The 144,179-nt window shown below is 42.1% G+C and overlaps 2 protein-coding genes across 6 annotated transcripts; both read left to right on the top strand.

The window, feature by feature from the left end:
• Positions 1–26,794: 26,794 nt before the first annotated feature.
• On the top strand, positions 26,795–142,313 carry VSTM2A (V-set and transmembrane domain containing 2A). 5 transcript variants are annotated; one of them, XR_003854617.1, is made up of 6 exons: positions 26,795–27,275; positions 29,256–29,422; positions 30,677–30,727; positions 89,483–89,819; positions 120,103–120,169; positions 140,860–142,313. XR_003854617.1 is itself a non-coding variant. In XM_029589767.1 (5 exons), the coding sequence occupies exons 1-5, from the start codon at positions 27,197–27,199 to the stop codon at positions 140,764–140,766; spliced, it is 681 nt and encodes a 226-aa protein (XP_029445627.1). In that variant the 5' UTR covers positions 26,795–27,196; the 3' UTR covers positions 140,767–142,311. The 5 variants fall into 5 exon arrangements, 4 of the variants coding, with proteins under 4 accessions (XP_029445627.1, XP_029445626.1, XP_029445623.1 ...); XM_029589767.1 differs by lacking the exon at positions 120,103–120,169 and having other exon boundaries at positions 140,720–142,311; XM_029589766.1 differs by lacking the exon at positions 120,103–120,169 and having other exon boundaries at positions 140,860–142,308.
• On the top strand, positions 71,845–73,309 carry LOC115084637. The gene is made up of 2 exons (XM_029589762.1): positions 71,845–72,579; positions 72,681–73,309. Exons 1-2 carry the CDS (start codon positions 71,871–71,873, stop codon positions 72,803–72,805), a joined length of 834 nt encoding a protein of 277 aa, XP_029445622.1. The 5' UTR covers positions 71,845–71,870; the 3' UTR covers positions 72,806–73,309.
• Positions 142,314–144,179: the final 1,866 nt, after the last annotated feature.

The raw sequence follows: 144,179 nt of genomic DNA, 5'->3' as shown, positions 1-144,179 counted from the left end.
GTCCACTGAAAGACCTGTTCAATAAATCCATGGAAATGGGAGCAGTGCCATGTGACTGGAAAAGAGCTGTGGTTGTCCCACTTCACAAGAGTGGTAGCAGAGAGGAGGCTGGAAACTACAGGTCACCTCAAGGGTGGGAAAATTAATGGAGACGCTGCTAAATGACAAGATTGTGAACTATCTAACAAATGATGGGTTGCTAGACCCAAGGAGGCATGGATTCACCAGGGAAAAGTCCTGTCAACAAATCTGATTGATTTCTTTGATTGAGTAACTAGAGAGTTGGATCAATGAAGAGATCTTGATTTTATTTATTGGATTTTAGCAAAACTTTTGATAGGGTCAGGTATAGGAGGCTCATAAATAAAATGAGAAGCTTGGGACTTGGTGCCAAGGTAGTGGAGTGGACCACAAAGTGGTCAACTGACAGGAGATAACATATAATGGTAAATGGAACCTACTCTGACAAGAGAACAGTGTTAAGTGGAGAGTCACAGGGATCAGTTTTGGGACCTGTTCTGTGCAATATCTTTGTGCGCGACATTACAGACGGGATAGAAGGTAAAGCTTGTCTATTTGTAGATGAAACTAAGATCTGCAACAGAATGGAGACACCTGAAGGAGTAGAGAGAATGAAAAGAGATTTAAGAAAACTTGAAGAGTGGTTGATGGCTTGACAGCTGGGATTCAATGCCAAGAAGTGCAGAGTCATGCATCTGCGATGTGGTAATCCAAAAGACCTGTATGTGATGGGGGGTGAAAGACCAATGTGTACGGACCAAGAGAGGGATCTTGGGTGTAATAGTGTATGGCAATCTAAAGGCGATGAAACAATGTGACAAGATGATAGCTAAAGCCAGAAGAATATTGGGCTGCATAGAGAGAGGAATAAACTAAGAAAAAGGAGGCAATAATGCCCTTGGTGAGGCTTTACCTGAAGAACTGTGTTCATTTCTGGAGACCACATCTCAAAAATGGTGTGGGATCTGTATTGGAAGACTTATAAGGAGAGGCTGAAGGATTTGAATATATATAACCTAGAAGAGAGGAGATTCAGGGGAGATATGATGCAGACCTTCAGATACCTGAAAGGTTTTAATGATGTATGTTCCTCAAACCTTTTCTGTAGGAAAGCAAACAGTAGAATTAGGTTCATGATATGACATTTCAGGGGGGATGACTCAGAACCAATGTCAGGAAATATTTCTTCAAGGAGAGGGTAATGAATGCCTGGAATGTTCTTCTGGAAGAGGTGGTGAAGATGAAAACAATAAACCCAAAAAAGCATGGGATAAATACTGTGGATCCCTATAGGCAAGAGTTGGAAATTAAGAAAAGGGTGAATGGGGGTTAACCGGTATGGTGCAGAAGCTACTACCCCTAATAGAAGGCATGAAGATTACTATCCTTAACCAATTAGTTTACATGATTTTGACACAATGGCAGCATTGCTCTCCACTTTGATGACAGGGGGGAGAAGAGAAGAATTGGATTCAGATGACAGCCAAAACTGGGCCCTGACTTTTATGGTCCAGGATACTGATACGCAGACATTAAGGGAGAAAGCACAGGACTACTTCTAGGCCAAGTCCTAAAGCAAAGGATGTTCAAGCAACAGCATTGAATGAATTATCAGGAAGGCTGTTCACCCTGTAAAAATGTTGCTAGCAGTAATTTTGTTATGGGTATGACAACTGCTTGGTTTTTATTGTTAATATTCCTACCCTTAACATAAGGCTTGGGAGTAAACTGAAGTGAGCAGCAGTTACTACTCTTAACAGAAACATGAGGTATCCTGCATGAAGCATCAATTACTATCACAGGAAGCTTGCTGGGCAGACTGGATGCATCATTTGGTCTTTTTCTGCTGCCATTACTATGTTACTATATGTGTGTTCAGAAATAGGACTTTGGGTTATTTTGTGAGCTTGTAGAAGTTAGTAGTTGTTTGCCAGTGTTAAGAATTGTGAGAATTTAGATATAAGAGGCTTTGAGCTGTTAATTTTGTAAACTTGTATAACTTAGCATTTACTTGCAAGTCTTAAAATTGTGAGTTCGCAAAAGTCACTTACTTGATCTGAAAAGCTTTAGGATAATAGAAGGACTAGGGGGCATTCCATGAAGTTAGCAAGTAGCACATTTAAGGCTAATTGGAGAAAATTCTTTTTTACTCAATGCACAATTAAGCTCTGGAATTTGTTGCCAGAGGATGTGGTTAAAAATGGGTTGGATAAGTTCTTGGAGGAGAAATCCATTAACTGCTATTTATCAAGTTTACTTAGGGAATAGCCACTGCTATTAATTGCATCAGTAGCATGGGATCTTCTTGGTGTTTGGGTAATTGCCAGGTTCTTGTGGCCTGGTTTGGCCTCTGTTGTAAACAGGATGCTGGGCTTGATGGACCCTTGGTCTGACCCAGCATGGCAATTTCTTATATTCTTACTGGTTACTGGGCACCTAGTCAGTAGTTTAATTCTCACATACCCCAAGCTCTTTTTCTGTTAAATGGGTAAACCCTCTCTAGTTAGGAGGAAAAGCTTGAAAATTCAAATCAATTAGCGATTTTGCAAAACATACAATTAACCCTTATTTTAGTGACTGACTAATTTTAGTTTTGTTGCTAGTCATTTAAAAACTAACAAAGTCACCTACTTATCAATGTAAAAACCTTACAGGTTGATTTTAAAACGAGAGTGTTTGCACCCATACATGTGCGTATCAGCATGTGAGTGACAATACACTAGAAATTTTAATCGTACATGCATTTAAGAACATAAGAACATGCCATACTGGGTCAGACCAAGGGTCCTTCAAGCCCAGCATCCAGTTTCCAACAGTGGCCAATCCAGGCCATAAGAACCTGGCAAGTACCCAAAAACTAAGTCTATTCCTTGTTACTGTTGCTGGTAATAGCAGGTGCCTTTCAGGGAACAGGTATTCGCTCCTCGAAGGCCTGCTCTCCCTGCCTCGGTGCCTGTACCTTCATCTACTTATCTGGTGGAATCGCATACCAACAGCTATTCTCAGTGCGTACTCTAACCTCTCAGGTTTCAATAGTGAGATGAGGAATGCATTGTGGCTCTTTAAAGTAGATGGTAGCTTCAGACTGTAGGTGAGATTGCCCAGTCATTGAAGAATGGGGAATGGTCCAACGAAGGGAGGAGCGAATCGAGCTGAAGGAAGTTTTAATCTTAAATGCTTTGTGGAAAGCCAGACTTTGTAGCCAGGCTTGAAGTCTGGAGCCTTGCAGTGATGAGCGTCGTATCCTTTCTTTGCTCACAGTCCTGCTTTAATAAGCATCTCTTTTGTCTGAGTCCAAAGTTGTTGGATATCTTTGGCAGTAGATTGAGCTGCCGGGGACGACACTGATAATGGAAGTGGCAGTGGTGGCAGTGGTAGTCGTCTGTAGACCACTTCGAATGGTGTTGATCCAGTGGATGTTGCTGGATGAGAATTTATGGCAAATTCTGCCCAGGCCAACAGTTTGCTCCAATCATTCTGGTGAGTGTTCATGTAGGCACGAATGAATTGCTTGAGTGTCCTGTTCATCCTCTCTGTTTGCCCATTGGATTGGGGATGATATGCCGATGTAAAGTCGAGGGCAATATCAAACTTCTTACATAGTGCCTTCCAGAAGTTTGCTGTGAATTGATCTCCACGATCAGACTATGTGCTTAGGCAAGCCATGCAGGTGAAAGTTGTGCGAGATGAATAGCTTGTCGAGCTCCATGGTGGTGGGTAAGCCTGGGAGAGCCACAAAATGTGCCATCTTTGAAAACTGATCAACGGTCACCCAAATGGTGTTATATCCTCCAGAAACTGGCAAATCAACCATGAAGTAAGTGGCAATAAGTGTCCATAGTTCTTCTGGCACTGGCAAGGGTTGAAGTAGACCCCATGGTCGACCCGGTGGTGTCTTCTGTTTAGCGCAGTTAGCACAGGAAGCAATGTAGGAGAATGTGTCTTCCTTCATGGTGGGCCACCAGTAAAAGGTTTGAAGCTTAGACAGGGTTCTATGCTGACCAGGATGTCCTGAAAGTTTGGAGTCATGGGCCCAAGCCAATAACTTTTTCCTGAGGTGCTTGGGTATGATAGTCTTTCCTGCAGGTACTGAGTGAGTAGTTGCCAATATGACCTTCTCGGGGTCAACGATGTGTTGCGGTTCTTCTGGAACATCCTCGGAGAGGAAAGAGCGAAATAGAGCATCAGCTCTGATATTCTTAGTTCCAGGGAGATAATTGAGCACAAAGTTGAATCTGTTGGAAAACAAAGACCATCTCTCTTGTCTATGATTCAGGCACTGTGCATGGTGGAGGTATTCCAGATTCTTATGGTCTGTGAAGACCGTAATTTGATGTTGCGCTCCTTCGAGCCAAGGGCACCATTCTTCGAATGCCAGTTTTATAGCCAGGAGCTCTTTATCTCCTATTCTGTAATTTTTCTCTGCAGGGAAAGAAACGACGGGAGAAGAATGAGCATGGTTATGGAACCTTTGAATCACCATCTTGGCTTAATACGGCCCCTACGCCAATGTTTGAGGCGTCGACCTCCACGATGAAAGGCTTGGAGGGGTCTGGGTGTTGAAGACATGGCCTGTGTAGAAAGGCATCCTTAAACTTCTGAAATGCTGTTATAGCCTCTGGAGACCAATTAGCAGTATTGGCACCTTTCTTTGTCATAGCGGTAAGCAGCACTGTAAGTGAAAAGTAGTTCTTGATAAAGGTCCTGTAATAGTTGGTAAAACCAAAGAAGCATTTGAGAGCTTTTAACCCAGTGGGTTGTGCCCAATTCTTGATGCTCTCCAGCATTTGTGGGTCCATTTGAAAACCTTGATTAGATACGATGTAGCCTAAGAAAGGCACTGACTCTTTGTGAAATTCACATTTGGATAGCTTGGCGTAGAGATGGTTCTCACGGAGCCTCTGAAGAACTCTCTTTACATCCTCTTGGTGAGGGGTCATGTCTTGAGAGAATATCAAAATGTCATCCAAGTAAATGACAACACATTTATAGATGAGGTCCCGGAAAATGTTGTTCATTACATTTTGAAAGACGGCCGGGGCATTGCACAGGCCTAAGGGCATCACTAGATATTCAAAGTGGCCGTCTGGAGTGTTGAAGGCCATCTTCCACTCATCGCCAGCTCAAATGTGAAGTAGGTTATAGGCTCCTTTCCAATCCAGTTTGGAAAAGAATTGTCATAATGCCTTCGCTCCATGGTGAGACCGCACCTTGAATGCTGTGTACAATTCTGGTCGCCGCATCTCATAAAAGATATAATTGCGATGGAGAAGGTACAGAGAAGGGCTACCAAAATGATAAGGGGAATGGAACAGTTCCCCTATGAGGAAAGACTAAAGAGGTTAGGACTTTTCAGCATGGAGAAGAGACGGCTGAGGGGCGATATGATAGAGGTGTTTAAAATCATGAGAGGTCTAGAACGGGTAGATGTGAATCAGTTTTTTACTCTTTCGGATAATAGAAAGACTAGGGGGCACTCCATGAAGTTAGCATATGACACATTTAAAAATAATCGGAGAAAGTTATTTTCACTCAATGCACAATTAAACTCGAATTTGTTGCCAGAAGATGTGGTTAGTGCAGTTCGTATAGCTGTGTTTAAAAAAGGATTGGATAAGTTCTTGGAGGAGAAGTCCATTACCTGCAATTAATTAAGTTGACTTAGATAATAACCACTGCTATTACTAGCAACGGTAACATGGAATAGACTTAGTTTTTGGATACTTGCCAGGTTCTTATGGCCTGGATTGGCCACTGTTGGAAACAGGATGCTGGGCTTGATGGACCCTTGGTCTGACCCAGTATGGCATGTTCTTATGTTCTTAGCCTGTCGAATAACTCTGAGATCAGAGGTAAAGCATAGTGATCCTTTATTGTTATCTCATTAAGGCCCCTGAAATCTATACATGGGCATAATGTTCTGTCCTTTTTGCCCACAAAGAAAAAGCCTGCGCCAGCAGGGGACTTGGATGGTCATATGAAGCCCTTTTGGAGGCTCTCCTGAATGTATTCAGACATGGCTTTGTTTTCTGCCACAGACAGGGGTAACACTCTAGCCTTGGGTAGCTCTGTATTAGGCTTCAGGTTGATGGCACAGTCATATGGTCGGTGAGGTGGAAGAACATCTGCAGCTTCCTTCGAAAAAACATCTTGTTTTTCGAAGGAAGATAACTTAAAAATAGCTTGTTGCTATTTTTAAGTTATCTGTGAACCGAGATGATGTTCCCAACGTATCCCGGTATACAAAAACACCCAAATAAATAAATAAATAAATCTTGAAAAGATGTGTACTGAGGCGGCAACCCCGGCATTACTGGAGTGGTAGGCATACAGGGTAATGGTTCTACCTCCATCAGGTACTTCTTATGGCAGTCTGGACCCCATCTTGACAGTTCCAGTGGGGCCCAATTGAATTGAGGCATGTGCTGCTATAGCCAAGGTAATCCCAGTACTATAGGGTGCATGGCCTTCTCTAATACGAAGAAGGAGATTGTCTCCAAATGGAGAGCACCAGTACGCAGGCACACTGGTTCCCCACTTCCATTATGTCTCCAAATGGAGGGCACCAGTACGCAGGCACACTGATCCCCACTTCCATTATGAAGCCTCCACTACTTCTTTCATCCATCCATGGAGAGCCCTTACCGGGTGAAGTAACACCCTTACCGGGTAGATGCTCCACTACTCGTTGAAGAATGAAATTGCCTCCTGCCCCGGAGTCCACTAGGGCAATAGTCTGATACTCTAAGGGTCCGCAGATCAAGGATATAGGAAGAGAGAGCGGAGGAGAAGGGGTGTTAAGACCTAAGAAGAGTCCTCCCGCAGGACTTAGGTCTTCCAGTTGCCCGGACATTTAGGGCAATTTTGGACAGCATGGCCAGCTTGTCCACAGTACATACACAGCCCTAGTTTCTTCTGCGTTCTTCTCTCTTTCGATGTCAGATGGCTGTGGCCTAATTGCATAGGTTCCTCTTTGCCGGCTGCTGGGATCGAAGGTACAGACTTGGGTACAGGCTTGGCTCGAACTTCGCCCGGATAGGGTCTCCTAGGCATCTTAGTATCTCTTGGACTTTGTCGCAAAGTCTGCGATCGATCCTAGTTGCCAATTTTACTAGTTCAGCCAAAGTCTCAGGCATCTGTCGAGCAGAGAGTTCATCTTTCAGACGAGAGTTCAGTCCTTCAAAAAAGAGTATCTTCAGACACCTCAGGTCCCAGGATAATTCAGATGCCAGTGTCTTGAACTCAATAGGATAGTTAGCAAGTGGTTTGTTCCCTTGCTTCAAGTGAACCAAAGAAGATCCTGCAATGGTATACCGGGCAGGATCATCAAAAACTGATTTAAACAGTTCGAGGAAACCTTCAAGGTCATAAAGAATTGGATCCTCGCACTCCCACAGCAAAGAGGCCAAAGACAAGGCTCGTCCATCTAGGTATGACAGGATATACGTAGTCTTAGCGTAGGCTGTGGGGAAGTGACCAGGTTGTAATGCAAAATGCATGAACCACTGGTTAATGAAGTCTCTGCATCTGCAAAGTTCTCCCGAGAAGCGGGTAGGAGTTGCTAGCGGCACAGTGGTTTTGACCGTCACCTCAGAGGGTTTAGCTTCTTTACCTGAAGTGGAAGGCGAGTTCATCTGTTTGTGTAGTAGATTAAATACAGTGGTCAGTCCTTCCAGCGCAGTCTGCTGTTGGAGATCTGCTGAGCCAGGCCCGGAATGGCCTGCAGCACAGTGAGCTGAGCAGGATCCATGGAGTTAGCAATCTGTTGTGGTTATGTGTGTTTTGGTGGATCCTTGGGTGCTGTGGAGGTGACAACGCCCACTGGGAGGAGCCCCATGAGGAGCCATAGCACTGTGCTAGACTCGTGCTACACAAAACACAGGAAAATGTCTATTATTAAACAGCTAGATGGTAGCCACCAGGTGGCAGTAGTGAGGTAGTCTGTAGTTGTAGTCCCAAGGACCTCGGCAGAGGGTGCCCTTCTCTCCAGATGACGTCAGGAGTTTCTGCAGCAGGTCTCCCAGCGAGGAGATACTGTGGGTGAGACAGACTGAGAGGTTAGAGTACTCACTGAGAATAGCTGTTGGTATGCGATTCCTCCAGATAAGTAGATGAAGGTACAGGCACCGAGGCAGGGAGAGCAGGCCCTCGAGGAGCGAGTACCTGTTCCCTGAAAGGCACCTGAAATAAAGCAGATGCCAAAGGGGCGCATCCCTTATGCCCATTTTTCCCCTTGTTGAAGAATGGGGAAGAAAAAGAAGGGCAAACATTTTCCATCACAGAGGTCAACTCCACAGTTGGATCCTATGGATCAGCATGTTTTAAGAGCCAGTTCATTACTGCAGAGCCGTCTGCACACAAAATTGGATATCTGTCCTTTAGTCAAGAAGTAAGAACTCATCCACCTAACCCCATGGGCTTTGTGACTGAGGGAAGACTTTATAATGGATCCTTGTTGGGAAAAAACTTGGATGGAAATTTAGTAAGAGGGAGGTCTCCAACCCATTGCCTGCTACTGAGAGAGTCTCTCCTTTGGTTACCATAACATCTACACCCATAGTAGAGAGTGAGTCCTTCTGTGTAATCCCTGAACTAGTACAATTCTCTTTTACAGGTGAAGAAGATGTGTTGGCAACATCTTCAGAGCACTTTGGGATCGCTCTAAAGGATGTCTGGAAATTGTCTCACATTAAAGTTTCAGTCTCCAAATCTATCTCACAGTTATGCCAATTTTCTGTTGGTGTGTCATCTAAACTGATTGAGGCAGATAATAGACTGGGGACTACTGAAAATACTTTGAGTTCTCAGACATGGTTTATTTCTGATATGCAATCCTCTGCAATTTCAGGGCTAAAAAATAATTTGAGCCTTCATTATAAATGTGAAGTCCTAGAAAATGGAATAAGATCCATGAATGTATGCTTAGTGAATTTCCCTAAAACTCTTTGGTTATCTAGTAGTAGACTATTTAAAAAACATGTAACAAGCCGTCGGAGTGAGGAAACTCACTCCAAGAAGAGATTTGGGCAACATTCTCTCCACCTAGCTTGTTGTTGCCCAGGTAGAGTGTCCATCAAGCTAGGTGGAGAGAACATTGCCCAAATCTCTTCTCGGAGTGAGTTTCCTCACTCCGACGGCCAGCAAATCTTCACTAGAGACCACTGTTCTTTCCGTACATCTCATGTTGAATGTGAAAGTGGCCCCCAACCCCCTACGCTCACACCTAAACCCCACCTCGAGTTACTAGGTGGCCCTCCCATAGGGATACAAATACCTGTCTAGGGCATAGGCTCTCTCTCTCTCTCTCTCTCTCCTCCCCCCCCCCGCACCTAAGAGTGGAAATAGGCTGTTTGGACACTTTCGTGTACTGCGATGATTCATTGGTTGTTTTATCGCGGTGCACGATGTTTTCGCGATTTGCGAATCCATTTCCGCAAATGGCGAAAACATTGCATCACGCGATGTTTCCCCGCTGCACGAAAAATGCCTTATTTGCATGGGACACGCCCCCTCATGCGTTACCACTGCGATATTGGAAAATGAGGCCCTATGTTTCAGAAACAGGAGAACAGATGGAGCTTCTGATGTTTTAGCTTCATCTGATAGCTTTGAAGTATCTCTTTTCTTCAGACTTCCAATAACAGCATCTCTACTAGGTCTATTTTTGTGGTGTTATTTCTCTCAGCTAGTGACAAAGAACTTTTCTTTCAGCAATATTTCAAATATAAATGATCTTTATTTTGTGGTCATACTGATCAAGTGCTCCCAGATGTCTCTAGGGAAACACAAAAAGGAAAGCTTTTCTTAAAGGGAAACCATAGGTGCTAGCAATTGTACATAGCATAAGAACATAAGATATGCCATACTGGGTCAGACAAAGGGTCCATCAAGCCCAGCATCCTGTTTCCAACAGTGGCCAAGCCATGCCAGTGGCCAAGCCATGCCAAGCCATGCCACAAATAACTGGCAAGTACCCAAACATGAAATAAACATGAAATAAATCTCAAGCTACCATTGCTTATTAATTAAAATAATTTTATAGATTATTCCTCTAGGAACTTATCCAAATCTTTTTTAAACCCAGTTAAGGTAACTTCTCTAACCACATCCTCTGGCAATGAATTCCAGAACTTAACTATGCACTGAGTGAAAAATAATTTTCTTTGATTTGTTTTAAATGAGCTACTTACTAACTTTATGGAGTGCCCCCTAGTCTTTACATTAACTTGTTCAAGTCCTTTCAATATTTTGTAGACTTCTATCATATCTCCTCTCAGTTGTCTCTTCTCCAAACTGAACTTCCTTAGCCTTTCCTCATATGGCAACCGTTCCATGCTCCCTATCATTTTGTCACAGTTCTCTGTACTTTCTCTAGTGCAACTATATCTTTTTTGAGATGTGACAACCAGAATTGCACATAGTATTCAAGATGTGGTCTTACCATGAAGCGATATAGAGGCATTATGACATCCACCATTTTATTTGCCATTCCCTTCCTAATCATTCCTAAGATTCTGTTTGCTTTTTTTAATCACCACAGTACATTCAATATATTATCCACTCTGATGACTAGATCTCTTTCCTGGGTGATAACTTCTAAGATAGAACCTAACATTGTGTAACAACAGCAAGGGTTATTTTTCCCTATATGCATCACTTTGCACTTGTCCATGTTAAATTTTATATGCCATTTGGAAGCCCAATCTTCCAGTCTCACAAAATCCTCCTGCAATTTATCACAGTCCGCTTGAGATTGCATAACTTTGTGTCATCCACAAATTCAATCACCTCTCTCATCGTACCCCTTACCAGATTATCTATAAATATATTAAAAAGCACCTGTCCAAATACAGATCCCTGGCCTGAGGCACTCCACTGTTTACCTTTTTTTCACTGTGAAAACTGACCATTTAATCCTGCTCTCTGTTTCCTGTCTTTTAACCAGCTTGTAATCCACAGGAGGACATCACCTACTATCCCATGATGGTTTTGTTTTTTTAGAAGCATCTCATGCAGGACTTTGTTGAACACCTTCTGAAAATCTAAATACACCAAATCTACCAGTTCACCTGTGTTCACATGTTTATTCACCTCTTCAAAAATGTAGGAGATTTACGAGGCAAGGCTTCCCTTGGGTAAATCCATGCTGGCTTTTTCCCATTTAACCATGTCTATATAAATGTTTTGTGATTTTATTCTTTATAACAATTTCCACTATTTTTCCTGGCACTGAAGTCAGGCTCGCTGGTCTATAGCTTCCCGGATCAACCCTGGAGCCCTTAATAAATATCAGGTACAATGGAGAATTTTAGTGATAGGTTACAAGTTAATTGAAATAGTTCTGAAAGTTCATTTTTTTAGTTCTTTCAGAACCCTGGGTGTATACCATCCAGTCAATGTGACTTACTAATTTTCAGTTTGTCAGTCTGGCCTATTACATCTTCCAGATTCACTGTGATTTGGTTTAGTCCATCTGAAACATCACCTTTGAAAACTGTCTCCAGAATGGATATCTCCCCAACATCCTCTTCAGTAAACACTGAAGCAAAGAAAACATTTAATCTTTCCACGATGGTCTTATCTTCCCTAAGTGCTCCTTTAACCCCTCAATCATCTAATGGTCCAACTGACTCCCTCACAGGCTTTCTCCTTCGGATACATTTAAAAAAATTTTATTGTGAGTTTTTGCCTCTATGGCCAACTTCTTTTCAAATTATCTCTTAGCCTGTCTTATCAATGTCTTACATTTAACTTACCAATGCTTCTGCTTTATCCTATTTTCTTCTGATGGATCCTTCTTCCAATTTTTGAATGAAGATCTTTTGGCTAAAATAGCTTCTTTTGGCTAAAATAGCTTCTTTCACCTCACCTTTTACTGTCCCCCTTCCAGTCATTAATTTAAATTTGATCATATTATGATCACTATTGCCAAGTGGCCCCACCACTGTTACCTCTCTTACCAAATCCTGCGCTGCTCTGAGAATTAGTTTTAAAATTGTTCTCTCTCTCATAGGTTCCTGAGCCAATTGCTCCATAAAACTGTCATTTATTCCATCCAGGAACTTTATCTCTCTAGCATGTCCTGATGTTACATTTACCCAGTCAATATTGGGGTAATTGAAATCTCCCATTATTACCGCACTACCAATTTGGTTATCTTCCCTAATTTCTCTTAGGGGCATCCTTTCTCTTGAAATTCCCCATTGAAGTGCTTAATTGAATTTCAGGAGAATAAATGTATTTTTCTTGATCCTCTCCATTTAGAAATGTTTATTTCTGACAAGTCTTCCTAAAGAAATTGTATAGTTTAGAGTAATTAGTTTGAGGATTTGTGTTCCCATGATATGTGAACTTGTTCTTGTTGATGGATATGTTGTAACAGTATTACTTTTGTTTCCTTATTGGTTTTTCTGATTTTCCTTGTTTTGTATCTGATATTGATTAAAACTAAATAAAAATTAAATTTAAAAAAAAGTTTTCTAGATGAAATACAAGACTGCTTCATGAAACAGCTGATATAAGAACTGACAAGGGGAGAACTATTTTAGACTTTGCTGGAATACTTGATTTGGTGGAAGAGGTAATAATTTTAGAGCCACTTGTCAATAGCGATGATAACGTGATGAAATTTGACTTGATAACTGGAGGGAAGACAGTAAGGAAATCTAATGTGATAGCATTTAGCTTTCCTTAGGGAGATTATAATCAAATGAGAAGACTGGATAGGAAAAAAAATGAAAGGAAACATAGAAACATAGAAACATAGAAATGACGGCAGAAGAAGACCAAACGGCCCATCCAGTCTGCCCAGCAAGCTTCACATTTTTTTCTCATACTTATCTGTTTCTCTTAGCTCTTTGGTTCTATTTCCCTTCCACCCCCACCATTAATGTAGAGAGCAGTGATGGAGCTGCAACCAAGTGAAATATCAAGCTTGATTAGTTATGGGTAGTAGGGGAAGTAACCGCCGCAATAAGCAAGCTACACCCATGCTTATTTGTTTTACCCAGACTGTGTTATTCAGCCCTTATTGGTTGTTTTTCTTCTCCCCTGCTGTTAAAGCAGGGAGCTATGCTGGATATGCTTGTAGTATCAGTTTTTCTTCTCCCCTGCCGTTGAAGCAGAGAGCTATGATGGATATGCGTGAAGTATCAGTTTTTCTTCTCCCCTGCCGTTGAAGCACGATATGCATTGAAAGTGAAGTATCAGGCTTATTTGGTTTGGGGTAGTAACAGCCGTAACAAGCCAGCTACTCCCCGCTTTGTGAGTGCGAATCCTTTTTTCTTCTCCCCTGCTGTTGAAGCAGAGAGCTATGCTGGATATGCGTGAAGTATCAGTTTTTCTTCTCCCCTGCCGTTGAAGCAGAGAGCTATGCTGGATATGCGTGAAGTATCAGTTTTTCTTCTCCCCTGCCGTTGAAGCAGAGAGCTATGCTGGATATGCGTGAAGTATCAGTTTTTCTTCTCCCCTGCTGTTGAAGCAGGGAGCTATGCTGGATATGCGTGAAGTATCAGGTTTTCTTCTCCCCTGCCGTTGAAGCAGAGAGCTATGCTGGATATGCATTGAAAGTGAAGTATCAGGCTTATTTGGTTTGGGGTAGTAACCGCCGTAACAAGCCAGCTACTCCCCACTTTGTGAGTGCAAATCCTTTTTTCCACATTTCCTCTTGCTGTTGTAGCTTAGAGTGATGTTGGAGTCACAGTAACCATGTGTATGTTTATTGAATAAGGGTATTGTCTCCAGGCAGTAGCCGTCATTCTGGCTAGCCACCCACTCTTTATTGACGGCCTCTTGATTTTATGCTGTAAATTTCAGAATTTACATCTGGCCTGGGAGTTGTTTAAAAATATCATCTTGGAAGATCAGACCAGATTTATTCCACACATTTAAAAGGGTGGCAGGAAGGCCAAATGAATGCTGGCATGGTTAAAAGGTGAGGTAAGGAGGCTATTCTAACTAAAAGAACATCCTTTAATAAAATGGAAAAGATATCTGAATGATGAAAACAAAAAACAGCATTGGCATTGGAAAATTAGATGCAAAGCATAGGATAAGGAAGGCAAAGAGAGAATCTGAAAAGAAACGACGTGGAAGCAAAAATTCATAATAAAAGCTTTTTCAAGTAAACTTGAAGTAAAAAGCATGTGAGAGAATCTGTTGAATCATTAAATGGTAAGGAGGACAGGACCATAGTTGAATCATTAAATGGTAAGGGAGGTCAAGATCATAGCAGAGAAATTAAATTAATTATTTTCTTTGTTTTTTATTGAGGAAGGTGTAAGGCAGATACCCATGCCAAAAGTGAGATTTAAACATGTTGATTCAGAGGAGAAAATTATTTTTCACTCAATGCACAATTAAGCTCTGGAATTTGTTGCCAGAGGATGTGGTTAGTGCAGTTAGTGTAGCTGGGTTTAAAAAGGTTTGCATAGGTTCTTGGAGGAGAAGACCATTAACTGCTATTAATCAAGTTGTCTTAGAGAATAGCCACTGTTATTACTGGCATCAGTAGCATGGGATGTACTTAGTTTTTGGGTACTTGCCAGGTACTTGTAGCCTGGATGAGCCACTGCTGGAAACAGGATGCTGGGCTTGATGGCCCCTTGATCTGACCCAGTATGGCAATTCTTTATGTTCTTATGTTCTTAGGAACTGAAACATCTCTCAGTGAACCTGGATGATGGGCAAATTGACAAACTAAAGAATAGCAAATCAACTGGACCAGATGGTATACATCCCAGAATAGTGAAAGAACTTAAAAATGAAATTGCAGATTTACTGTTAGTAATATGTAAAATATCATTAAAATCAGCTATGGATCCTGAAGATTGGAGGTTGTCCAATCTAATGCCAGTTTTTAAAAAGGTTTCTGATGTGCTCTGGGAAACTACAGACCAGTCAGTCTGATGTCAGTGCCAGGAAAAATGGTTGAAACTATTCTAAAGAGCAAAATTACTGAACATATAGATAGACATATTTTAATGGGACAAAATCAACATGGATTTAGCCAAGGGAATGTTTGCCTCACCATCTACTATATTTTTTTGAAGGCATGAATAAACATTTGGATATCAGTAAGCCATTTGATATAGTGCATCTGGATTTTCAGAAAGCATTTCACAAAATACCTCATGAGAGACTCTTTAAGAAATAAAAAATTGTGGGATAGGAGACAATGTTCTATTGCGAATTGAGAACTAGTTAAAGATAGAAAACAGAGAGTAGGACTAAATGGTCAGTTTTCTCAATGGAGTGACCCAGGAATCTGTACTAGGACTATTGCTTTTTTAACATATTCATAAATGACCTAGATATGGGAAAAATCTGAGATGATCAGATTTTCTGATGATACAAAATTATTCAAAATTAATAAATCACAAGAGGATTGTGAGAAATTGTATGAAACCCTTGAAAACTGGGAGAATAGACATCCAAATGGCAGATGACGTTTAATGTGGACAAGTACAAAGTGATGCACATAGGGAAGAACAACCCAAGTGATAGCTACATGATTCAAAGTTCCACATTGAGAGTCACCACACAGGAATAGGATCTTGGCATCATGGTGGATAATATGTTGAGATCCTCTGCTCCGAGTATGCAATGGAAAAGAAAGGAAATAGAATACTGAGGAAAATTAGGAAAGGACTGGAGAATAAAACTGAGAATATTGTAATGTCTCTTTAACTCTTCATGATGCAACCACACCTTGAGTATTGAGTATAGTTCTGGACATTGCATCTCAAAAAAGATATAGTGAAATTAGAAAAGTTTCAGAGAAGGGCAACCAAAATGATAAAGGGGATGGAATGATTCCTCTATGAGGAAAGGCTAAAGATGTTAGGGCTCTTCAGCTCGGAGAAGAGATGGCTTAGGGGAATTATGACTGAGGCCTATAAAATAATGAGTGGAGTGGAATGGGTAAACATGAATTGGTTGTTTACTCTTTCAAAAAGTACAAAGACTAGGGGACATTCAGTAAAGTTACTAGGTTATACATTTAAGAGAAACAGAAAACATTTTTTTTTATTCAATGCATAATTAAAGTCTGGAATTCATTGCTGGAAGATGTGGTGAAAGCTGTTAGTGTGCCTGGGTTTATAAAAAGGTTTAGATAAGTTTCTGGAAGAGAAGTCCATAAACCTGGGAAAAGCAGAATAGAATCTATTGACTTTTTGGGATTGTACCAAGTGATCTGGATTGGCCACAGTTGGAAAGAGGATACTGGTCTTGATTGACCTTTGGTCTGATCCAGTATGAAAAATCTTATGTTCTTATTTTTTTACATATTAAGAAACATAGAAACATGATGGCATAAAAACATTGTATGGCCCATCCAACTTGCCCAGCCATCCAATTAATTTAGCTTTATAATTCTCATACCTTCCTTACAAATCCCCTATATTTATCCCATGCTTTCTTGAATTCAGAAACTGTTTTTGTCTTCACTATTTCCACTAGGAGGCTGTTTCACATATCCACCACCCACTCTGTAAAAAAATATTTCCTAAGATTACTCCTGAGTCTATCCCCTTTCAAGTCAACCTCATTTCATGACCCCTCATTCTAGAGCCTCCTTGCCATTGAAAAAAGACTCACCTCCTGTGCATGGAAACCTTTGAGAAATTTGAATGTCTCTATTGTATCTTCCTTATTTTGCCTTTCCTCTAGGGCAGGTGTTCCCAAACCTGTCCTGGGCCTTTCTGCCAGTTGGACTTTTAGGATATTCATAATGCATACAAATTTATCTCATCCATATTCATTATGAATGTCCTAAAGTCCTGACTGGCTGTGGGTCCCCCATGATAGGTTTTGGAACCATTATTCTAGGATAAACATGTTTAGATCTTTCTGTCTATCCCTATATGATTTAGAACGAAGACCACAGACCATTTTAGTAGCCACTCTCTGGACTGATTCCATCCTGTTTATATCATTTTGAAGGAGCAGTCTCCAGAACTGTACACAGTATTGCAAATGAGGTCTCACCAGGGACCTATACAGAGGCAATAGTACCTCCCTTTTTCTGCTGACCATTCCTCTCACTATGCAGGCAAGCATCTTTTTGGCTTTTATCATCACTTTATCCACTTGTTTGGACACCTTAAGATCATCAGATTCAATTACTCCCAGATCCCGCTCTTCCTTTGTGCTTAGAAGAATTTCACCTCCAATACTGTAACTTTCCCTTGCAGTTTTACATCCTAAATGTATGACTCTGCATATTTTAGCAATAAATCTTGGCTGCCAGACCTTAAACAATTCCTTGAGATTCACTAGATCCTTTTTCATCCTGTTACAGATTTTGCTATCATCAACAAAAAGTAAAACCTTTCCTGACAACCGTTCCTTTATGAAAAAGAACTAGTCCAAGGACCAATCCCTGAGGCACACTGCTAGTAACAATCGATTCCTGGAGGAGAAGCCTAGTGGTTAAAGCAATGGATTTATAAAAATGCACTAAATATTGCATAGTGATAGGAAATGGGGTGTGTTTTATGGTAATAGGCAATTTCATTGCAATTTGTGCTAATACCTATGTGAAGCAGTAACATAGCAATAACTGCCAGAATTGTTGTTCAGGGCCCTTCTACAAAAAGAAAGAGAGATGGAGAGAGAGAGTAAGAAAGAGAGAGCACCTAGCCATATTGCCCTCATCCTAGTTAGATATTTATATCTCTATAGGAGGTCCACCTAGTAACGAGGTGAGGTTTAGGTAGTAGTGTAGGGGTTAGGGGCCACTTTGACATTCAAAATGAGACGTATGAACAGAACAGTGCTCCCTTGTGAAGATTTCATGACCTTCGGAGTGAGGCAACTCACTCAAAAATGAGATTTATGCAATGTTCTCTCAACCTAGCTTGATGTTACCCAGGTAGAGAGTCCATCAAGCTAGGTTAAGAGAACATTGCACAAATCTCATCTTTGGGTGAGTTTCCTCACTCCGAAGGTCATCAAATCTTCACAAGGGAGCACTGTTCTGTTCGTACTTCTCATTTTGAATGTTAAAGTGGCCCCTAACCCCTACACTAATACCTAAACCTCACCTCGACTTACTAGGTGGGCCTCCTATAGAGATATTTATTTATTTATTTATTTAAATTTCTTATATACCGGCATTCGCGATGGGAGTCGCATCATGCCGGTTTACAAATAACAAGGTGTGACAACAGAATACTTACCTAGGATGAGAGGATCAAAGCTAGGCTCTTTTTCCCTCCCTCCCTCCCAGGGTTGTAGAAAGGCCCTGACAGCTAGATTGACTCTCCAGGAACTTAAAACAGCATTTGCAAAAACATCACACCGTGCAATAAAAAGGTGTTGTTAAAAGCCACATTAAAGCCATGTAATGTGGCTTTGCAAAACTATGAGCCCAGCCCACTTGGCTACAAATCCCACCCAAATGCCTCCTATTTTTCTCATTTGCATCGCACCATGCATTATGGTGCTTTTGCATGCGTTAAAGGCGTTTTTGCATGCATTAAAGGTGCTTAATGAATGTGAAAATGCCATATAGCACTTTGATAAATGACCCCCTTTGAAGATAGGGAAATATTCTGCTCTGAAGGGTCAAAAATCAAAATAAAAAAAAAAATTCCTCAGAGAAAACACAATTTATCACTACACTGTCATCTTCCACTCAGCCAGTTTCTAACCCATTCAGTCACTCTAGGATCCATTCCAAGGGCACACAATTTATTTATAAGTCTTCTGTGAGGAAATTTGTCAAAGGCCTTGCTGAAATCCAAGGACACTACATTTAGCACTGTCCTTTGATCCAGCTTTGTGGTTACCCAATCAAAGATATTGTTTGGATTTGTCTTACAAGATTTACCTCTGATAAAATCATGCAGCCTTGGATCTTGCAGCCCATTGGATTCCAAAAGTTGCTCTATTCTCTGTTTTAGCAGCCATTACATTAGTTTGCTCACCATAGAGGTCAGACTAACTGGCCTGTAGTTCCCAGCCTCTTCCTTACTTCCACTTTTATGAATAGGAGCCACATCCATCCTTTTCATGTCCTCCAGAACTACTCCAGACTCTAAGGAAGCATTGAAAAAGTCATCCAGCAGAGCTGCCAGGACATTTCTAAATTCCCTTAGTACTCTTGGATGTACCCCATCCAGACCCATCACCTTATGTACTTTAAGTTTTGTTAGCTCTTTACGAATACACTGTTCTGAAAATCAATTGAGGTTTTCCTCACATCCAGTCTTATTTGTGTTTGTTTTATGTGGTCCTCCTGACCCTTCCACAGTGAACACTGAATGGAAATATTTGTTAAGCAAATTTACATTTTTCTCATCAACCTCTACATATTCTTCCTCTTCAGCTTTGAGTCTTACAAAGCACTTTTCACTGCTTTCTATCCCTAATATATCTAAAATAAAGTCTTGTCACCGTGTTTTACCATATTTGCTATTTTTTCTTCTATTTGAATTTTCACATTCCTGACTACTTTCCCAGCTTCTCTTAAATTTTCCAGATATTGTCAGCTGTCGTCCTCTTCTGCAATCTCTTGAAGTTATGAAAACTAACCTTTTCTCCTTTACCTTTTCAGCTACTTCTTTAGAAAACCATAATGGTGTGTTTTTCATCTTCACTTTATTTACATTCCTAACAAAAAGATTTGTCCCTTTGATATTTCCTTTTAGTTTTGATCACTGCCCTTCTACTTCCCCTAGATTTCTCCATCCAGCTATAGACTTCTTGAGGTACTCCCCCATGTTGAGAAAGTTAATTTTCCTGAAGTCTAGAACCCTCACTTAGTCCTTCAATCTCATCCCATATGGCTTTCCATAGAGACTCCACACTATTTTGGTTTCATTTCTCTAGACTGCTTCCATTCTGTCCCTACTCTTTTTGAGATGATATCTCCAGACCTGAACTCAGTATTCCAGGTGAGGCTTCACCCCAAATCTGTGGCATTTTTATCTCCTTTTTCCTACTGATATGCCTCTTTTGATGTATAGCCCCCATCTTGTCACATTGCTTTGCCACTTTCAGATCATCAGACATTATCACCTCGAGGTCTGTCTCCCAGTTCACGCACATCATTCTTTCTCCTGACAACACATATGACTCATTTGGATTGCTGTACCCAAATGCATGATTTTGCACTTCTTGATATTGAATCCCAACTGCCAAACCTTAAGAACTTCTTGAACATTTTTAGGTCACTTCTCATTCTCTCTACTCCTTCAGGCATGTCCACTTCATTGCAGACTTTGAGTCATTCACAAAAAGACAAATGTTACCTTTTAATAGAGATGTACTTTGTTTAAAGATATGGGGTCGGGCTTTGGATCGGCCGCTCCATGAAAAATTTTGTTTCTGCACGATTTTTTTTTCAGCAATTTCCACCGTAGTTCGTTAGTGTGCATTAACAACCAGTTAGGGCGCACTATCTCAGCATTAGTGTGCAGTACACTGATTGAGGCTCATTATTCACAATAACAGGTTAGTTAGTGTACCAAAATAGAACTTACAGCGCACTAAGTATGTGTTAGTGCGCACTAAAAAAATGCAACTTAAAAAGTAAAAATTATCAATTCAGTGGATTTCATTAGCTAGAAAAACAGTGCACACTAATTGGTACCTAATTAGTGTGCAGTAACTCCATTAGTGCGCACTATCATGAAATAAGAATTTTGCTGAAATGTCGGCAAAGCTTTCGGCATATCCGATCCATGATGATTTAGACAATATTGATGACATTGTCTAATTCATAAAAACCGAATGCACATCCCTACCTTTTAATCCTTCTGCAGTATTGCTCACAAACAGGCTGATTCAGAAAAATGCGCGGGAGAGTTGGCGAGCGCCTGCTCTCCCATCGCGCACACAGGCCACTCTCCTGGGCGCGCGATTCAGGAGGGTGGCCTATGCAAATTAGGGCCCACGGTAAAAGGAGCGGTGGCTGTCAGCGGATTTGACAGCTGAAGCTCAATTTTGCCGGCTTCGGTTATTTTATTTATTTATTTATTTATTTATTTATTTATTTAAGGGTTTTTATATACCGCGGCTCGTTAGCAAACATCACTTCAGTTTACAATGAACATTAAATTAGCAACTAGCTTTACAATCCAACATAATTAAATAATGATACATCACAGATAACATTGAAATTATAATATAATTAAAAACTAAACTAGATTTGGCAGGGGCACATAATGCAGGAGGGTCAAATTAATGGTACATTATTAACAGTACAGATATTTACAAGGTCAGAATTAGTTGACAGATATATAACAATATTAATAATATTGCAAGTAAATAGGTCGCCAAGGTGTGTTTAGCGTTATTAAAAGTAACTGATTGGAATGGGAGGATAGTATTTTAGAAATTTCATATTATATATTTTAATCTGAAGGGAAAGTTTCACAAATTGTAGGCTTGTTTAAACAGCCATGTTTTAAAGTTCTGTTTAAATTTCTTGTGGCAGGGTTCCAGGGGCAGATCAGTGGGTAATTTGTTCCACAGGTTGATTCCAGCTATTGTAAATGTTTGTTCTCTCGTTGAGATATATTTTATTTGTTTAAGCGTTGGAGTAGTTAGCTTAGCCTGGTGCGTTTTTCTAATTGGTCTGTCTGAAGTATGGAATGTAAAGAACTCAGAAAACCAATGCATGTCTTGGTTATATATTGTCTTGTGTATAAGGGTGAGTACTTTGAATGCTATTCTAGATATGATCGGAAGCCAGTGTAGGAGTTGTAGAGCTAGAGTAATGTGTTTGTGGCGGTGCGTGTTAGTCAGCAAGCGTTCAACTGCATTTTGTAGCATCTGTAATGGTTGTATTGAGTTATTTGGTAGACCTAGTAATAAGGAGTTACAGTAGTCCAATTTAGATAATATAGTAGCCTGTAGTACAGTCAGGAAATCATTAGGGTGTAGTAGTAGTTTTATCCTTTTCAAAGTATGAAGTTTGTGGAAACCATTTTTAATGGTGGAGGAGATTACTTTTTTTAATGTAAAATGATTGTCAATTATGACGCCAAGACTGCGGACTTGTTGTATAGTGTGATGGTCAGATAAGGATTGTAGAGTCGGGCTAGCATAGTTGTTGTTTTGTGAAGAAATAATGAGAAGCTCTGTTTTGTTGGTATTTATTGCCAATGAGTTTTCAGTTAGTAGGCTCTCAATTTCTGCTAGTGCAGTATTCCAGGTTTTGAGCGCATTGGGTAGGGAGTCATTGATAGGGATTAGGATCTGCACATCATCTGCATATATAAAGGGGTAGATTTTCAGACGAGCGCGAACAGCCTACTTTTGTTTGCGCTCCAGGCGCAAACAAAAGTACGCTGGATTTTAGTAGATACGCGCGTAGTCGCGCGTATCTACTAAAATCCTGGATTGGCGCGCGCAAGGCTATCGATTTCGTATAGCCTGCGCGCGCCGAGCCGCGCAGCCTACCCCCGTTCCCTCCTAGGCCGCTCCGAAATCGGAGCGGCCTAGAAGGGAACTTTCCTTTGCCCTCCCCTCACCTTCCCCTCCCTTCCCCTACCTAACCCACCCGCCCGGCCCTGTCTAAACCCCCATCCTACCTTTGTCGGGGGATTTACGCCTCCCGGAGGGAGGCGTAAATCCCCGCGCGCGAGCGGGACTCCTGCGCGCCGGGCCGCGGCCTGGGGGCGGGTACGGAGGGCGCGGCCACGCCCCCGGGCCGTAGCCACGCCCCCGTACCCGCCCCCAAAACGCTGCCGACACGCCCCCGAAACGCCGCGACGACCGGGCCCGCCCCCCGACACGCCCCCGACACGCCCCCCCTCCAAGAACCCCGGGACTTACGCGAGTCCCGGGGCTCTGCGCGCGCCGGGAGGCCTATGTAAAATAGGCTTCCCGGCGCGCAGGGCCCTGCTCGCGTAAATCCGCCCGGTTTTGGGCGGATTTACGCGAGCAGGGCTCTGAAAATCCGCCCCAAATTGCGGGAGACCCAGTTTCATTAACAGTCGACAGAGTGGAGTGAGGTATATATTGAAAAGTTGGAGGATAGGGAGGAGCCTTGGGGTACTCCTTGTAGCAGATTTTGAGGTTTGGATTCATGCTGGCCAATTTTTACACTGTATTTCCTGCCATTGAGAAAAGATTCGAGCCAACCTAGCGCAGTGCCAGTAATGCCAATTTGAGAGAGGCAAGTTAAAAGGATGTTGTGGTTGACTGTGTCAAATGCCGAGGAAATGTCCAGCAGGGCAAGTATATAGGATTGACCAGCATCTAAAGCTCTTAGGATTGTATCAGAGAGTGTTAGGAGAAGAGTTTCAGTACTAAGGTACTTGCGGAATCCATATTGGGATGGGGAGAGTAATTGGTTTTCGTCCAGGAATTCAGTGAGTTGCTTGTTGATGATTTTCTCTAATATTTTGGAGAGGAAAGGTAGGTTAGAAACTGGGCGAAAGTTTGCTGGCTCTGTTGGGTTTAAATCTTGTTTCTTCATAGTTGGTTTTATTATGGTGTGTTTGAGTTGGGTAGGAACAATTCCTGATGTGATGGATTTGTTAAGAATCTTTGTTATAGGTATTGCAATTCTTGATGGGATGGCGAGGAGTGTTTTTGTAGGCATGATGTCAAATGGGTTTGTTGCTGGTTTAGCTTTTTTGAGTATATTTTCAATTTCCAGTGTTGTTGTGGTTTCAAATTGTGTGAGTGAAGCTGAGCAAGGACTATGTGGATTTGTATTGTGAGTGGGTGGTCTATGTGTAGAGGAAATAGTGGGAGAGGTAGAGTTTGTAAGGAGGTTAGAAGGGGGGAAGAAGCGATGTGGTTCATAATAGCGTTGATTTTGTCATGAAAGTAGGATGCAAGTGTTTCACATCTATTTTTATCATCATTATCTGAGTTGAATATAGTTGGGGGAGTGATGATGGAAGAGATATATTGGAAGAGAGCTCATGGGTTGAATTGGTATTGGTGGATCTTCAGGGCGTAGTAATTTTTCTTGGTTTTGTCTGTCATTTTCCTGTATTCATGAAGGAGTGACTTAAATTTCTGAAGTAACATAGGTGTTTGGTTTTTACGCCATTTCTTTTCCAATTTACGGAGCTCAAGTTTCAATTTTCTAAGATCCGGGGTGTACCATGGCTTTTTTTCTTTCTTCTCTGTGTTGATTTCTTTAGTATGTAGAGGGCAAAGCTCATTTGCTACATTACTAGTGATGTGATACCAAGAGGAGCAGGCCGAGTTGGCATCAGAGAGGTCTAATTTAAGGAATTCTTCTGAAAGCGCTTCAGCGATGTCTTCGGTTTTGCATTGCTTTCTGAAGGTAATGGATCTTTTTTTAGTGTGAGGAGAGTGGTAGTTGCATGTAATGGAGCAGCATATATCAATCTGGTAGTGGTCTGACCAGGGTATGGGTGTGCATTTAGGTGGGTTAGAGTCAACAAGAGAGTGAATATAGCATCTAGACTAGAGTGTGACCTCTAGATGCTATATTCTGTCAGCGGGTTCTCAAACCCGCTGACAGCCACAGGTTCAGAAAACGGACACCAGCATAATTGAGTATCTGTCTTCCGATCCGTGGGCCACTGGCCGATTTTTATTTTTATTTTTTTAATTTTATTTTTTTTTTTACTTTTGGGGACTCCGACTTAATATTGCCATGATATTAAGTCGAAGGGTGCACAGAAAAGCAGTTTTTACTGCTTTTCTGTGCACTTCCTTGGTGCCAGCAGAAATTAGCGCCTACCTTTGGGTAGGCGCTAATTTCTGAAAGTAAAATGTGCAGCTTGGCTGCACATTTTACTTTCTGTATCGCGCGGGAATAACTAATAGGGCCATCAACATGCACACTGTACTGTATCGGCTTGAAAGATAGTGAACAGAACCATTCCCAGAACTAATCCTTGAGGAACCCCACTTATCACTCTTCATTCTTCAGAATAGGTTCCATTTACCTCTACTTGCTGGCATGTCAGTTAGCCAGTTTATAATCCATTCCACCACCTTGGGACCCTACCACAGGCTTCTAATTTTATTTATGAGCCTCCTATGAAGGACTGTATCAAAAGCCGTGCTGAAATCCAAGTAAATCACATTTAACTCTCTACTTTGATCCAATTCTCTAGTCACCCAATCAAAAATATCAATCAGATTTGTTTGACAGGATTTTTCTGATTGTTTTTTGTTTGTTTTTTTTGATTGGGTGACTAGAGAATTGGATCAAAAAAGAGCACTTGATGGGAAACATAAATAAAATAAGAGGCAAGTAAGCATCAGGGATGCAGTGGAAAGTTGGGATCCACTAAAGTCATTCTATGCTCCTTGCCCTCCTCATGCTAGTGACTTTGACACCTTGGAACCCTCCCCCATTGACTCAATGTCCTTTTGCCTCTTAATTGCAGCCCAAATCAGGTCTGGATGAGAGTGAGGCAGACAGAGCCAGCTAGAGAACCATAAAGCCTCCAGTCCTGCCACAGGAGAAGAGAACCATGGTTGTTGTTCCCAAGTCCCACCTGTGCATGCCTGCCACCCCTTAGCTGAAACTACCAAGCTCTTCCTGATTCTTGGGGTTAGCGGCCATATCTGTTGCAGGGGACCCAAGAGGTTGCACTCTTGTAAGAGCAGAGTAAATCATCCCAGGTGGAGTTGGGGCAGTAGCGTGAGTGTGGGGGTTGGGAGGCATTGCAGCTCTGGAGCTTGGCAAGGCTTGCTGCACTGCTTGACCTACCACATCCAGGCAGAAGAAAGAAAAACCGGGCCAGCCACTGCTCACCCTCTTATACTACACCCTGACTCACAGCCCCACTGAACCCTGAACCAATAGGATCATATCCTTGACAGGAAGGGGGCTGGCACAGAGATTGCATCACAGTGATTTTCCCACTGACCCTGGGCCTGACATCACCAGTTTGCCACCTATTCCCCACCCAGCCCCAGATAGCTGCATGGAGCTGGTGCATCATGAGCACCACAGTTACATGTGGCATCCATGCAGGTTTCTCGGTGTTTTTGGACATTTGGTAGACATGCATGAACTGACTGGGTGAAGGAAGAGATTCTTATCTGCTGACATCTATCTTTCAGGGACACTGCAAATAAATTTCCACTCAGTCTGTAACAGACTGAAATTAAATTTAGCAGTTCATAAAATCAAGACGATCTTATTTTCTTTAATGGTAGGTCTGGATCTTCATCTTCTATTTAAAAAAAAAAAAAAGTGAACATTTATAGTTGGAGGTAATAATTGTCTTTGCTTCATGCATTCATTAGAAGCAATTAAACTAAGTGTGAGATAAAACTGTTACAGATAATATGAATCTGCTTTTGTTAAATGGGCGTCAGTTTATTTAACATAACAAAATGTAAAAGTTTTGATCTTCTTGCTTTTATCATTCACGTGGTGAAATGCCGATTTAGGGAAGGCAAGGCACTTGTTATAACAATCCCCCCCCCCTCCCCCCCGAAACCTCATCAAGCATGTAATCTTTTTACCTTCTCTAGTAGCAATAAACATAACACCAGCCCAAAAGCGACTGATATTGTAATGGAAAGTGAAGTATGCGGTAGCCCGAAGAAAGGCTTGCAAGTTGCAGCACTAAAATAAGCTGTTTTCCCCCCCTAAAGAATTATCAAGCATGGTTTATGCACGTATTCCTTTTTTTTTCTTTCTGTTTTTAATGTGAACGTTGCCAGGCAAAAGCAGAAGCAGTGCTGGAAGAGTTAAAGGCATCATCTCAGCCATTAGAAGGACAAGTTGATGCAATTCGAGCGTGGCAGAGCCGAAGCCCTCCCCCCTCTCTCTCTCTCTCTCCGCTTGCCGTGCTGGTTCAATGTGTAGGGAGCGCAGTAAACACGCAATCCCGAGCAGCAGGCTGACGTTGGGCGAGCTGGCTGCCAGGTAGCTGCGAAGAAGCAGAGAGAGAGAGAGAGAGAAAAGGCTGCCGAGAATCACTTTTTTTTTTTTTAACGGGTTATTATTATTACTCTTAAAGTCTGGATCTGGACATCAAGCGTCAAACCGCCCGAGCCAGCTCAGCCGAGCCCTGGTGTGGTGTATATATTACTCCTCTTCCAAAAAAAGACATTCCGCAGACTATCAGAATGATTGCAGTGGCACATCCCAGGCTACACCACAGAGCGATTTTTATAAATTAAACGTGTTTCCTCGAGGACAATTCTATTCGTTGTTCTCGTTGTTTTGCTACACTGATGTGACTTTTTTTCTCCCCCTCTCCTTGGAATGATGGGGACCTGTTTCGCTTATCTTGGAGTCATTTTCTTTACAATTTTTTACATTCAGCAAGGACTTTCTTCTCAAGGTAAGGCTGTTGACTGGGAAATAGGATTATGCGTATTGAAAGTAAGGATAGACGAGGCAACACTTGTGGCGAAATGTGCTCGGAGGCTTAAAACATTCACCGAATAGCTTTAGAAAGCAACACAGGCAAAAAGTGGGAAGTTTCCCAATTGCAAAAATAAACAAGCAAACACAAACATTACAATAATATGTTCTTCAAACATATTAAAAATAAAAGAAAATATGTTATTGGCGGCGTACGCACCCATTCATAGCAATGGTCTATTAATGCATTATCTTTATTTTATTTTATTTTTACATTCACATGGTTTACACAAGCAGCCAGAGAAACGAGAAAGGAAAGATCTTACATGCCGGAGCAAACATAAACTACCGCATGTTGCAGTCACTGTTTCTTGCATTGCTTTAGTTGTCTGCTTCATAGGCAGCCTGGCGTTTTCTGTATGATTATGTATTTTGTTAAAGAGCTTGACTTCTTTGAAGACCCAATTAAAGGCGAGACTTGCATTACAAGTAGCAGCAGCAGCCGCCGCGGCGATGCAGAATCCAGTTGTTTAGGACTACCAGGTCTGCAGTGAGCTTTCGAGCACAATGGACAGATCCCACCAGACAAGCCTAGCTGAAAGCTGCATTCAGAACTAGAATTAGCAGTCCCCTCTAGACTGTACAAAAACACCCCCGTAGACACACTAAAAAGATTAGCCTACACCAGTCCAGTTACTGGGAAAAGAAATGTTCGCCCAAAAGACAGGCTTGCATGTTTCCTCATGACTGAAATAATTTGCCAGGAAAGATAGAGGAAAACTTCTGTCTCGAATTGCAAAATTACAGCCTCCGAGTTCCCCGTTAAGAAAAGATGAAAGAGCGGTAAGTTCCACGAAGCGCGCTGCACTGAAAAGACAGATCGAAAGGCGTGCGATCGGAGACAAATGCAGCCTTGGCTCGTGTGGTTTAATACACATTTCCCTTCACCTTTGGCAGCGTCGTGAACGGTTTAATAAACTATTGGTTTCAGTCATTTGCCCACGAACATATACTTGGATGTTGTACAGGCACCTTGGCACAGAAACAGAGGCATGCCCAACTGTTTTTTTTTTTAATACATAATGTTTGTCTCGTAGCTTGCTTTGAAATTGGTCTGAAATGTCGTTGGAGTGGCCAGACGCAAGGTACTGAAGGTGGCTGTTCAACTCCTCTTAACCTGCCCCTTTGCTTGGCTCGCCACAAAGCCGGGAGGCAGCCAGTTAGTTGGAAGGGTAGGCAGGCAGAAGTAAGGTGAGCTCTGACGCAGTATAGGATAAGCTGCGGTGTAAATAGGGCACTTGCGTTACGGCTACAACTTTTCTCTTTTAAAGCTTATTATAATAATTCACAGAGCACTCACTGTCAGTGCGCAAACCTGAGTTAGCTCGCAGAATAAACACCACCTATAGGTAATCCGAATACTGCATTTTCATGATTGTTTTTTCATAATCCAGAATATTGGATATAGTAAAAAAAATACCTGTTCTGTCAAAGTTATATTTTAAAATGAGAAAATGATCGGTTAATCAAGGGACTACAATTAATTCGTGGGGTTGATTTGAAATCGCTTTGCCCTAAATCTGCCACATCTGTGAAATAGAGCATTCCGCTGCACAATATTTGGACCCAATTAGAAGTAGCTTGAATAAACCAAGGCAGTACTTCATGGAGGTCTATCCTATTCCATTGTCCGGGTGTAAGGACGCAACTGCAAGATACTTCTTGACTTATAGCCAGACAATGGAATAGGATAAGCAAGAGACAGGGAAAGGGTGAGAATCAGAAAGGAGATAGAAAAATACAAAATAATATAGAACGTAATGGGGGGAGATGAATGAGGCAGACAAAAAGAGAATAAACACCTAAAGGAAAAAAAAAACCGATTGAGAGGGAAATGAAGAGAGGGAGAGAGAGAGAGAGGGAGAGAATGGCAATGAGCTGTGCTTTTGTTTTCCAGCAAAATTTACCGAGCTACCCCGAAACGTCACAGCTACCGAAGGGCAAAATGTGGAGATGTCCTGCGCTTTCCAGAGTGGCTCCTCCTCAGTGTACCTGGAGATTCAGTGGTGGTTCCTGCGGGCAGCCGAGGACCAGGAAAGTGCAACGGAGATCACTGGCACTCAGGTACGATGGGGTGCCCTCCAGCCTTCTCTCGCACCCCCCCCCCCCAAAAAAAAAAAAAAAACCCAAACAAAAACAAACAAAACAAAAAAAAAACCTTCAGAGAAATAATTGCTACAAACCAGGTCGGGGGCAGCATTTGGATAATTGTCTGGAGTAAGATTTCACACTCCTGTTAGCACTGGTCCCTGTCCCTTGTTAAAACTTAACCGTGGAAATGAACAAGCTTGCCAAAGAATGACTGGTGTTTGAGTGGTGGGTATGTGATCCTTGTCCTATGATCAGATGAAAAACAGCCTCTGATTCTCTCCCACTTTTCTTATTGAAAATAGCAGAGCTGTAAATAAAATAGCATCGTATGATCTCGTTAACAACAACGCAGAGGTCAAGTTCTGTCAGACCTAAGCAGTTAATGCAGCAACTCCAGGAAGGAAGTGCAATAGCATCCATGGCAATCTTCGTTATTTGAAAGATACTGTTTAAACTCAAACTCACCTCAAGAAGTTCACATAATCAGGATTCACGGTCCTGTAGACTGAGATTTTCTTTAAAAAAAATAAAAATAAATAAATATATAAATATATATATATATATATATATATATATATATATATATATATATATATATACTGCACACAGTAGCAAAACAATGCAGATTACAGTATGCAGTAAAAAGACTGAGTGACATAATGAATGCAATATTATATATTCAGCATAGGTCCAGAAAGCACTGTATGTAATTTAATATTTAACAATTTATGTATTTATTACATTTAACTTTCCTTACTAAGAGCTGGGTCCAGAGCAGAATGGGATAACCAGTATCTTTCAATGGAGAAAATATTATGCTCCTTTTTTTATTCAACGTTTTAATTGCTATTGAAAAAAGCAGGCTTGGACTAGCATGCTGTGTAATTCTGATTGTATTGGAATTTAATTTATTAAGCTTTTTATTTGTTTTTTTTTTTGCATATTGGTGCAGTGTTTTGATGGTTAGTATTGTGAAGATTTGCTGTGATTTTTTTTTTATTATTATTATTGCCTGTAGGTGGCACAATTTGCTTGCTTGTCTTTCAGTGAAAATGCCAGTCAGAAAATGTAACATTCTTTTGCATGCTGATAATTTTATGGGTCTGTATTCAAAAGGATGTTACTCCCATTTTGTGCCTGTGGATAAAATCCTTTTGAAGGTTGATAAAAGCTAGGTAATTCAATGCAGGATGAAGCTTCTAGTGAATACTTTAATTGTTTCAACAGGTGGAATTATTACCAGAGAGAGATGTGGACAATGATGGAACAAAGATAAGTGTAAGTAAAAAAAAAAAATACAAATATATGCAAATATCAATTAATCCTTGCCCTTAAAGCAGCAGTTCTAGATATATTCTTCAAAGTGTGGAATTGCCTATTTTTTGGTTGTCCTGGTGTTTGTGTGGGGGTGGGGTGGGGTGGGGGGGAATGGTCCTAAATCTCCTAATCCAAGTGTTCCTTTCCCTTTTTTTCCTAATATTTTGCTGCTTATTTTTTTGAATATTTGTGAATTAAGGTATGGACTTCTTATAATATCTACTTTCCATGTTTCATAAAACTACATCAATGGATATACTGTTTGTGTTGTATATGTATCTGTGAGATACTTCAAGGGCTGTCTAGTACAGTAGAATCTTGAATTACTTATGTAGATGTTGGTATATTGGATACTGTTTTTTGCCATGGGAGCAAAACTCATAATAAAAACTTTTTCAGGTATGTTTGAAGTAAAAAGTCTGCGAGGGAGTCAGTTGGACCATTAGGCAATCAAGGGGTAAAAGAGGTATTTAGGGTTGACAAGGCCATAGCAGAGAGACTAAATTAATACTTTGCTTCAGTCTTCACTGAGGAAGATTTAAGAGATATACCTGTGTCAGAATTGATATTCAAAGGTGATGATTCAGAAGAACTGAAACAAATGTGTACCTGAAAGATGTAATAGAGAAAATTGACAATATAATAGTAGAAAATCACCTGAGTCAGATGGTATGCATTCCAGAGAGCTGAAAGAATGAAATTGCAGACCTAATACTGGTAATTTGTAAACTGTCATTAAAATAATCTATGGTAGCTAAAGACTGGAAAGTTGTCAATGTAACGCCAGTTTATGCGTGCAGGGGGGGAATTTTCCAATTACATGCAACGATGCGATCGGCCTTTTTCCCAGTTCCCTTCCCCCAACTAACCTTCCTCCCTCTTCCCCTCTCCTCCCCACCCCCTAAACCTAACCTAACTATCCCTCAATTTTTTATTTCAATACTTACTGCTAATCTGGAGCAGAAATGATCTCCCCACACTGGCAGCTGGCCAGCGTGCATTTCCTTGGGGCAGCATTGAATGGCGCTGTCCCAACCCACCCCAACCCGCCCCACCCCTCCCTGCCCAGACCCAGTCCCACGGCTTGTTTCTTTGCAGAGGCCTGGTACTTCAGCGTGTACTGGGGTTTACGCATATGGCCAGGCCCATTTTAAAATGCGCACACTGCACGCAAGGCCCGGCCAAGTGTATAAACCCTGAAATTTACGCATGTAGCACATTTAATATGTACTTGTTAGGGAACAGTAACTCAAATTATAGTTACACAATGCAAGGCTCTAGATTAGGAGTCGTCATTTAGGAAAAACAGCTAGGCATCATTATTGATAATACATTGAAATCTTCTGCTGAGTGTGCAGCAGCAGCCAAGAAAGCAAATAGAATGCTAGGGATTATCAGGAAAGGACTAGAAAATAAAACAGAGAATATCATAATGCCTCTGTATCACTCCATGGTATGACTTCATTTTGAGTATTATGTGCTCTTCTGGTCACCACATGTCAAGAAAAATATAGCAGAATTAGAAAAGGTATAGAGAAGGACAACCAAAATGATAAAGGGGATGGAAGGATTTTCCCTTTGAGGAAAGGCTAAAGAGGTTAGGGCTGTTCAACTTGGAGAAGAGATAGCTGAGGGGAAATACGGTAGAGGTTTATAAAATAATGAGTGGAGTGGAACGAGTAAACATGTATTGGTTGTTTACCCCAGGTACAAAGACTAGGGCACACACAATGAAGTTACTAAGTTGTACATTTAAAACTAATGAGATAAACTATTTTTTACTCAATATATAATTATGCTCTGGTATGTGATGTCAGAGAATATGCTGAAAGCTATTAGTGTAGCTGCATTTAAAAAAGAATTGGACAAGTCCCTGGCGGAAAATTCCATAAACCATTATTAAGGTAGAGTTGCAGAAATCCACTTCTTATCCCTGGAATAAGCAGCACAGAAACTATCTATCCCGTGGGATCCTGCCAGGTATTTGTGATTTGGATTGGCCACTGTTGGAAACAGGATATTGGGCTTGTTAGACCTTTTGTCTGACATAATATGGCAAATCTTATGTTCATGTGTTCTTAGGAGAGGGTAAACTGGAGGAGATTTCTAAATATACAATCACAGTTATTTTCTTGGCTTACAAATATAAACCTGAATAAAACAAGAAAATCGTAATTTATTTATTTTTATTTATTTAGAAACTTTTATATACCGGTATTTGTGGGGACATCATACCGGTTCACATAGTAACTGAAAGATTGGAAAATACATTGCAACAGGGGAATGTAACTGGGCGGGGGGGTAGAACAGAGAGGCAGTAGGAAGGATAGGAGAACAAGAAGGTAATAACCAAAACAATTTACAATGATGTTTGATGTTTTACAATCATGTTGATTGTAGAAACCATCAACAGCTTATGATTATTATTATGTTGTTTTTGCTAGTAAAGTTTTATGACCAAAAACCTGTAAATGTATGATTAATATTACAGGTAAACTTAAGTATAGCTTTTTTTTTCATCATCAGCAGCAAAAGCTCCAGGTCACTGTCCAGCTACAGATCTTGCATGCAACCAGAGGGCAAGGTAAAGAGCCAGACCAGCCCCAGGGATGGGGTACCACTTGCGGGCCATCATAGAAGGGGTGAATCAAAGGTGGCTGACCCTTTGGAATTTCCTTTAAGAGAGACTGAGAAAATATGAGGAAAATGGAATTACTGACTGCACAGCCCCTTGGTGTGAAGAGGGTCTAGTCAGGAAAATGAGAAGCTGAGTTGCTGGGATGTTTTGTGATTAAGAATTGTTTATTGAATTTTGCTATATTGAATTCTTGCAGTATTTAATGTGGTTTTTTTTATTATATTTATTGTAGTTTGATGTTAGCCACTTTTAGTTATTGTGAGAAAGGTGGGTTACAAATCAAAGAATAGAATAGTAGAAGAAGAGGAAATTAATTGTATGCTACTTTCCATCACAAACAGATGAAGAATTGTTGTGACCTACATATGACTGTCACCTTCCATGATCCCCTGTGTATTTCCACATATGACCATCTTCAGCTACCTACTTTTTCCCTTGTAAGGAAGACCCAATTATGTCTGCTGTTTTTGCAGAAGTAAATTTCTGTAAGTTAGATACACAGTATCTGAAAACTCAAATACCATCCTTAGGAGGAGGTAAATCAGAATGCTATAAACTGTACTTTCTACAATGTAAGCCTGCTCTCTTTCAAAATTGAATTACCAGTTTACAGTGTTTGAGATAATTTGAGTATTTAGATTATATTTCAATGTATCTTAATGTATTCACAGTGCAAATCTGAATCATTACAACAAATGACTTTCACTCTTCCTAAATTTAATCTTTTCACATTAATGAAAAAGTCCTAGGTAGAATAGTAAAACATTAGTAACATTTATCCAATAAAGGTCAATAGTCATCTCCCTCTCTTGCTAGGGATTGTGGGAGTGTGGCTGCAAGTATTTGGTCTGAAGAGTTGTACGTTTAGTTTGCATAGAAACTGGAGGTTTCTGCTTTTCTTTCTGGAGGTTTCTGCTTTCCTCTATTTGTAGTTTATTTGTTGTGGGGGTTTGTGTTGGTAGCTGGAAGTAGTTAGTTAGTTAAGCTGAGTTTGGGCAGCAAACCTGGCCAGGATAGCCAGGTCAAGAGGGAAACCTTGAAAATGATGAAGTTTGGAAGATTCCTACCTCCGGAAAGTGTTTCTGTGGGGGGACTGTGTGCTGGCCGTAGAACATAAGGAATGCTTCTTAAATGAACAAAGCTGTCATTGTTTTTATACATAGGCATGCATTAGCAAACCAGGCCATTTCAGAGCATACTATTTTAGACGACATTTTCATTTCTGTTACGTCTCTGTCTACTCCTTCATTTAGAGTTGCTGTTTCAAAGGTACCAGAATTATTGAGCAATCTGCAATTAGCCAGAGACTTGGTTGAGATACATAGAAGCTAACAGACCCTATTAAAAAGATTCCTTCAGGCTTTAAACAGAGAAATTAAAAAAATGTTGCCTTTTAGAAGGCAAGGGTTTTTTTTTATTTTGCATAGTGCTAACAAGATTTTGAACGTTTCCTTGAAATATTGAATTGAGGACTCGGATTGCATTGTGTTTGCTACAACAGAAAATATGACATGACATGTTTTCACTGAGAAAGTGAGAGTCATTTAGTGAAAGTGTCCAGACAAGAGAAAGCAGCAAGCAGCTAGAACAGAGGTGTTGAGAATGAAGGTGGTTCAGATGGTGAATCAGAGGTTGAGGCAGAAGGCAGGGAGCTTGGGTCATGGAACGAGTCTGGGGCTGCTTCTGAAGCAGGAAGTGTAATGGAGGCTGGGAATACTGAGGGTGCTGCTGGGTCTCAGCCAGAAGCTGTGGGGGAGGGGCTGATTGCACAGGCTCTCATTAAAAAGAGACCTCGGAAGCCAGAAGTGTCTCAAGCTACTGAGGTAACTGCTAAAAGACCCAACCAAATTCCTGATGATAAGGAAAATCGAGTAGCCCAACCTCCCAGTATTGATACACAGAAAATTATTATGCAATTAGAGCAAGCAGGAAATCCCTTGGAGGAGGCAAACACCTGAGCTACCGCTTCCTATTACCCCCGATCTTTCTTCAGCTCCACCTCTCAGCTCTGTCACAGATACAGAATGAAGTGGATTCTGAGAGTGATGAGGATGTCATTGATTTCCAAAGCTGTGATCTACCTGCTGATCAGCACATTTAAGGGGCTTATTCATTAGAAAGCATTAAAATGTTTCATGATGAGATCAAAGGGAAAAGATTTGTGAATATTTATTTATTTATTTATTTATTTATTTATTTATTCATTTTTATATACTGTCATTCGGTTCCGCCATCATAACGGTTTACAAAGTCAAACAAAAACAGATAAATTATACATAGTTACAAAAAAGTAACAATGGGGGGGGGGATGGAAGGAAGGGGGAGATGGTGGGGTGAAAAAGGGAGGAAAAGGGAAGTAACAGTAATAGCATTAATTTATCATAAAGGAGGGATTCTATCATTAATTCTTATAAGTTCCGAATTGTAATGAATATGGTTGATTCTAGTTGTAGATACTTTTTCTTTCGTGCCTGGGTTTGGTTGGTTGAGTTGATTGTAGATGGATTGTTGATATAGATGATCATTAATGTAGACTGTATGAAAAAGGAAAGTTTTTAGATCTTTCTTGAACTTCTTGATATTGGTTTGAGTTCTCAAATAAAGTGGTAGAGAGTTCCATTTTTTTGGACAAACAATGGAGAAAGCTCTATTTCTAGTGGATGATAGTCTAGCATCTTTGATGGGAGGAATATTTAGACAAGAAGTGTTATTAGATCGAAGATTTTTTTTGGTAATTTGTGGAGTGACTTTTAAACCAGTATGTTTATGGTGATCAGTATTCATTAATTTGTGAATGATGGTCAGGATCTTATAATCAATTTGAGATTTAATAGGAAGCCAGTGAAGCGACACTAGTATTGGGGTGATGTGATCATATTTTTTTGTTCCAGCTAAAATTCTAGCTGCTGCATTCTGAAGAATCTGCAGAGGTTTGATGCTAATGAATGGAAGACCAATCAGAAGGGAATTACAATAGTCTATTGTTGAGCAAATTAAGAGTTGTAAGACAGTTCTGAAATCCAATGAATTTAGGAAAGGTTTTAAACGTCTGAGAACTAGGAGCTTGTGATATCCTTCTTTGATTTTAGTAGTTATATGCATATTGTAGGAAAGGTTTTTATCCATGATAACTCCAAGGTTTCTGTTATGATTGACAGGGGATATAAAACTGATTTGATTGTTAGCAATGAATTGAGGTGGTGGAATTAAGTTGAATTTTTGTTCATGATAATTAATATACGTTTTATGTTCCCAAATCCAAATTTATTTCTGATTTCTGCTCTGAAGTTTCTAAGCAAAACATCAGCATCAAAAATTTGTAAGTAAAAGTGATAGATTTTTAAAAAAATGATAAGAACAGGCTGTAAATCTTTAAATAGTAACATTGATGGGGAGCAGTAAGCTAATAATTTTACTATTTTCTATCTTATGTAATTTTTTTTGGGATGCTTTGAGCAGTGCTTTACTACATTCATATACAATGAACAGTAAATTAATCTGTGCAATCCAGAATGTTAATGGATGTAGGAACAATATCAAACGAGCTATTGCAAGCAACATATTCTGATGAAGAGAATCAAGCAGATTGGTAAAAGGATTGGAAATAAGAAATAATTCCAGTCATGGCTCATACATAAGTGCAGGGATGGTTGTTTTGTTCTCTGAGAACTTGAAACCTGACTCAGTTTAGTAGATGAAGTTATTGAAGAAAAATTAATAAAGGTCCAAGCAAAATTTAGTCATAAGCAGATATGTATAATAAATGATTTTGCACATGTTGCTGGGAAAAAAAGGGTCCTGTTTTTTCAAAGGTTGAACAGTTTTATACAAATAAACCCCTGCATGTCTGAAAATATTCTTATTCATGAGGAAGATTCTAACTGCACTATTGATAAAAATAATGATATAAACCATTTGGAGCCTCAGCCACTGTCTACTAAAGAGCTACTGTCTTTTATAAATGTTAATGATCTTATAGATGTATGGATGAATTGTAATCCAAACAATAAACAATTCTCATGGTTGAGCAGCAGGACCAGCCTCCTATCCTTAGCAAGGTTGGATAAACTTTATATTTTAAGAAAATCAATCAAGTTTATTGTCTGGCTGTAAAATTGTTTCCACTGGGTTTTCTGACCATACTATGGTTGTGTTTCATGTTAATTTACCTTCCATACACAATCAAAGCTGCTATGGCATACTAATATGAGCCTGTTAAAGATTCACAGTTTATATAATGATTTATATTCTTTTGGAATGAGTGGTCAAAGACAAAAGAAACGTTCTTATCTTTGAGGCAATTGTGGGATGTTGGGGAAAGTTCAAATTAGATTGCTTTGTCAACAGTATACAGAGTAGGTGACCATGAGCTTAAATCAAAGACGAAGGAGATGGAGTTAAAAATAGATGGAATTAAAAAATCCCTTGCTAATAAGTGAAATGTTAAGCTGAAAGACAATTTGCATTTAATAACTTATATAAGCTCAACCCTATATGATAGATCTGAGCTTATCAGAAAACTACAATTCCATTTGTCTTAAATAATGGGTATTTTATTAGGGATTTCTTTAGGGCTAGCAAAATTAATTTATTGTAATAAATGTACTGATTGTCAGATGTTACAAAGATCATGGCTTTAGAGATTATTATAAATGAGAAAATATTATGTTCTTCTAAAATCAATGAGACACTAACATATGAAATCAACTGGAATTTGTATTTTAGAAATTATCAATGTCATATTCTGACTATTCATAAAAGGAACATAAATGCCCAAACCTTATAACCCTATCTGTGTTTGGCTCATCTCCTGGTTGCTGAGGGATAGCTTTTCAGTTATCTGGATCAGCAGGACTCTGCATTCGTTGATGGCAGCTTAGCTATCTGGGGGACAAAGTATAGCTCTGTGAGAGGGCTGCAGAGCTCTAGTCCTACGCTGGGAATAGCAAGGCAAGGCCTCAGTTCATTAAAGTTGATTATATATGGCTAAAAGTGAAACTAGTCCTTTGTTCCTCTCCTTATATAGGGATTCATCTGCATTTCTTAATTATTTAAGCAGAGTAATTAGCTTCTAGGTTGACATTCCGATTGGTCCAGCACTGCCACTGTTTTGTTTTTTTTTAAACAAGCAAGATATTTCTTGGCCAGAGTGACACTGACCAGGGCTTTGAGGCAAGCATCTTCCTGATAAATCCACAGGCACTGATTGGAAAGTTAGTGCAGTTAGGTTGAGAAAAATAGTCTCAGCAGTGCCCAGCTTGCTCTGTTTGTGCAGGTAAACAAGCCTTCATTGTTTTTATCCTTCTGAGTATAAATGGTCTTTCTTGTGAAGGGAAAGAAGCCAAGTTTCCCATGCAGCCTTGCAATAGAGACTCCATCTTGTCAGTATACACACACATTCAGAAGGTTTTACTGGGCCTTGCTCTTACAAGGCTCTATGAAAACTTGAAGTGTAAGAAGAAACTATTCATGAATCTGTTAGATCCCATCCAGGATCCACTAGTGAAAGCTCATTTTCAAGGACTGAATTCCTCCTACTGATTTCTTCTTTGGGCTGGAAAAGAAGGTTGCAGAAAGAAAGATAATCACTAATTTGAAGACACCAACAGGACAAGAACTGTTTGAAACTTGTGGAGAGCTGAAAATCCACTGCAGGTCTACTCAAAGCATGTGGTAGAGGCTGTAAACTCCTCTGAGACCTGGAAGTTCCTTCAGGATCTCCCAAAGATTTCATCAAAAGTGGCAAAGAGACTTGAGGATTTTCAAGAACTGATGGACTGCCAGTAGAGTTTTATAAGCACTTTTGGTCAGCACTGGGACAGAATCTTTTTGCATGTTTGAAGAAAGATATCCTGCCTCTAAGGTGCAGAATAGCTGTTATCACATTATTGCTTAAGAAAGGAAATCTTAGTCATAATAATAACTAGAGGCTGATTTCTTTCCTCTGCTCTGATTATAAAATCATTTCCAAAGCCCTGGCAAACAGACTAAAAAAAATATTGATTCAGTTGTGCACCCTAGTCAAACCTAATGCATACTAACAGATCCATTTTTGATAACTTATTTCTAATGTGAGATATAATAGCTGTATCCAAACTTTTAAATGTATTTATTTAATTTAAAACATTTCCAGACTGCCAATCACCGTTTCTTGGCAGTTTACAATACTGGTCATATTTCCTTAAGTGAAGTAAAGGCTTTTGATCATGGGGGATCATACTTATCTTCCAAAATCTTTGAATGCTTTTGGTTTTGGGCCCTCTTTTGTCTTCTGTATCGGACTTCTGTATACAAACATATAGAGTTTAGTTAAAGTAAACGGAGGTTTAACCTCCCCTTTCCCAGTACAGAGGGGATTCAGCAAAAGCCGCTTTCTATCAGGGATGTTATATTTTCTATCCATTGAACATTTACTTTGTAATTTTAAGAAAATATCTTTCTGCAATCTCTTAGACTTTTCCAGAGTGTGAGCCTTTGAAGATATCAGCATATGCTGATGGTGTTAAAGTGTTTGTTAAAAATGAGAGTGAAGAAAAGATTCTAACCCAATGTCAAAATGGCTTTGAAAAAGTGTCCTGAGCTCATAACAACTGGAGGAAAAGCGGAACACTTTTGCGGGGAAATTGAAAAAAAATATACATCCTCCAGGGCTAGCAGTAGGTTTTAAAATATTTGGAGTCTATCTCAAGAGTGACGCCATTATTAAACGGAACTGGGAGGAAATCCTTGATAAAGTTAAAGGAAAGTTACAGAGATAGCAGTGGCTTTTATCTAATCTCTCATTTAGGAGGAGAATACCGATATCAAATAGTTTAGTCTCATCAAAGTTGTGGCATAGAATTACTGTTTTAGTTCCACCTTCTTTACTTCAAGAGAGCATTCAGAGTTTTACTGGATATTTTTCTTGAATAGTAACTGCTGGTTAAAACAAAGTATCCTGTATTGCCTGTAGAGGAAGTTTGTCAGGGGTTGATTGAGCTTGTGAGCAGAACAGAAGCTTTTAGGCTTCAGTCCTCTGAGAGGCCTCTCTCTCTCAGAGACAGGCAGCATTAACCTTCCAGCAGAGAGTAGGGTGATTAGCAGATGATAAAGAGCTGTTGTTCATTGATACCAAAAAGCTTTATGAGGTTCCATTGCCTGTGTTTTACTAATCTATGATAAATGTATGGAACTCATGAAAGTTAAGGAAATGTCACAAATCTGCCTGCTACGCAGCCCTCCGCCAGCAGAAGCCATCAGCAAACCTCCCTCACAGCTACTGTAGTCGCCTTCTTGCTGATCCTGTGACCTTGGTGTTTCCAGCCCTACTTAACCCAACCTGTCTCCTTAACCTGGCCATCCTTGTTTCCTTGTTTTACCTTGCCTTGTGGCCTACCTTGGCCTCCTGCCTTTCCTCATAGCCATTCAGCCCTCCCTGATGTGAACTGTGGCCTTCCAGGCCTCTCTGCCTTGCCCTGTGGACTCCTGGGCCTCCCTATCCTGTGTGGCCTTTGGGCCTTCTAGGTTTACCTAGCCAGCCTTGTGGCCTGTTCAGGCCTTTTTGTTTATTGTTTGCTTGTTCTATTCTTGTCCTTGTCCTGTTCTGTCTAGTCCTTGTCCTGTCCATTCCCTGTTTCCAGTTCAGGCCTTGCCTTCACTTCAATCTCTTGTTTTCCTATCTTCAGTCCCAGCATTGTCTCCTGTTCCAGGCCTTGCCTCCAGCCCCAGCCTTTCCCTTGGTTCCAGTCTGTGTCTTCAGCCCTGCCTGTATCCAGTTCCTGCCTGTCCTCAGTACCATCCTTTCCTCCAGGCTTGCCTGTATCCAGCTGCTGCCTATCCTCTATACCAGCTATGTTCGTGCTTCCAGCCTGTGCCATGTTCCAGTTCCGAGCCTCTGCCATGTTCCAAATAAGTCCAGCTGGCCACCAGAACCCAAGGGCTCAAACTACTGGGGAAGTGGCTGGTACAGGCAGAAGACCCAGTCCAGCCTTGCCCCAATGTCTGGCCCTGCTCCTGTAGGGGTAATCTCTGATCCCAGTCTGCTTGACCATAACCACTCTAGAGTGAGACCAGGCCTCGCTGCCTGTTTGGTAAGCCTGGTAAGCCAGGGAAAAAGTTTTCTAATTCTGCTGTAACTCCTGCTCCCAAGCTACAAACCAATGTATGCCAGCATGCAATCTGCTGCTCAGGAAGAGCCCAGCCCAGCTCCCTGAAAACCACAGCACATCAAACCAATTTTAAACCAGCCCCTGAAAAGGTAAATTCTGTTCTTTCTCTGTTCTTCTACCCCTGTGCCAGATTGCAGGAGTTTTAAAACTAGTTCCTGTGACTCAGACACTAGCACAGCAAACCCTTATGGTATTAAAGATCAGTCAAAATAATCTTAAACAAATACCTGAACAAAGAAATCCTCTGTGTCAGACTGCAAGAGTTTTGAAGCAGATAGATGCCATTAGTTCAGTCTCTGGAATGGAGTTCAATCAATTGTATGCAGCAAAACCTTAGCAAGGTCTGTCTAACTCTAAGAAAGGTAGTGTGTGTATTCACCACAGATGCTCTCTCAGGATCGTTCTTGATTAAACCAGGCTCTGAAGATGATTCCAGTCCAGCTCTTGAGAATCTGGTTCAGGTTGCTTCAACAGTTGTTTCCAAGACCCTGTCTTCAGCCTTGCATGCAGCTTCTATAGTGACCCCAGCTACCTTCTTTCAGCTACTGGCAAGATGTGCAATTTCCCTGACTACGGCTCTTCCTGCTCTGTCTCTACAGCCAGATGAGTCAGTCCCTGAAAAAGGTCCACTCCAGAGGGACTCTATCCTAGTGGCTCTGCTCCAGATTAGATCCACTTCAGCAGATCTGATTCTGAGGGACTTCAATACACTAAGTTCTTTCCAGAGTGAATCTGATCCATTGGCTCCACTCCAGGAGGAGCCATGTCCATCCAATTTGCTCCACAAGGAGTCCATCCTACCTGCTGTGCTCCAGGAGGAGCCAGGTCCACCTGATCAGCTCTAGGAGAAGCTCACTCCCACAGCTCCACTGCAGGAGTAGCCTGCTCCTACAAGTCTGTACCAGCGTGGCCTTGATCCAGCACTTTAGCACCAGCAAAATGTTGATTTGGCACCTCAGGCCTAGAGAGACTCTGGTCCAGCACCCAGTTCCAAACAGCCTTTCAGGACCTAGACTATACCACTTGTGACTCCAAGAAACCCAGTACATACTGGCCATAGACCCTCATGGAAAATGGAACCCAGAAGGAGGGGGTCTTAAAAGGGGAGGACCAGCAAGTTTCTGCCTTCTATGTAGCCCTCCCTTCCAGCAGAAGTTTTCAGTGAGCCTCCCTCGCAACCAAGAAGGTGGCATCTCTAGGCCTACTTAACCCAGCCTGTCCATGCTCTCATTGCCTCTTCATTGAGTCACCTCTGCTCTTTGCCTCCTGGCTTGCCTTGTGGCCTGCATTGACCTGCTGCCTTGTCCTATGGCCTTCTAGGCCTTTCTATCGTGCCTTGTGGCTTTCTAGGCCTCTCTAGCCAGCCTTGTGGCCTGTTCAAGCCTTCTTGTTTTTTTGTATGCCTCTTTTAGTGCTGCCTTGTCTAATCCTTGTCTTGTCCTGTCCAGTCCAGTCCCTTTTTCCAGTCCAGGCCTTGCCCTCACTGCAAGTCTTTGTTTGCTTGTCTCCAGCCCTAGTCTTGCCCTGTTTTCCAGTCTGTGTCTTCAGTCCTGCTTGTTTCCAGCTCCAGTTTACCCTCAGTACCATCTATGTTTCAGCTCCAAGCCTGTGCCATGTTCCTGCTAAATCCTGCCAGCCACCAGAACCCAAGTGCTCAAACTGCTGGGGTTGTAGCTGGTACAGGCAGAAGACCCAATCCAGCATTGCGCAAAGTCTAGCCGTTCTCCTGTAGGGGTAATCCCTGATCCCAGCCTGCCTGACTGTGGCAGGAAAGAGGATAGGAATTTAAGTTTACCAGAACTTTAGATGAACCTCTTTTCCATAACCCTGTTCTGAGTATAGAATTAGAAGCTTGGTATCATTATTGTTACGATTCTGCTTGCGGTTAGGCCCGCAAGCAGCCTCTCACCTTCACCGCCAGCCTGCCTGTTCTCCTGACGCCGTCTCCTGCGCTCTCCATTGGTCAGAGCTGCTGTCATTCTGCCTGAATGGCCTGGAGGCCACCAACATTGCTGTTCCTCTGCGGCGGGCAGGGCCACCACTGCCGTGCTTCCATGCGGCCCAGAGGCCACTGACGTTCTCCTCTCTCCTCGCTGGCAGGGCCACTGCCTCTAGCTCCTCCTGCACGGCTTGGAGCCACCCCCATCTTCCTTTCCTGCAGCAGGAAGCCGCCTCCAATGCTGGGCCCTGCTTCACGGCCTAGTGCTGCTCCAGCGTGCTCTTCGTGGCATGGATGCTGCTCTCCAGAGTCCTGCCTCTAGGTGCGAGGCCTCACCTTTCTCTTGTTCTTAAAGGGCCCATGGTGGGCGTAGCCTCGTGGCCCCATCTGATGACCTCATCCAGGTGTTTCCTCTTCAGCCCTATAAAAGGGCTCTTCCTTTAGTCTGTCTTTGCCTTCGCAGGGAGCTGCCTGCTCCTGGAGTCTCTGCTGTTCCAGCTCTTCATCCTGGAGGCTCCGACATCCATCCTCGCTTCTTCAAGGCACTCTGTTTCTTCGTGGGAATTGCCTTGTCTTCGTCTGTGGTTCCTGGTCTCTCGTTGGATCCCATGTCTTCGTCTCCAGATGTCTTTGTTTCCAGATGTCTTTGTCTCCAGATTCCGCTGACATTCTCGTCTTCAAATGCTTCACCTCCAGGTGTTTATTCCTTCCGGCTCCTCTCCTGGGAAGCCTTGTCCTCCGATGTCCTGGTTCCGGATTTGACTCCTAGTGGGCTGCCGTCCTCTGTCCAGCTTCTAGATGACCTTCTGGTGCATTTTCCATGCCGGGTCTGAAGTTTCATCTTCTTTTGGTTGACCTGTCAGGTGTGTTGATCATGCAGGGGTCACTGAAGTTCTATCCAGGTCGGTTGCTGCTTCAAGTGTTGCCTGGATTCCTCTGCATGCTGAATTTTAACTCTGCTGTTGTCTTTCCACTCATCAAGTGTCCTCATCGATGTTCCTGATGTTCTTCTCTTCAGCCTTGCCTTAGCCTTGCCTAGTGTTCTCTTCCGACCATGTCTCCAAGTACCTTCGTCCGATCATGTCTCCAAGTACCTTTGTCTGACCATGTCTCCAAGTACCTTCGTCTGACTATGTCTTCAAATGTCTTCGTCTTGTTCCAGTACCATTGCCTGTCCTCAACCTCTGTCTGTCCTGTCGCATCTGCCATTTTCAGGCAGCAGGTCCGAAAGGGCTATCGAGTGGCTGGAGGGCTACCCCAGAGACCAGCATTGCGTTATTGGATCTCTCTCAATGCACTCAGGTTTGGCAGAGGTCAGAGCCCCTGGTATTCAGCCTGTCCGCCCATGTTTGGATGAGCCTTGCCTGCCTCAGCGCTTCCTCGGAAGTCGCACCGTGGTCCAAGGGCACACTAACCTCCATGGAACTGGGACTGCTCCCTTGCGCTCCCGCAGCAATTATTTATTGTTGCAGGCATAACAAAAATTCATCATCTGGTAGATTATGATAATTTTAGGTGGATGCCAGAGGATTTATTACTTAATGTGTTATACATTAAATCTTTTTGTTATGTTAATAAAACATGGATTGGAAATAGTCTGTTCTTCCTAATGATTTTTTAGTGGAGCTAAAAATATGTTTTTCAGAGAAGTATCTTCCTTACAGATTCACTGTTGTATCCTCTCTTTTAGTATCACCTAGGATAGAGTAAGCAGCTGATAGACATGCACATTTTAGTTCTTAAAGATATTTATGAGCTTCTTTTTAATATACTAAGAAAAAAGAAACTCTACATTTTTGTTGTAAAAGTTAGAAATTATCAGGAGCTCAAGAATATCCCAGATATCACTTGATGAGATTAACTAATGGCAGATATGTCTATAAAACCTTTCTAGGGAACACTATATAACTGCACAACCAGAAGGCTGGCCATGGTCCATGCAGCTGGCAGGCAAATGCATCTGGACATGGGCTAACTTGAATAGGAATACTCTTGTCTTGGAACATGGTTTGAAATTGGAACATGGCTTGAACTTGGAACATGGTTTGCACTTGGAATGTGGCTTGAAGGAATGCACAAGAAGTGAGACCCAGCAATGTAATGCTGGTCTTTGGGGTAGCCTTCTGGCCACTCTGAAAGCCATTTAGGACTTGCTGCTTGGGAATGGCTTGTGTGTCAGGACAAATGAAGGCGAGGACTGATGATGACTCGGAAACATGGAACAAGATGAAGTCATTGAAGACTTGGAACTAGACAAAGACACTGAATACTTGGAACTAGACAAAGGCATAGAAGACTTGAATGAGATGAAAGCACTTAAGACTTGGACAAGATGAAGCTCTGGGAGAGCCTTGCACTGAAGCGCATCCTACATAGACAATGGGCTGTCTGTGGATCATGCCAAAGGTGGCACAAACTCTGGACTTTTAACTTGACAAGGACTTGGCATCATAACTTGGAAGAAGATGGAGACTCTGGGAGTGCCCTGCACTATCATGCGCCCTTCACAATCAATGCTCTGGTCATGGACCACGACAATAACAGTGCAAGCTCAGAAATCAGGAACAAGGTAGATGGTGGAAGAAGAACTCAAAAGACTGGTATAGGACTCAGGAACTCAGAGTTCAGATTCAGGAACTCAGACTCACTCAGGAACTCAGGACAAGGGATAGTACCCCGGAATTCAGGAGCTCAGAAAAGGAATTTAAGGGAAAGGGTCTTCCAGAGACTTGGACCAGTAGATGAAGATTCTGGACAGGATGAAGACTCGGAACCAGGAACAAGACATGGCATGCAGGAATGAAGACTTGGTCTCAGGAACGAAGATGCCAAAGACAGGAACCAGGAACCAATGAGAGACCATGAACATGGAACAAGAAACGAGGATCAATGAAGACCTTGAAGGTACTAGCAAGCTATTGCATAGCCAATGAGGAACTGACTGAAGGGCCCTTTTATAGGACTGCAGAAAGGACATCATCAGAAAGGGCATGGGGCTTTTCCCGCCACTGTCCCTTTAAAGCAGGAGCTGAGGCGCATATGCATGCCTAAGAAGATGCTGGGGTGCACTGAGGTTGGTGGTGATCCAGGCTACAAAGAACAGTGATGGTCACATCACTCCTGCTTCAGAGAGGCAGCACAAGCCTGTGGTGATGGCATGATAGCAGCAGCTCAAGGCCACACAGGAACAAAGCAGTGCCTGCCAGCATCGGGGTTGGTGGCGTTTGTGAAGTCAGGAGGTGAGTGAACCACTCACAGGCCTATCCTACAAGCCAAATCACAACACATAGTCTTGCTGTTTACCCTTGCATAATTGTTTCAAGAATTAAATTATAATACAGATATTCTGAAATGGTACACAACACTCAAACATTTAAAGCCAAATGCCCTGTTAATAATGTTGTTTGTAAAATTGTTGATAGCGATTTGATTTTGAATCTGTACATTTTTTTTCTTTTGGAATTCTGTATCTAATATTTAATTTTTATATTTTATAATTTTTGCTTTTGTACACATTTTAAAAGTAAAAAAAATGTTCTCTCTCTTTATCTGTCAACATGTTAAGCACTGCTAGCACCAAGCTGCACTGTGCCAGGTTGACACTTTGCTTTTTAAAATGGTGACCATGGCAAATGATCTAGTTATGTTTTACACAATGGGGTAGATTTTAAGAAAATGCGCGTTCGCATACTTTTGTTGGCGCACCAGTCGCAAACAAAAGTACGCTGGATTTTAGTAGATACGCGTGTATTTTAAAGACTTGGAAAGTTCTTGCATCAGTTTAACAGCTTGTGGATGGAAGATTGCGGATAGGAAATCTATTTGAAAAGTTATGGTTCTTGTGAATAGAAGATCATGTGATTTTTGAATATTAAAGCACAGTGATTTTTTCATTTCTTTGTAATTGGATATTAAATCTAAATTTTGTAAAAAAAATAATTTTTATGTGTATTTTAAGGAGTGATAAATGGTTTTGGATTGTTTAAATATTTTGTTAAATATAAAAATAAAAGATATAAAAAAATTTTGAGGGTTCCTGCAATAATGACATTATATTTGTATTGGGTGGGGACTGGTTGAAAAAAATTATTTTCTATCTATTTTGGATTTGTACTATACATATACACAATACACTTTGAATTCTGCTACAGATACAGCTCTAGCAAAAAGACATATAAAGGCTTCCAATGTGCTAACAAGACATTGAAAATCCACAGAGGATTTTGCTGCATTTAGCAAGCTGTTAATTAACAACAGTTGAAGTCTTGAGACTCTGAATTAGCAAAATCTACAAATAAAATAGAATCAACAACAAGAGATCAATTTCTCTTCACTAAATACAGTCCATGGTATCATCGCAAACATAGTTATGAACCATATTTTCCCCTGAAGAAGCAATTTCCATGGCAAAACAGAGGCCTTTGTTGGGACAGAAAGAACACAGGATACAGCAGAAGTATAACAGAGACTGCATACAATACAGAATCATCATTGGGACAACACTCCTGTGAAACAATTACAAAGTATCCTTTCTTGTGAACTGTGGTTCACCTATATCCCCTTTTTAAGGAAGGTGTCATCCATGTGACTCATTTACAATTCACTAAGTCCAGCTCTATTGCAAGGCATTTATAGTTTCATTGCTAGCACTCTGTACATATTTTGACAGTGTTTTATGTAGATATCTATATACACTATATATGCATAACACTATAGAGAGTTTAGAAGTGGTGTGAATGAGGAATGATTGACTAGGACAGGTGATAAATATATGTATATTTGTTATTGTGCCAATTTTATCTTTTGAATAATTTTAATATTCTTCGCCATTTATAATAAAGCTTGATACCTGCTGAGGTAGATCTTTAAAAAGTACGCCGGATTTTATAAGATACGCGTGTAGCCGCGCGTATCTTATAAAATCCGGGGTCGGCGTGTGCAAGGCTGCGCAAAATCAGCAGCCTGCACGCGCCGAGCCGCACAGCCTGCCTCCGTTCCCTCCGAGGCCGCTCCGAAATCGGAGCGGCCTTGGAGGGAACTTTCCTTCCGCGTCCCCCACCTTTCTCTCCCTTCCCCTATCTAACCCACCCCCCGGCCCTATATAAATCCCCCCCCTTACCTTTGTTGAGCAAGTTACGCTTGCTTGAAGCAGGCGTAACTTGCGCGCGCCGCCTCGCATCCCCCGGCACAGGCCGCAGTGCCGGGGGACTCGGGACCGCCCTCCCGGCCCGCCCCCGAACCTTCACCATGCCCCCGGACATGCCCCCTCCTGCTCCTTTTAAGAAGTCCTGGGACTTACGTGCGTCCCGGGACTTTGCGCGCCAGCAGCCTATGCAAAATAGGTGAGTGCCCTGCGCGCGTAAATCCGGGAGGATTTACGTGTGCAGGGCTTTTAAAATCTAGCCCTAAGTATCTTTCAAATCTTTTAAAATAATAGTGGTGTTACTTACTCTTTTTTAGGGTTCTCTCATGGATATACCATTTAGGTACCCACATATCATTTTTATTTAAAGCCTAGATCCAATATACTATACACATACATATATATCATATACATCATAGCTGCTGGAACTGTATCTGGAGCAGACTTCAATGAGGCACTGCCTACGCGCACATGTTATAAAATTGCATGTCCATGTGCACGCGCCGGGTAGCTCGCACACCTTTTAAAATCTACCCCTGTGTATACAACTCTACTAAAAAGTGCTTTCTCCAGATTTCCAGTGTGGTAAATGTCCAGTGAAATTCGGAAAACAGTCTATTTTCTTACATATGAACTGTTAGTTAATCAATCTGCCTACAGTTGTTTGTTTTGTTTCTAATATGTTAAATACTTACTTACCATCTTTTACATAATATAATAAAGAGTCATTCTGGCACTACTTTCATGAATCTCTAGTCTATTGCACCAGTTATAAATGTTGATTATGGAGGTGTGGCCTACTGGTTAGAGTGGTGATTTATGAACCAGAGAGACCAGTATTTAAATCCCACCCTTACTCCTTATGCCCTTGGGTAAATCACTTTACTCTCCATTACCTCAGGAACAAACTTTGATTTTAATCCCTTTGGACACAGAGAAATAACTACAGTTCGTGAATGTCATCCACTGTGAAGTGCCAAAAAAGCAGAATATAAATATTTCAAGTTATTGATTTTGGGCTCTTTGTAAATGGATCTGAAACATGGATTAGAGCAGGGTCTCTGAACTCAGCCCTCAGGACACACCTATCCAGTAATCTTTACAGGATATTCACAATGAATATGCATGAGAGAAATTTACATGCACTGCATCCATTGTATTCAACTCTATCTCATGCAAATTGATCGTGAATATCCTGTAAACTTGACTGGCTAGGTGTATCCCAATGACTGTATTGAGAAATTCTGGATTAGAGCATTGCTGAAATAGTGCATCTGTGCCTGGAAAGTAATACAACTAATGATAGATCCTATTCATTCCCTCCCTAGGCCAAAAAAAAGACAAGTAATCTTTGTGAAATAAAAGTGGCCATAGTTTTGTGTTATGCAATCAGTAATAGAATAACAAAACATATATTTACAATTTTAAGAACTAAACTATATCTTGCAGATCAGAAGACAGTGGCATGGACTGTATTAAGCCAGATATTGTCTCTTCTCTTAGAGCTATAATTACATAAGGACACCAGTATTGCTCACCATTGGGTTAACCTACTTCAGTTCTGGGGTCATACCAATATGATTGCTGCCATTCAAATATTGTTCTAAGTTATATGAAAAAAAAAGCATTCCAAAGTCAATCATTTGTTGCAATCTATTCTGTAATCATCAGTCTTGCATTGGGATCTATAAAATAAGCATTAACTGATCATATTAATATGAGAGACCAGTCAACAGCATTGATCGCTGTAGGGAAACCAAGTCATCAGTCTCTCTTGTTATTTTTTATATTTTTGTACTAATTAGTTAATTTCCATTGTTTGTAATGGAGGACTATACCTAATATATGGAAAAAAATGTCACAGCATATACATACACCCTTGCAAAAGATGGGAAAAGCAAACATTCTGGAAAACTTGAACTAATTGGCTCATATAAATAGGGCATGAGAAACACAACAGGGGCCAGAACAGCATACCAGACATAGACACACACCATATGGAAAGACACTTTTAAACATCCACATATGACTCTGTGGTGGACAATGACAAACATGTACAGGAGAATACAGAGTGCATTTCCTCTGCCAGATAGCATTAGTCATACTGGCCCTCATAAAGGGTTCTCAATCAACCAACAGGACACGTTAGCCCTTTCAATTTCTGCTTCCTGGTATGCAGGAAATAGAGTGACATTCTAATCCTTGGACCAGAAGCAGACTGTTGTGATTCCTGGTCGCAGCCGCCCGCGACCAGAACCCCTACCTTGCCTCTCGACGTCGAGGCTACCACCGCTGCCGCAGCTGCGGTCGGGGGATGCGCTGGGGTCAGTCTACGGCATGCCCTTTCCTTCTAAACCCCAGGCACGAGGTTCCACGGGGCTCCCGGTGGGGGAAATGCTCCCCGGGCCTCCTCCCGTGGCATCTGGCCGCTCTACAAGGCCCTTCCGGGTGCAGCTTGCTGGCTCTCCCCTTTGGTGTGAGGCCACGCCTCCCAGCGAGATTTAAAGGGGCCTTGTCCCCTAAATTGCTCACCTGCTCCTAATGGGCTAGGCACTGAATCCTAGGGATGTGAATCATTTTTTGACGATTTAAAAAATTGTCCGATATTTTTTAAATCGTGAAAAATTGGTGGCGGCCATCTTTAAAGATGGCACCGGCCAGCCAGTGCACCGGCCAGCCAGTGCTCCTACCATGTGACAGGGGCCGGCCAATGGCACGGATACCCTGTCACATGGTAAGGGCAAAGGGCCATCGGCGCCATCTTTATGAGTGGCAGCCGACGGCCCGAGAATGGGAGATCGCTCCTGGGACCACCACTGGACCACCAGATAATTTTAAAATGTTTTGGGGGGATCAGGAGGGTGGGGGAAGCTAAGGGGTCATTTTTAAAGGGTCTGGTGTTTTGTTTTTTATCGGACCATCGGCGCCATTTTTGAGTGGAAGCCAAAATGGCGCCGATGGCCCGAGAGCAGGAGATCGGTCCCCGCACCCCCACTGGACCACCAGGTACTCATAAAAAGGTTTTTTTTGGGGGGGAGGGGTTCGGGAGGGTGGGGGAAGGTAAGGGGTCAATTTTAAAGGGTCGGGCCTCACTAAAAAAAAATTAACGATGTGAATCGGAACCGATTCCAATTCACATCTCCACCGATCAGATTTTTTTCTCCCTCCAGCCGAGCCCGATCGTTAAGACGATCGGGCACACGATTCACATCCCTACTGAATCCTACTTGAGACTGCCCACAGTCATTCCTCGACTTGGCAATGAGTCTGCTTGCTCCGGTGAGTCTCCTGGTGCCTGTGGTTCCTGATTCCTGCTTCTTCTTGGACTTATCTTCGGTGTGTGACTTCGGACTGGCAAGTGGTGTTCCTTCGGTGTGTGACTTCGGACTGGCAAGCGGTGATCCTTCGGTGTGTGACTTCGGACTGGCAAGCGGTGCTCCTCTGGTACTCAACCCCAGACTTTCTTAATGGACCATCCATCTCCAAGGGCCCACCTAAGTGCCAGTGGCCCGGGTCCCTAGGGGCTCCTCCCGGGGGGGCCGCGGGCTTCCAGTGGCGGAGATCCAGTGGCCCTCACACCTACTGCACGCCTCTTCGACCTCTCAAAGGTCCATCCAAGTCTCCTGTGGTGAAGATCCAGCCAGTCCCAACTCCTGTTCCGCCTCGCCACCCGACAGTGGAACTTGAGGAACCATCTCCTGAGGTCATACCAACCTCCCCGTCGGACCAAGGGTTCACGTCCCTCCTGGTCATAACACAGACATTTCAGAGGGTCTGAATTAGTTTGAAAAATATCCAGAAAGTAAGCCATGTTTTAGTTCATAGAGTCGAAAGCAAAACAAATTAAAGTACAAGTCCAAACAAAAGAATCACTCTCACAGTAGGAGCACATAATGCACCCATTAGCAAAGTGTGTAGAACCTTCACTTCTTACACAGTGAAAGGAGAAAAGACATGTCAGACTGGTTTGAAGTCTGAAGAAGGAGTCAACAGGATTAGTGTTTTTTATCCTAATATCAATCCCAGATAACCAGCTCCAGGAATCCAAATGCGTGATGGCCAAGGGTCACAGGAAAAGTGCTGCCCTTGGCTACCATCCTTTGTCTCATTCAGTCTATAAGCATGAACAGGTGATGCCTGTATTTTTTATTCTGTGTCCAGCATCACTGTTAGACCAGCACATTACAGATATTTGTGCTGCCAGTGCTCATACAACTGAGAAGCAGTATGTGCTCAACTGTGATTTGAAATAGCAGGATTTAGAGAAGAGTCAAAAAGAGGAGGTAGTAATAGTCACTCTTTTGCCTCCAGATGTGTCCATATGTGTATGACATGATTTCATCCTTGAGTACTGACATGCAAGGTTGCATGTCAGTACTCAAGGATGAAATTGCTCTGAGCAAGGTTGCTCAGAGCAATGAAAGCAGGAGATATGAAGGGCATCTTAACTTAGAAGACACATACCTGTCAATATATGCTGCAATTTTGACAGAGGTGTAATATATATGATAGTCCAATTGGTCATCTGTGCAGTGTTCAACACCCTAAGGGGGTCATTTTCCAAAGTGATCACACTAAATGGGGGTGGTGTCAGGGCGGCATCAAGACCAGAATAGGAGGAGTCGTGGCGGCACCGGGGTGGTCGTTGCGAAGACATCGCGGAAAGTGAAAAGGTAAGAACTCTTTTTGCTGCCAATTTCGCGCCCAATAGCACCACCTTTTATGATGGTGCTATTGGTTGTGAAAGCCGCAGGCCCGACCCCTGCTTTGCCTCCCTGTACCATGCGATTCTAAGAGCCTGGCGGTATTAGAGAATTCAGGCCTAAATCATGCTATACTATTGAATTGTTTAGCAAAAATGGGGATTTTAGGATCTCTGCTTAAATGGTTAAAAGCCTATCTAATGATCATGATCCAGTTGTCAATAGATACTGATTCTTCCAAATCTTAACAGGAGCCCTGTCTGCCTTGCTTTTTAACATTTTAATGATTCCATTATGCAAATTGCTGGCCAATTTGAGGATGCATTACATATAATTAGGTGACATACAGTTCTTTATCCTGAAATTATCATCATGGTCTGCAACTAATACAATAACTGTCTTTCTATTTCTTGTTGATTAGGGCATGGCTGACACATAATTGTTTATCTTTGAATCTTGATAAAATCAAGATCCTTATTTTGAGTAGGCTTTCAGCACATGACACTCTGATCTTTTTTAAATGTGATGATTAAACCATCAAAGTGTCAGCAACAGTGCACAATCTAGGAGTAATGCTGGATTTCGCACTATCAATGAAGAGTTAGATCAAAGCGTTTGTAAAGTCTTCTTCTGCAGATGCTCCAGAGATTAAAGTCTTTCCTTAATCTGCAGGGTTTCAGAATATTTTTACAGGCTATTGCCCTTTCTGGACTAGACTACTGCAGTTCCTTTTTGTTGGGGAATCCAGCAAATGTTTCAAGATCTATGCAGATGGTTCAAAATAGTGCAGCCAGAGTGCTGGTTGGTATTGCACAGCATGAAATACTGCACCAGTGTTGAAGTCACTCTATTGGTTATGGTTACCTGGCACTGATTCATAGGCTGCTTAACAATACTACTGTGGATATACGCCATTGCAAATTTTATATGATACATCTGGATGAAGAAAGAGAACAGACTTTGTTGGTCATGGGCCCAGCTTTATTGAAAATGATTCCAGAAAATGTTAGACTCTTTTAAGATTCTGTTCAAATTGATGGTCACATTCTTGACTTGGTTACAGGATCAGAAAAAGTTAAAGCAGATAGCTATGTTCAGTAGCTGTCTGTGGATCCCATTCCTTGGTCAGATCATATATTAGTAACGTTTGTGTTTAAAGAAAAGAATAATAAATCTGATTGTATACCTGAAGGTTTGGGACATTGGACCATGAGTAATTTAGTGCCTGTTTAGCTGATGCTATTTCTTTTAATGAAGATGATGGCATAGACAGCCTGGCTGAGGACAGAAATTCCAGTAGTGGGTTAGTTTTCAAGGAGTAGCCTAATGGTTAGAATAGTGGGCTATAAGTCTGGGAAGCCATGGTTCAAATCCCACTGTTGTGCCCTTGGGCAAGTCAATTCTCCTTCCATTGGCTCAGATACAAATTTACTGGGTGATGCATCAAGCCACGGTAGTGTTCTAAAACATGTAATATCGCAGAACATACATGATATTTTGCATCCCCCCGCCCATATTACCTCCTCTTTTACAATGTCTTCTTTGCATGCAATTTGCATGAATAAATAATGCTAGATGCTTGCAAAGAAGATCATTATTAATCAATTTGATGTAAATATTTTATCATGTCCGACCGAGAAGGTGGCCAACTGAGATAAAATAACTACACCTATTTGAAATGCCTTAAATGTGCGGCAGGAGGCCCGGGACCCTAATGGAGGTCCTGAGGCTCCTGTCACACATTTAAGGTTGCAGGAAACAAATTTGTGGTAAATGGTGAGGCTGAGCTGGGGTCAGTGCTGATCCCCTTCTCAATCCTGGGCCACCAGTTGAGGTGGCCTTGCTTTGTCCAAAATGTTTAAAATAAAAAAGGACCCACATGGCAATGGCCCCAGCCACTCCTTCCCACTACCCAAAGTTCAAAGGTCAAATGTGGCCATGGCCCCTGATCCTGATCCCCCCCATACCCCCAAGTGACAGTCATGCTTCCCTCCCCCTCCCCAAGAGATGCAATGGCACCTGATTGATGGGAAATTTCAATTACCCAATATTAGCTGGGCAAATGTCGCATCAGGACATGCTAGTGAGGTAAAGTTTCTAGATGAAATAAATGACTGTTCCATGGAGCAATGGTCTGGGAATCAAGAAGAGGGGCAGTCACTTTAGACCTAATTGTTAATAGAATGTAGAATTTGGTGCAAGAGGTAATGATAGTAGGGTTGCTCGACAACAGTGATCATAATGGGGCAGATTTTCAAAGGGTTACGCATGTAACATACACACGTAACCCCCGAAAAGCTGCCCCAAGCTGCCCCTACACGCGCCGAGCATATCTTGCATAGGCTCGGTGGTGCGCGCAAGCCCCGGGACGCGCGTTTGTCCTGGGGCTTCGAAAAAGTGGCTGTCCGGGGGTGGGTCCATGGGCGGTGCCATGGTCCGGGGGCGTGGACGGGGGCATGGTGGCGGTCCGGGGGCGGTCCGTGGACGGGGTAGAGTGCGTCGACACAGCGGCCTGTGCCGGGGCATGGTGTGCTGGCAGCCGGCCGGCGCGCAAGTTAAGCCTGCCATGGGCAGGCGTAACTTTTGGAACAAAGGTAAGGGGGGTTTAGGTAGGGCTGGGGGGCGGGTTAAGTAGGGGAAGGGAGAGGAAGGTGGGGGAGGTGGAAGAAAAGTTCCCTTTGAGGCTGCTCTGATTTCGGAATGGCCTCAGAAGGAACGGTGGAAGGCTGCGTGGCTCGGCGCGTGCAAGTTGCATAATTGTGCACCCCCTTGTGCGCGCTGACCCTGGATTTTATAACATGTGTGCGGCTGCGTGCGCATGTTATAAAATCGGGCATAGATTTGTTCGTGCCGGGTTGCGTGAACAAATCTATGCCCGCACGCAGGTTTTAAGATCTGCCCTAATGTGATCAACTTTGACTTAATGAGAGTGTGGAGATTTTTATCTATGCCCTGGTATTCTTTCCACAATTTTAAATAGACAAGGATGAATCTGTCGCAATACAATGCTTCCAAGTTTATTTTAAATGTAGTATTACAATATTATAATGGAGAAGACCATGCTTCAAATAGGTTCTCAGTGGGCATTCTCAAAATCCATTGCATAGTCAGGCTTATATATTGTTTCTAGATACAAAGTCAGCATGATAAAGCAAAATATATAGTTAGCATTTTATTTTAACTTGATCAATTAGTTTTTTCTCTGCATTTTATTCAAGCAACATATGTTTTAGGTCCTGATTAATCAACAGGTCAGCATTACATAGGTTCTAATTATAATTTTCTACAAGCATGGCATATTTTGTTATTGATAGGAAAGGTTCATACATCATCATAGCTATTTTCTACCAAATATTTTTATCCTTTACCTTGTCCATGGAGCCAAAAATCTGACAGTGCAGCCCTGAGCAAGTTTGTTACATATCTCTATTTTCATTATAATCTGAAAATGGTTAGTGTCTACTTGTGAAATCAAATACCTTTTATCTAACTTAAAGCTAAATTGGACTATATTGGATAAAGAGATAATGCACAATAAAGATTTCAGTTTCCTCAACTGGAGAGAGGGCATAAAGTAAATCTGCTGCTCTAGCATTTAACTTTCAAGAGGGAGACTTTGATAAAATGAGAAAAATAGAAATAAACTAAAAGGTGCACGTACAAAGTGTTGTCGACCAACCCCGCCAGGAGGGCGGAGTTAGCAATCTGTTGTGGGATCTGCTGCGGAGTTGGCAAATCTGTTAGAGTGTCTGCTAGGATTTATCAGTCTGTTATAGATTAGGACTGCTGCATAGCAATTGTAATAGGAGCTGCTATAGAGTTGCTCCCAAAGAGGAGATGCCAGCAACAGTTGAGAATAGACTGCAAGGTAGCAGTTTGTTATACTCAGCTCTTGAAGTGTGAGAGATGAGCACTCTAGTGTAGAATGGTGAATCCTTGGGTCGATGGCAGATGACAGCGCCCTCAAGAGGATATCAAGAGAGGGGCCACCGACTAGGCTGGAGTATGGAGACAGACACAGATAGTTCTTTATTAGACAGGTAGTAGAACCACCAGAGGTGGCAGCAGTGAGCTGATGTGCCCGGCAGGGCTGAAGTCCCTCAGGTCAAGGAACTGCAATCTCCGGGTTTAGCTGAGCTGTAGAGAGAGACTCATAGTGAGTAGACAGGGTATGCTGGATACATAAGCAGAAGTAGATGATACACTTACATAGATATTAATAAGGCTCAGTAGCTGGAGAGAGTTAGGCCCTCGAGGAGCGAGTACCTGGTTCCAGGACCAGCTCTGAGAGAACGATGGTAACTCACAGTTAATTATCTCTGTAATGGTTCGAAGTAGACTGTAATAAGAACTCACAATATCTGTATATGAAATACTTCTGAAATAGAAGAGAGTCTTTGTAAGGTTTTAGGAATATAGGCCCTCGAGGAGCGAGTACCGGTTCCTATCTGCAATCTGTAATAACTCATGATCTCCAAACCTGCGATAACGTCTTAGAAGAGAGTCTTCAGTGCTCTAGGAACATGGGCCCTCGAGGAGCGAGTACCGGTTCTTATATAAAACTGGAAAGGAAACTCACAGTGTTTACATCTGCGATCACTTCCAGGCAGTAGGGAATCTTCTGAGTGTTTAGGAACGTAGGCCCTCGAGGAGCGAGTACCGGTGCTTATCTACAATCTGTAATAACTCACAATCTCCGTACCTGCGATAGTGTCTTAGACAGAAGAGAGTCTTCAGTGCTCTAGGAACATGGGCCCTCGAGGAGCGAGAACCGGTTCCTATATATAACTGGAAAGGACACTCACAATGTTCATGTCTGCGATCGCTTCTAGGCAGTAGGGAGTCTTCTGAGCGTTCAGGGACGTAGGCTCTCGAGGAGTGAGTACCGGATCTCATCTTAGCAATCTGAAAACAAGAGAAGAGAGTGGGGCCCACGAGGAATGGGTACCTCTGGTAAGTTCGAAGAGGCAGAGCAGCGGTGCAAGTAACTTGGACAGCCGAAGCAAGTCCAAATGGAGTCCTTGCTAACTCGAGTTGTTAGCAAAGGTAAAGACCTTTTATATTGGAAGCAGATGACGTCACTATGGGGGGACACCCCTGAGGTTTGTGCCCTTGCTGGTACAAACTCTGGAGCGCGCGCGCGTCCTACATCATCAAAAACATGGCGGATCCACAGTGTCGAGTTGTCTCAGAGGTAGAGAGGGTGGAGCGAGGGCAAGAACAGGCACAAATGCAACACAAAGGTAGGAACAATAACTTTTTTTTTTTTGTAACTTATTTTTATTAAATTTTAGGAACATATAACAGAACATACAATAAATCACGATTGTACAGTTAGGGACACAGAGTTGACCATTTGGTCAGAGTACACTGTAACTCACAATTAGCCCACATGTAGTCAAAAGCGTCCTAGCACCCAAATTGGAAAGGAAAGGACAGGTACAATCTTCAAGACAGAAGTAAGGGTAGCTCCAAAATATATTCAAGATTCAGGAGAAAATCCCCAGTATGGGCTATGCAGCTAGGCAAAGCATACCCCACTCCTCCGTAGTTCCCAGTGAGAACCTGCAAACTCGTCCTCACCTAATAGAACCGCAGAACACTTGAATAGTAGAACACTTGAACAATAGAACAACCGATAAACTGATAAACTGTTCCCCCTACCTCCCCCCCTTCCCTCCCTCCCCCCCGCAAGAAACTGTGTGAGTGCAACATGAGTGCAATATGGCGTGAGAGTGAAATATGAAGTGAGAGTGAGCATACAGACCATGGGTAAGCAAGTCAAGAATTAGAAATTGAGGCAGGAGGATAGGGTTAGGAACCACCCCCCCGAAAGTTCATCAACCCAGGGCCTGGGATCACGTTCTAGGACCCAGATCCCTCTCAAGTGATTGTGGAGGGTTGTAAATATGTCTCTAGAGGATTCCAAACATTTCCCATAAATTTCATTTTTGTATCTGAAGCCTCCTGCATACAGAGATGTTCTAATGTAAACAATTTAATCAGACTCTTAAACCACAGTTCATGTTGAGGGGCTGCGTCCGATGTCCAACAGGCCAGGATGGCCTTCTTGCCCGTCAGGCTCACCCTACGAATAAACTGCAGCCCTGATTTTCCCAAACCTGGTATAGGGCTTCTATCAACACCAAATAGCCAAAGAAGTGGGTCAACAGGGAGATTCAACGAGAGTAGGGAACCACAGGTTGCAATAAGCTCCCTCCAAAAAAGCAGGATTACATTACAAGTCCAAAATTGATGGACATAAGTTCCTGTCTCCACGTTACACTTTGGACAGACCGACGAGTCCGTTATATGAGCCATAAAAGCTCTGTCAGAGGCTACATAATAACGTCGTAAAAACTTAAATTGAATCTCCCTGTATATGACACTCCCCGACCAGTCGGGCAACCGTTCATAACATTTTGCATATTCCTGGCAAGTGAGCGTGAACTCAGACCATTTGGACCACTGCCGCCAACTCTGAAATGTGGTGTCGATCGGAAAATGCAATAAGAATGATTGAGAAAAAGCTGCCACTGTGTTCCTTTGTGGTTTATGTATGGGGAGAACTTTGTGTACCACCTCAAAGGATATAGATCCCCCTGGTAGCAGCTTGTGCTTCTGACAAAAACCGCAGAGTTGCCTATAAGCAAAATGGTCTAGAGGGGATAAACTATAAAGTTGTTGCAATTCAGGGAAAGAATAAAGTTGGTTTTTTTCCATAGAGATGCATTGATATAACCATCTCAACCCCTTCTCCTTCCACTTGTGGAATGAGGAGGGAGTCATTGCCGGCATAAACAAAGGGTTACCGCATATCGGTAAAAATAGAGTGAGCCTCGAGGGCAATCGTGCCAGTCTGCATATGTAAGCCCAAGCCTGACGGCAGGCCCTCAAGAATGGTTGTGTCCCAAGCCCTGATGGTAAGTGCTTTCTGGGAAGTTGAAGTAATGGGTTTAAAGTTTGCTGGTTCCACCATGAGCAGAGCAGCTGGAGGGGGGTATAATGTGATGTGTCTCCTAACATGTCTTTTACATTGCGTAATAAGCAGGCTAAGTTGTATCTACGCAGATTAGGACAACCCAGGCCCCCTTTTTGTATGGGTTGTGTGAGGATAGTGAACGAAAGACGAGCCTTGCGCCCATTCCATATAAACTTCCTAAATAAGGCGTTTATCCCCTTACACTCCTTACCCGTTAACCATAATGGGGACATCTGCAGGACATAAAGCCATCTAGGCAGAATCATCATTTTGATTAGCTGAATACGTCCAGATAGTGATAAAGGAAGCCCCTGCCATGTCTTTAGTAGTAAGGACGTCTGTTCCATAAGTGGGTCTATATTTAATCTATGAAAATCTCGCACATCTGAAGATATCCGTATACCTAGGTATTTCATGGTGGCTGTCGCCCATTTAAGGGGGAAAGGACCCTGCCAATTTGGTTGAACTCGACTCCCAACGTCAAGGGCCTCTGACTTGTCCTTATTGATCCTTAGCCCGGCAAATTCACCATAGTGCTCCAGCATAGTCAACAGAGGATTTAGAGACTGTTGTGGATTTGTGAGATAGATCAATATGTCGTCCGCAAATGCGGCAATTGAGAACACCTGGGAACCCTTCCCATAACCACGAAGGAGCGATGAAGAAGCAATTTTTCTTAGAAGGGGATCAATAGCCAAAATGTACAGGAGTGGGGACAGAGGGCATCCCTGCCTCACACCTCTCTGAATGAGCACCTCCCCGGATTTGGAACCGTTAGCTGTAATGTGGGATTTGGGTTGGGCATACAACATATGGAGATAGGCCAAGAAATTCCCTTCAAAACCATATCTCTGCAGAACCGAGAAAAGATACGGCCAGGAGACACGATCAAAGGCCTTTTCGGAATCCAGACCTATCACTAAAGCTGGTGTGTCTTGAGCAAGGGATGATGCCATGGCAGTCAACAATTTAATGATATGCGTACAAGCTGGCCTATTTTTAACGAACCCAACCTGATGGACTGAGATGAGATGTGGCAATAATAAGTTTAATCTGTTGGCTAAAATCTTCGCAAATAACTTTAAGTCACAATTTAACAGTGATATTGGGCGATAAGAGGCTGGATAGAGCGGGTCTTTGCCTGGTTTGGGGAGAACAGTAATATAGGCAGTATTGAAGTGACTAGGGAACCCCCCTCTAGTGATGGCGTCATTATAGAAATCTGTCAGGTGATCAACAAGTTGGTTTTGTAAGACTTTATAGAAATCAAAAGAGAAGCCATCTGGACCAGGCGCCTTCCCCCTTTTGCTTGTGGAAATGGCATTCAGGACTTCTAAAGGTATAATGGGTCTGTTAATAAACGATAATTGAGCCTTGGTCAGACTAGGTAAAGAAAGATCCTCGAAAAAGGAATCCTCTTCTCTCGCCCCTCCCGTCACATCATCAGTATAAAGCTGTGCATAGAATTGGCGGAACACTTCACAGATATCTGTGCGAGTGGTAACCTTAGTGCCCGATCGCGTTTTCATGGCCGGTATGAAAGTTTTTCCCCTATGGGCCCTTACGAGATTAGCAAGGTGTTTCCCCGCCTTATTACCATAGCGGAAGAAGTTCCGCTCCGCAACCTGAAACGCCCTCTGTGCCCTCTGGTGTAAGACATTATTCAAATCCCGAAGAATTGCAAAGTATTTCTTTTGGGTTATTGGAGTATGGTTGAGAACCAAGTCCCGCTTCAGGATACCCAATTTGGCTTCTAGTTCCAGAATTTGTTTACTAAGATTCCTCGAGCGTGCTGCCACAAATGAGATGACCTCGCCTCTTAAAACGGCCTTTGCCGTTTCCCAAAATAACTCTGGGTTCGATGTGTGCTGAGAATTATTATGGGCAAACTCCGACCATTTTCTTTGCAAAAAGGTCTTAAAAGACAAATCGGAGCTAAGAAAACCTGGGAATCTCCACAACCTCTCTCCCCTGTCACAAACCTGGAAACATACATCCACCCAAATCATTGCATGGTCAGACGCCCCCTGCGGCCCAATCACCGCCTCTACTACCAGATGGAGCCCCTCTCTAGGCACTAGTATGTAATCGATACGTGAGAGTGTGGCATGGGCCCTAGAGATGTGTGTATAGTCTTTCTCTGTCGGATGGAGCGTGCGCCAAGCATCCAAGAGAGAAAATTCTGAACACAAGAAAGGAACTCCCTTCCCCCATCTACTTGGGACCCCAGATCCTTGGGGAGTCCTATCAATACTCGGGTCAGCCGGTAAGTTGAAGTCTCCTGCCAGAAACACGTATCCCTTCGCATGTTCAACCAGCTGCTCCAAAACATATGTGAAAAAAGAGTGAGAGTAAGCATTTGGCGCATAGATGCTACACACCGACACTTCCTGACCATTAAGAAAACCAGTCACCAAAATAAATCTGCCATCCTCATCTTTTACTATATTAGCAGCTGTAAAGGAGGCAGTTTTATTGACCAGTATGGCTACACCCCCTTTTTTCTTCAGCGCAGGGTTATAATAACATTCTCCCACCCAGTCCCGTTTGAGTTTGCCGCTCTCTAGGGCCGTGAGGTGAGTTTCCTGGAGACAGGCAACTGTAGGTTTGTGAGATTTAAGCTGTTGAAGTATTTTATATCGTTTAACTGGGGATCCCAGCCCATTTACATTCCAAGAGATTATTCTGGTATTATCCATCATCAGGCGGGAGTGGCTGATATGAGATAGGAAGAATAAACCATACTATTACGCCAGTGGAGTGGAGTCTCCCCGCACGTCCATGAGACAAAGTGATATGTGAATTCCCCACAACCCTATATCCAAATGAGAGAGATTCTAAAAGAAACCCACCCTGAGCCATATAATGTAGATCAAGCATGCCTCCCCATCCCCCACACTCTTCACCCACACACTTCAGAAAAATGCTTTGATAAAGAAACCACAATAACCACACACAGAATCCCCCATTCCCCCCTCTCTCCCTCCCTTTCCCAAGCCACCCTTCTTTACCCCCCCATCCCACAACCCCATAAAAACCCAAAAAACCAAAACAACACTCCAAAGTCCTTACTACCTTCCCCATCCTCGGGTAAGTAGTGTTCCTCATGTATGTATCCCCTTGAAAACGGGGAAGAGATCACTTCTGCATGTGTTCAGGTGCCCCTTTCCGACCCCCCTCCCTAACCGCAGCACAAATATAAAAGTATAAAATTGTATGCCATAAAATATTAATATTAATAATAATATTAAAAAAAAAGAAAACAAAACAATGAAAGCAAGTACCAATGCCCCATGGGCTCCCCCAAGATGGCATATTACCGCATATGCATCATGAAAAGGTAAAAAGGAAAAAGTAGCTGTGCTGTAAGTTCGCCCCAAGTGTACATAAAGAAAGGAAAGTAAAAGTGAGAAAACAAAACAGACTTTTGCAGCCCGGATCTCTGTGGGTTCCGTTTATGTAGTCCGAAAATCCAATAGTGCTGCATGCCTCAGTCAGTTGTTCCTCGTGTCGAAAGGAGTCCAAGCGGTGTAGCCGGAAACAACTGTAAATGAAAGCCACTACTTCGCTGGCTGCTCCTCTTCAGGATTCAGTCTGCCACGCGGCTATGGAGAAAGAAAAATGAAGCCTGGCAGTTCGCCTTCAAGCCTCCAAAATGGCCGCCGAGTACTTTGCTTCCCTAATGCAGGTTGGTTGTCAAAAATTTCTGAGCTTCCTCCGGTGACTCGAAGAAGGAGATCTTGTTTTCATGCCAAATTTTTAATCGGGCAGGGAACTGTAACGTAAATCTGACCTGTTTTTCAAATAGGGTAGAACAGATGGGGGAGAAACCCCTTCTGAGCCCAGATACTTTCGCTGAGTAGTCTTGAAATAAACGAATCTTAGCGCCATCATAAGCCAAATCCGGGACTTTACGGTATGCTTGCAGCAGAAGTTGTTTGTGGGCAAAGTTAAGTACTTTTAGGATTACCATCCGCGGTCTGCTATCCCCGTCTTTACGTTGGCCTAGCCTATGCGCTCTTTCTATTCGAAAAGCTGGGGCGAGCTCTGGGAGATGAAGGGCCTCAGGTAACCAGCTCTCCAGAAAATTACCCAAGTTACTTTCCACCAGGGATTCCGGTAGCCCCATGACTCGAATGTTGGATCTTCGTGCCCTATTTTCTAGATCTTCTAATTTAGAGGAGTGCGCTTCCACAAGTTTTTCCAGAGTTGCGATTTTGCCCGTGAGCGCAAGTGTGTCGTCCTCCACGAGATTCACCCTGCCTTCCAAGCGCTCAAAGCGAGGGTTTATTTCATCTAGCACGGATTTCACATCCGCGATCTGTGTAGAAATGGCACCAAGTCTAGAATCTAGGGCCTCCATCAAGATCGCCTTGAAGTTTTCCGTGAGGTCCGGCTCTGGGCCCCTCACCGCTGTGGTCGACGGAGCCGCCGCCATTTTAGGATCCCCCGCACCTGCCTTGTCCTTGTCTCGTCTCCCTGAGCGCATCGGCATACCCGCAGGTGAGCGCTGCATATAGTTGGTGATAGACATAAAAGAGTTTAGCAAGCAAGAAAATGCTGATTAGGAGGGGTTTTTGTGCCGGTTTAGTAGCAGGCTATACTTAGAACGGATCGAGGCACCCGGAGCTCTCCTGTACACAACCGCCTCCGCTCACCACATCACGTGATCTCCGGAACAATAACTTTTAAGTGGGCAAATGGGCATATGTGTGGCAGTTTTATAATATGCCCACACATATGCATGCATGTTATAAAGTAGCCTAGGTGGGCATATATGTGCACCTAATTTTAAGCTTGTGCTTGCCGAACAGCGTAATTTAGCTTACAAACGAGGCAAGTGAGGGTACTTTATAACAGACACTCATCCAGCTGATGACAAGTTTCACCAGTTCATCCAGCAGTTAGCCCAGTGTTCAGCTAGGCCCTCTAAACCCCCCTGGTTTGTTGGCTTGCACTACCCCTAACCCAGACCCCGCAAACACTAGATACCTGGAATTTTTTTTATTGAGTCTTACACTTCTTTCAAAACAGCACTGGACCTGGACGCGCATCCAGGTGCTTAGTCCCTTGGGTGCACATCTTTTGGCCCTGCTCTGAAATGTCCAAGCCCTACTCCTGTTTTGCCCGATGGGAAATATTCATGCTTCGGTACTTGTGCTCTCATCTGGCTGCCTTATAAAATTGGGTGAACATGCGCAAGTGCCAGATACCCACCCATATCCTGATTTTGGTGCACATCCAGCTTTTAAAATTCACCTTTTAGAATTTACAACATGTGTGGATAGTGTTTAAAAATACAATTTTGGAAGCCCAGACTACATGTATTCTACACATTAAAAAGGTGGAAAGGGGGCAAGATGGTTGCATGAGACCAGACACTGACTCTCCTCTCTGTTTCTTTGAGTTGTTTTCCCTAGCTATACCATCAAGAAGGAAAGGGAATATGTGCCTTTTCCCCCCAGACTCTCATCTCCTTCCTGGGCAGCAGGTTTTGCCATCTTATGTGTCCGGCCTGTCCGTGAAAAAGGGTATAGTTTCCTATGTTGAGATTGCGGGTGAAGAAGTAACCAGAACACCTGGGAAAGTCACCTTATGTCTCCTGGATCTTTGGCTCCTGCTGGCTTCAAAACTTGCCTTCGCACAGCATGCCCTGGTGCTGAAAGATGACATACCATTGGCACCTGCAGGGAGTGAGTGAGTGGAGGTTCAACATCTCAGCAGCTATTGCCTGCCCCCAGCTTATGGAGGTGTTTCCTTTAGCAGCTCTCGACGAGAGTTCAGTTCACCCTACGCTTCCTTCTGAGCCAGCAGCGCTCTGTAAAACTCCCTGAAGCGATTGAGTTTTTACCTTTTCTCTTACTGCCTTCTTCTGAAGGCTAAATCAGCCTCATATTCCTCATGCTTCCTACCTCTACCATAAACCAACTCCTGCAACATAAAAGACTCCTTTCTCTCTCCTGCTACCCTGTCTCCAGTTACCAAAGATCTTTGCCTTGGGGCTTACATTTGAGATGCAACAATTGTAAGTAGAATTTACCTGTACAATAAATAATTTCAAACTTAAAGAATCTTTGTCTTGAGGACTGATTGGAGAAAAAGTTTAGCTGCCTGGATGGCAAACCTCTCTGGGAAGTATGTGTTGTGAGTACACTGCAAAGGTAGGCAGTTCTACTGTTATGTTGTTTATTGATTACATTAATAAAACTTAAAGTTGTATGAAGAAAGGTTGGGTTGTGGTTCCTGTCTAACCTATAAAGATTTCACTCTGCTATCTTACATATGGTGTCAGTTTGGGGATTATTTTCTCTGTGCTGGTCTCAGAGAAAATCCCTACTTTCCATTAAGAAGATCAGAAAGTGTTTATGGGTACCCCGCCTAAAAAAGTAGGCTGGGACAGAAGAAAAGTACTGGTAGATGTGCAGATTACTTAAAATTTGAAGCTCTCTGGCTCAAAGAAGATCCCAGAAGAAAAAGAAAGATTTTTCTTTAAAACAGAGCGTGATCTTGGGGCCTATATGGAGATCAGGTATATGTTTATAGCATGTAAGACGTCCAACTTCACTTGCTGTGAGTCAGGGAAATCCAGTGAGTAAGTGGCTGGACAAGCAGGGTTTTTTTTAGAGATGTGCATAGAAATGTTTTCATCCCGTTTCATTTTTCAATTCAGGGGTGGGCTATTTTGGTCCACTCCCAGTCTGGTAAATATTTTCCCATTTCCATTTTGTTTTGTTTTTTTAAACCCAAATCCACCCCAACCATTCAAATTTAATAAAATAAAAAGCTCCCCTCCCTCTGGACCCCCCCTCCCCAAGACTCAACTAAAGACCCTGGATGTCCAGCGGGGGGCCCAGGTACGATCTCCCACTCTCAGGCCATTGGCTGCCAGCAATCAAAATGGCACTGGTGGCCCTTTGTCCTTACCATGTGACAGGGGCTACCGGTGCCATTGGCACGCCAATGCTAGCAGCCGATGGCCCGAGAGTGGGAGATCACTCCCGGGTCCAGCGCTAGACTACCAGGGACTTTAAGTGAGTCTTGGGGGGGGGGGGAGGTGTGGAGGGTGGAGGCCTTTGAATTTTATTAAATTTGAATGGTTGGGACAGGATTGTGGCTTTTTTTTTTTTTTTTTTAGTACTATTCCCCCCAAAAAAATGCTAGGAAAACTAAACAAAATTTTGTGGGTTTTCCTAACATTTTTTTTCCCATCCCAAATTGCAACAAAAAGACTGCACATCCCTAGGTTTTTTGCCTTTCTTTTACTTGTGCAAAAACAGAAAAGGGGAAACAGTTTGTGATCTTTATAGAGACTGAAGCTACCAGATTTTGTGTGTACATAGGGTATGACCATCCAGCAGTAAGCGGTGGCTCTGCATTGTCAGGGGAGTGAAAGCATGACTGAATTAAATATGCAAGCACTAATTCAGAGCCTCCTGGAAGGACAAAGGAAGTTGCAAGAAAGTGCCCTGAAACACCAGATTTTCTAGGGAAATCCCTGGAAAGAAGTGGAAGCAGCAAATGACTGAGTCACATGACTGCAGCTCTACCCTTCAGACAGGCATTAATTTGGAGAGAGCTGAAAGCAGCAAAGCAGCTAAAGCCAGAATAGACCCTGAGTGGCAAGAGTCTGCAGAGAAGAATGCAACTGAGTAGGAGGAGTGCCAGAGGAATGATCCTGCAGGGACTGAGCTTGAGATACTAGGAAGCTCATGGTGGAACTTTCAACTTTGTACTTGGCCTGAGACAGGCTTCACAGACTGCCTGGAAGAAGGCAGTGCAGATTGGCCTATATGATTCAGCACCAATTTGGCCAATGGAAGAGTCAGAGAAGGAAGTGGCAGAGGAGCCTGAGAGAGATGCTGTAGATTGGCCAGACAGAGGTACTGTAGAAGGGCCAAAAGAAAACGCTGTAGAGGAGTCAGCAAGATACACTGCAGTAGATCCAGAAGGAGGCACTGCAGAAGAACCAGTGAGAGACACAGCAGTAGAGCCAGAAGGAAGTGCTGCAGAAAAGCCAGTGAAAGACTCTATTTGAAGAGTCAGAAGGAGGTGAAGCAAAGAAGCCATCAAAATACACTACTGAGGTCCCAACCTGGGAATATCCACATGAAGTCCAGGAAGGAATGGCACTCGGAGCAATCAATGGACTCAGTTGAAGGACTGGAGCTAGACACACGGTAGGGGCAAGGTGGCTGGTGGTGTTAATGCCAGAAAAAGTACCCCAATTCAGGGTTTAATTGGTGGCAGGCCAGAAGAAGTGTATGGGAGAATTGAGGCACTTCCATATTTATAATTCAGGGGGAGTGAAAAAGCTCAGACCAATAGGTCCAAGCTGAAGAGGAGGGTATATAAGGACGTGGTCCTATTCCACCTCCATAGCTTGTGTGGGACCAGGCTAGAGACCTGATCCACCTTATAAACCATAGAGAGAGAGTGTTCGGTGGATGAGATACTGAGGGCCAGGATAAGAATTAGACCCCTCCTAGGATAAGGAGGCACTAGCATCTCCAGGTGAAGGCACTACGGACCCTTTCTAGGAAGTTTGTGTTGTTATTACACTGCAAAGGTAGGCAGTCTACTGTTATGTTGTTTGCTGATTACATTAATAAAACTCGCATGAAGAATGACTGGAGTCAGCATGGTTCCTGCTCCAGCCTATAAATATTTCATTCAGCTATCCTACTGTTAGAAATTATTAGGAAAAGAATGAAGAATAAAATGAAGAATGTAAATCTGTATCACTCCATGTACTATATGCAATTCTGGCCACCACATCTCAATAATGATATAATTGAACTGGAAAAGGTACAGAGAAGGGCAACCAAAATGATAAAGGGGATGGAATGACTCTCCTATGAAGAAAGGCTAAAGAGGTTAGGGCTGTTCTGCTTGGAGAAGAGATGGCTAAGGGAGGATATCATAGAGGTCTATAAATCATGAGTAGAATAGAATGGGTAAATGTGAATTGGTTATTTACTCTTTAAAAAAAACAACTACTAGGGTACACTCTTTGAGGTTTGTAAGTAGCACATTTAAAACAAATTGGAAAAAAGTTATTTTTCAGTCAATGCACAATTAAGCTCTGGAATTCATTGCTGGAGGATGTGGTAAAGGTAGCCAGTGTAGGAGGACTTAAAAAAATGTTTGACAAGCTTTCTGGAAGAGAAATCCATAATATTTTTTAACCAGGTAGACTTGAGGAAAGCCCCTACGTACCATGGATGTTAGCAGCATGGGGTCTATCTACTATTTGGGATCCTGCTAGATAATTGTTACCTGGGTAGGCCACTGATGGAAATAGGATAATGGACTTGATGGATCCTCAGTGTGACCCAGAATGGCAGTTCTTATACTTTTATGTTGTTTGGAGGAAAAAGTAATGGTGCATCAGGCCACATCCTTCTTATTTGCCACATAAGGCCACTTATCTACATAAGGCCTTCCTGTCAATCATATTTGGACTTCTGGCAATAAAGGTTAATGAAGATGTCTAAATATGTTTTTTTCTGATGCTCCCATTTGGAGATTCAATAGTTTTAATTGATAGGTCCTTTCTAGAGAGGCTAAGTTTATTAAAACTCAGGTTGGTTCTAATTAAACATGGAGGCTCAGACTATCTTTCTGCATTAGTATATGGGAGATTCTGGTGCAAGACCCAGTTCTAGTGTATTTATTTTTGTGATACTTTTACCACATAAGCAGGAGGAGGATGAAAATCAATGAGGAAGAGAAAAGAGAGAATTATCTTAGGGGAGGAGATAAGAGAGAGACTAAAAGGACAGAAATAAGAACATAAGATATGCCATACTGGGTTAGACCAAGGGTCCATCAAGCCCAGTATCCTGTTTCCAACAGTGGCCAATCCAAGTCACAAGTACCTACAAGTACCCAAACATTAGATAAATCACAAGCTACTTTTTCTTATTAATTACCATAATAGCAGATTATGGGGCGGATTTTAAAAGGAGCGCGAATAGCCTACTTTTGTTTGCGCTCCAGGCGCAAACAAAAGTACGCTGGATTTTAGTAGATACGCGCGGAGCCGCGCGTATATGCTAAAAACCTGGATCGGCGTGCGCAAGGCTATGGATTTTGTATAGCCGGCGCGCGCCGAGCCGCGCAGCCTACCCCCGTTCCCTCCAAGGCCGCTCCGAAATCGGAGCGGCCTCGGAGGGAACTTTCCTTTGCCCTCCCCTCACCTTCCCCTCCCTTCCCCTACCTAACCCACCCGCCCGGCCCTGTCTAAACCCCCCCTTACCTTTGTCGGGGGATTTACGCCTCCCGGAGGGAGGCGTAAATCCCCGCGCGCCAGCGCGCCTCTTGTGCGCCGGGCCGCGACCTGGGGGCGGGTACGGAGGGCGCGGCCACGCCCCCGGACTGCCCCGGGCCATAGCCACGCCCCCGTACCCGCCCCCAAAACGCTGCCGACATGCCCCCGAAACGCCGCGACGACCGGGCCCACCCCCGACACGCCCCCCTCGGAGAACCCCAGGACTTACGCGAGTCCCGGGGCTCTGCGCGCGCCGGGAAGCCTATGTAAAATAGGCTTCCCGGCGCGCAGGGCCCTGCTCGCCTAAATCCGCCCGGTTTTGGGTGGATTTAGGCGAGCAGGGCTCTGAAAATCCGCCCCTATGAATTTTTCCTCTAGGAATTTATCCAAACCATTTTTAAACCCATTTACACTAACTGCTGTAACCACATCCTCTGGCAATGAATTCCAATGCTTAACTATACTTGCTAACTTCATGGACTGCCCCCTGGTCCTTCTATTACCCGAGAGAGTAAATAACCGATTTACATTAACTTGTTCAAGTCCTTTCATGATTTTGTAGACTTCTAGCATATCCCCCCTCAGTCATTTCTTCTTCAAACTGAACAGCACTAAATTCTTTAGTCTTTCATCACAGGGCAACCGTTCCGTGCCCCTTATCATTTTGGTCTCCCTTCTTGCACTTTCTCTAGTGCAACTATATACTTTTTGAGATGTGGTGACCAGAATTACACACAGTATTTAAGGTACGGTCTCACATGGAGTGATATAGAGGGTTTATGACATCCTCTATTTTATTTGCCATTCCCTTCCTAATAATTCCTAATATTCTGTTTGATTTTGATCGCCACTGCACACTGGGCTAATAATTACAATGTATTATCCACTATGACACCTAGATCTCATTCCTGGGTGGTAACTCCTACTACAGAACATAACATTGTGTAACTACAGCAAGGGTTATTTTTCCCTACATGCAACACCTTGCACTTGTCCACATTAAATTTCATCTGCCATCTGGAAGCCCAGTCTTCCAGTCTTGCAAGGTCCTCATGCAATTCATCACAATCAGCTTGAGATTTAACTACTCTACATAATTTAGTGTCATCTGCAAATTTGATCACCTCACTCGTCATTCCCCTTTCCAGATCATTTATAAATATATTAAAAAGTGCCAGTCCAGAGGAACTAAGATGGCCGCGGGTGTGGTCGCATATTGAGCAGCTCCGTGCCCTCGTTCCCTAAAAATTTCCTCTAAGCCTTTTTTCTTCGATTTTTTACAATGCCACATAAGAGAAAAGGGAAAATCCGGATATATCCTCCCTTACCGGATAATTTGGAAGGGCAGCGGCTGATTTATCAGTATGCAACCCCGACATCAGTAACGAGGACGTCTACCCCCATTGGTGAGTCAGGGGAAGGAGCCCAGTACTCACCCGGGGAACTATCGCTGACGCCTCCGGATCCTAAAACGCTGATTCAAGCAGCTCTACTGCTCGACTCTGTGCCTGCTGAGACGCCGGCAGGAACTTCCTTCGAGCATGCTCAGTTGGGAGGCAAGCCCAGGGACGAAGCAGACGTGGGGGGTGCAGCCAGTGCTCGTGTCTCCGCTGAGGCTACAGGAGGGGAGGAGTATGAAGCCAGCGGAGAAGGAACAGCAGAGCCGGTTTCTCCACTTATCCCACAGAGATTAACAAAACCAGCGATTGTAACGCTCGACGCCCTTTGGGATCTGGTAGCAGGGAACGCTGCGAAGCTCGACAGACAGGCTTGTAAACTAGAGGAAGTTTCCAAGAGAATGACTAAGATCGAAACTGACCACACGAATCTGGAAAAGGCTTTGACAAAGGTAACTGTGGATGTAAAAAAATTGCAAGATTTAAGTGCAGTTTCTGTTAATGAAAGACTATCGTCTTTGAGAAGATTGGAGTCAGTAGAGAATTACTTAAGGCACTTAAATATAAGACTCTTGAATTTCCCCAAAGTTATGGGTGAGTTGCCTTTGCAGACTTTCAAGAAATTTGCTATTGAAATTCTAAAGATACCACCAGAGAATGTTCCGCCTGTTAAAAAAATATTCTTTTTAAGACAGAGAGGAGCCTTAATATCGCCTGGTATGGGGATAGATATGGAAAATCTAACCAATTTTCTGGAAACAACAACAGAAGAAATTACAGAAAGGTCTGCCTTGTTTGTGACTCTTTATTCAGAAATTGATGTTGGAATAATTATGAAGAATTATTTCAAAAATTTAAATGTTTCTTTTATGGGTGGTCAAGTTCGTATCTTTCCAGATTTGGCAAAACCAACGCAAATGCGAAGGAAAAAGTTTATTTCATTGCGCCCAAAAGTGCTTGCACTAGGAGGTACCTATATTTTAAGGTACCCCTGCAGGTGCATAGTCAAACTTTTGGGGAATACTTATGTGTTCTTTAGTCCGGAACAACTTCAAGCCTTTCTAGAGGCACGAGAGCAGACCCCGCAGCCCATAGAGCTGGATCCAGTAAATGAATCTGATGTTTAAACCCAGCCTTACTTCTAAATTGTTTCTTATGTTCTCCTTTTATTCTTTTCCTCCTCAGTTACCTACGAAAGGTAGAGATTGTGAAATTTTGTCATGTTTCAATATTTAATTTTTAAATTTCAAATAAGAATTTCATGTAAAGAACAATTTCTCAATCTCTTGTGATTCTATGCAAATTACTTTGTATTTTGTTTTGAAAAGATGATAAATAAAGATTTAAAAAAAAAAAAAAAAAAGTGCCAGTCCAATCAGAGGTCTCTGAGGCATTCCACTGTTTACTTTTCCCACTGTGAAAACTGACCATTTAATTCTAATCTCTGTTTCCTGTCTTTTAACCAACCTGCAGTCCACAAAAGGACTCCTATCCCATGGATTTTTATTTTTTCTTTGAAGCCTCTCATGTGGGACTTTGTTGAACACCTTCTGAAAATCCAAACATACCACATCTACCGGCTTATCAAGATCCCCGAATGAGAGATATACAGACCACACACACACACAGTGTAATATACAAGATATGTATATAGTAATAAAATATAGCTTTATTTACAGCACACATACGTCATTTCCCATGACTATAATACATACCAAATCAGCATCCTGCCACTTATCAGGTCGGGGAACCCCGGTGTGACCGAAAAACAGGAGCACACAGCTTCAACGGGAAAGATCCTGCACCACTCATCAGTGCACAGGTGAGGCTCCAGCCTCCCACCGGAGAACCCTGAACTTTTATAGGACTTTGTAAACAAGTGCATGTGCAGACAAGCGAGCCTGAGAACTTCCCGTTTCAAGAGAGAACTGCTGACCAGGCATCCCTCTTCCTGCTAGGTTAAGGTCTCAGACACAAACCAGCCACTTTCTTGCAAAACAGCTTGCTCCAGTATGCTGACACAGCTCTTTGCTTGAGAAACAAGTTCCCCAAATTCAAAATATAACAGGACAGCATAATGCTTGTTCTGAGAGCATTCTTTAACCCATCGTATTACACCTCTGTCCACATGTTTATTCACTCTTTCAAAAAAATGTATGCAATTTGTGAGGCAAGACTTCCCTTAGGTAAATCCATGTTGGCTGTGTCCCATCAAACCATGTCTGTCTAAATGTTTTGTGATTTTATTCTTTATAATAGTTTCCTCAATTTTTCCCAGCACTGAAGTCAGGCTTACCAGTCTTTGGTTTCCAGGATCACCCCTGGATCGGTTTTTAAATATAGGGGTTACATTGGCAATATTGCAGTCTTCAGGTACATCAGATAATTTTAATAATAGGTTACAAATTAATTGAAATAGGTCTGAAGTTTCATTTTTTAGCTCTTTCAGAACCCTGTGGTGTATGCTATCTGGTCCAGGTGATTTACTACTCTTCATTTGTCAATCAGGCCTACCAAATCTTCCAGGTTCACTGTGATTTGGTTCAGTTGATCTGAATCATCACCCATGAAAACCTTCTCCAGAGCAGATATCTCTCCAGCATCCTCTTCAGTAAATACCAAAACAAAGAAATTGTTTAATTATTCCACGATGGCCATATTTATTTATTTATTTTATTTAAAAATATTTCTATACCGTCTTTTCAAACAAATTTGACCAAAACGGTTTACAAAAATACAGATTATAAGAAAACAAAAATAACCAAAATTTATTTTAAATAAAACTATAAAATAAAATAAATTAAAACCAAAAAATAAAATAAAAGAAGAAAAAAGAAAATAGAAAGAAAAAAAATACAGTGTATCATTATAATCCCTACTCCTTTAAGTAAGACTATACTATTTTTTTAACAAAACAAGTAAAAAGCCAGAAAAAACAAAATAATAAGCCTTAGAAGCCTGTAACTAATAGAGACCGGAGCACTGGTAGATGTGTAATCAGGCAATCAATAGAAGTGTATGATATGTATCTTATTGAAGTTAGGTGTTCAAATTGTCAAGATCACCGAATGCGATCTTAAATAAATGAGTTTTTACAGCCTTCTTGAATTCACTATGGCTGGTAATTTGCCTTAAAGTGTTAGGCAGTGAATTCCACAGCAAGGGTCCCGCCACTGAGAAGGCTCTTTCTCTAGTCATATTTAGTCTCGCCAGTCTAACTGTAGGAACATCAAGCAGATATTGAGATGATGATCTAAGGTGTCTCGCCGGTTTATATGACCGTAGGGATGTGCAAAGCCAAGTTGAATCTGGATCATGGATTAAAGAGTGAATTAGAGAAAGAACTTTGTATTTTACACGAAATTTAATTGGAAGCCAGTGTAGCTTATACAAAATGGGAGAAATGTGATGTCTCATTGGCAGTCCTACTAATAAACGGGACGCAGAATTCTGTATTTGCTGCAATGGCTTTATAGCAGAATCTGGAAGGCCCAAAAATAGACTATACAATAGTCTAAACCAGCAAAAATGAGAGATTGAAGAACTGTTTGAAAATCACTTTTGAAGAGTAAAGGTTTTAATCTTTTTAAGGTGTGTAGCTTAAAAAATGAATTTTTTACTAAAGTGGAGACATGGTGCGATAAGGAAAGATTTGTATCTATTTCTATTCCCAAATTGCGGGCGACTTTCTTAACTTTAATTGCCTCGCTACCTAGAGTAACCAGAGGTGGAGGACCATTTGTAGGGTTATCTAGTACGCTCAAAAGAAGAAGTTCTGTTTTTTTAGCATTGAGTTTAAGCCGACTATGGCTTAGCCAATGTTCAATTGTCTTAACGTAAAGGTTACACAATGAAATAGTCTCAGCCCAAGAAGATTTATATGGGACATAGATTTGGATGTCATCCGCGTAGATCTTAAATTGAACATCCAATGTAGCTAGAATATGACACAATGGGAGAAGGTATATCTTCTCTAAGGTATATCTTCTCTAAGTGCCCCTGTATCCTCTTGATCATCCAACAGTCCAACCAACTCCCTCACAGACTTTCTGCTTTGGATATATTTTTTAAAGTTTTTATTGTGAGTTTTTGCCTCTATGGCCAACTGTTGCACTTGAAGGTGGACCCTTGTCCTGGAGCAGTGTAGAACGGCTCCCTGGTGGGGACCAGGAAGCACCTGCCCCCAGGGGACAGAGCACAGGAGGAGACATAGGCTAGGAAGAGCTTCACCACTGGAAGCCCGTGGTTCCCCCATAGGGACCCGGGCCGCTTGGACTTAGGTGGGCCTCGCAGGGTCTCCCGGAGAGGTAGTAGAGAGGTGTGCCCACAAGCAGCAAGGGAGCGCAGTCGGTCACTAGGCTGTAGGTCTGGAGTGTTAAAGAAGACCAGTACAGTGTATGCAATGACAAGGCAAGGGGAAAAGCCAGAATCAAGAGACGTGGTCAATAACAGCCGGGGTCAGGTTCTGAGGATTAGTCCGAGGAGTGTCAGCCAAAGCAGGGGTCCGATACCAGGAATCAGTCTGAGAGTAGTCAACAAAGCAGGGGTCAGGTTCCAGAGGTCAGACGAGGTCAAGAAGGCAGGCAGAGGTCAAGATCCAGGCAGCGAGCAGAATGGTCAATGGAGCAGGCAGAGGTCAGTACCAGAGAGTCAGTCCGAAGGTACTACCTGGGGAGACAGGACAGACAGACACTGGAGCTGAAGGACGCTGGAATAGGAGGACACTGGAACAGTAGGACGCTGGAACAAGACTGGAACAAGACTGTGAACGCGGAGGCAAACTAGTACACATACAGTGCCAAGGAAGTGCAGGCAGGGACTTCCTTATATTGTATGTTCAATCAGGACGCGCCGCAGAGCTAGGATCCGCCCCTGGCCCTACAAGAGACCGAGCGGTCCGCGCGCGCATGCGCGTAGGGGCGTAGCTGACGCCACGGAGGACGCCGAACTCTGGCGTGAATCCTGGTGCATAGTGGAAGGCCTGGTGACTGCCGCCATGGGACGCTGATGCCTGGAGGAGCTCGTGGCTGCCACTGGGGAGGCCGACCCATGACCTGCAGAGTTGCTAGCGAAGTGAGCAGTCCTGTGCGCGGGCCGAGGTGGACAGCGCACGCAAAACCAATTTCTCTTCATATTCTCTCTTAGCCTGTCTTATCAATGACTTACATTTAATTTGCCATTGCTTATGCTTTCTAATACTCTTCTGATGGATCCTTCTTCCAATTTTTGAATGAAGATCTTTTGGCTAAAATAGCCTCTTTCACCTCCCCTTTAAACCATGCCGGTAATCATTCTGTCTTCCTTCCACCTTTCTTAATGTGTGGAGTACATCTGGACTGTGTTTCTAGGATGGTATTTTTTAACAATGTCCTTGCCTCTGCACACTTTTACCTTTGTAGCTGCACCTTTCATTTTTTTCTATTTTTCTCATTTTATCAAAGTTTCAATTTTGAAAGTTTAGCACTAGAGCTGTGGATTTACTTACTGTCTCCTTCCAGTCATTAATTCAGATTTGAACATATTATGATCACTATTGCCAAGCGGCCCCACCACCATTACCTCTCACCAAATCATGTGCTCCACTAAGAATTAGATCTAAAATTTCTCCCTCTCTCATTGTTTCCTGAACCAATTGCTCCATAAAACTGTCTTTTATTCCATCCAGGAACTTTATCTCTCTAGCATGTCCTGATGTTACATTTACCCGGTCAATGTTAGGGTAATTGAAATCTCCCATTATTACTGCACTATGTTTGGTTAGCTCACCTAATTCCTCTTATCATTTCATTGGCTCACCATTTTGGACAGGTGGATGGTAGTATACTCCTATCACTATTCTGTTTCCCAACACAGAAGGGATTTCTACCCATAAAGATTCAATTGTGTATTTAGTCTCATGCAGGATCTTTATTCTGTTGGACTCTATGCCATCCTGACCATAAAGTGCCACCCCGACACCAAGATACTCCCCTCTGTCATTGCAATATAATTTGTACCCTAATATAGCACTATGCTATTGGTTATCCTCTTTCTACCATGTCTCTGAGATGTCAATTAAGTCTATGTCATCATTCACTGCTATACACTGTAATTCTCCCATCTTACTTCTTAGACTTCTGGCATTGGCATACAAAGATTTCAAAGTGCATTTTTTGTTTGTAGTTACATTCTGTTTTCAGTGTTATGATTTCTGGGTATGTGGACCCTTGGCCCGAGGCACAAGTTGTTACAGTCTGTGGGGAGGAGTCCCACAGGTCAGCGCCGTTAGGAGGTGGGATACCGGCATACCGGGGAGCTCTAGGCACAGCGGTGGAGAGGCCCCAGGGACCAGTAGCTAACCCATGCAGGGTGGTAGGCTGTAGGAGGTTCTCCGGGAGGTCAACCCCAAGAGGGCGCAGCTGCAGCGTGATGGATATAGGAAGGAATGTAGACCACCCATGGGTGGGATAGTCCGGTCCCGACCCAAGCTGCTGATGTAGGTAGGAACCCGGAGAGCGCAGTATTAGCAGAGATGAAGCAAGAGACTGACCCGAGGAGTGGGACAGGTGACAGGTAGGAACAAGTTGGAGTACAGCCCCGAGGAGCTGGGCGGGACTAGGTAGTTCTCTTGAGTAGAAGCTTGGGGAGTGAGCAAGCACAGCCAGTCTTTGATGAGGTTACAGATGCAGCCCCGAGGAAAGGGGAGGCCAGACGAGGAACTTGCAGGTTGCTGCAGTATTCTGGTGGAGACTCGAGTAGGTGGAGCCAAAGCAGAGTAGGACCCAAGAGGCACAGGGCCAGCCTGAGGAGCGGGGTAGGCCAGGGGAGCGAGTCCCCGAGGAAGCGCACACTGACCTCCGAGGAGTGGGTGCTAGACAGGGTCCAAGGGCGAGGCAGCAGGCGATGTCTCAGGAATCTGCAGGAATTCAGTCCAAAGATGGAACTTGTTGCAAAGTCAGCTTGCTGGGCGCGAAGGTGGAGCTTATATATGAGAGGCTGATGATGTCATCACAGCAGGATGCTGAAGAGGCTTCAAAGGCGGGGCCTGTGATGTGCGCACATGCCTAGGAAGTCCCAGCGTCGGAGCAGGAAGTGGTGGCATCCATGCTGCCGAGGGAAGTCCTGCGGGATGCAGCGATGCAGACAGGCCTGCGCAGCGAGCAGCCCCTGGGAGGGCAGGAGAGCAGTGCAAGACGTGAGTACTCATGGTCGACTGACAGGCATAACAGTACCCCCCCTCTTAAGGTCCCTCCCTGGGGGTTTGGGCTTGTGAGGATGGTTGATATGGAACTGTCGCAGAAGGTCCTTGTCTAAGATATTAGCCATGGGTTCCCAGCTGTTCTCCTCAGGGCCAAACCCTTCCCACGACAAAAGGCATTCCCATTTTATTCCATGCTTTTGGATATCCAAGACCTCCCGGACTTGGTAGGTGATATCGGCTTCAGAAGGCAGCGGAACAGGGTTGGGTGGTTTCTTGGAGAATTCAGAGAGAACCAGAGGCTTGAGTATTGAAACGTGAAATGCGTTGTGTATCTTGAGTGACGAGGGCAACTGAAGCCGATATGTAACAGGGCCCAAACGACGTAACACTGGAAAGGGTCCAATGTATCTGGGGGCACAACGAGCTGAGGGCAGCTTGAGACGAATGAACTTAGTGCTGAGCCATACCTTATCTCCAGGTTGAAACTGGGGTGCAGCATGGTGATGGGCATTGAAAGCCTTTTTTGAACTCAGAGCAGCCTTTTTGAGCAACCGTTGGGTACTTTGCCACAGTTGATGTAGTTTCTGGGCAGTTGCCTGCACTGCTGGGGAGGTGATGGACAGCAGGAGTGGAAGCTGTGGCAAAGTTTGGCATCCGTAGACCAGTTGGAAAGGCGATGAACCCGTGGAAGAGGACACATGGAATTCAGTGCAAACTCCACCCAGGGCAAAAGGCTAGCCCAATCATCTTGCCACAGACTCACGTAGGCTTGCAGGAACTGCTTAAGCGTTCTGTTAGTTCTCTTGGTTTGACCATTGGCTTGAGAGTGGTAAACCAAGGTAAAATCCAAGGAAATTTCAAACATAATTACTTCCAGAAGCGAGTGGTAAATTGAACCCCACGGTCCTAAAGGATATGTCTGGATAGTCTATGGAGCTGAAACACGTGTTTAACAAACAATTTGGCCAACTGAGGTGCCGTAGGAAGACCAAGTAGAGCCACGAAATGTACCATCTTAGAGAAGCAATCGACAGTGACCCAAATAGTGTTATTTCCGTTGGAGATGGGCAGATCCATGATAAAATCTGTGGCGATATGGGTCCAGGGTTCACTGGGAATTGGGAGTGGCTGTAGAAGTCCTCATGGTTTCCCTGCTGGAGATTTGTGCTGGGAGCACTTAGAAACAGGACTCTACATACGCTTGGGTATCTTTTCGCATGGTAGGCCGCCAGAAGTAGCGTTGCAGAGTGGAGAGAGTCCTGGACTGACCTGGGTGCTCAGAGGTCAATGAGTTGTGTGCCCATCGTAGAACCTTTGGCCACAGTGGGCGAGGAACCACTGTCTTACCCGGAGGCACAGGAAAGGTGGCTGACAAAATGACCCTTGTGGGATCAATAATGTGTCGCAGGGTATCTGGCAGATCCTCAATTATGAACGATCGAGAGAGGGCATCAGTGCGACCATTCTTATCTCCTTGGCGGTATCGTAGAACAAAGTTGAATCTCGTAAAGAAGAGAGACCAGCGAGCCTGGCAGCTGTTCAGATGTTGGGCCTGGTGCAGGTATTGGATATTCTTATAGTCCATGTACCATAATCTGGTGTTGTGCCCCTTCAAGCCAAGGTTGCCATTCTTTAAAAGCCAATTTAATAGCCAACTGTTCTTTGTCCCCAATGCTGTAGTTTCATTTGGCAGGTGTAAAACATTGAGAAAGGAATGAGCAGGGGTGGAGCTTATGGGCAGTGGAGAACTGACTCAGCACCGCCCCAACTCCGACGTCAGAGGCGTCATCTTCCACCATGAACGGACGTGTGGGGTCCGGGTATCAGAGACATGGTTATTTTAGGAAGGCCGACTTGAGATCCTGAAAGGTGGTCATGGCTTCCAGTGACCACTGAGAAGAGGTGGTGTCCTTGCACGTCATGGCTGTGAGTGGAGCAGTCAGGGTGGAATAATGGTGAATAAATGAGCGGTAGTAATTGGCAAAGCCGAGGAATGAGGCCAATCACGGATGCACTTCAGTTTCTGGGGATCCATCCTAAATCCCTGTCTGGATAACATATAACCCAAGAAAGGAACAGACTCTTGTTCGAACGAGCACTTCTCGAGCTTGGCGAAAAGTTGATGGTCTCGTAGGCATTGAAGAACTTAGGAGACATCCCGGCGATGACTTTGAATGTCTTGAAAGAAGACTAAGATGTCATCAAGATATATGACGAGACACTGGTACAACATATCTTTTAATACTTCGTTCATCAGATTTTGAAATACCGTAGGTGTGTTGCACAATCAGAATGGCATTACCAGATATTCAAAGAGTCCATCACGTGTGTTAAAGGTGGTTTTCCACTCATTGCCTTCCCGGATCCGGACCAAATTATAAGCACCATGGAGGTCCAATTTAGAAAATATCTTGGCCCCATGAAGCCTGTCAAAAAGCTCCGAGATGAGTGGCAGAGGGTAATAAATGCAGGAACGCAGTGAACCGTCTTTCTTTCCTACGAAGAAGAACCCTGCCCCTGCTGGAGGCTTGGAAGGTCAGATGAACCCCTTAGCCAGATTTTCCTGAATGTATTCTGAATGTATTCTGACATGGCTTGGGTCTCTGTCTGAGAGACAGGGTAGGTCCTACCCCGTGAAGGCTCAGTATTGGGCAGTAGGATAATCGCACAGCTGTAGGAGCGATGAGGTGGTAAGGTGTCTTCGGACTTTTTAGAGATGACGTCGGCAAAGAATGCATATTGTGGTGGCAGACTGAGTAGAGCAGGTACGGTCGTCATGCAGGGTAAAGGTGTAATGGACTCAAAACATTTCTGATGACAGGCCGAGCCCCACTGGGAAAGCTGTAGGTTAGTCCAGTCCAACTGTGGGGTGTGCTGCTGAAGCCAGGGTAACCCCAGAACAACCGGGTGAATGGCCTTATCCAAGAGGTGGAATGAGATGGTCTCCACTTATAAGGTTCCAGTGCGTAGCTGGATGGGAGCGGTAGTGTGCGTGACCTCCCCAGGTGGTGGTTCTCTACGGATGGATGAGAGTAATAAAGGAACCGGAGAGTGAATAGTGGGGATCCATAGATGCTCGGTGAGTTGTTTCAAGATCAAGTTCCCTCCAGCCCCAGAGTCCACCAGGGCTAAGGTGTGGAATTCCTGGTTGTTCATCCGAATGGACACGGGAACAGTCAGCGGAGTGGATGGTGAAGTCAGGCCTAGAAGGAGACCTCCAGCAGAACCTGGGCCAGGCAGTTTCCCGGACAGACGGGACATGAGGCAATGGCATGCCCGGACTGGCCACAGTACAAGCAAAGGCCAGACTGCTGTCAACGATGGCATTCCTTCGGAGAGAGTCTATTCCTACCCATTTACATGGGATCTTCCTCTGTAGAGATAGGTGGACTGGTCAGTCTCGGGGAGGAGGAAAGACGAGCTCAGTGTGGTCCAAGAGCCGGTTTCCGGGATGCTCGGGACTCGTGAGAACGTTCTTGTAATCGACAGTCAATGCGCCCAGTAAAGTCAATGGGAGAGTCCAAGGAGGTGGGCAATTCGCGAGCAGCCAATTAGTCCTTTATGTGAGGACTCAACCCATCCAAGAAGATTGAGCGCAGACATTCGGAGTCCCAATGCAACTCAGACGCAAGAGTTCAAAACTCTATGACATAGTCTATTAAAGGGCGAGAGATCTGTTGAAAGTGGAGCAGAATCGACCCAGAGGCGGCATGCTGGCCGGGGTCTTCAAAGTCAGACCAAAACAGGGTGAAGAACCCTGGAAGATCCAGAAGGGCAGGATCTGCCTATTCCCAAAGAGGTGATGCCCATGCCAGAGCTTTGCCATCCAGGAGGGCCAGAATGTACGTGGTCTTGGTGATCACATCTGGGAAGTATGCAAGCTGCAACCAGAAATGCATGTATTGAGATTCAGGAAGCCCCGACAAATGAAAGGGTTTCCTGAGAAGCGTGGAGGTGCTGGCAATGGCACAGTCAGCCGAGAAAGCCGGTGAAGAGGTAGAGGCATTGAGCTTGATAGATGTGGTTGTGGCGGTCACGGTGGCGTCTAAACAAGAGCACAGGTTGTGTTTGGCGGTAGCCAGGGACTCCAAGAATTTCTGCTGTTCGCTGATCCATTGTGCCAGGCCAGGAATGGCTTGGAGAGCTGATACCTCTGCCGGGTCCATGAACTTGGCAATCTGTTATGATTTGTGAGTATGTGGACCCTTGGCCCGAGTCACGAGTTGTTAAAGCTTGTGGGGAGGAGCTCCACAGGTCCGGGCCATCAGGAGGTGTGATACCGGCACAGTGGCAAGCTCTAGATACAGCAGTAGAGAGGCTCCAGGGACCAGTAGCTAACCCCCAGATGGTGGTAGGCTGTAGGAGGTTCTCTGGGAGGTCAAACCCAAGAGAGCACAGCACCAGGTGCAAACAAAAGTATGCTGGATTTTATAAGATACGCGCGTAGCCTCGCGTATCTTATAAAATCCGGGATTGGCGCGCGCAAGGCTGCCGATTTTGGGCAGCCTGCGCGCGCCGAGCTGCTCCTGACCCCTCCAAGGCTTGCCAATAATCCCTGGGGGTCCAGCAGGGGTCCGGGAGCGATTTCGTTGTCGGCTGCCAGTAACCAAAATGGCGCCGATAGCCTTTGCCCATACTATGTCACAGAGGCTTTCGGCGCCATTGGTCAGCTCCTGTCACATGATAGGAGCACAAGATGGCGCCGATGGCCATGTGACAGGGACTGACCAATAGCGCCGAAAGCCCCTGTGACATGGTAGTTCAGGCTATTCGGCACCATTTTGAGGCGCACGGCTTGCAGTACCGGGCACGGAGGGCAAATGGAACCCGGGACCCCGCTGGACCAGTGATGTTCGTAAGTCTTAGGGAGGGATCAGGATCGGGGGGGGGGGGGGGGTGTATAATAGTTAATTTAAATGTTTGGGGTGGTTTGGGGTGGTTTTTTTAATTTAAAAAAAAAATTGTGCCCCTCTCCGCAGGCAAACCCGAAAAACGAAATTTCCCTGAAATTTCCCCGAAATTCGGGGAAATTTCATTTTGGGTTTCGGGACCTCCGAAACCGCAACGAATTAGGAAATTTCGTGCAATTTCCTAATTCGGGCGAAAAACGATGCACATCTCTATCAGATAGGGAAAAAACATGGAAAATGAAATCCTCTCCATCTCTCCTAGTCCTTGATCGCTCTTTCCCCATCCTTAATCCTTTTTCCCTGCCCCTCCTCTCTCCTTTCCCCTTCTCCAGATCCTTCCAAGTCTTTCTCCATTTCTGATACTCTCTCCTCTTAATCTCCTTCCAATCTTCTTCTCTCCTCTCCACTCCTTTCTCTGAGATCCCATCCCTATGTGAATCTCCCTTTCTTTCTTCCTTGCACAGTTCACTAAGGGGGTTATTCTCTAACGCTATCGCACACGAAAAGTCCCTTTTCGAGTGCGATAGCTAGCTCGGGGCGGAGTCGGCCCGGGAAGTGGAAGTGTCGGGGTGGCACCGGGGCCGACGCTGCGGACACATCGCTGGCAGCGAAAGGTGATTCCTTATTGCTGCCAGTTTCGCGCCGAATAACTACACCTTTTATGGTGTAGTTATTCGGCGCAAAAGCCGGCAGCGATCGCACCGCGGAGGTGTGATTGCTGCTGGCTATCGCAGGACTGCCCCCCGCCCCCCATTACTGCTGGATTCCATGCCTAAGGTAGTAACTTTCAAACTGGTGCATGGGCACAAATTTGTGTGCGTGTATCGGCCTGCACCCAGGGACTCAGCTATTTTATAACATGTGCACATAACCTCCTATGGAGGTAGTTTTTAAAGGATTTACACATGTGAATGTAGCATACCATCCCAGCAATCTTCAAAAGCACATTCATGCACTGAAAGGTGAATTTTCAAACCTTGTGCACTTCAAAATTAGTCCTTGTGGGCATAAAATAACATATACATGAGTACATGCTGTTTTAAAAACCATAGCATACATGAGTAAATCAAAGGCCATGACCAATTTTGTACATGTAAAAATAGTGGCAGGCCAGGGGCATTCTGGGGAGGGGCCAACATTTCCACCTATAAGTTGTTCTTTTACAATCTGCCAGAGTGACATGTGTAAGTCTTATACTTGTGTTTATTTACTGCGCTCAATATCCGGTATAAGTTATCGTAGACGTCTTAAAAGTGAAAAACTGACTGGGTAGGGGTCTGGGTGAAATGGAGGGATTTCAGGTTGAAGATCCAGGAGGGTCTTCATGAGCAGCAAAGAAAAACTCCTTTCCCCTTTTTTCTCTCTCCTGTGGAGGTAATTTTCAATGTAATTATGTGCATATATGTAACATACTATCATAGCAATTTTCAAAAGCCATTTACTTATATGAAGTACATTTACATGAGTAAATCCTATGGGCAATTCGATGACATGGATTGTAGCAATTTTCAAAAGCCCACTTACTCGAACATGCGCGTTCGTGCGTGCATGTTATAAAATAGCCTGAACGTGCACAAATATGCGCCCAGTTTTAAATGGATGCATGAATGTGTGCACAAATCCTGCATCTACCACGGAAATGGGAAAATTTTACAAGGGACATGCGCCAACGCCATAGGTAGTTTTCCCAGTTCATTCCCAGTTTATGCAGTTAAGAGATTGGACTTCCAAACCACCCTAGTTTAATAGCCTTCCTTTCCCCCTGTTAGCCCCAACCCTTAAAACCTGCTGACTAGTCCAGATTATTATTTTTTATTACTTATACACCATCCATAGCAGTACTAAAGTTACACGGCAGGGGATCCCCACATGTGCCTGTGCTCGTTAAATATTTATGTACACATCTCTTGGCCTTCCCCTAACCTGCCCATGCTCCGCCATACCATGCCCATTCTCCACCCCTTTTCTGCAAACTTTTTCCTTGTGCATGCAGCGGGAGATATGCGTGGCCTCGGGTGGCTTTTAAATCTGCTCGGTGTGTGCCAGCCCAACTTGTGCACATATCTCCCGGTTTTGGCAGGCGCCAGGCTTTTAGAATTCACCTTTATAGTTTTTCGAAATAATGTCATAAAAATCTGAATACCCTGCCATTCTATGGTAAGATCGGGAAATGCTATCTGATCTTGATGACTGGTCAAAGTTGTTACCTTGTTCATTTAACCAATGATGAAAGTGGAGGCAATATTCTTCTATGCTGATCATTATGAAGACCATGTCTTCTATATATACACACTCGACAAGAAATGACACAGCATCATCCTTTGGAAATCATTTCTTATATAGGAAAAAAAATGAGAAAATGTCTTGTAAAACAATATTGTAAAACAATCTATGAATATGGTTGTTTCTAGTATGTGTGAGCCCACAGATAGGAGTAGGTCTCAATAAATTTTAGATACATTTTGAGCACTTTGGAAATTGTGTATAATGATGTTTTTCCTTATTTCTTAGCTTGATCCAATGGTTCCCAACCCTGTCCTGGGGACCCCCCAGCCAATCGGGTTTTCAGGATATCCACACTGAATATGCATGAGAGAAAATTTGCATGCACTGCCTCCATAATATGCACATTTTCTCTCATGCATATTCATTGTGGATATCCTGAAAATCTGACTGGCTGGGGATCCCCAGGACAGGGTTGGGAACCACTGGCTTAAACATTGACGGCTGAGTTTTCAAAAGTTTTTACGTGCATAAATTGGCTTTTGAAATTACCAAGGAGGATGGGGGTGGGGTTGTATGTATAATAGTTTGCATAGAGGTGATTCTGCATGTAGTTTTACATGCATGTTAAAGAGATGTTCTAGGGGGCAGATATAGGTTGAGAAAAAATTTATGTGCACAGGTCCTGATTTTAAAAATTATTTACATGCTTAAAATTGGTTTTTACAAGTGTAAATGGGAGTTTAAAAATTGCTACAATATATGCCACTGAATTGTCCATAAGATATTCATGTATAAGTGCACTTTACATGCATCAATGACTTTTAAAAATTGCTATGATAGTATTTTACATTTATACGTGTAACTCCTTTTAAAATTACTGTAGGTAAGTTTAAGGGTGTAAATGTTTTTTTAAAATTAGGCCCTTACCTTTGTTTTTTGAAAGTCTGAGTGTAAGTGTATATCAGTGGTGTATCCACAGGTAGGCCTGGATGGGCAGTGGTCCCCCCCAATTAGGGCCCAGGCCACCCAACTGGAAGAGGCCTGTTGGAACAATGCTGTCGTGGGATCCTATACCCAATACGGTGAAGAGGAGGGGCCTCAGAAAAAGCAAGGCCATCATGGGATCCCATCTGCACGATGGTGAAAAGGAGGGATGGAACTGCAAGGCCGTCACAGGATCCCATCCCCGCGATGGCAGAAGTAGGACTTTCATTTGGCTGTGCCTAATGAAAAGGACCTGCATATGTATGGGTAAGAATGGGAGCTTAAATGTGTGGGTGAGAATGGGACCTTGAATGTGCGTATGTGTGGGTGAGAATGGGAGCCTGGGTGTGTGTGTGTGGGTGAGAATTGGAGCTTCAATGTTTGTATGTGTGGGTGAGAATGGGAACCAGGTGTGTATGTGGGTGAGAATGGTAGCTTGAATGTGTATATGTGGGTGAGAATGGGAGCCAGAGTGTGAGTCTGTGTATAAGAATGGGAGCCTGGGTGTGGGTTTGTGTGTGCATAAGAATGGGAGCCTGGGGGGCAGGGAGAGTGAGAGCTTGTATGCGAGAGAGAGTCTGTGAGAGAAAGCATGTGTGTATGTGTGTGTGTGTGTATGTATGTGAGGGAGGAAGGGAAGAATACAGTAGGAGAAGAGAGACACTGAAAAGGAATTAGGAAATGAGTGACAAGGGAAAAATGAGAAAAAGAGACCGGGACCAACTCATTAGAAAAACATAAAGATCAGACAACAAAGTTAAAAAAAAAATATATTTTGAGATTTTAGCAATTTGAATATGCCATCTTAGGGAATGTGCATTTCTTATATTTTTGTATTTTGTTCTTTCTTCAGTATTCTTAGGAAAGGGTCGGTCTCTGTTTTGCTTGTGTGTGTGTGTGTGTCTGAAGCGCAGTATTTCTGCTAGCGTGTGTTTTCTCTGTAGTAGTCCAGCTTGTTCTGTTATTACAGTAGGTGATGTATTAATGTTCTAGGGCCTGGTGTAGTATTTACATTGCTGCTTTTTCATAGGTTGCTGTTATTTGAATCCTGAGACTGTATGGTATGGCAAGGTTTTAGATTTCTCTTTCTTTGCAAGAGTTTGTGACACTTCACAAAATAGCAGTGGAGGCACATCTTTTGCTGAGGTGTCACCAGAATTTAGATATTTTTTTTTTTCATGGTGGTTGTAATGTGAATTGCCCTAGCTTCGCTCTGCACCTGTTCTGATGATTAATGAAATTTTGTTGTAGTTATGATGATTTCTGGCTTCTGCAAAGAGGATTTATGAAAGAATACATTAATTTGTGTTTTATTCTTTTCTTTGCTTTCTACATGATATACTTGTGCATTTATAAACTGCAATAAATATAAAATAATACAGATTAATAAGGACTTTTTAGTTCTGGTAAGTGCTTGAAATAATTGAGGTAAAATGTTTTAAAGTTTCACGCATGATGCATAATGGCTGTTGCAAACGACTTAGCCATTGAAGGGTGCAGTATATGGCATTATTTATCAATAAGAATACAACTAGTAGGACTCAGAACTGCATGTCTACTGCCCACCCATATTAAACTTGTGCCGACCCAAAAAATCAGTTCTGGCTACACCACTGGTGTATATGTTTACCTGTGTGCTGCTCCCTAGCAGGTGTAAATGTATGCACGTGCGCCATGCTGGGTTCTGAGTGCACCCGCTATTTTTCAAAGCAGGCCTACACGCATAAGTCAGTTTTGAAAATTCAGGCTAAAGTCTGCATGCACGTTCTACATTCAGACTTTAGCCCTAAGTGCGCTGTTTTAAAATTACCCACATAAAGTAAGGTCTATTATTTTCAACAAACTGACATTCTTAAAGGAAAAAGAAAGTCTCTTTCAAAACATTTCCAGACAAATTAGTTACTATACTAATTGGATGCAGATAGACTTGAAACCTTCAACAGTGAACGATGTCACCACTGAAAAGCAGAAAGAGATTAGAATTTCTACATCCAGGAGAGTGATTAAAAATAGAAAAGGAATTAGCTATTTAGGGAAAAAGGTCATTGAAATGTTTAGAGACGGAATGAAATATAAAGTCCTTCATGCCACAAATTCTTTTTCAGCAGTATATTATCTCAGTATATTGTACTCTGACAGGAAACAATCTTGCAGCAATGTCTGATGCAGCACTTTTTTTCCCCTGTTACATTTGCAGACAGTTAAAGTTCAAGGGAATGACATCTCCCACAAGCTACAAATTTCCAAAGTGAGGAAAAAGGACGAAGGACTGTATGAGTGCCGGGTAACAGATGCCAACTATGGAGATCTTCAAGAGTACAAGGCTCAGGCATTTCTCAAAGTCAATGGCAACAGCCACTCTCGGCGAATGCAAGCTTTTGAGGCATCTCCAATGTGGTTGCAAGATATGAAGCCTCGCAAAAATGTCTCAGCAGTTGTTCCCAGTAATATCCATAACTCTGCCAACCAACGTATTCGCTCCACCTCCAGTCCTCAAGCAGAAGCCAAAATTCCCAAACAAAGTCCGCAATCAGGTATGGGCATGTATTTTTGAGCCTTTATTGTACTGCCATTGTCGGCTAAACATGATTATAATATAAGGATGCTCATAAGACACTTTTAGTGAAATATTGGTGCTGGTAGATTTCACTTGTTGGACATACTTAATCTGTATTTAAAGTTAGCCAAGAAATGTTATGCATTCCAAAAGAGATACTCTAAAGTTTACAAAATCTATATTACAAAAAAAAAAAGGAACATTTTTTTTAAATTTGTCAACACTTAGTTTTTCAAAAGGTTTGGTAGACATTTGATAAAATGCAGTTGTACAATAGATTCTACTCACATTTTGAGTGGGGTTTTACAGTAAGCAGTTTTCAGATTTTGCAGTATTCCTGCATGATGACTTCTGTCCCTGTAAAAATGTAAAAAATCAGTTATTGGTGCAAAATGGCACCCATGGACAAATTAAAACTACTACAGAGAACAAAAGCCAGAGACAACAGCATGAGCAATTTTAATTAAAAAAAAAAAAAAAAACTCACGCTATACCACACATTGTCAAGTGATCACAGATAATGTGTTTTTTAAATATCATTTCCATCATGCATAATAATAGACATAATACATTATTGTTGGCAAAACGTCCTCTTCAGACGTAATAAAAGCTGAAACAAATACACATTTCAATCCTACAGCTATATGCCTTTTTCCAGTGTATTGCCAGGTCAAGAGGTTAACTCTAAGTGAAATCAGCTGCAACACATTGCATAGGAAACAGGATGCAGTTGGAAGCATTGCATGACATGACCAATAAAGCAAGATAACAATCAGCATGAAGATGTTGCTTATATCCAGGTCTTTACTACATTTCGAAAAATAACCTAGCATAAAACTATCTGAGAAATCTGGGGCTAGCAGTACATGTATTGCACACATGGGTCGCCCTCTCAAGGCGAGAGGTTAGAACAAGATGCAAAAGGTAAAAGAACCACTTAATAAGCTGTTAATGAAACCTTAAAAGCAAAATCAAACACATGCCTTTTCTAAGTATTGTATGCATGCAAGGTGTCCCGGGCCACTGATTCACTGTCTGATCCGTAATGTTATGATATTTTTCAGACTATACCATAGGCACTGCCCGCAGCACTACCTATAATACATTTGGGGTTGGTGTTTTTGGTTAAAAAGTGTCACTCCCCTTCCCCACAGCAATAACCAGGCAACATAGAAAGATGGGGGTTTTGTAAACTGTAATACTAAGGCTTATATTTTGGGGTATTTTTGTTTATGCTTCTATGACTAATATTATTCTATATTTTGAAAATTATTCAGTGAGTCAGTTGTCATGAAAGCTGTCAACAAGGATTGCCACATGAAGAATGCATGCACAGTGATAACATTTTAGTGAATATTAGATGGGGTGATTCTCTAGAAGGATCTTTTTCTGTTTTATTTTTTGATATGTTGTTTTTGACAGGTTTTATGAGTTATTTTTTATTTTGTTAAAAATAATTAAATTTTAAAAATATATACCGTATATGTATATATATGTCAGGGTCCCCGGGCCAGCAGGTGGTGAATTGCTGGCTTTGGGAATAGCAAGTTAAGGCTCTCCAGGGAGAGCCTTGCTGGCTGTGGAAAGCTAGGGAAACAAAATTATTATTGGCAGTTGTGGCTGAAAATTATTAAATGAGAAATTTCTCATAAAACCCTGTCAACAAGGATTGCTACATAAAGAATGTACACACAATGACAAAAAATAGTGAATATTAGATGGGACAAGTCTCTAGAGGGATTTTTTTGATTTTTTTTGCGTTTGATGGCTTTCATATGGTAATTTTCTTTTTGTATCATTATATATTCTCTAGACGAAATAGAAAAGGCTTTTGTTGGTCACACTGTCATGGCTGTTTGTAGCCACTAGGTGGTGCCTAGTGGAACATTGGAAGGTGTACTGTGCAAAGACAATATGCTTTGTCTGCAAAGTCCTGTCTCCCTGGCTTCCACACACAGGCTCAGACACAGGCAAGAAGACACACATGTACACACACATGCAATACAGACACAGACACACATACATACACACACATATGCACACATACACACACACGGGCTGCCCCCCCCCCCCCACACACACACACATATACATACGGAGGTTCTTCCCCACACATATATTCACAGAAACACATGCCCACACCCATAGACAAACCTTCAAATACACAGGCTCCCCCATACACACATATAGGCTCCCCCCGCACATGTATACACACTGGCTCCCACCCCACATATACAAACACACACATGCACACACAGACCATATACACACACAGACACACACACAGACTCCCCCTCCCACAGGCTCCTACATACATACAGACACACAAGCAAACACAGACACATACATATACCCACACACAGTCTTCTTCACATGTACATAAACACACACAAACATACACAAACACACAGGCTACCCCATACACACATTCATGCACACACCCCCACACCCCCACACATACACACATACAGGCTCACACACATATACACAGACACACATGCGTAAACACACACACATAAACAAACACTCATACACACACATACAAACATTCATACACTCACACACACACATATACATACACCCAGGCTCCCACCCACATATACAGGACCTCTTCTTCAGCCACTACCAGACACCTGACATGGCATGGGAGTCTCATGGAAGTCCTATCCCTCTTTGGCCACCATAGGATGGGATCCGTGGTGGCCATCCTGCAGGCATTTTGAGTCACCACAGGATGGAGTCCTGTGGCAGCCAGCAATGGGAAATGTCTAATATACTGTCAATATGTTTCTATATACTTTCTGTTAATTTACTTACATAAAACAATATATATCTCTTTCACTTTTGTTTGATTTTAATCTGTATATCTGTTACTGACAAGACAACCCAAGCAATGCCAGATAGGGATGTGAATCGTGTCCTCGATCGTCTTAACGATCGATTTCGGCTGGGAGGGGGAGGGAATCGTATTGTTGCCGTTTGGGGGGGTAAAATATCGTGAAAAATCGTTAAAAATCGAAAAATCGAAAAATCGAAAAACCGGCACATTAAAACCCCCTAAAACCCACCCCCGACCCTTTAAATTAAATCCCCCACCCTCCCGAACCCCCCCCCCAAATAACTTAAATAACCTGCGGGTCCAGCGGCGGTCCGGAACGGCAGCGGTCCGGAACGGGCTCCTGCTCCTGAATCTTGTCGTCTTCAGCCGGCGCCATTTTCCAAAATGGCGCCGAAAAATGGCGGCGGCCATAGACGAAAAAGATTGGACGGCAGGAGGTCCTTCCGGACCCCCGCTGGACTTTTGGCAAGTCTCGTGGGGGTCAGGAGGCCCCCCACAAGCTGGCCAAAAGTTCCTGGAGGTCCAGCGGGGGTCAGGGAGCGATTTCCCGCCGCAAATCGTTTTCGTACGGAAAATGGCGCCGGCAGGAGATCGACTACAGGAGGTCGTTCAGCGAGGCGCCGGAACCCTCGCTGAACGACCTCCTGCAGTCGATCTCCTGCCGGCGCCATTTTCCGTACGAAAACGATTCGCGGCGGGAAATCGCTCCCTGACCCCCGCTGGACCTCCAGGAACTTTTGGCCAGCTTGTGGGGGGCCTCCTGACCCCCACGAGACTTGCCAAAAGTCCAGCGGGGGTCCGGAAGGACCTCCTGCCATCCAATCTTTTTCGTCTCTGGCCGCTGCCATTTTTCGGCGCCATTTTGGAAAATGGCGCCGGCTGAAGACGACAAGATTCAGGAGCAGGAGCCCGTTCCGGACCGCTGCCATTCCGGACCGCCGCTGGACCCGCAGGTTATTTAAGTTATTGGGGGGGGGGTTCGGGAGGGTGGGGGATTTAATTTAAAGGGTCGGGGGTGGGTTTTAGGAGGTTTTAGTGTGCCGGCTCACGATTCTAACGATTTATAACGATAAATCGTTAGAATCTGTATTGTATTGTGTTCCATAACGGTTTAAGACGATATTAAAATTATCGGACGATAATTTTAATCGTCCTAAAACGATTCACATCCCTAATGCCAGACATTTTATGCTATATGGTTCAAAGCACATCTTGATGCTATGGCCCTGGCAGAGGAGGAGGGAAGATGTGCCAGAAGCACGACAAGGCTGCTTTTCTCCTCCTTTTTTTCACTGTCATCAGAGCTGTTGAGCGAGGGAATGCAGGTGGGGTAGGGATGGCGTGAACTTGGAATCTCGGGAGTTGGGAGGGAGTGAACACCCAAAATGGGGATCGTGGGAAGGGGAGTGTGTTTACCTTGTGAAGGGGGCAGTGAGTGAACCTAGGGAAAGTGGGGATTTCATGGGTGCGGGAAAGAATGCACTGGGGTGAGTGAGGGGTAGTTTGGGGTACAGGGGGTTGCACTGGGGTGAGGGTTTTGTGAGATGTGGGAAGAGAGTGAACTGGGGTAGGTGAGAGGTTTGTTGGGCAGAGGAATGCACAAGGATAAGTGAGGGGTTCGTGGGATGGGGGGGCAGTGACCTCAAGTGAATGAGTGGTTTATGAGGAGGGAGGAATGAACTGACAGAGATCAAGAGGAGGGAGATGACATGAGATATAGGCCAAACTGGACTATATATATAGCTAGAAACAAGCTGAATAAAAAGAGTACACAATTCAACATTTTTGCTACTGTGATTAGGAAACACAGGAAATTCACCTGATGAGTATGCAAGCAAACAATTTGCCTTTGGAGGCTTCAACAAAGGAATTGATTAGTGAAAAATATATCCCAATTAGAGCAAAATTTATCAATTTTTCATACATGAGTAACTTTTTTAATGGTTGTACATTAATGAGTGTTTTAAGGTGAAAAGTGATACATGCCACAAAACCTGGCAATGCATGCATATGTATCGCTGTCGATTTTATAAAGCTATGAAAACCTCAAAACAAATCCTTCATAATATTTATATAACTATTCTCTGTTCAACTCCCAAATCCTCATATAAGAGTGCAAACGATTGACTATTGACAAAACAATTTAACAAAAAAATTTTTTGATGGAAGGAGCGGAACGTTTCATATACATTGTCATAAATCCCCACCAGGGGTAATATGATTATTGATTGTAATCATAAACGTCCCACCTCCGACCATTATATGTGATGAATGTGCAAAATGTGCTACAATCCACAAGCTTTTTGTTGAATCATTTTGTTATCTTTTACTATAAAAAATTATGCATAATTGATTGTGGTAAAATAAATCACTTCAATTTTGAGTGCTGTCTAAACGCTCCTCGCAGCCTTGTGTACTGATCCCAACAAAGGGTAAAAAATCTCCACAGCCACTGATGACACAACCTAGAACGGCTTAATCGGCAGTCTCTTATGGCTTAAAAATAAGCTCGTACAACACCCCAACTTATCTGGTGGTTGAGCGGGTCACCGACGTAGCCACGTTTCAGGTCCACATTGAGACCTTTCATCAGGGAGTTTGTCCTCTTGCGATGTGTCGTCGGTCAATGTTGAGCCATTGCCTGCTAGGTTCCTGGCGTGAGTCTGAAGACTCTATCCAAGGCTGACAACGCTCTAAGCTAACGGAAGCGTCAATTTAAATTTGTCATCTGTTCAGAGCTTGATGGAGATTGGTTGCTCAGCTAGCCTAACCGGGAGTTTAAATTGACGCTTCCGTTGGTTGTCAGCCTTGGATAGAGTCTTCAGACTCACGCCAGGAACCTAGCAGGCAATGGCTCAACATTGACCGACGACACATCGCAAGAGGACAAACTCCCTGATGAAAGGTCTCAATGTGGACCTGAAACGTGGCTACGTCGGTGACCCGCTCAACCACCAGATAAGTCGGGGGTGTTGTACGAGCTTATTTTTAAGCCATAAGAGACTGCCGATTAAGCCGTTCTAAGTTGTGTCATCAGTGGCTGTGGAGATTTTTTACCCTTTGTTGGGATCAGTACACAAGGCTGCGAGGAGCGTTTAGACAGCACTCAAAATTGAAGTGATTTATTTCACCACAATCAATTATGCATAATTTTTTATAGTAAAAAATAACAAAATGATTCAACAAAAAGCTTGTGGATTGTAGCACATTTTGCACATTCATCACATATAATGGTCGGAGGTGGGACGTTTATGATTACAATCAATAATCATATTACCCCTGGTGGGGATTTATGACAATGTATATGAAACGTTCCGCTCCTTCCAACAAAAATTTTTTTTGTTAAATTGTTTTGTCAATAGTCAATCGTTTGCACTCTTATATGAGGATTTGGGAGTTGAACAGAGAATAGTTATATAAATATTATGAAGGATTTGTTTTGAGGTTTTCATAGTATTGTAAAGATCCTTCTTAAATTGCATTGGTGCCTATTGATAATAGATTTTATAAAGCTGACACACACACACACACACACACACACAAGTACCAATGCATGAAGATTTTGCATCAGTGAAAAAAGGGGTGAAATATGGGCGGGGCATGGTTGTTCTGGTCCAATTTCAAGAGATATGTGTGTGTATAGCTACATCCATGGGTGTGCATCCAGGCACATTTCAGTGCAGTTACTTCTGTTATTGATGACGTGTAAGTATTACTAAAACTATTTCTAGCATATATGGCTCAACTGGCTGGACTGCAGGCTAAAGAACCAGTAGGGTCTTGAGGACATAGCTGTAGATTGGGAAAACATGTGGGCAAACTGGTTAAACTGGTCATTTCCTGGATGCATGCATGTTATAAAATTCCGTCACTTGTGTGTCTAAATGCCGACATTTCCCTGCTGTTCGCCTACACACTTAAAATTAGGAGCACACATACATGTGCCAGGCCTATTTTATAACATACTCATGTATCTGTGTGCAGGATATACAATTTCAGTGTATCTTGCCGCATGTTCCTATGCACATATATATGGGTGCTCGCGCGTGCATTTTAGTTATCCTTAAAGTGTGTATAATCTTGTTATAATAAACTTGGTAGAAAATTCTATGTCGTCTTCCTTGTAATGTTTGACATTAATTAGGTACACAATTTTATTGGGAAAATATTTTCCATGTTGTAAACAATTCATGGAGAATTTTTTCAACCCATGCAATCTCAATAACATTTCACTTGAACGATAGACACATACAAAGAAATTCATATCTGCAAAACGTTGTGGCAGGTGACTATGCGTTCACTTTACCATATTGCACTTCATAGGGAACTGCTCTGAAGCCATGGAATATATTTGGCAGAAGTGAATAAAACTTTTTCAGTAGTTCTTCCAATATACAAATGTAATGTCCATATGGTAACGCAATTGTTTTTCACCTTTTCCTAGTTCCTTTCTTTTCAGAGCTTAACTAAACCCTCAACAAATATCACTGGCATTTTTCCTTGTCTGAACCTTTCAATGCTGGCTGAAGATCAAATATATTTACCTTTTTTGCTTTAATTAAATCATTTTTCTCACTAGTTATACTTACATACTGGTTGAGGTTTTATGCAAATCACGAGCAGATTTTTTTGTGCTTTATATTCTAGCAGCAATTTTAAAAACGCTTTCCAATTTATTTGACATGGAAGTGAAAGCCTGAATGCAAGTTTCCATCAATATAAAGCAAGTGATTAAGAGACCATGCAAACACCATTAATACAATAACATTTGTTTTTCAGGTAGATATTGGCATTCCACCAACCCAGTAGTAGTATTCCGAGCAAGCCTGGAGCACTACACGAGTCATATCGAGCTCTGCAATAGTCTTTGATGCTGGCTTCTACCGTCACACAAATGAAAGCAGCATGATGCAGTGTGCTGTAAAATCGAAAGCATTTCACAAGTAAAGCAATCAGGAATTAGGACAAAGGTTCAGGGCCCTACTCAGAATCAACTGCCAAACTATGTAGAGTTTATTTTTTATGTAGATTGCACAGGGCCCCTTTTCTGATAAACGTACATGAAGCTGACAATTCTTTATTACAGGCTCCTCAGCACTTAGCCCGCAATCAAACTGTACAAAGTAAGAATGAGACCAAAAAAGAACATTCGAAAACAATTTCCGAAATGTCTTACATTTGTAGTAGTTTGTTTCACTGTATGGGACCATTGAAGAGGCAGAATCAAAATATTAGTGGGATTTCTTTTTTTTTTTTTAATAGTTCTTTAGGGTGAACAAACATTACATCAGATCTGGCATCACGGGCAGGCGTTAGGAGGCATTGCTTCTCCCCCTCTTCCAGTTTCCTTAATGTGCCTCCCAGCTCCTGTGCCAGCGAGTGAAAATTATTTCTGGCTGCCTTCCTGACTGGTTAGGAGTGTGAAAAAGTCTTTTCAGAAGGTGGAGAGTGTGGTTACGGTTAGGGACTCAGTGTAAAGAAAAGGTTATAGGGGTGTTAGAGCAGGAAGGAGAGACTTAAAGGATGTGTTAACTATTTCCTTCTCCAAAGGCCATGGCTCATAAAGGAAAGAAAAAGGACAGCCCATGAAAGATCACCTAACATCTTTCAGCGCTCTCCTTTTCCAGGAGGAACTTAACTTTGTTTTGTTCAGAAGAACAGAAATACTGAACTCAGGGTCCTGTCAGAGGTGTAGAGACAATGAAAGTCATGGGATGTTTATTTGTGCACACCGTAGATGTAGAGTAATTGAAAGGCAAAGGTTTGTGGTTCTGTTTGATTATGTGTCTGTCAGGACCTGATGTGCTTACAAAGACCTTGTAGGGCTGCTGCTCCAGGGAGGAGCACAAGAGGATGGAAGGAATGTGCAAGAGGAAGACAGGCAAGGAAAGAGTGCAGGAGGTTGTAAAGAGAAGGAGAATGCAAGACATTGGAAAGCAGAAGGAAAATGGGTGGGGGGAGGAACAAAAGGAAGAGAGAGAGGGAGAAAAAGAGAGAGAAATGGAATGAAGAATTCACTGAAGAAAATAAAGAAGAAATATAACTGAAATGAAGAATTAAAAGAAAGAGTAGAAACAAGAGAGAGAGAGAGAAGGAGAGAAAAATATGCAGAGAGAAGTAGACCAGAGGATAAGAAAAAAATAAGAGAGCGAAAAAGAGCAGAACATAAATACAGAGACACCAAAAGTTGGAAAACTATTATTTCTTTTGAAAGAGAATGTTAATTTGGTAGTGAAAATTATGAGACATAGATTAAATTATTATGATCTGCATACATGTCCACATAGAGAATATTTATGTTCTTGAAAAATGCTGAATTTTCTGGGTTGTTATGACTTTTATTTGGCAGAATATTTCCCAGATAAGTTACATTGATTAACTAATAATTTTTTGTTAAAAATAATGTTTTTTATGTATCAGAACATTGCATTGGCGCCATTGGCCGGCCCCTGTCACATGATAGGAGCAATGGATTGCCAATGGCACCGATAGCCCCTGTCACATGGTAAGGGCAAAGGGGCATTGGTGCCATTTTGATTAGTGGCAGCTGACGACACGAGAGGGGGAGATCGCTCCTGGGACCCTCACTGGACCACTAGGGACTTTAGGCAAGTTTTTGGGGGATTGGGAGGGTGGGGCATTGGAATGAATTAAATCTGAAGGGTTGAGGTGTTTTTTTTTTTTTGGATCGGGACAGCCGAAAAAGAAATAGCCAAAACCGTGAGAAATGAAATTTCCCACGGTGGGCCAATAACAAAGGCCGAACCATAGGTTCTGCCGAAGCACATCTCTATTAGGAATTACTAGGAAGGGCATGGTGAATAAAATGGAGAATGTCATAATGCATCTGTATCACTCCTTGGTAAGACTGCACATTATATACTGAGTGCAATGCTGATCGCTGCATCTCAAAAAAGATGTTGAAGCACTGGAGAAAGCAACCAAAATGATAAAGGGGATGGAACTGCTCCCCTATGAGGAAAAGCTAAAGAGGTTAGGGCTGTTCAGCTTGAAGAAGAGATGGCTGAGGTGGGCTATGAAGGAGGCTATAAAATCATGAGAGGACTAGAATGGGTTAATGTAAATCAGTTGTTTACTCTTTCAGATATTACAAGGACTAGTGGGCATGCCATGAAGAAGGCAAGTAGCCCATTTAAAACAAATTGAAGAAAATTTGTTTTCACTTAATACACAATAAAACTCTAGAATTCATTGCCAGAGGATGTGGTTAAGGCAGTTAGCTTAACTGATTTTAAAAAAGGTTTGGACAAGTTCCTGGAGGACAAGTGCATAAAATAGACTTAGGGAATAACCACTGCTTATTACCAGCATTAATAGCTTGAGATCTGTTTAATGTTTGGGTATTTGCCAGGTACTTGTATCTTGGATTGACCATTATTATAAACAGGATGCTGGGCTTGATGGACCCTCAGTCCGATCTAATGATACAATTTCTTATGTTCTTAATATATGTATCATATTTCTCTGCCAAAAATCTCTGAGAACATTTAAGGATGTGCTTTCATATATATATTTATTTAATTCACATTTCATTTATTTATTTTCCTTCATTTCATTTTAAAATAAAGTTGTAAAGTACCTGCCCCACTGAAAATAAAATCTTTCTTGCCCTTTCCAATGTCCTCCATTTCCCCCATAACCTCTTACCCTATGAAGTCTTTAAAATCAATTTAAATCATCATGTGACAGGCGTGATCCCTGGGAATTCTCATGCGGCAGGCGTGATCCCTGGGAATTACTCTTGCTCCATGAAGATTCAAATGAATTTTAAAGATTTCATGGGGTAAGAGAGTCTGGGGAAGGGCATGAAATCTTTTTTTTTTTTTTTCAGCAAGGCAGGAACTGTAAGCTTTTTACAAATGAAAGGAAGAAAGACACAGTTTTCATGGGATAAGACAGGAAATAAGGACCCAGACAATTTGTAAATTCATTGGGGTCAATATTTAAAACTGGCTGATTAGATTGTGCAAATTTAGTTGTGTGTGTGTATGTGTGAGAGAGAGAGAGAGAGAGAGAGAGAACCTTTATGGTAGCATGCATATTTGTCAACTAGTAACCCACGGTGAGGTTTTGGTGGTGATGTAGGGTTTGGGGGTAGCTTAACATGCACAGTCAGAGTTGCGAACAGCACAGTAGACATCAGTGAAGATTTGATGTGATTTGGAATGAGGAAAAGTATACAAAGATTAGATTCATACCATGTACTTTAGCCCTAGGTTGATGCACTCTCTACCTAGCTGCCTGAGCCTCATTAATGACCCAGTATCTATCTAGAGATATTTAACCTAATGAGTGTTTTCTCATGATTCAGAAATAATAGGTCAACCCAAGTATCCATCTGCTCTGTCCCATGGAAATTGACTCATGTGAATAGGTTTTTACATGCTTACAAATTTCACAAAGCACAAGTACATAGTTTTTAGAGGTCTTTCTTGGAGTAGTTTGGATTGGAAACTAATTTCATTTTTATTTTCCTTCTTAATATATGATTTGGAGTGTGCAGCGTGATATGTGTCTGGCTAATAAGCAGTTGCACTGATTTGAAAGAATGTGGAGGCAGTAAGCTGGGGAATCGGATCTGGCAGCCGCATACGTACAGTAGTTTATGATGAAGCAGCATCTAATCCCTTTACAGTGAGAATAAACAATCCCCATGTGCTTTGCAACCTGGCAGATGCTATTAAGCTGAGGTATTTTAGCTGGTATAAAAACCTGTGTGAGTCTTTTGTATCATTTAAAGGAATGGGAATCCTCCTGTTAACGTTTGAAAAACAAACCTGAGAACAATAATGAGAAACAGATACAATTATGCCATGTGTCAAGAGTTTATTCTTACATTGCAGAAAATTGCTGACTAAGTGGGATTGGGGAAAAAACATCACAAAACTTAGCCTGGGTGGTCTCATGTTTTAATCAAAAGTTTAATTTTGCTTAACAAAGGTTTTGCATTTTAAATAAACCTATACTGTACATTAACAGGATTAATAAAGTCAGCAATAACACTTTTAATTGGATTTTATACAGCTGAAATATTTAAGGACCCCCATATTGTTTTCTATATACTCTGTCTTATGGCTTTCAGCATTGGAAGGGGACATGAAAAACCTATTCGAGAAACATATCATTTTAGGAATGCAAAGAAAACAACAACAATAAGAAAAATTGCACAGAATGTCATTGGAAACCTCTATTAAAATATGAAATATATGAGCTGCTGGACTGTTTCATCTGCTACCTGGTCTCCACCATCCTAGACCTCACTGTCAGGGACCCCTCGATGCATAGGCTTGACTTCATCGACCTCTCTGTCCACCTTAACATCATCAGGGATGATCACCACCAGATCTTGTTTTGTGCACAGAAGGATTTCACCCATTATACTGTATCACTTCCTTTTACAACCCAAATGCCTGACCTTGCATGTTTTAGCATTAAATCTTGGCTGCCAAACTCTAAACAATACCTCAAGCTACAATACACTTTTCTTCATGTTTTCCAAACTTTCCAGGATGCCTACCATGTTGCAGATTTTGATATCATCCACAAAAAGACAAGTACTACCCGATAGCCCTTATGTAGGTTCACTTATGAAAATGTTGAATAGAACTAGACTGGGGACCTATTCCTGTGGCACACCACTGATAACCATCCTTTCCTTGGAGTGAAATCCGTTTACCACTAACCTTTGTCATCTCCCACTCAACCCGTTTCTAACCCATTCAGTCACTTTGGAGCCTGTATAAAGGGTACTCACTTAGTTTATTAGTAACGTATGCAGAACAGAAATCTAAGTACACTACATTTAGTGCTCTCCCTTGAGCTAACTGTTCAGTCACTAATATGTTTATCAGATTTGTCTGAGAAGACATACCTCTGGTAAAACCATGTTGTCTTGGATCCTAGAATATATTGTATTCTAGAAACTGAATTATCCTCTGTATTAGCAGCAATTCCATTAATTTACTGACCACCGAGGTCAGCCTAATTGGCCATTAGTTCCCAGACTCCTCCCCTTTTGCCTGTCTCCAGTGCTTTTGATCCACTCCTGACTCTAAAAGAAGTATTGAAAAGGTCATACAGCGGAGCTTCTCTAAGTTCCCTTAGTACCCTCAGATATATCTGTCTGTCCCATTGTTTTATCTCTTTTTATAATTGTGTTAGTTCCTCATGAACACAGTCTTCTAAAAATTGTTTGAGGTCTACCTCACTTCCATTCCTTTGCTTAATTCATATGTGCAAACACTGTCATATGCATAATCTTATAGCACATAATTCCTTAATTGAAAAAAGATGTTCAAATAAATAACATAAATGTGCAAGAAAGAATAAAGCAGCAATCTCTATTGTTCACAACATACTGGACCAACGTCCCCCTGATTTATTTATTTATTTATTTATTTATTTAAAACTTTTTATATACCGGCATTAGTAAGCATACATCATACCGGTTCACATTGTAACTGAAAGGCTGAAATTACAATTAACAGGGAGGGGAAACAGGGAGGAGTATACATAGAGCAGAAGGCAATGAAATAGAAGCATTAAAACTGGAACAGGTTATTTACAGGACTGAATATACAGGCTTAAAAGGGCTGCTTACTAGGTCTATATACTTACAAGGGCCCAAGGATCTATATACAGAGGTTCAAAGAAGGTAAGGTTAGGTAGGGCTGGAAGGGGAGGGGGGAGGTTCAAAGGAGGTATGGGCTGAAAGGGGGGGGGGTGAAGATTAGACAGGGTGGGCTTGTTGGGCTTGTTGGACTTGTTGATTGCTGAGTTCTGACTGAATTCTTGGTTAAACTCACTGGAATAGCTCTGATGTAGAATTTCTTTTCATTTTGAGAATCAATTCTTCAAACAAATAAAGGGTTCATGGCCCCTAACATAGCATTTCTCTGCGTCTCTGACTTTGAATCATGCTATTTATATTCATCACTGTTTTGGCCATTGATTGTTACCTTGTGCTGTTTCATAGATATTTTCATTATTTTGTCTGGCACTGATATCCATTTTTTTTATTCCTTGATTGGTTAAAAACATAAGAACATAAGAACATAAGAAAATGCCATACTGGGTCAGACCAAGGGTCCATCAAGCCCAGCATCCTGTTTCCAACAGTGGCCAATCCAGGCCATAAGAACCTGGCAAGTACCCAAAAACTAAGTCTATTCCATGCTACTGTTGCTAGTAATAGCAGTGGCTATTTTCTAAGCCAACTTAATTAATAGCAGGTAATGGACTTCTCCTCCAAGAACTTATCCAATCCTTTTTTAAACACAGCTATACTAACTACACTAACCACATCCTCTGGTAACACATTCCAGACTTTAATTGTGCATTGAGTAAAAAAGAACTTTCTCCGATTAGTTTTAAATGTGCCACATGCTAACTTCATGGAGTGCCCCCTAGTCTTTCTACTATCCGAAAGAGTAAATAACCAATTCACATCTACCCGTTCTAGACCTCTCATAATTTTAAACATCTCTATCATATCCCCCCTCTGCCATCTCTTCTCCAAGCTGAAAAGTCCTAACCTCTTTAGTCTTTCCTCATAGGGGAGCTGTTCCATTCCCCTTATCATTTTGGTAGCCCTTCTCTGTACCTTCTCCATTGCAATAATATCTTTTTTGAGATGCGGCGACCAGAATTGTACACAGTATTCAGGTGCGGTCTCACCATGGAGCGATACAGAGGCATTATGACATTTTCCGTTTTATTCACCATTCCCTTTCTAATAATTCCCAACATTCTGTTTGCTTTTTTGACAGCCGCAGCACACTGAACCGACGATTTCAATGTGTTATCCACTATGATGCCTAGATCTCTTTCTTGGGTTGTAGCACCTAATATGGAACCCAACATTGTGTAATTATAGCATGGGCTATTTTTCCCTATATGCATCACCTTGCACTTATCCACATTAAATTTCATCTGCCATTTGGATGCCCAATTTTCCAGTTGCACAAGGTCTTCCTGCAATTTATCACAATCTGCTTGTGATTTAACTACTCTGAACAATTTTGTGTCATCTGCAAATTTGATTATCTCACTCGTCGTATTTCTTTCCAGATCATTTATAAAAATATTGAAAAGTAAGAGACCCAATACAGATCCCTGAGGCACTCCACTGCCCACTCCCTTCCACTGAGAAAATTGTCCATTTAATCCTACTCTCTGTTTCCTGTCTTTTAGCCAGTTTGTAATCCACGAAAGGACATCGCCACCTATCCCATGACTTTTTACTTTTCCTAGAAGCCTCTCATGAGGAACTTTGTCAAACGCCTTCTGAAAATCCAAGTATACTGCATCTACTGGTTCACCTTTATCCACATGTTTATTAACTCCTTCAAAAAAGTGAAGCAGATTTGTGAGGCAAGACTTGCCCTTGGTAAAGCCATGCTGACTTTGTTCCATTAAACCATGTCTTTCTATATGTTCTGTGATTTTGATGTTTAGAACACTTTCCACTATTTTTCCTGGCACTGAAATTAGGCTAACCGGGTTGTAGTTTCCCAGATCGCCCCTGGAGCCCTTTTTAAATATTGGGGTTACATTTGCTATCCTCCAGTCTTCAGGTACAATGGATGATTTTAATGATAGGTTACAAATTTTTACAAATAGGTCTGAAATTACATTTTTTAGTTCCTTCAGATCTCTGGGGTGTATACCATCTGGTCCAGGTGATTTACTACTCTTCAGTTTGTCAATCAGGCCTACCACATCTTCTAGGTTCACCATGATTTGATTCAGTCCATCTGAATCATTACCCATGAGAAATTTACCCATTACCCATGAGAAATTTACAGTTTGTGCACACTATAAGCCGCACTCATGATTCATTCCTGGATGTATTGGTTTCAGTTGAAGTGGATTCTCTGGTCACCTCTATTTACCACAGATTCACTGATAAAAATATTTACTTGCCTCTTCAAGCCATCATCCATGGACATTATGTAACAATATTCTAGCCGAACAATGTTTACATCTTTATCACCTTTGCTCTAGCCAGAATGACTTTATGCATCAGTCTACTATTATGACCCAACATTTTTTGGACTGGGGGTATCCCTACAGATTTGTGAGGAAAGCGTTTAAACATGCCCTTTTTGTAAACTACAGTTTACTATTTTTATCACACTCACCTGCGGACAACCACATCCTTACTTGTGTACTACTATTTTAAGACTGAACTAATGCAATATGGGGTATCACATCACTAGAACATATTAGTTCTTTACCAGATTTTCAACTTCCTTCCTCGTTTTGCATTTCATAGAGGCTGAAACCTCTGTGATTCCATGGTTTCCTCTGAGATCCGCTCTTAGCTGCTTACCATAGCTCTTCCCCTGGGGCATTGGCCTTGAGGTGCTTGCTGTATATATGATCCATCCTTGATGGTAAATGCTTTCATAAATCCTATCACCCATGCAACTTATGAACTTGGTTTTTCCCTGGACTGTAATTCTGCAAGTGTGGTGTATATCATTCTATGCCCTTGCCTTTTGTTGTATATCAGGAAAACTATACAGAATATCTGTACTTGTATCCTTAACATTGTAACATAGTAATGACGGCAGCAAAAGAACAAATGGTCTTTATAGTCTGTCCAGCTATTTGATTATAGTAGTAACTGCCGCTCTGTACAAATTACCACCATGCATTCTGTCAAGAGCAATAACTGACATTCCATTCAGGTTACCCCCATGCTTTCTACTAAGGGTAGTAACTGGCACTCTGTGCAGGTTATCCCATGCTTTCTGTTAAGGATAGTAGTAACTGCCGCACCTTACAAGTTACCCCCATGCAGAAATGTTATACCATCCCTTTCTTTAAGTCTTTAGGCATCTGCAGTGTTTGCCCCAAGCTCTTTTGAATTCATTAACTGTTCTCATCTTCAACGCCTCCTGTGGGAGGGCATTCCAGGCATCCACCATCCTCTCTGTGAAGAAATGTTTCCTCATATTGGTTCTTAGTTGTCCCCCCTGCAGTTTCATATCAAAACCCCTAGTTCTACTCTTTCTTTTCCAGTAGAAAAGATTTGAAGTTTGTGCTTCGTTGACACCTGATAGGTATCTGAAGGTAAATCATCCCTGCATCTCCTCTCCTCCAGGGAATACATATTTAGATCCTTCAGCCTCTCCTCGTAGGTTTTTGAAACAGACCCCACACTATTTTAGTTGCCTTCCTCTGGACAGTTTCTATCCTGTCTCTATCCATTTTTAAGATATGATCTCCAGAATGGAGATCATATCTATCTTCCAGTAGTGGCTGGGGGCCTTGAAATGCTGCATCTGCAATTCTGGAGCAACTTATTAATCAGTCTAAAATCAGGGTGAATATTGGTTTAAACCGATTGTCATCTTTGGAAAAATCTGTGAATTTATGGGTAAAAATTGCTTAGTATTCAAGGTGAGGCCTCACCAAGGATCTGTACAAGGATATTATCACTTCCCATTTCCTGCTAGTTTTACCTCTCTCTAAGCAGCTCAGCATCCTCTGGCTTTAGCTATCATCTTATCACAGTGCTTTGCCGCCTTCAGATCGCCAAACACAAAGTCCCACTCCTAGACTGTGCATGACAGTCTTCCAACCCCCATCACAAACAGCTCTTTTGGATTTCTGCACCCCAGGTGAATGACTCTGCACTTCTTGGCACTGAATCACAGCAGCCAATACTTTGCTCACTCTTCAGTTTTTCTTAAATCGCTTTTCATTCTCTCCATTCCTTCAGAGAAAATCAGTTGAAAAAAAATGTACTCATTATTGTTCCTGATAAATATCGGAGTTTGTTTTGGAGGGAGGAAGCCAGGACCATAAAATATGAAGCAGATTCTCTCATCCACCCACTCAACAGCCTCCCCACCTCTACCCCGTCCCCCACCATCTCCTGTCTAGCATGTCCCTCTCTCTCCTTACCCCAAACAGCATTCATCCTTACTGGTGGTGGCTCCAGGCTCCAACTCTCTCCTTCAGCAGCAGCTTACTGAGGCTGCGGGCTCTGCAGCATTGCACTTCTGCTTTTGTGCAGGGCCAGGGAACTTGGCAAAAAAAGTGCTTCTGGTGGACAGAGCCTGCTTCAAATGCATTTGCGGCACCAGGCAGCAGGTACTTTGGCTGTTTAGGGAATGAAAAAGCGGGGCTTGAAACACCCATCACCATCAGCAGCACTGGAGAGAGAGCACTTTCACTGGTGGGGAATGGGACTTGAAACACAACATGCACTTTGGCCCACACTGGCTTCCAGCAGTGGCTGGGGGCCTTGAAATGCTGCATCTGCAGTTCTGGAGCAACTTATTAATCAGTCTAAAATCAGGGAAAAATCTGTGAATTTATGGGTAAAAATTGCTTTAAACTGAAAACGAAAGATCCTACTCATACTTGAATTCAGATACCATTTTTGCCTCTACCACCTCCAAGGTGCACAAGTGTTAGGTAACCGGTTAGGTAGAGGAAGGGAGGCGGGGGGGTGGTGGAAGGAAAGTTCCCTCCAAGGCCGCTCCGATTTCGGAGTGGTTTTGGAGGGAAGGGAGGAAGGCTGCATGGCTCGGCGCATGCAAGTTGCACAATTGTGCACCCCCTTGCACGCACCGACCCTGGATCTTATAACATGCGCGCGGCTGCGCCCGCATGTTATAAAATCAGGTGTACCTCTTAAAATCCAGCCCATAGTGTCATTATACACTGATATCCCTCAACTTAAAGCTCTAGAGATCATTGCTAGAATCCTTGAATGACGTCCAGTGCCCATTAAGATTTCCTACACCATTTCTTATATAGCTGGCTGCTATTGCATTGAAAGAAAATGTTTTAGCTTTGATGGTTCATATTTACAGCAAATAAAACAGCAGTGGGGGTCACAAATGTCCCTGATATTGCCAATTTATATGTGGGTGATTTTGGGAGCAGCTGGTTTTCATCATATCACTTTAAATAATCTGTTCAGTTGTAGAGGCATTATATTGAGTACATTTTCATGCTATGGAGTGGGGATTATGATAGCTGGTACATTTTTTTATTTGGCTTAATTTTCATGATCAAAATTTGAATTTTACTCATAGCATTGGGAAGGAGAGCATCACATTTCTGGATATTACAATATTCTTAACCTAGTGCCTTTCAGTTTTTAATCTTCTGAATAGCTATCAATTGGAATACACTACTGCACTATTCAAGCTGTCATCCGATGCACTTGCATGATTAATCTGCCTTTTGGGCAGTTTCTGAGGCTATGTCGCTTGAGCTCAAATGATTCTGAATTTCTCTCTGTGCTACTCAATCTAAAAGACTCAGGTGAGTTTGGTTCAAGGAGGCCTGGTACCTGTGAAGAAGCTGGAAAATCTAGAACATTCTACCAGATATCTTAACTTACGAGTGTTGAATTTTCCTTTTTTGGATTTTGTATCACTCTTGGATTTATTTAAGAAATAGTTTTGGAAATATTGAAGATTCCTTCAAAAACAATATTGCCTATTGGCAAAGTGTATTTTTTTCTACTGAGAAGAAGGATGACTCTTTAAAAGTAGTCTCAGAAGTAGGCCAGGGTTTAGAGCCTTGATCTGACTGTTTTTTTTGTTTTTTTATTAAATGGTCAGGTGAAATACAGATGGTCAACAGAGGTGTACTCTTGGTCTTCATTTTTCCACAAGACCAGGAATCTATTATGAGAGTGTTTTTGCATAATAGGCAAACTTTGTATTATGTTCAGAAAATCTGGATTTACCCAGCCATTGCTAGAGCTACTCAGGATCGTAGGAAAAGATTTCTTCTTATGCGCATTGAGGCCTGCAGTTTATGTTCATAATCCATGTAAATGTATCCTGAGAATGCAAAATACTAGATATAGGGTTTTTTTTTTTGAACCAGTTCAGTTTAGATGATAAGCCAGTGTCTAATGCTGGCTTATCTTGGTTGTGGTATTAAGTTTTGTTGATGTTATTCCTCTTTAGAAATTTCTTTTCCCTTTTTCTTTAACTGTACGTGCGGAGTTTTATTTTAATTAAAATAATTCTAGGTACTGTATTAGGAATCACCACCAAGGGAAAGGACCTTGTGCACAATAGTTTGGAATCCTTGGTTCAGTAAGCTGTGCTGGTCAGAAAAGCAAATAGAATGGGGCCGATGCAATAAAGTGTGCTCAGCCTAGCGCACAGGTTTACACATGGTTGGACGCGTGTTTTGGATGCGCTAAAATAACACCCAATGCAATAAGGGAATCAGCACGTCCAAAATGGGCGTCCAAACAAACGCATAGCCAATAGTGCTCATCACATGTAAATTCCATGTACTTGAGGCTATTGGCTATTATCCCTGATGCTGAAAATCGCTGGTCGCCCAACACATCATTTCTAACGCAGAAAATTTAATTCCAGCCCTGGAGCTGGTGCTAAGTCATACAGCAAGTCAAGGACTCCTGAAAAACACAAAAATACTGATTTTGATACAAATCAAATCTGTTCACTATTGTAAGACATTAACGATTTCTCAAAGAAATGTCACCATTCAGGAAGGTCAGAGCAGCTTGTAAATTCTCCTTACACTTCAGAGTGACCAGAGGGAGTGATGGAGCTTTAAGAGCTTATTATTGCAAAGAAAAATAATCTATACAGTCGTATTTATTTATTTTATTTGAACAAAAGATATGCCCACCGCCACGGCTCCTGGGCGCCTGATGCTTTTGAGTGCTAGGGATGCACAATTTATCCCTACTGCATCATTTTTACCACACCAGCTCATTTTACTATAACATTGGGCGCCCAGGAGAGGTGGCAGAGAGGTGGCTGTGCGCGTCTTATTGCATTGGCCCCAATGTTGGGAAATGGGGAGAGCTGTTAGAAGGCCCTCATTACCATCTCATTGCTTCATCTACTCATGGAGCCTTTGCTGACCCTCCCTCAATGTCTGTTCCTGAGCCGGAGAGTGCAAAAGACAGCATGCTGTGACTCACCGGGAAAGCTGTTGGAAGGCCCTCATCAACATCTTTCAGCTGCATTTGCACATGGAGCCTTTCCCACCCCTCCCCTGTCATCTATTCCTGTGCTAGGGAGTAAAAAAGCCAGCATGCCGAAGCCGTGCACCTAATGCATGAGTTCTCATTTTAGCAGTTATTGCAAGCAACCAAGCTCTTAATGGGAAAAAATGAAGAAAGGTAGAACTTAACCTTTCCCACTAAGGCTAATGTGGCCTCCTTTTCTGCCCAACCAACTTTGGAGACGTTTAATTTTGTACGCCAAGGAAGGGGGAAGATAGATCTTGGAGCTATTATCTCCGATCTCCAGGGCTCTTCCATCACCTTTAGTCCCAAAGGCCCAATCCAGCCACAGACTCCAAATGTGCTGCAGAAAGTTCAAGGGGCTGGGAGACGGTAAGATTGGGCATCCAAATGGCAGATGAAATTTAATGTGGACACGTGCAAGGTGAAGCATTTAGGGGAAAATGCTGTAGTTACATGACATTAGGTTTCATGTTGGCAGTTACCACCCAGAAAAAAGTTCTAGGTGTCATAATACATTGAAATCATTGGCTCTGTGTCCTGCAGCAATCAAAAAAGCAAACAGATTTTTAGGAATTATTAGGAAGGGAAAGGTGAATAAAATGGAAAATGTCATAATGCCTCTGTATCGCTCCATGGTGAGACCGCACCTTGAATTCTGTGTACAATTCTGGTCCCCGCATCTCAAAAAATATTTAGTTGCATTGGAGAAGGTACAGAGAAGGGCAACCAAAATGATAAAGGGATGGAACAGCTTCCCTGTGAGGACAGGCTGAAGAGGTTATTATAGAGACTGGAAGATTGGGCATCCAAATGGCAGATGAAATTTAATGTGGACAAGTGCAGGGTGTTGCATATAGGGAAAAATAACCCATGCTGTAGTTACATGATGTTAGGTTCCATATTAGGAGCTACCGCCCAGGAAAAATATTTAGGTATCATAGTGGATAATACTTTAAAATTGTCAGCTCAGTGTGCTGCAGCAGTCAAAAAAGCAAACAGAATGTTATGAATTATTAGGAAGGGAATGGTTAATAAAACGGAAAATGTCATAATGCCTCTATATCGCTCCATGGTGAGACCGCACCTGGAATACTGTGTACAATTCTGGTCGCCGCATCTCAAAAAAGATAGAGTTGCGATGAAGAAGGTACAGAGAAGGGGCAACCAAAATGATAAAGGGGATGGAACAGCTCCCCTATGAGGAAAGGCTGAAGAGGTTAGGGCTGTTCAGCTTGGAGAAGAGACGGCTGAGGGGGGATATGATAATCGGTTATTTATACTTTCGAATAATAGAAGGACTAGGGGCATACCATGAAGTTAGCAAGTAGCACATTTAAGACTAATCGGAGAAAATTATTTTTCACTCAATGCACAATTAAGCTCTGGAATTTGTTGCCAGAGGATTTGGTTAGTGCAGGTAGTGTAGCTGGGTTCAAAAAAGGTTTGGATAAGTTCTTGGAGGAGAAGTCCATTAACGACTATTAATCAAGTTTAGTTAGAGAATAGCCACTGCTATTAATTGCATCAGTAATATGGGATCTTCTTAGTATTTAGGTAATTGCCAGGTTCTTGTGGCCTGATTTGGCCTTTGTTGGCCTTTGTTGGAAATAGGATGCTGGGCTTGATGGACCCTTGGTTTGACCCAGCATGGCAATTTCTTATGTTCTTAAAATCATGAAAGGTCTAGCACATTTAAAACTAATCGGAGAAAATTATTTTTCACTCAATACACAATTAAGCTCTGGAATTAGCTGCCAGAGCATGTAGTTAGTGCAGTTAGTATAGCTATTTTTTTTTCTTTTTTACTTTTTATTTATTGAAATTTCAAAATATATACAAATGAAAAACTTGCCAGAAATAAACATGAGAAAAAGTTTACAACATATAAAAATTATAAAAGAAATAAAAGATAAAAATAAAAGGAAAAAGTAATATATAAAAATAAACTAGTCTCATGAAAAACTAATAAGAAATTAGGAAGACTCAAGAGAGAAAGGAGAGAAATAAAAAAGTGATTAACTTCAAAAGTAAAAGTAAATTTAAAAAAAAAGAGAGGTGGTGCTGAGTACATAATCTAGTTTTGGCAAAGTTACATACAGTTAAGCAGACTCAGATGGGTAAATGTGAATTTGTAATTTACTCCTTCAGATAACAGAAGGACTAGGTGGGACTCCATGAAGTTAGCAAGTAGCACATTTTAAACAAATTGGAGAAAGTTCTTTTTCATGCAATGCAGAATAAAACGCTAGAATTCTTTGCCAGAGGATGTGGTTAAGGCAGTTAGTGTAGCTGGTTTTAAAAATGGTTTGGATAAGTTCTTGAAGGATAAGTCCATTAACTGCTATTAATCAAGTTGACTTAATGGTAGATTTAAAAAAAATATACACGCACCTCCATGTGCACATGCTACCTGGCGTACTCACATGGATGCGTGATTTTATAACATGGGCGCGCTGGTGCGCTCATGTTATAAAATTGGCAGGCCACACACACATGGGCACCAGATTTTGTAATCCGTGCACGCATGTGTGAGTGGTGCAAGCAAGGGGGGTAGATTTTAGCTAGTTTCACATGGCAACGCATCACAGCTTTCCCCAATTCCCTACCCTCTACCCTAGCCTAGGGAACTTCCCTACCCTCTACCCTAGCCTCCCTTCCCCTTCCCCTCTCCTCCCCACCCCCTAAACATAATCAGCCTTACCTTTGTTTGTTGTTGTTTAAGTTGCTGCTCCTCTGGAGCAGAAGTAACTTGCGTGCACCGGCATAGCAGCAAATGACCTCTGTACCAGTGCCTCCAGTCCCGCCCCTCTCCGCCCTCCCAGACCACCCCCCGGACCACCCCCTTTTCAGGCCCCAGCACTTAATCGCGAACCGGGGTTTACGTGCGTGGCCGGGCCCATTTGAAATTCGGCCCAGCACGTGTAAGGCCTAGCCACGTGCTTAAACACGTGCTGGGGTTTACAACTTTACCCTTTAGGGAAAAGCCATTGCTATTATTGGCATCAATAGCATGGGATCTACGTAGTGTTTGGGTACTTGCTAGGTACTTGTAGCCTGGATTGGCCACTGTTGGAAACAGGATGCTGGGCTTGAAGGACCCTTGGATGACCCAGTATGGCATGTTCTTATGTTCTTATGATTACCGAAGTGTTTTTTTCTGTGTAGGACCCTAAGGAGGTTACTCAGCCTTTACAACTTTTAACATCTACTCCCACAGATACTCCAATTTTGAAAAATCCTCTGGTTGTTACTTTGGTTTTTCTGTGGGTTGCTGTGATTTTATCTGCTAGGATGGAATCCATGTTACCTACTTTGGGCAACTTACCAGTTCAATGAACATTTTAAAGATGTTTCTGAATTAAAAATACAATATTCTAAAATTATTTTGACTAATGTGACTTTAATAAGAGATAATCTGAGTTTACACAGGAGATTGAAGACTCTTGGTAAATAGGTTAAAAGGTGCAATTTAAGATTTCTCAATTTTCCAAGGTCTCCAATGATTTCTCCTTCAGAAGTGCTTGGTAGATTTTGTATAGATTTCCATAGAATTTCTAAGGAAATGATCTTAAATTTGCAAAAGTTTATTATATTTCAGAGTTCTAAACTCCCAATAGACCTGGTAATAATGTAGGTCTCAGTGATATATCCCTTAATCTCACTAATTTCTTGGACAATTTACAATCTTTTATTAATGTTAGTGTAATTCTGTTTGTTGGATATGCTTAAGAAGCTGACAAGCAATGGACTTTTCATATTTCTCTTCATTTTAGAGCCCAACAGTTCTTTGGATAAAAATTATCTGCTTCCGCTGTCTTTGTCAGAGATACCCAAGTCCGAAAGAGAATAAACAGAGGGTGTTGGCCATAGGTGCCACTTTTTAAAAATTAAAGTATCCATATAAATGTTCAGTTAAATATCAAAGTTCTAACTACATTTTCTTTGATCCTAGTCAAGTGGAACATTTTCTACTGAATAAGTCTATTCCAATTAGTTTGTGAGGCAGTGTTTTGGTCCATGTTAAGATGAGCGGCTTCTTTTTTCTTTTTCTTTATCCTTATTTTCTATATCTCCCCAACTGTGGCCTGATTAACAAAATCTATTTGTTAGTATTTCTTGTGTCATTTTATTCCTAATTATCTTTATTCACATAGGGGCGGATTTTAAGAGCCCTGCTCGCCTAAATCCGCCCAAAACCGGGCGGATTTAGGCGAGCAGGGCCCTGCGCGCCGGTAAGCCTATTTTACATAGGCCTACCGGGGCGCGCAGAGCCCCGGGACTCGCGTAAGTCCCGGGGTTTTCGGAGGGGGGCGTGTCGGGGGCAGGGCCGAGCGCCGTGCCGTTTTCGGGGCGTGTTGGCAGCGTTTTGGGGGCGGGCCCGGGGGCCTGGTTACGGCCGGGGGCGTGGCCGCGCCCTCTGTAGCCGCCCCCAGGTCGCGTCCCAGCGCGCTAGGGGCCCGCTGGCGCGCGGGGATTTATGTCTCCCTCCGGGAGGCGTAAATCCCCCGACAAAGGTAAGGGGGGGGGTTTAGACAGGGCCGGGGGGGTGGGTTAGGTAGAGGAAGGGAGGGGAAGGTGAGGGGAGGGCATTAGAGGATTCCCTCCAAGGCCGCTCTGATTTCGGAGCGGCCTTGGAGGGAACGGGGGTAGGCTGCGCGGCTCGGCGCGCGCCGGCTATACGTAATTGATAGCCTTGCGCTCGCCGATCCAGGATTTTAGCGGATACGCGCGACTACGCGCGTATCTACTAAAATCCCGCGTACTTTTGCTTGCGCCTGATGCGCCAGCAAAAGTACACGAACGCGCCGTGTTTGAAAATCAACCCCATAGATTCTTGTATTATTCCAGTTTTCAAGAGTTTTTCTTGTAAAATTAATATGCACTTAATCAATAAAAATAAAATGAATGTTAGATACTGTAAGGGAAGGAATGGAAAATACAATGGAATAAAGCATAATGCCTGAATTGATGGTATGACTGCAACTTGAGTATTTTTGCACAGTTTGGTCAAACTATCTCAAAAAGAAATTATAGCAGAACTAGAAAAGGAACAACGAAAGGTGACCAACATAATAAAAGAGATGGAATGGCTATTCTATGAGGAAAGGCTAAACAAGTTACGGCTTTACAACTTGGAGATGAGATATGATAGAGGTCTATAAAATCATGAGTTTTATTAGGACTAGGGGACACTTCACGAAGCTAATAAATTAGCACTTTTAAAACAGATTGGAGAATGTATGTTTTCACTCAGTGCATATTTAAACCATGGAATTTGTTGCCTGTTGATGCATTGAAAGCATTTAACGTTGCTGGGTTTAAAAGGGTCTAGATAAGTTCCTAGAGGAAAAGTCCATGAAAAGCCATGTAGATTTTGAGAATCCACTGCTTATCCCTGGTTATGAACAGGAAGTACAGAATCATTTCTTCAGGATCCTACCAAGTGCTTGTGACCTGAATTGACACTGAGACAAAATGTTAGGCTTGATGGACCTTTGGTTTGATCCGGTATGGCATGTCTTACGTGCTTAAATTCTTAACTTGTAGGATGGCCTATTATTTTCACTTGTGATTGCATTGTGCTCTTCACATTTAAAATGGTCCAGCAATGTTTGACAAAGCAATGGACTCTGTTAACCTTTTGCTTGGAAATTCGAATTTGAACTGTGTAAATAAATGCGCAATGGTCTCTGAAGTGTTTGTTGTTTGCCCTCTATTGCCACTTCCTCTACCTCTGTTGCTTTCTCCCTCTCCTCTCTCTCTCTCTTGTCCTGAGATCCACATTTCCTATATTTCCTGTTGTTGCAGCAGCCCCATCCCCTCTAGCAATGATTATTTTGCTGAGTCTTTCAATAGCCTGAGAGGTTTTGGCATTGAGTGAACACTAATTAGCGAATGGAGGAGAGCATGTGGTATTTATTACGCACCCTCTAAATCCTAATTTGCATCTAACATTCTTCATTTACATGTGCATGCACGCATTTACTATTTTTTCACACTTGCTTAGTGTGTAAGCTACATGCTAAATTACCTTAACATACATGTTTGAAAGTGAGACTATCTAGCATAAAACATATTTTAAAATAGTTTAATTATAATTATATTTGGTCTCATCTGTTGTGAAGTCTGTTGGTCATCATGTAGTAAGTTTATAAGAAAGGTTTAGTTCTAATTTCACAAGATGATTCTTGCCAACACAGTGCTAGGAATTTTTTTCTCTCAATGCCACTGGAGCACCAAATACTGATTTTCAGTCCAAACAAATATAGCTTGATCAATTCATCTACTGTACATTATCCCGAAAGGAATATTTTGTGGTGTTTATAAAACAGAGGGTCCAAAATCGCTTGCTTTTCTGCAAACCTTGCAGCAAAACATATTGATTATTAAGAACTTGTTTCTTATTTGAGAGCAAGAATGAGTTTCTGAAGATATAATAATAGGCAATTCCCAGTACTCAAAAATACTATAGATTGCTCATTGCATGTTCCTTTTTAAAAAATGCTCGATACAGACTTTCTTTTAATTTGATATTAAGATAAAAAATATAGAGTCAAAAACTGAATTAAAAAGAAACTGAAAATCATAATACATTTTGTTTGCTTTTTTGACTGCTGCAGCACACTGAACCCACAATTTTAATTGAATGTCAACTATGATGCCCAGATCTTTTTCATGGGTTGTAATGCCTAAAATGGAACCTAACATTGTGTAACTACAGTGTGGGAGATTTTGCCCTATGCGCATCATAAGAACATAAGAAATTACCATGCTGGGTCAGACCAAGGGTCCATCAAGCCCAGCATCCTGTTTCCAACAGAGGCCAAACCAGGCCACAAGAACCTGGCAATTACCCAAACACCAAGAAGATCCCATGTCACTGATGCAATTAATAGCAGTGGCTACTCCCTAAGTAAATTTGATTAATAGCCGTTAATGGACTTCTCCTCCAAGAACTTATCCAAACCTTTTTTGAACCCAGCTACACTAACTGCACTAACCACATCCTCTGGCAACAAATTCCAGAGCTTTATTGTGCATTGAGTGAAAAATAATTTTCTCCGATTAGTCTTAAATGTGCTACTTGCTAACTTCATGGAATGCCCCCTAGTCCTTCCATTATTCGAAAGTGTAAATAACCGATTCACATCTACTTGTTCAAGACCTCTCATGATCTTAAAGATCTCTATCATATCCCCCCTCAGCCATTTTTTTACACTTGTCCACATAAATGTTCATCTGCCATTTAGTCTTGCAAGATCGTCTTGCAATTTATCACAATCTGCTTGTAATTTAACAGCTCTGAATAATTTTCTGCCATCTGAAAATTTGATCAACTCACTCATTGTTCCCCTTTCCAGATCATTTGTAAATATATTAAAGACGCCAGTCCAAGAACTGATCCCTGAGACACTCCTCTACTTATTTTTCTCTACTGAGAAAACTCACCATTTAAGGACATTGTCTCTTATCCCATGACTATTTAATTTTCTTAGGAGTCTGTCATGGGGGGCTTTGTCAAATGCCTTCTGAAAACCCAAATACACTATCCACATGTTTATTAACTCCTTCAAAAAAATGAAGCAGACATGTGAGGCAAGCCTTCCCTTGGGTAAATCCAAATTGACAGTGTGCCATTAAACCATGTCTTTCTAAACGTTCTGTGCTTTTGTTCTTTAGGGTAGTTTTCATGATTTTTCCCAGCACTGAAGTCAGTCTCACCGGTCTATAGTTTCCCGGATCACCCCGGAGCCCTTTTTAAATATCAGGGTTACATTGGTCATCCTCCAGTTTTCAGGTACAATGGATGATTGTAATGATAGGTTACAAATTACTAGCAATAGATCTGAAATTTCATTTTTTAATTCTTTTAGAACCCTGTGGTATATACCATTTGGTCTAGGCAATTTGCTACTCTTCAATTTGTCAATCTGGCCTACTACATCTTCCAAGTTCATCGTGATTTGGTTCACTTCATCTGAATCATCATCTTTGAAAAACGTTACTGGAATGGGTATCTCCCCAACTTCCTCATTGATAAACACTGCAATGGCCTTATATCCTCTAAGTGCCCTTCTAACCCCTTGATTATCTAATGGTAATCCTGCTTCGGATATTTTTTTTAAACTTTTTATTATGAGTTTTTGCCTCTACAGCGATCTTCTTTTCAAATTTTTTCAGCCTGTTTTATCAATGTTTTACATTTAACTTGTCAGTGCTTATGCTTTTCCTATTTTCTTGAGATGTATCCTTCTTCCAGTTTTAGATGGAAGTTATTTTGGATTAAATAGCTTCTCTCACTTCACCTTATAACCATGCTGGCAGTTGTTTGGCCTGCCTTCCAGCTTTCTTAATGCATAGAATACATCTGGAGATTGCTTCTAACATGGTATTTTTAAACAATGTCTACACCTGTTGTACACTTTTAACCTTTGTAGCTGCACCTTTCAGTTTTTTCTAACTCTTTTCCTCATTTTATCAAATCTCCTTTTAGAAAATTTAGTACTAGAGCTGTAAATTTACATATTATCCCCTTTCCAGTCATTAGATCAAATTTGATCATATTATGATCACTATTGCCAAGTGGCCCCACCACCATTATCTCTCGTACCAAATCCCACATTCCACTAATAATTAGTTCCAAAATGGCTCCATCTCTCATCAGTTCTTGAACCAATTGTGCCATGAAGTAGTCATTTATTCCATCCAGGAACTTTATCTCTATAGCATGTCCTGATGTTACATTTACCCAGTGAATATTGGGGAAACTGAAATCTCCCATTATTACTGTGCTGCCAAATTTGTTAGCTTCCCTAATTTCTCTTAGCATGTCATCATATTTCTGATCATTTTTGGACAGGTGGATGGTAGTATACCCCTATCGCCATACACTTCCCCAATGCACATGGGATTTCTACCCATAAAAATTTTACTGTGAATTTAGTCTCCTTCAAGATCTTTATCCTTTTGGACTATATGCTATCCTGAACATAAAGTGGCACCCCTACCAAGTTGATCCATCCTATCACTGCAATATAATTTGTATATGCTACTTTAGTAACCTCAACATACATACATAAATTAGGGTCTGTGAGTAAATTTTCAAGTGCAAAAACAAAACCAGACAGGCATTCTAAGAAGGAGGTCAATATTTACATGAGTAAGTTTCTATTTAATAAGCAAATTACAGATGTAAATGAGATAACTTATTTGCATATATTTTCTCCTAATCAATATCAGGTGTAGCTGATTGTAAACATTTTAAAGGTAAAAAAAATGACTCGGAGAAAAAAAGGGGGGGGGGGGGACTTCAGGCTGAAGAGCCAGGAGGGTCTTCACAAGCTGCAGATGGACTGAGCAAACTGATAGACTAATTAGTAAAACTGGTTATTTCATTGTCACGCACAGGTTAAAAAATCCCCCAACCTACACATGAAAAAGCTGACGTATGTGGGAATCAATGAATCTAAATAAGGTGTGTAAAAACTACTCCTGTATCCCTTTAAAATTTGAAGTAAAAATATGTGAGTATATCATTTGTGCACATTTATCCGGCTAAATTCTGATTTATATGACCAAGTAGCATCAAGGACTACTTAGTTGGATAAATTTGAAAAGCCCTACTTGTCCATCTAAGTAGTACTTTTAGGACTTATATGGCTAAGTTAGGTTCTAGGGATGTGAATCGTTTTAGGACGATTAAAATTATCGTCCGATAATTTTAATATCGTCTTAAACCGTTATGGAACACAATACAATACAGATTCTAACGATTTATCGTTATAAATCGTTAGAATCGTGAGCCGGCACACTAAAACCCCCTAAAACCCACCCCCGACCCTTTAAATTAAATCCCCCACCCTCCCGAACCCCCCCCCAATAACTTAAAGAACCTGCGGGTCCAGCGGCGGTCCGGAACGGCAGCGGTCCGCAACGGGCTCCTGCTCCTGAATCTTGTCGTCTTCAGCTGGCGCCATTTTCCAAAATGGCGCCGAAAAATGGCGGCGGCCATAGACGAAAAAGATTGGACGGCAGGAGGTCCTTCCGGACCCCCGCTGGACTTTTGGCAAGTCTCGTGGGGGTCAGGAGGCCCCCCACAAGCTGGCCAAAAGTTCCTGGAGGTCCAGCGGGGGTCAGGGAGCGATTTCCCGCCGCAAATCGTTTTCGTACGGAAAATGGCGCCGGCAGGAGATCGACTGCAGGAGGTCGTTCAGCGAGGGTTCCGGCGCCTCGCTGAACGACCTCCTGCAGTCGATCTCCTGCCGGCGCCATTTTCCGTACGAAAACGATTCGCGGCGGGAAATCGCTCCCTGACCCCCGCTGGACCTCCAGGAACTTTTGGCCAGCTTGTGGGGGGCCTCCTGACCCCCACGAAACTTGCCAAAAGTCCAGCGGGGGTCCGGAAGGACCTCCTGCCGTCCAATCTTTTTCGTCTATGGCCGCCGCCATTTTTCGGCGCCATTTTGGAAAATGGCGCCGGCTGAAGACGACAAGATTCAGGAGCAGGAGCCCGTTCCGGACCGCTGCCGTTCCGGACCACCGCTGGACCCGCAGGTTATTTAAGTTATTTGGGGGGGGTTCGGGAGGGTGGGGGATTTAATTTAAAGGGTCGGGGGTGGGTTTTAGGGGGTTTTAATGTGCCGGTTTTTCGATTTTTCGATTTTTCGATTTTTAACGATTTTTAACGATTTTTCACGATATTTTACCCCCCCAAACGGCAACAATACGATTCCCTCCCCCTCCCAGCCGAAATCGATCGTTAAGACGATCGAGGACACGATTCACATCCCTATTAGGTTCCATATTAGAAGTTATGTTCCTTATTAGGAGTTATAACCAAGGAAAAGGATTACATTGAAATTGTCGGCTTGTGAGTTCTGGCAGTGAAAATAGCAAACAGAAAGTTAGGAATCATTAGGAAAGAATGGCAAATAAAACTGAGGATGTTATAATGCTTCTGCATAGTGAGAATGCACCTTGAATACTATGTGCAATTCTCGTTACTGCATCTCAAAAAAGATATAGTTGCATTGGAGAAACTACAGAGAAAGTTGACCAGAATGATAAAGAGCATAGAATGGCTCCTCTATGAGGAAAGACTAAAGAGGTTAGGGCTGTTAAGCTTTGAGAATAGACGGCTGAGGGGGGATATGATAGATGTATACAAAATCATGAAAGGACTCGAATGGGTAAATGTGAATCAAGTATTTACTGTTTCGGATAATATAAGGACTAGGGGGCACTCCATGAAGTTAGCAAGTAGCACATTTAAAACAAATTAGAAAAAAATATTTTTCATACAATGCACAATTAAGCTCTGGAATTCATTGTAAGAGGATGTGGTTAAGGCAGTTAGTGTAGCTGGGTTTAGAAAAGGTTCGGATATGTTTCTAGAGAAGTTCATAAACTGCTATTAATCAATAGGGAATAGCCACTGCTTGTTGCCGGCATTAGTAGCATGGGATCTACTGTATTTAAAGTTTGGGTACTTGCCAGGTACTTGTGACTTGAATTGGCCACTGTTGAAAACAGGATCTTGGGCTTGATGGACCCTTGGTCTGACCCAGAATGGCATGTCTTATAAGTCTAAAAGCGCTACTTATATGGCTGTTTGATTTAGCCGGATATGTAGAACTTTTAGACTTATCCAGCTATCTGAGTTAGCCAGATAAGTGGCATTTTAAGAATTATCTGGCTAAGTCACTCTTTTTTATACACTTATCCAGCTATCATACATATCCAGATAAATCTGGAAAGTGCTTTTTAGATGGACAAGTAACACTTTTTCAGTTATTTGACTAAATCGGCATTTAGCTGGGTAAGTGACGCTACTTATCCAGAAAAATATGTACTTGTGTGACTTTATTTATTTATTTATTTAAATCTTTTTCTATACCATTGTTAAGGTGGGTACCGTCACAACGGTTTACAGTAAGGCACAAAAAGTAATGCTATTAAAATATATCAGTTTACACAGGTGCCATAAGGTTCGGTAACATAGTTTTTAATCAATGTTTGTTGTTAAATGAGTGTGAACACTATCATGTCCAGGTCAATTCTATAGCAGTTTTGAGTCTAGGACTCATTCTATAAATGTAACTTATCCTTTAGTGATGAATTCTATTAAAAACATACACCCTTAGTGATTCCTGTTTGTGTGGGTGTTTTGTATTTTGCACTTCCCTGGTTTGAACCTTGCATTTCCCTGGATTCTATTCTCCCTTCTCTTTTTGAAAGGCTTGTTTAAATAGCCAAGTTTTTAGATTTTTTCTAAATGTTTTGTTTTCTCTTTGTTGTCTTAATTCCAAGGGCATGGAGTTCCATAGTATGGGTCCCGCTAAGGACAACGCCCTTTCTCTTACCTGGGTTAGTTTTGCTGTTTTGACTGATGGAATAGTTAGAAGTGCTTTGTTGGCTGATCTTAGATTTCTGTTGGGGATGTATACGCGAAGGGCTGTGTTAAGCCAGTCTGCATTTTCGTTGTGTATTAATTTGTGTATAGTGCATAGTGTTTTGTACTGTATTCTTTGTTCAATGGGAAGCCAGTGCAACTCAGCCAGTGTTTCCGTAATGTGGTCCCTTTTCCTTTTTCCAGTTAATACTCTTGCAGCCGTGTTCTGCAATATTTGTAGTGGTCTTATGGAGGTGTATGGTAAATCTAGTAGAAGGGTATTGCAATAATCAGTGCTTGCAAATATTAGCGCTTGTAGTACTGATCGAAAGTTGGCGGTTGTTAGAAGTGGTTTAAGTTTTCTGAGGACCATGAGTTTGGCGTATCCTTCCTTTACTTTTATGGATATATGTTGTTTTAAGCTTAGTTCTGTGTCGATTATTACTCCTAGATTCAGTACTTTCTCTGCAAGTATTATTTGTTTGTTGTTATTGAGTGTGATTGGGTTGTGTGAGATCTCCATGTTTTTTTTTCTTTCTAAATGAAGAAATTCTGTCTTCTCTATATTAATTACTAGCTCCATTTGATTTAATAGTTGTTTGATAATGTCTAGATACATGTTTGCTATGTTTAATGTTTTCTCAATTGTATCGTCAATGGGTAATATAAATTGAATATTGTCTGCGTATATGTAGTGAGTGAGTCCCAGGCCGGCTAGCAGGTAGCATAATGGCAGAAGGTATATGTTGAAAAGTGTAGCAGACAGGGCGTATCCCTGTGGTACTCCTGTTTGAAGGTCTATTTTTTCTGACATAGAATCTTTGATTTGAACTTGAAAATATCTGTTGCTTAGATATGATCTAAACCAGCTGATTGTTTTGTTGCCTAATCCTATTTCTTCTAGTCTATTTAAAAGTATGTTGTGATTTACAGTATCAAAAGCTGCTGAGAGGTCTAGCATCACTAGAATGTAATGTTTACCATTATCAAATCCCCTCATGATGTTGTCTGTCAGCGCCAGTAGGAGTGTCTCTGTGCTATAATATTTTCGAAATCCATGTTGTGAGGGATATAGGATGTTATTGTTATCTAGGTGTTCCGCTAGTTGCTTTTGTATAGTTTTTTCTATTAATTTTGCAATTAAGGGTAGGTTTGATACAGGTCTGTAGTTGCTCAGGTTAAGTGGGTCGCTGTTTTTCTTCTTTAAAATAGGTTTTACGATTGTTCCTTTCAGTGCATCTGGCATGGATCCTTCCTCTAAGGATAGATTAACGATCTTTGCCAATGTCGGTGATACAGTGTTGGCTACTTTTTTTTATAGTTTATACATACATAAGCATGTTTACATGCATTTGTACTTGTATTTAATATCTTGCACATATCATTTGTGTACAAATTTATATACATATATGGGCACACATGCAAGTGTTTGAAGGTTATCCTTCCTGGGAGTACATTTTACTACTGCTCATTTTCACACACAGCTTCGAACTTTGATGCTGTTTTGTCTCTTGGTGTTTAGTGGGTTGGCCTGTCCAAGTGAGTGGACATAACAGCAGGCTAGGAGATGATATTGAGTGTCCCTGGGGTAGACAGGCCCATACTGGGGTTTATTGGAACATATTGGGCTATACTGTGGGGTGGGATTCTGTGGTGGTGGAAACCATATTAAAAATTACTCTCATGGGCTTATTGATTCTCATATCACAATGGTTGAGGAGAGAGAGAACAGAGGAGTAGTAGGAAGAGGAGAACTAGGGCACAGCTTTTGGATTTCTCAGAAGAGTATCTCATGTGCAGGCTCAGATTCAACAAGGAAACCATACTGAATCAATGCTGGCAGTGTTCTGAGTTCAGGCTGCACACATTCACACAATATACTAAGGGGATATATCTGTACTCCCACAGGCCTACCTTGAGGCTAATTCTCAGGAAAGAGGGAGATACCGAGGGGTTTCTATACATCGGGGCTTCTCCAATACACAGACATGCACACATATACTGAGTCAGCATAACAGGATCCAGGTATTGTTGGAAAGTTTATTTGAGCACTAGCTAAGCAAAAAGATAAGAACACAAAAGAATAAATAACAGAAAGCACTAGAGAGTTGATTGCAAGCAAATAACAATAATAATAACTAGTAGAATAGTATTAATAGATGCATATAAAAATAGAAAATCTTACGTTCCTAATGAAAGTTGAAATGGGCCTAAGGAATCCGTCTGCAGTCTCAGCTCCTGAAGTCTGACAGGAAGTTAGAGCAGGATTTGCAACCTTTCTCATACAAGGGCCACACCTTGCCTGTACACATCAGGGACACTGCTGTACTGGCATTTTTGGGCACCAGCACCTTCCAGACAACTCTAGGGGTCATGGGTGGAATAAGCCAATCTATTGACTTCATGTGCAAAGATCAGTTCCTGGAAGCCATTCTCAGGAAAACATACCCATATATTTCTTTGCCTCAGAGCAGACAGCAACAACAACAACTAATGACTTAGTTCTAAGGAGTGCAGTTGTTAGCCCCCAAGACAGAGGGATCTTCTTTTGGAACAACAGTATATAAAACACCTAAAATAAGGGCACCAAGGAATGATGAGGTCACCTCTCACAAGGGATTCTGATCCTTCAATATGCAGGTAGTCTGGGATGCCAAGGGCAATATTTTGAATGTCGTGCCCAAGTTTCCAGGATCTATTCAAAATGCCTACATCCTCTTGCCATCATGAATTCATGACTGTTTTCAGGAGGCTGGCTTCTAGGTAAGAATGCATTTACCATCATCATCACACAGCTACTAACCACTTCTTTTGGTCTCCTCTACAACATGAACCCAGGAGGACCATTCCAACCTCAACCTGGGAACTACCCTAACTGTGCTACACTGAAGGATAGCTATCCTGTTCCTCTCTGTGTTCTCCTCTACAGATGATATAGGATATCCTCTCAAAACCTGGCTCATGATACTGCTAGTGAATCCACAGATTGCTGCAGAGCTTCCTACAACAGGTCCCACTAGCAGATCAAGGTAGCCATCAAGAGAACCATTGGCTATTTAAAATGCATTTCTGATGCCTAGACAGATCTGGGGGATGCCTTCTCTGCAATGACCCCTCAGATCTAGTCTGCTGCATGCTTTATAATCTGGCCAAATCCAGAGGGACTAAAAACGTTTTACGAGTACCTGGTGGTCCAGTGGGGGCACAGGGACCGATCTCCCGCTCTTGGGCCATCGGCGCCATTTTGGCTGCCACTCAAAAATGGCGCCGATGGCCCGATTAAAAAAAAACCCCACCCGACCCTTTAAAGATGACCCCTTAGCTTCTCCCACCCTCCCGATCCCCCCAAAACATTTTTAAATTACCTGGTGCTCTAGTGATGGTCCCGGAAGCGATCTCCCATTCTTGGGCCGTCGGCTGCCAATCATAAAGATGGCGCCGATGGCCCTTTGCCCTTACCTTGTGACAGGGTATCCGTGCTATTGGCCGTCCCCTGTCACATGGTAGGAGCACTGGCTGGCTGGCACCATCTTTAAAGATTTGCTGTACTTCCTAGTCACTTTTTCTGCTTTTCTTGATTTTGTTATTTTCTTCTCCCACTTCCTGTATCGCTTGGCAGTGAAATGACAATTTCCTTGGCCAACTCCTGTCACCCCTATTCTCTAGTTTAAATGTTTGTTAATATAGGATCTGAATTTTTCACATAGCATCTTCCTTTCTGCTACAGACAAATGTAGGCTGTCCTTACCCTAGAGCCTTTTACTGCTCCATACATGGCCCCAGCTTCTAATGTATCCAAAATCACTTTCTGTACACCAGGTGTTGAGCCAGGAATTGAAATTATCTATATGAAATATCCTTTCTTTTCCATTTCCATGAACAGGTAATTCTTCCGAAAAGGCAATAGTCTATGCCATGTATCTTATCTTCTTCCCTAGATTTTGGAAATATTCTATACTTCATGGATACCATTTCTAGCAAGATCATTGGTCCCCAGATGGATGATAACATTGATATCAAAGTTCCTACTATAATGGCTTTGACTATCTGGTTAGCATTTCTAATAGCTGAGGATCTTGGACGGCATATAACTGTTGTGTCATCATCAAATGAGATTCCAAATTGGTTCCTCTAATGATTGAGTCTCCCAGCTGAAGAAACTTCCTTTTATGACATTTGATCCCATTGAAGGGCTTCTGGGTGCATTGGGTGACTTCTCTTTCGGACATCACTTCAAATTCTATAGCTAGGGATTCTTCATTTTCCAATGCTGAAAAGGCATTATGTAAGGGTAACAGCTTGTAGCTGTCTCACATTGGAAGACCTGCAGACAATGGCTGAGTTCTGCTGCAAAATGTCTCCAGGCAAACAAATTCTACAAAGAGCCCATCCCCCTAGAGACACTGATGATAAAACTTATGGGACTTTTTTTTCAGCCATAATAAAACTTTTGTTGACAGTATAATTTTGTTCACAGTAAAACTATTCCTCCCTTTGGCAAAACAGCCCAACTTCACAACAAGGGTTGTGGCCAGACTAGTCTCCCTGGTGGTGAGAAAGGAGGACGTGCTGTTCCCCATCTGGGGAGTATAGAGGAAAAACTGCAACATGAAGCAGGCTTGTTAAGCCCTGTGGAGAAAATTCAAAGATGGAGCCTACTAACTGCAGGACACAAGTACCTTGAAGGAAGTAGGGGGATAAAAAATGTGAGCAACTGGGTTGTATGTGCAAATCACATGAACTTGGTGCAGGCTTTTGCACTCTGCATGCAGTTTTGCAAAGATGCCTTGGAAAAGGTTGCATGTGTTAAAGTGCATCCTCACATATGGGCACACTAGGGCTGTGTGCAGCCCCATTGCCACAGCTTTTGGATCTGCACAGTCCTGCAAGGAGCTTCAGAGGCAGCACCAAGGCCCTTATAGCACTAGGAAATCTCTAGGAGTCGTGGCACAGGGCAAAGGGCATCCAAGGCTATAGTTCTTAGCATTAAAGGGTCATTTACAGCGGCAAGCTTCCAGGGGAGTGGGGGCAGAAGCCAAACTGCATATATTGATATCAGAAGGGAGAGTGAAGAGCTACTATAACAGCAGGTCAGGGGTTAGCTAGCATGAATGGAAATATGCCACGAAGGAGGTAAAAGAACCACCAATATCTAAGAGCATTTTATTCCAACTTCTCACCTGTACAGACTGAGGACCTCAAGAAGAAGGCCCAGGAGCTACAGCACCTGAAGGAGATTGGTTGTAGCAGTTGCATGCCAGGCAGAAGGAAGTCAGAGGTAAGTTCCCTAATTGCCCAACATGGAGATGTCAACATTGTCTTTTATTTGCTGCTTCCATCTCAGGCTCTACTGTTGCTTTTCAATCAACAATACTCTGTCTCAGCTAAAGCTATTAGTATCCCTCGTGCACAAAAAACTTCTTTCTTCTAGACACAGCACAACCTCAAAGTCATGGTCTTCCATGCATGAAGCACTACTTTAACATCTATAGCAGTAGGGTATTAGAAGCTATTCAAAATGCCGTTACCATGGAATCTCTATGCTTCCCTTCCAATGACCCTTTGCCTTGTGGCAGCATCATAGCTGTTGATGGGTTAAAATCCAAGGCACGCTTCAACATATACCTCCCTGCCAGTGAGCCTACCTCAGAGCCATTATGACTAGGTATGCACCATGCTGCAAAGGACTGCTCTATGGAAGTTTTTATTTTTAAGGGAACCAATATTTGGTCTTGCAACCCCCAATGGTAGATGGATATCCCACAGCAAGGATCATATCCCATTGCCTCCACCCCTCCCATAAATGGATGCACTCTAACAGTTTGTATGATGCTGCATGTCAGACCCCTGTACACAATAACTGACGGTTTTGCCACACCCTTTTTTCTCTTTTTACAGATACCACCAGCTCCTCCTTGGATGATGAGGAAGAGGTGGAAGAGGAACAGCGCCCAGCCCATTCTGCTGATGCAGCAGCTGTACCAGTTGCAGATGGACATCAGCAGCCACCACCACCTCACCCTGCAGTGGCACAATAGCCACTCCCTCCCCCCTTGGCCCTGAATGTGGGGCAGATTAGCCTCTACTTTCTTTCCCCACCCTTGTAGGTCCTCCTTCCCTTTTTCCCCAAGGATATCAGGATGGAAGTCTTGAGGGTACCCAGCCATTGCTGGGTGAGAGAGGCAGGCATCTCACAGTGCTGCTTCCCCCTGATTCAGCCTTGTACCTCATGCAGCAGAGGCAGTTTCTGAAGCTGGATCACCCGCTCCAAGTCTAGAGAACCTGACTCTAGCAGCTATGGGGGTCCACGGTTCAGAGGACAGGGAGTGAGTTGGGTGAGGTACCTGCCATCCTTAAGAAGCTGATGGCTGTGGTGGAGTTTCTCATGCAGGCTCCAGAGACCTACATGGCTGCTCTTGAACTTGTGAGCATGAGGTTACCACCACAGCTCCCAGCCCCCTAAGCCTTTCAGATCCTGTTCTCCTGAGGTTCCTGGGGCCTTTTATTTATGTTATTAGTTAGATCCCTAGATTTTCCCACTCCTCCCTTTTTATTTTTTACATTTTGTACAAAACTTTAAAATTAGTATTATTATAAAAGATTTATATTTGTTACTTTTTGTCTGTGTCTTCTTTTTGGCATACTAAATATCATTCCATCCCAGATTCCAGTCCCTTTCAGCACAGTCTACTGCACTCACTCTTAAACACTGGCCTGTATATAGCTAGGCATGCAACCCTTTCCTCTAATCTCTATCCTCTATTCATCTATCTAGTATCCACACAGCTGCCTCAGTTTTTCTCCAGTTTATTTGGCACGCCATTCTAGACCTACTTCCCTGAATGTCCTTGCTGCAATGGGAACAAAACAATAGAGTTGTAAGATATCAAGTAGATCTTACCTCTTCCAAGTGCCAGAGTTTTGCCAAGCCACAAACAATAGTATAGCCTATAAAGAGGAAACATCTTATTTGCTTCACCACTAACATCACACAATGGAGAAAGAAGAAACTGAAATTCAGTGGTCCTTTCACCAACAGGAAATCTTCCAGTAGAGATGAGGTGTCATATAGATGTCAAAGTAGGAGCTCCTTTCATCAGAAGCTGTATGCATCATATTCTAATTATCCATCTCTCTCCCGGGCCTGGATTTGCCAATAGGCACACTAGGCTTGTGACCAGGGTGGCACAATTCTTGGGAGCAGCAGACCAGCTGAAAAGGTGTTGCCTTCCAGTTCTGGTGAATCTCACTCGGCCTGCTTCCTGCTCCATACCTTCCCTCCCAGTACAGAAAACAGGAAGGAAGGGATGAGGTTGGAAGAGACAAAGCAAAGAAAAACAGCTCCCTATTCCAACCCTTCCTCTCCTGTCCTGTAAAGAAAACAGGAGGAGGGAGGGGAGGCCACAGCACAGAAGCAGGAAGCAAAGAAAAGTCACTTGTGCTCCACAATCCTGATCCTCTCCTCTCCTCTTGTTTCTCATGGACTTAAGAGGAGGAGGTGAGCCTGGACCAGAATGAGCAGAACAAAGAAGGCTGCGCCTTAGATGTTCTGCTCTGTTGTCTCTTGTCAGAAGAGGGAATTCGGGGATGGGGAGAAAAAGAGGGGCAACAGCACCGACTATGCCTAGGGGCATCAGAATTCTAAATTTGTTGCCGCTCTCTCCCCTACGTTGGTTACATAAATGAAAGTAATAGGGCACAAATTCAATCTTTCCCTACAGTAATTCTCGCTTATCTAGAGTTCAAGTGGTGGCAGACCTAAGTAGATACCAAATTTTCACTTTCTCTCTTCATATACCAACTCTCCTCCCTGGAAAGGGCAAACTGTACTCCACATGGGCCCCTGCTTTCAGCTACAACTCTGTTCATTGTCTTGTCAGCACCAACATCTCTGGAAGCCCTACATACCAATGGAGGTCTGCCTGTCAGTCCAGCGGTTTGAGCTGGGCCTCTGTCTTCTATTAGACAAGTAGGCAAAATGAGTGTATGATGCTTTCTCATGAAAGCTTCCATCTACGAACTATGAGGGACTCCTGGATATTACCATTACCTCATCTTTTCACCTATCTGCACCCCTTATAACAGAAAAGGACTCACACAAAGTAAATACTTCAGAATATGAAGTAAATCATGTGAAGCAAGGTCAGAACTGTCAGGTTCCTCAGTTGTTTTCCTTCCAGACATTATCTCAGCATTAAATGGAGTATGTAGGTTACAAACAGAAAAGGATACCCTCTGGAAATCAACACCCTGAGGTCTTATATTACACAGGGCTCTTACAGTAACAAAGAATAGTGTTTTAAAGTGATTAAAGTGCTTCACTATTGCTGATTAAATATCAGCTATAGAGGTGAAGAGCAAGGGACAATAAAATATAGGAAAATTTCAGATAATTAGTTAATAATCCACACATGCTTTGGATTCCTTACACCCAATATGCATATACCACTAGACAATAAGACAGCCTACCCACATACATCATATAAAAGTACGCTTGTACAGGTTCTGCACATATAATAATATCTATTTTATAAAAGTAATTTTTATTTTGGTAAATCTTGTTCCCTTCTATATGTATTTATGTTGCTTTTACATGCAATTGTGAGTATATAAGGGCAGGTTTTATAGCCTATCTTCCTAAGAACATAAGAAATTGCCATACTGGGTCAGACCAAGGGTCCATCAAGCCCAGCACTGTTTCCAACAGTGGCCAATCCAGGCTACAAGTACCTGGCAGGTACCCAAAACCTAAGTATATCTCATGCTACTGATGCTAGTAATAGCAGTGGCTATTTTCTAAGTCAACTTGATTAATAGCAGGTAATGGTCTTCTCCTCCAAGAACTTATCCAAACCTTTTTTAAACCCATCTATACTAACTGCACTAACCACATCCCCTGGCAACAAATTCCAGAGTTTATCTGTGCGTTGAGTGAAAAAAAAATTATGCTTGAAGGTATGGGACCCTTGCTAGGGACCCTTGCTTAGGAAATCTAATTTATAGACATGAGAGGTAATCTTCTTGTTAGGGTGGTCATGAAGGTCCAGAATATCTTGTATGAGAAGGAGTCCAGGAAAGTAGGATCCTACAGAAAGGAGCAGATCTGAAAGAAAATCTTTCATAAACTGAATTTTCCACAATAACAGAATTGTGCAAGATCTCAGTCATAACTGGCATGATCTTAGATGCAAGGCGAAAGAGAAATTGACAGAATGAGTGCAGAGGCTCTCACCATCCAGATAAGCTTCACCTAAGCAGAATGGTTCTGAGCCAGAATATTATGAAAGGGATGTGTCAAAAGAGGAGTAGTTAGGGATGCGCAGAGGAGAAATTTTTGTTTTGATTAATTCATTCGTTGCATAGGGCACCTCCATTCAGTTCACTAGTTTCAAATGAAAACAATAATTGTGTCTGTTTAATTTGTTCATTTGTTTACCATTAAATTCAATGGGGGAAGCATTGCAGCCTATTTTAGACTCCAAAACTTGGGTTTTTTCATCAATTCTAATTAAACTTGTGGAAAGATATTATCAGAAGAGGGAAAGAACTGCAAGATACCAAGATTGTGCAAAGTGGCACACCTTACATGAATAGCCTAATGGACAGAAAAGGATTAAAGGGGTACCAGCAATGGCAGGAGTTCTCTAAGACACCATCAGAGGTACAAAGAAGAAACAAGAGTGGCTCCAGAAAAGGGCACAACAACAGTGGCATGACCCTTTGAAAGCAGAACGAAAGGCAAACTGACACCAAAAATTCCATCAGCATCTTAAGGCATCATGAAGGGGGAATGAAGCAGAAAAGGTGGCAGGAAACACCCTAAGGCACCAATAAAGAGACAAAGCAGTATAAAGTATGGCATCAACATACCAAGGCATCATGAGAGGTGCAAAGCATCCCCTCAGAGTGTAGTGTCTGGGGAATAGCACTAAGACAGAGTGGCAGAAAGACTACCAAGGTATAGTATGAGGAGTATAGCACTAGGCAGAGTAGCATGAGAGATATCTGTCTTCTTACTGAACATTTGCAACTTGTCATAGTACAAAAGAATGATCTGTCATCAGTATCAATTTTGTGTAATAAGCTTTTATTACATTCCCTCTTTGAAATTGTCTTGCTACTGGGAGGAATATTAGGTTTCTTGTAAAGTTTGCTATCCAAGCGGCCAATGCAATACAGTGTGATCAGGCGAACGCACTGTTTAACCCGCTGTTAGATGCGGGTTAAATAGGCACTAATCCCACCCATAATGCAATAGGGGGATTAGCTCCTATTTAACGCGAGTCCGACGTGGAATGAATAAGTTAGCGCTCATCACATGCAAATGCTTGTGAATGAGGCTATTACTCATTCACTCCAAATGCAAAAAAATAAATCTGCATCTCAGACGCACATTTATCACTCAGATATTAACACCTGCCTAGAGCAGGCGTTAATAGCTGAGCGCACTGAAAAAAAGTACAGAAAAGTAGAAAAAAACTGTTTTTCTGTACTTTTTTTAAAGTTAAAAAAAAAAGGAAAAAAAACCCCTCTGCCAGCCGCTTTGAAGACCGACGCCGATATGCTTGGCATTGGTTTTCATAACCAGCAGGCTGCAGTAATGAAAACTGATGCCGATAAAGTCGGCATCACTTTTCATAACCGACTGACTGCAGTTATGAAAACCGACACCAAGTTTATCGGCATCGGTGTTCATAACCGGCAGACCGCTGGTAACTGTGTGACCCCCTAATTTGTTTATTGTATGGCGCCCCCCCTTGCGGGCACCATGTGTGCACTAAGAAAGTGGGCGCTGAAAAGTCAGTGCCCACTTTCCACAAATTTTATTGCATCGGCCCCCAAATGAAACTTTTGTCACAATTGGTACATGGCAATGGTCTCTCATTAGTGTGGCTTTCCTGGTAATTTGTGAGATTTGATTTACTAAGAAAGATTTTCCCACATTCTATAGCTAAAAAGTCTCTTCCCTTTGTTGATATTCTGGTGTTACATTAGTTCTTTCTTCTTTCTGAAACCTCTACCACATTCAGAACATGCAAAATGTCTCTCCTGTGCATCTTTTATGTTGTGTCTGCATTTCTTCCTTCTTACTGAGGGATTCTTGGGAAAATACACCCTGCTATAACCATGAAAGAAGAAGGATGGGAGAACTAAGATGGGACCCTTGAGATATACAACAAAACAGTAAGGTGGGGTGGGAGAAGAAACTCATATTATTTTTCTTTTTTTACCTTTTTTTTCCCTGGGGATAAAACACCCCACTATTACCAACAAAAAAACCCAGTTTGGCTCTACTAGGCTGAGATCCAAATGGCAATCAACATGGAGGCACAAAAACTCCCATGCTGGTATATAATAGGTATGGCAGATAAGCATACTAACAGTATGATGGCCAAGGTAGGAAATCAGAGGCATGACATGCTAGGCAGAGTGGTAGCTACAAGACTAATGTGCTAAATAAGTGGCATGGCAAGTAGACATGTGGCAGAAAGACCCCTAGGGTGGTATATAAGGGGCATGACAGGTAAACAGAGCAGTAGCAGCAAGCCTTCTAAGGTGATTGTTAAGGCACATGGCAGGTTGGCATATGGGTGATACCTAATTCTCTTCACCCCCACACAATCTCATTAGCACTTCTGGTTGCCTTTCACTTACATATACCCCAAGTACCTCTCAATGTCTTTTACACATACACCCATCCCAACCTCCTCTGTCTTTTCAGTTATACTACTAAGCATACTGCAGTGCCTTCGGATAAATGTCCTTCCATATTCTGTCCCCATGCCCCTTGGTATTTCCTCCTCTCCTCCATGTGTATTTACATTCAATTCAGAGGTGCACACCACATGGGAAGGGGGAGAAGACAGAGTCACCATGGGAACAGACAACAGGAGTCTTTTATTCTCTCTGTGCTGTCATGTGTTCTCTCACAGAATAATTTAAAAGGACTAAGGTGTTCTCTCTATTGTAACCCAAAGACGTTTATTGACATATATGGGTACATTATTTTCTGTACCCATACATGTCCATCTGTTGATGTAAGGTGGCTAATGTACAGGTTGGAAGAAAGGGAGAGTGGGCAGGGAGGCTCTTTGAGAAAAGCAAAGGGGTCTTGGCCCAAATGTGATTGTCCAAAGTTAAGGGTTTTAATGAAGGACTACCAAGATAAGAAGAGTAAAAAGTGTGGTTTGATCTTATGCAGAAGTGCTAGGAATGTTTTCTTTGAATATGAGTGCATGATGATTTTGCTTTATTACCATTTTTGTTATGATATCTAGCTTTAAGGAAGAGATTTATTACTACAGTACCTTTGTAAGAGCAGATGTAGAAAGGTGCCTTCCTAATGATTCTTAGGAAAGAATCAAAAGAAACATATATGCCATTAGCTATACATCTGTTCGCAGATATATGCCAGCACATACAATATGATTTTCCAGTATATTACCACTACCACTTTAACATATAGCACTAGAAGGTGTATTCAACATCTACATGCTTCCACTATGTAAATTACTATCTGATCTAGGAATTTCCTTCTACATATATGCTGATGATATTCAGTTCTATATATACCATGCACCATTTTCATTGAAATACAGTATAGACACAGGTATCACAGATGAAGGCTATCCAACCTGAACTATTCAATCTTAGACTATCTGTAAACACTAAAAAAACTGAAATCATTTTGTTAGGAAGAACTTCTCCAATTATACCCCAATAGACAGCCTGGGTAACTTCAAAATCACACCCTCAGACCAAGTGCAGGACTTAGGAATACAGATTGACGAGAACCTAATTATGGAAAAACATGTAAACAAATTAATCAAATCAGGCTATGCTAAACTGCCATTACTACATAGATTGAAACCTTTGCTGACTCAGGTAGACTTCCAAACAGTACCACAAACCCTCATTTTTTCAGAGACTACTGCAGTGCAACTGTCTTCTACTTGGAGCACCTAAAGGTCTTATTAAAAATCTACAACTACTACAAAATGCTGCAGCGAGACTCCTAACAGGATCCAGGAAATTCGATCACATCTCGCAATCACTGATAACTCTGCACTAGCTTTTGATACAATCACGAATCCATTACAAAGTTTTTAACATTCATTCACTCCTCCCTCCATTCTGACCACACTGGCTTGGTAGGGGTGGCACTACTCCATACACACCACAGAGATCTCAAAGATCTCATAAATAAGGATTATTAACTGTGCCACCATTACAGACACACACCTGACAAAAATAAGTGACCGAATGTTCTCCATTGCTGGCCCTATACCTTGAAACTCTCTACCTGATACTCTACGTCTGTCTGCTGAAACAAAGACATTCAGACATGACCTCAAAACGTAGTTATTTCAAAATGCCTATAATCTAACAACCTTCTGAAATCATTACTTACTACTACATGACTAAAGAACTCATCACCTCTTTCTTTCCAACCCACCCCAAATAAATGTATCAGAAACATCTTCTGCAAACCCCCTTCTTTACATCCCTCCAGCACCTTTTGTTATAATTGCTCCCTCACCCCTGCTACCCCATCCCTTCATATCTCTCCTTCACCTTGCCACCTCAATGTATGTGTCATTCACCTAAATTGTGTCTTATGCCTAAAATCTATGAAATATGAACACATCAAGAAAATGTAATTGGTACCTATAATATTTATGTCATGAGGTAAACCATTGTGATCTTCACTTGGAACGGCGGTATATAAAATGCCTAACTACATAAATAAATTAGACAGCACTGTACAGACACATTTAAGTTCCTTCTCCATAGACCTTACAATCTCAACGGCAAGGGAGAAGAAAAACTGATACTTCATGCATATCCAGCATAGCTCTCTGCTTCAACGGCAGGGGAGAAGAAAAACAACCAATAAGGGCTGAATAACATAGTCTGGGTAAAAAAATAAGTATGGGTGTAGCTTGCTTGTTGCGGCAGTTACTACCCCTAGCTAATCAAGGGGGTCATTTATCAAAGTGCTATATAGTGTTTTCGCATGCAAAAAATGCCATTAACACATGCAAAAGCACCATAACACATGATGCGATGCAAATAACAAAGAGGGGAGGATTTGTGGGCCCACAGTTTTGCAAATTCCTATCGCACAGCTTTACGCAAATGAAAAAGGTGTAGTTAATTAAAATTTGCGTTAAAGCTGTGCGATAGGGCTTTGCAAAACTGTGAGCCCAGCCCACTTGACCAAAAATCCCGCCCCAATATCCTCCCCTTTTTCTAATTTGTATCACACCATGCGTTATGGTGCTTTTGCATGCGTTAATGGCGTTTTTTGCATGCAAAAATGCCATTATAGCACTTTGATAAATGACCCCCCAAGCTTGATATTTCACTTGGATGCAGCTCCATCACTGCTCTCTGCATTAATGGTGGGGGTGAAAGGGAAATAGAACCAAAAGGTTACTAAGAGCCAAGAGAAACAGATAAGTATGAGAAGAAAAGACTGGATGGGCCGATTGGTCTTCTTCTGCCGTCATTTCTATGTTTCTATGTTTCTAATCTAATTTAATACATGAGAGAAGAGATGCCAATATGCTTATGAGACATAAACTTCTCAGTTAGTTTGAGGATGTTTTTGATATCCCATTCAAATAATCCCCCTGTTCTTGTAAAGGGCTTTTTATCAGATTTTTCCCTTGGCCCTCTGAGCCATGTTTCTTTTCATATTGGATGTACTCATTTTATTCAGCCAAAGTTATGGAATACATTTCAGCCAGAAAGCTTTCTTAGGCTCAAATTCAAGTTGCTTTTTCCTTTCTTGTTCAAAAAGTCTTGTCTTGGAAGGTAGAATGCAGCTGTACTTTCTTGCTAATGTCCTGGAGTATGTGGTCCATGAACAAAGGCTAAAGCACCAGCAGCACCAATATTAAATAAACCAAAACTCATTTTTGAAGCAAAAGTAACTTTAAAAAAAGTATTGGAAGCATGTGTTTTTGTTTAAACAAATGGGTAATCTAAATTGAAACAGTCCACTTTCATTGTGGTTCATTTTATCTAAAACAAAAGCATAATGCTAACCATAAACCCAAACATTTTCTAGAATTTTTCATTTCAGCAAATTTAGGGCCTCATTTTCCAAGGAGTTACCGCATGTGATAATTCCGCAAACCGCGCTAACAGCAGTTAACGCGATTTGCAAATGCAAATTTTTTATTTCGTATTCAGGGGGCGGAGTTGGGGGCGGAGCAAATGTAAAGTAGGGAGGCTTTATCGTGTGCCGTGAAACAGCCGCACTGTTAGCACGTCTCCTAACGCGGCCAATAACTACACCTCTTTCATTTGTGTTACGTTGTGCGCTACAGGCCGGTAATGGTTTATCGCGGTTCACGATGTCTCCAACAGTCCTGTTTCAGTATGATGCAGGAGAGAGAGAGAGAGAGAGAGAGAGAGAGAGGTTGAGAGAACATTGCACAAATCTCATCTTTGGGTGAGTTTCCTCACTCCGAAGGCCATCAAATCTTCACAGGAGACCACTGCTCTATTTGTACATCTCACGTTGAATGTGAAAGTGGCCCCTAACCCCCTACACTAATACTTAAACCTCACCTCGAGTTACAAGGTGGGCCTCCCATAGGGATACAAATACCTGTCTAGGGAGGAGGCACTATGACCTCTCTCTCTCTCTCACTCATCATACTGAAACAGGCCTGTCAGAGACATCATGAACTGCAATATACTGGCAATGTAGCCCAAATTGGGCTAAGAGCGCAACTTGTGATAAAAGCCTTTCACATAGCTGATAGTACAATGCACATGCTTATTAGCATAAGCTACACCCCTTTTTGGTATCCAATGCGATATTGGAAAATGAGGCCCTTAGCATGCTATTAGCAAATAGTGTGCAGCATTTGCTGAGAAAATAAATGCAGCCCCATCACCAAGTCAAGGCCAGGCCCTAACAGGCTGGGCTGAGCCAAAGCCATCCATTCCTTGACAAGATGCCAGGGCTCAGGCCCAACCAGTCTGGTTGATCCAAGCCCAGCTAAGGCCTTCATTAGCATCTCTGATACCTACCCTGTCCACCCCCTCCCCCCCTGAAATCATCCTGGCTCCTCTTACCCTTTCCATGGATGCCCTCCTGGTAGGAGAAATGGGCAGGAGTGATCCCAAAGGAGGGCCTATCTGGGCATCGTGGAGAGGACAGATTGGGGGAAGGAGTGATCCCAAAGAGGACCTGGCTGAGCATCATGGAGAGGATGGATGGGGGCATGAAGGCCACAGAAATGCCATGGGAAAAGAAGACAGAGTCCCAGGAACAGAATGCCAGGAGCTCCTGCTTCCTTTATGTTTTTGTTAGGTTTGGTGAGGTTCCCCCTGTTGATGAAAATGAACCAAAATAAAAATATTTAGTACACACATCACTATTTTATAAAGCATCTGATATTTTCATATGAATAATTCTGTCTGAAAAAGTTAATGTGACTGAGTCATCTATGTGCTATTTCAAAAGTATCCCATTCCATGATATAGCTCATGTAATTTATTCTAATTAGATATATATGCATATATCTTCAAAATGGTTTTGTCAAACATTTTCACGAACTTGGAAAAATGTTAACATTTCATCAAATGGGTCCAATATACCTTTACTGGAGCAAAGCTTGGAGATGTGCATTCATTTAAAAAGAAATTCAAGAAAGATTTTGAATGAGGCCTTAATCAGTCTGCTCCTACTAGAACAAAGCAATTGGACACTACCTCCAAAATGAACAGAGATTTACGTTTGATTCATTTTCAGCAATTTTTTCATACACTTTGGGGTAACTGTGCATGCACTTCACTAGTTGTGCACACAGTCCATGGTTCTTCACTAATTGGAAAATTATATGCATAACTACTGAACTGCACCCAAATTGCTGAAAATAAAACAACAGAAGAACTGGAAAACCAAAATAAAATGAATAAAAACTGTTTTATTTTCACAGCCCTAGCAATATTTTTGAATCTGTCTTTTTTAAAAATGTTTAATCCAAAGTATATTTCATCAAATTAGTAGATTCTGTTTGGATCCACATCTCTAACTTGACCTTTGCATTCTTAAACATACATTAATTGACTTACATGTTCAAATATATAAGGTAGTACCTAAGTAACAAGACAGCCTAAATAGAGTTTCAAAAACAAATCTGATATACAGTTTTATTTTGCCACATATAAATTTATAGCAATTCTTTAAAAAAAAAAAAATTATATATATAGCAAAGTGAATTTTTTAAATACCACAAGGTATCTTCCAGCACCAAATTGATATTTCCGCTTTATTTTAAAAAGGTAAAATACAGTATATTGGGAAGCACAATTAATGTTAAAAGTCTTCTTAGCGTGTTGTACAATTATGCATACAATGCTCAGCTTCCTTCAATGTAAATTATATTTATTTATTATAAGTGTGTTTAAGCTTTTGCCAGCTGAAAATTGATTGTTTTATAATCATTCTATGTTGCAATTCCATAACAATTTAAACATATATATATATATATATTAGTGAATATGTTGTGATTTGTTCCTCTTGGTATTGGATTCTACTGTATACAAGCAAACAAGGAAAAAGAGACCCTGCAAGGGACTGAAATACTTTGTATGTGTTGTTATTTGCAGTGCATGCCAAGACATTCATGGGCACCAGAGCCAAGCTGGCGAACTAATTAAATATATAAATGTATGTGTTTAGAAACAGCCTTATAAAGAAGCATTGGAAATCTGCAAGATGAGCGAATATCTTATAACTTCTTCCGCAGGTGCGAGGATAGCTACAAGCCATGGACTATCTGTCCTGCTTCTTGTTTGTGGCTTTGTGAAGGGTGCTTTGCTTTGATCTAAAGTGCTGACTTTTTTTCCAATATCACTTTCTCTTCTTAAAGCAAAGAGCAAATCGCCTGTAAAACCCATGGAGCGGACAGCAAAGTTGACCCTAACCTCCAACCACCACCACCACTCTGCACGCAGTGCACTCTAATTCTCTACACAAGGAGCACTTTCTTCAGGAAGTACAAAAAAAAAAAATGAGAGGGAGCAGATGCCACAAGTTTTATTGATGCTAGTTTCTTTGATGTATCATGAAGCTTTTATTTCAAGAAGACTGATGTGCTGACCCAGGATGTTTTGTAAAAACTACAGGATCCATTTTACTTTAATTTCTATAAGCAGACGCACCACTTCCTGGTTTGCGCAGGGCTTGGCCAACAAGTCATGTTTCATAAACCTTCAGTGAGTATGACCGTTTATCTTCTTCCTGGAAAACCCAATTTAATACAGTGGTCACAAACGGAGGCCAAACAAACAAATACAGACTTCAACCAAAAGTCTTTCTTTCCTTTTTTTTTTTTTTTCTGGGGAAAATGACATTTCAACATTTCTGGAGTACCAGCAGGACAATATACCACTGCATTGTTTCGGAAAACAGCAAGAACACCTTGTTCTTTTATTTTTCTTAAATTCATTTTTGAAGGTTGTTTCTTTTCCTGTGGTGGCAAGCACTGATTTAGGCCAAGCCCTATTCACCTGTATGGAGGTTTATAAATACATCTTTTTTTGTGTATGTTCTATATTTCAATGTGTTTTACCTTATTTTGCAACTCTTGTATATGCAAATCTAACTTAAATTCTGTAAATTGCTTATGTGTGATATACCTTCAACGTAGACATAATATGGTCCTCATTGCAAGCCAGTTTTTATCTTACAGTATATATGTATTGTTCTACCAACTAACTTTTTTGATTTGTTTTCTGACAAAGCTTTACTTTTTACTTTGTAATCTGTATTGTGTGGATTTTGTAATACACATGTTCACATCAGCTGATTGGACCCCTGCAGTTTGCATTGCAGCATTCCGTTTACTCTTTAGGATGCACATTAAAATTTGTTATGGTCTCTGAAGAATGAATTATTTTAGATGTGCATCTTGTGTTGACATGTTAGTCACATGTGACTGATCGATTTCTGAGATTGATTAAAGCTGAAATGAATTTTATGGGAAACATGTTAAAACACTTGCACTTTGGTTCTGTAGATTACTGCAAGGTTGTGAAAACATGCTGGTTTTGCTCTTGGAGGACCATTCTTGGGAGGCATGGGAATGGATTGAAAAATTAAAATTATTTCTGTAAGGATTTTCCTTGTTTTGGCTACCATATATTTTCATTGCTTCACCATTGCAAATAGAGAAATTGAAGATCTTCTTCAGTCTCCTTATTTGCCATTTCCCATGTTCCAAATTGTCTTAAAAGTAAAAATGCCACAAAAAAATGTATATTCATCACTGACTAGACTCAAAATTATGTTCAACATAACACAATGATATCAATTGCTTAGAACTGATTGTTTCATTGATCTGTATTTCATTATCTTTATCACTTCTTTTATTCTACTTTCCTTAGGTTGGCATTCATGATGTTCATATTCAAAAGCCATTTAGAGGGATAACTCAAAAACGTTATCCATCTAAATGGCAAAACCGGCATATTAAAAGCTAAATTCTAGCTGGATAACTGGTTATACGGTTAGAATTTAGGCACATATGTTGGGGGCCTTCCAGGGCAGGCAGGAGGCATTTCAGGGAGCAGCGGAGTTACCCACATACGTTAAACAGCTAACTCTGGTCATGCCGCTGACCTGTCCTAAAGTTAGCCACATAAACATATGTGGCTAACTATAAGACCCTGCCACTGAATATTCATTGCTAGTTTGCTGGATAGGTTTATCTGGCTAACTAGGCGAACTGCTCAATGGCTGATTATTGCCCCCAGTATTTTCTTTCATTAGTTGTAGACTTATTACATTTTTAAATTGCTATTGTCCGAAGCATTGCGCAGTATGTAATAGACATATATATTTCTAAAAAGGGCAGTCTTTTCTGATCCTAAGTAGGTTGTTTTTTCAGGGGGAATATTGCAGGGTGGATTAACTTTTGTATCCTTAGATAAAGTATCATAGAACCCTTAATGTTCTCAGGGTAATATTGTGTGTCTGAAATATAGCACTCATCAGCACCGTGCACGGATAAAACATTTAATCAATGAGGATGAAATATCTGTCCCTCCTAATACACAGTAACATTCCCTGTACTTCTTGGAGGGCTACCATCAAAGTACAGACTGTGTTAGTTCAAACATTACTCACTTGCTGAGATTTTATAAGATCATAAAAATAACTAGCATGTAAGTTATGTAAGCCCTTCATTAGTAAGGGCAGATAAACATGCACAGGATATGGCTCAGCTTATTTAGAACAGGGCAACATAACATTGGATGACTTAGTTGATACAGCAGAATGCCATCTCTTTAAATCAGCTACAGTTTCAAATATAACATTTTTTGATCAAATTTCTTCATTAACATTCTCAAAAAACGGCATAAAGTAGATCCCCCTGGTAAAAGCAAAATGTGTGCTGCTTTGGTTAACTTTCAGATCCAGCATTTGTATTCTTAATATTTTCTATGACAGTTTAATCATCACTGTTAGAATACATTTTTTAATCTTAGTCCACATATGCAAATGCACTAAGCAACAATAGATCTAATTCCAGGAATTGATTTAAAATGATCAAATCTAATCTTACAATTAAAATACCAGACAAAATCATTTTACAATCATCTATGCATAAAATGAATCTCAGTTTTTTAACTCTAGTTAAAAATGCCCAAAAGACATGATGGACAAAAGGATAGATGCCCTTCAAGAATTTTACATTTATAAATATATCTACAGGTAAGCCCTATGAAACCTTTTCCACTCCCATCCAACTCCATCTTTTGAGTTCTCCATAGCCACCTCATCTGCTTCTCAACCCTTCCATCATGCCCTCTACTTTCCTTAACTTTGTGTCCCCACCCCCTTGAACACATTATTTGTGGCCCCCTTCTTTCATATTTATTTATTTATTTATTTATTTAAGGCTTTTTTTATACTGATAACCGTTTGCACACTGCATCGGTTTACATGGAACAGTAGGAAAAGAACAATTACATGGAACAGAGAGTAAGATAGTATAAGATATCTAAAAAATGGTTAACAAGGGGGAATAACTATGGGAGGTAGAAATAAAAATATTAAAATTGA

This window comes from Rhinatrema bivittatum, chromosome 2, assembly GCF_901001135.1.
Source record: "Rhinatrema bivittatum chromosome 2, aRhiBiv1.1, whole genome shotgun sequence".
Lineage (NCBI taxonomy): Eukaryota > Metazoa > Chordata > Amphibia > Gymnophiona > Rhinatrematidae > Rhinatrema > Rhinatrema bivittatum.
The sequence above is the reverse complement of the archived record's forward strand: the minus strand, read 5'-3'. Positions and strand labels throughout refer to the sequence as shown.

Bases quoted from the DNA above. Each gene is read 5' to 3' on its own strand.
- LOC115084637 (XM_029589762.1), top strand. From the start codon at position 71,871: ATGCCACATAAGAGAAAAGGGAAAATCCGGATATATCCTCCCTTACCG. The intron at 72,580-72,680 runs GTGAGTTGCCTT...TTTTTAAGACAG, and splicing joins GAATTTCCCCAAAGTTATGG to AGAGGAGCCTTAATATCGCC.
- VSTM2A (XM_029589763.1), top strand. From the start codon at position 27,197: ATGATGGGGACCTGTTTCGCTTATCTTGGAGTCATTTTCTTTACAATT. The intron at 29,423-30,676 runs GTACGATGGGGT...TTGTTTCAACAG, and splicing joins CGGAGATCACTGGCACTCAG to GTGGAATTATTACCAGAGAG. The intron at 89,820-140,982 runs GTATGGGCATGT...CTCTTCTTAAAG, and splicing joins CAAACAAAGTCCGCAATCAG to CAAAGAGCAAATCGCCTGTA.